A 140,671-nucleotide genomic window follows, 5' to 3' on the forward strand; every position below is an offset into this window, starting at 1 on the left:
TTGTAGCCACTCCTCCAGTTTGGGGGGTCACTGTGCTCCGATCACCACAGGCACCACTGTGGCCTTCACCTTCCAAGCCTTCTCCAGTTCTTCTCTGAGCCCTTGGTATTTCTCCGTCCGTCAAACACACACACACACACACACACACACACACACACACACACACACACACACACACACACACACACACACACACACACACACACACACACACACACACACACACGCACACACACACACATACACACAAACCATCAACACACCAACTAGCTTCTATTTATTTTAATAAATAATAAACAAGTTCCTTGACTTTGACATAAATATCAGTACATACAATTTATACATCTTTTAACAGTAGTGTTGCCTAAAAACTATGATAATGTATTAAATCTGCAACCACGTGTAAAACACAGGCAGCTTCACATGATCATACACAACTTGACATAGCCTAATTGCCTGAAGCGAAACATTATACTACATACAAATAATCTTATTCTAAGACTTTTCTTTACAATGCAATCTAAACACATATTGTACGCAAATGAAAAAGAAAAATCAGTAATCTTAGTAATTATGTGGTCTGATAGCTCAGTTGATAGAGTGTCGGCCTCGGAAGAGAAAAAGGTCTGCAGTTCGATCCCCCGCCTCGGCATCAGATGTCCTTGAGCAAGACACTTCGCACTAGCTCCCTGAGCGCCGCTCATGTGGCAGCTCACTGCTCCCCCAAGGGGGATGGGTAAAAATGCAGAGAACGAATTGTGGGACTGATAAGGAAATTTTCTATTAAGTACCACTAGTATAAAGAAACAGAGAGTGGGCACTAATTGTTTATTAAATATTGCTTATTCTTTAATGCAGCAGATGTCTCCATTGGTGGGTTTCCGATTATATACAGTAAATTTTTACGAAATGCTGCATGTGTCAAGCTATTGATTAAACTTTTTTTATTTCAGTTTGCTTGTTATATCCTTTTGCATTTGTTTTTTTACATATACAGTGCAGAGCTCTGATACAGATACAGTCTTGAGAAAGAATTTTTATGTACTTATAAATTCACCAAAATATTGGAATTATAAAACCACAACAACTTTTTCCATGTAAATCAGTGATTAAGATGTGTCTAAATCTAGTTCCTCCAACAAGTGCTGGCTTGAAGCAGACTGGTATAACACGGTTAACCAGTGTTGATTATCAAGAAGGTCACACCTTTGTTTTTTGGACTATTTAGTTTCATACCCTTTTTAAATGTACTCTGGGATAGTAGTATCTGCTGTTGTCAGATTATTTACATAAGTTAGATATAATTTATAAGTTAGTTAATGATTATTAAATACTGAATCGCAGGGAAACTGATATAAATTATATAAATGACCTTTTTGAATTGAAAAACAAATTTTCCAGACATCCCAAAATCACTGAGCTCAACGAGGCACCATATTGATATTTAGCTGAATGTACAATAGAAATTCTGTTCTACTAGGGAAATGAGCAATATAAATAAATTGGACTGTCGGTTAAGAATAGGCAGCTTCTGTACATCAACCATTCTGCGACTGCTACAGTATAAAATACACACGTTCCCGGTCTGCCAGGGAAACAGACTGACACATGGCCATCCAATAATAATCCTCTCACTCATCATCCCGTTGTTGGTCGGGTAATGTTGAAGAGTCGAGCAGACATCCTCTAAAATATCCAACTAGGGAGTGAGTCAGCTGAATCCTGCTGCGTCTTGACAGGAAGTGTCCTTCGTCTGGATAAATCTGTGCCATGGTGATACAAGTTGGGTAAATAAACACACACGCATGCACACACACACACATCTTGCCTAAACTTAGTGGCTTAGGAAATATTAAATAAAATATTTTAAAATGTTTTCAATAAACATTGGTTTGTCAAATGCTTTTAAAATAAATGTCATGATTCAATGGTCTTCAGCTCTGGGGTCACACAGACACAGTCTGACCCTGCCAACTGGCTTCATAATTATCCATCACACAAGACTGGTTTTGATATTTTTATCTTGTCAGGAAATTACAAAAGAATAATTCTTCTACATATTGAAATATTGTATCACGGTTAAAAGAAAAAATAAAGATTAAACAGACAAGCACTTTAAACACGTACTGTAACAGCTTTTCAGCTAATTCACTAATTCATTCACTTTTCAAAGGACAATGGATGTCCTGATGATGTAAAAAAACATATGTGCAGTATAGTAAGAGGATCAGTGAATTTTAATCAAAAAGCTCAGTCTTTTTTCTAATCAATCCTCATTTTTTTATGTATGAAAGTATGCTTACCTGCATAGTATAGTTGGCTCCTATCTTTATTAAGTGTTTGATAAGCTCTGCTGTGTGTTGGAAATGGACATTTGCTGCAGAACAAAAGGACATGCAAAAAAGTGTCAACAGGGTATTAGCATTACTGCTGGATAAAAGCTCCTGCTGTGATCAGAGTCAAGTTGTACATCACAGAGCCCCGCGTCTACTTTACTTGTAAAATTCTGTCTTGTTTAATGTTTTGCATTGAAAGCTGCCAAGAGAACAAAGTGTGCAAACCGTCAGCAGTGCCATGAGCTAGAAAAAGGGTTCCGCCCTGCAGACCCTTCATGCCCGGCAGAACTTTGGAGGCCTGGGAATGAAGATAAAGACAAAGCCTGTCACTCTCCAAAACTGAAATACTTTACTTAGATTTACTAATGACTTCAGGCTTAACATATGAGTTCAGTTACAGTGTGGAATAACTTCAGTTAAAGCTAAATCTACAATTTAGAGTTACACTAGGGTCAGTACAATGAAAGTTTTTGACACACCAATAAGATGAGATAATATTCAGGTGGTTAAAATAATAACCAAAAGGATTGAAAAAAAATGGATAAAAACATTTGACAGTTTGACAAAAAGACAATTCAAGATCAATTAAACATCAAAACAGTGGATCTTTTTTGTCAAAAGGCTAAAACGGGTTCATTATTTACATGAATACATGTACTGTAATATAGTATCTTGTATTTTCTCTTCTGTTCTGTATGCAAAAAAAAAAGCTGTGGGTTTGAGCTGGACTACAGAATATGCTTCTGAAATGTAATGAAGGAGTTTAAGTACAATACTGTATAGTAAAGTACAGTCTTACATACTGTTTATACCTTTCATAGATATATATGTACAGTAATATACTGTAACATAACCACCAAGTAAAGCTAGGTAAAAATATACATCCCTCACACATTTAAGTACTGTCCACTGAATGTAAATGTTACATCTGCAAAGCAAAAACTACAACACTCTATTTTTTTTTCTCTTAAAAAATTTGATGTTAGACATATCTTTACTCGGTCAAAAGGGACCCAGTCTGGACCATCTCTCCCATACAGTATATGGGAGGGCTGGGGGGTATGGAATCCAGATCAGATTAGATTTACTGCCCAGGGGAGTGTAGCTCCTTTATTACAGAATATCTCATTCAGTTTTCCCAGCTGGGATTTAGATCATTTTCTGGCCACATTTCAGCAACTGGGCATTTTCTAACCCATTTCATTTCTCTGTGTCTGTGTCTCAGTCTGATCACACAATAATCAGCAGGACATTTTCATTTATTCCGTCCTCTGTGCTACATTTCCCTTCTTTAGATGTCATTTGAAGCAGACAACGCTCCTGCTGAGAGTCACAAAAATAGCATCTTCTGGCCCAGTTACCCGCAACCCACTTAGCATGAATACACACTGTAACCTTCATTTGAAGGACAACTGTGTATTTTTTTGTACCTCCCCTATTTGCATTACTATATTTTTCATGTGTTCTTTTATTTGAGTCCTACAGTACTGTAAGTTAATGTAAGTCTGCTTATAGAAACATTGCCGGGTGTAGTCTTGACAAAGAGAGCTGTTTTTTTTGTGTTGTGAATGTGAGCAGACCTTTTTTTGTATTTTGATGTGTGTGGCCTGGTTTAGAAATATGACTGACCTCTACACTGAATAAAGGGCCCTGGGCACTAACTAATACAGTCAATCCTCCCAAACTTTGGCCATTCTGAGTTGTTTTTAGTTAGTGCCTAAATTATTCCTGCTCATATTGTGTCTGACATTAGTAGATATATATTTGCATTGTCTCTGATATATTGTTTATCATTAGTTGCTTGCGTGTAGTTTTAATTTTGTGTCTTTTGTGCTGACTACGCCGGACTCAGTGGTCACCCTGGATAGGGTTTTACTGTAAACGTGTCTGGGCAGACAGGAGCGCAAAAGGGACCGGGAAGAACAAGGGAGGTTCTGTGGTGGTGTTTGTCAACAATAGATAGAGCAACCCAGCGCATGTCGCTGTTAGAGAACAGTTCTGCACCAGAGACACACTCCTCACTGTCGGCATCAGGCCCTACTTATCGCGAGGGAGTTATTATACGTCGTTGTGCGCATACAGCTCTAAACCCCTCCCCCCACTTGGCCGCTCTGATCATAACCTGGTACATCTGCTCCAGGGTGAGAAGAGAACCAGTACAGGAGAAGTATAGACTGATGAGGCCTGTGAGAGATTCAAAGACTGTTTCCAGACCTCAGACTGGGTGAAACACTGTAGCCTTCATGGTGAGGACATCAACAGCCTGACCCACTGCATCACAGACTACATCAACTTCTGTGTGGAGAACATGGTACCCACCTGGAGGGTGAGGTGCTTCTCAAATAACAAGCCCTGTGTGACCCCTGAACTTAAAGCCCTACTAAACAGAAGAAGTGGGCTTTTATCTCAGGGGACAAAGAGGAGCAGCGGAGAGTTCAGCATGAAGTCAAGTAGAAGGTCAGGCAGGTCAAGAAGTGGTACAGGGAGAAGGTGGAGGAGAGGTTAGCGCAGAACATGTCCGACATGTGTGGAAGGGCCTAAGGACCATCTCTGGCCAGGTCCATGTAACCATCAACTGATCCTGACCCTTTGTTCTCTCCATGGACAATGAGCTGAATCTGTTCTTAACAGATTTGACTCCAGCCCCCCCCTCCACTTCACACATCTCCAGTCCAGCAGTGGCACCCACCCCCATGACTTCACACCTCTCCACACCAACCTCCTTCACAAGCAGCGCACCTCTGTCCCCCCAACGCACCTCTCCCTAACTTCAGACCAGGTGAGGAAACAACCGAGGCAGGTGTAAGACGAGGAGAGCTGCAGGTCCAGACGGCATCAGCCCCAGACTGCTCAGGGACTGTGCTGACCACCTTTGTGAGGCTGTGGAAGACCTTCTGTGGGTCCCTTATACGAGGCACGCTAAGGAACCAAACCACTGCAGACCAGTAGCCTTGACCGCCCACCTGATGAAGGCCATGGAGAGGCTCGTCCTCAGCCACCTTTGCACTGTGATGGGGCAGCAATGGACCCACTGCAGTTTGACTACAGGCCGAACACTGGGGTGGATGGCGCTGTCGTCTCTTATTAAACACACAAACAACACCAGAAAGACTAAGAAGATGGTGACTGACTTCGGGAGGAGAACAACACGTCACACACCGGTGAACATCCAGGGCTCAGACATTGAGACTGTGGACAATTTTAAGTACCTGGGTGTTCAGCTCAACCATAAACTAGACTGGACTAGCACTGATGCTCTGTACATGGGTACAAGGGCCAAAGTCCCCTCCACCTGCTGAGGAGACTGAGGTCCTCTGGAGTGTGCAGGCCTGCGTTAGGGACATTCTATGACTATGTGGTAGCCTCTGTCATCCACTAAGCAAACAGACAAGCAAAACAAACAGCACAAACAGAACAGGAAAGGACTGAAGAAGCTGGTGAGGCAGGACAGCTCTGTACTGGGATGTCCACTGGACTCTGAGGAGGAGGTGGGTGAGAGGAGGATGTTGGCCACGCTGACATCTATCATAGACAATTCTTCTCACCCACTGCCCCAGACTTTGGGAGCTCAGAGCAGCTCCTTCAGAGGCAGACTGATCCACCCACAGTGTAGAAAGCAGTGGTACCGCAGGTCCTTCATCCTTTCATCTTTCTATCTATGTACCTATGTATCTATCTAAGACTTTGTTTTATTTTCACCTTTGGAATATTTGTTGAAGGAATGCTGTGATGCAATAAATAATTAATAGAAGAATAATTACTTGCTTCTGTTAATGTAGTACCTTAAATGCATTTCCTCTTTTAAGTGACCTTTCACTTGAAAGTCATTTGTTTATATTAATGTACACTGTAGGTTGCTTAAGAAGATAAAATGCTTACATAAGAAACAAAATTTTAGCAACAGGTAAAAAATTGTTCAAAGCAGCTCACTTGGTATATGTTGTCATCAGTCGAAGGCGAGCCAAAGTACCTTTCTGAAAACGCAGAGGCTGGACAAGAGGAAGAACGGAAAACAGAGGTTATGTCTGTGAATTATGCAAAAAGCTTGGGGATAAAAAGAAAATTAAGGTATGCTGGATGTTTTTTCCCCCTCATGCATTCAACACAAATGCTGATTTTGGCAGCTTTCCCACCACAACATCTCCAGCATGAAGAAATTTATGGGCAACTCTGTGCTTTAACACTTTACTGTAGTTTGCTTTGGTCTAAATAAGAGTTGATGAGTTTGTAAACTTGGGGCAATTTCTCCTTGGTTCAGTTTTGTATCACACATAGAAAAATCCAAGCGAACCTCTGGGCGATCTCTGAAGACCAAACTCCATCTACCACTGACACACACACTCCTGTCTGTCTGTCTCTCATTCATCTGTCTCCAAAGTTAACATTGTTGCTCTTATAACTACACGACAACGCTCTCTTCTTGCCTATTGGTCAGAGGTGTGTGCTACGGGAACAAAACAGTAAATATAGGAAGAAGGTCCTGTGCTGTGGACTATGGCACAAGAGAGACAGTTTTATGATGGAGGTCAATCTAGACGAGTCGGTCCTCGACCTGCTGGTTTATCTTTAAAAACAACTGATGCACTGGAGGCGCATATCAAGGTAATATAGGGGGGTGCGCGCAATGATTTTATTGAACTTTTTTTTTTCTTTTTATTGACACTTAACTCATATGGTAGGCGGCCTTTGGTCCTGATTTGGTTTAGGTTTTCAGCAGGAGGACCGCACCAGAGTTCGCTCGATGATGCGGATCAAGAACACCGCATTTCAGAAATGAGAAAACTTTACGTCCAAAAATCCCATACACCTGAATTTCCAAAAGCGAAACCAAAGTATAATTAAAGTAACGTTATGCAGAGAATACATATGCAGGATAAGGATGTAGTGAATAAGGAAACGAAAGAAGCCAGCGGAGCAGCAGAAGTAATGTTCATTTCCACATCCCAGTAGTGTGTGTTAGGAGGTTGAGGATGATATTAATTTGACTTTTCACTTACCATACATGGTCCAGTCGATTATGGGAGCCTGAGCTGCAGCACATCTGATCAGCCTCTCTGTCGACTTCAGTATTGTCAGTGTAATGAACCCACCATAGTTCTGAAAGAAACATTAAGTGTAAACTGTTTTCAAGTTAAAAATAAAAGTATGTATGCTTCTTGTTGAGCATTTCATCCAGGCGTGATGCCTGTCTGGATATTTTTATTTTTATTTTATTTTTAACTTAAAAACAGATGTAATTGGAAAATTATGATGGTGGTTACGGTGGCAACGACATCAGAGAAGCAAGTACTTCTAAGTAATTCTTTGTGTAGAACTGTTTGAGAATTCTGCCACCAGAGCATAAGGCCATGGCTCTGGTGGACTAAATACATGACTACCCTTAGACAGATGCAAGTTTGAGCTGAGACAGTGGATAAGTTACAAGCCTATTGTTATCTCTCACTTTCCACCTGAGTTCAAATGGTAGAGCAGATGCTTCTAAACCAAGTTCTTGAGCTTTGGTGGTATTGCCTCTCGGATATATATTTCTCAGCTCGGCCACTAATTACTTAAACATTGTGATTGCATGCTGTCAGACAAACCTTTCCAAAGACTCCTACACGTGCACGATCAATAAACGGCAGCTTTGTGAGGTATCTGAAACACACACACACACAGAGCTGTGTCAAATCATAGAGAAGGCTTCAGGTCACAGTTTGAGGTTAACGCTGAAGACTTATTGATAATACCTTTTCACGTGCCTTCTAAAGTAACAGTAGTCAGAGTGAACTGCTGACAATATTAGTGATGCTGACTAGACAAATTCACTCACAAAGCTTAAAATGACCCAACACTGGACTAAAGTCTGCAAAAATGTGGCACAGTACATACTCCAGAGCTGCAATCTGATCCTCTGCATCCACTGTGCCGAGCCTCTGATGGATTTGCTGTAAAACCCTGTGAAGTGACGGACAGCGGGAGGTGAGCTGGACTTGACAAATGTGTCCCATTTGAAAACAGATACTTAAACAGATGAATACAGCTGATACAAAACTTGAAATTGACATGAACATAAAGTACAGTTATGAGATCCTTGTAAGAGATCCACTCGCAACCCATAAAAATATGTACATACTGTACACCTTGTGTTACATTCTTAAAGCATCTCACAGGTCACAATTTGAATAATATTTTATACTTTTATAAAATATTATTCAAACTAAACTAAACTAAATCATTTTGGTAAGCAAACTTCACCTGATTGTTGGATTTTATTGTAGAGAATGAATAAATTCAAATACAAAAAACCCCAAAAAACATCAAAAACACTAGTAATTTATGAATATTATTGTAACTGCTGCAGTGATTATCCTGTAAGAGCCAAGAAAGTAAGCACTAAACATGTTGTGTTGTGAGTGTAAGCTGATGACCATCTACAGGTCCTTCTGATGCTGTGGGAGGAGAATATGTGGCACAGTACCTCTGCCCTCTGAATCCAGACCCTCTCCCGTCAAGTCGTGCCACAATGATTTGCTCCGATCCAACTAGTACCCAGTCCCAGTCCAACCTAAACTCTTCCGTCACCTCCTGATCACCTGGAGAACTGCCACTGTCAGGACACGACACACACAAACACAGTCCTGTTACAGTATACATTATTGCTATTTACATCGCTTCCAATGAACTGAATTCACTGCATATTTATACTTCCTTCCCACATTTTTTACATTTGCTTCTATCCTACCCGGTTGTGCATGATATCTCACACTTATCTATGGTTGTTTGTGGCAGCTCGTAGCAATTAAAGATACAGATACACACAAGTTTATGTTTTGGTCACAAACATTATCTTTATAGTTTGGTTAAAAAATGCATTTTTTTTTACAAGCTCACATCATGTGTTCGAGGCTGTCTACAAATAGGTACAGGCCTGGAGTCAGAGAGGTAAAGGAATTTGATTTTAGGCATGTGTACTGTATATTCATGCATTTTGTTTATCCTGTAAACCCCCCCTAATTAGCCACACGCACATCCAAATCTTTTCAAAATAAAAACACCAATATAATTTATTAGCTTTAATTGCAATACTTCAGGTTTTGGCTGAATATTTAATGATATAACTTTACAATTGATCAATTAACTACAACTACTACCTCCCAATCCTGTCAGAATTAGTGATTTTTGTGATTGTCAATGATGTCCCAACCCATACTAAAACTATAAAAAGCAGTACCAAAAATGTAAATGAAAAAAATTTAATCTAATCAACGTGAGACAGGCTTACATAATAAGGAGAAGGCCATAGAGGTAGGACTCAGAGAAGTCTGGAGGATAGATAAGCTTCAGAGGCAGCTCTGTTAGGGAATAGAAAAACGTTAGCGAAGGGAAAGGAGAAGGGTGAATAAAGACAATCAGCCAAGCAGAGGAAAAAAGGCAGATTAAAAAAAACAGAAAGACAGACACACTCAAACACACACAAAGACAGGAAATCCTTCTGAGAAGATCACAGAGCAATATAGCTGTTAAGTGCAAATAATAATACCAAAATTGTCATTAGCGATCATCCGGATATCAGTCTGAATCATCCTTTTAGTCTCCAGTGCAGAGCGTAGAGGGAGGTTGTTCTCCAAAACAAAATATGCTGTAAAAAAGATATGATGCTTAGAAGAAAGCAATAGATTCGAGACATAAACATAACCAAAATGTACACAAATGGAGCAGCTTGCTCAATGACGTATGATTTCAGCACATTCTCAATAAACCCTTTGCATGAAGCATATTCCCTCACTCTAACATACTTAAAGGTCCCTGATCATACAGCTTTGCACTCTAAAGAATATTGGACTTAAATGTCCTGAATAAGGTGTCTGAGTTTTCATTCCATAGAACCATGTAGATTGTCCACACAGCCACTGTCAATGTGTGGTTTTCAGTCACTCTCCGTGAACAAGCTGTTTTTAGGGGCGTGTTGCAAGCGGAGCTGCTCGTCACACCTCACACCTCTTTTTTTTTTTGACCTATCACGGGATTAGGATACGATAGGTGGAGATAGTGCAACATTAAGCATGTAAGCCACCGTAATTCTCCACAGAAGAAGATGACAACACAACAAACCTCAATAGAGCAATAATAGCCTCAGTTCTTTCGGTAGTGGAGTCCAGACACACAGACACATTTGTTTGATCCAGAACCTGATCCTGTAGTATGTATGTATGTGTGTGTGTGTGTGTGTGTGTGTGTGTGTGTGTGTGTGTGTGTGTGTGTGTGTGTGCAGTGACCCCCAAACTAACTGGAGGAGTGGCTACAACAGATCCCTGGAAAAACATCCGACATCTCAGTCCAGAAGTGCAGTCCTAGGAACAGCAAGGATACTGCGCAGTATAAAATCCAGCACCCTGAGACTGTACGCTAGCCGCAAGGAAGGAGGCCGAGGACTAGTAAGCGTGAGAGCCACTATCTGGGATGAAACATCCAAGATCCATAAGTACATCAAGGATAAGGCCCCGACAGATGACGTGCTGAGTGAATGTCTCAGGCAGTGCAGAACAGAGGATGAGATGCTGGAAGAGGGAAAATCATGGGAGGACAAGCCCTTACACGGGATGTACCACCGGAACATAACTGAAGTGGCTGATCTCAACAAATCCTACCAATGGCTTGAAAGGGCCGGGCTGAAGGACAGCACAGAGGCACTCATCCTGGCTGCACAGGAGCAGGCCCTGAGCACCAGAGCCATAGAGGCCCAGATCTACCACACCAGACAAGACCCAAGGTGTAGACTGTGCAAAGAGGCCCCATAGACGGTCCAGCACATAACTGCAGGGTGTAAGATGCTGGCAGGCAAAGCATACATGGAACGCCATAACCAAGTGGCTGGCATAGTATACAGGAACATCTGCGCGGAGTATGGACTGGAAACCCCAAGGTCAAAGTGGGAAACACCTCCCAAGGTGGTAGAGAATGAGCGAGCCAAGATCCTGTGGGACTTCCAGATACAGACAGACAGAATGGTAATGGCGAACCAACCAGACATTGTGGTGGTGGACAAAGAGCAGAGGAAAGCCGTAGTGGTGGATGTGGCAATACCAAGCGATGGCAACATCAGGAAAAAGGAACATGAGAAACTAGAGAAATACCAAGGGCTCAGAGAAGAACTGGAGAAGGCTTGGAAGGTGAAGGCCACAGTGGTGCCTGTGGTGATCGGAGCACTGGGGGCTGTGACCCCCAAACTGGAGGAGTGGCTACAACAGATCCCTGGAAAAACATCCGAAATCTCAGTCCAGAAAAGTGCAGTCCTAGGAACAGCAAGGATACTGCGCAGAACCCTCAAGCTTCCTGGCCTCTGGTAGAGGACCCGAGCTTGGAAAGTGGATGAGACCACCCGCGGAGGGTGAGAATAGAGTGTTGTGTGTGTTATATATATACACCTTACTTCCTGATTGGTATGACACAGTTATAAATGTGTCATTACACACTTGTTATTAAACCGTTATGAATGCGTCACTGCATATGAGTAATGATATTTGGAAATCTGTTTTTGCTTCCTTTACAGTACTGTACATTTTTGCATCTCATTTCACACTTGAAACAGTTATACGGTAAATGGATGATATGCGAAAATCTCAAAATGAGGGCAAACAGCTTTAGAAGTTACAGTAAATATTTAATCAGAAACTTTATTTAGTTTAAAGTTCTTGAACTTTCTGCTTTTTATAGCCAGCCTTGTCTGCACAGAAACAGCTTTTTGAGGGGAGAAGTGAGTAAGAGGACTATTTAATATGTGCAATAAATGCACATATTAGAAAGATGAAAAAACATCCTGAAATGTACAAATTATCACGGCATCCTGGTGCAGCGTCAAACTAAAGACGTACTTCAAAAGACACCTAATTGCTGCTAATTTTCTTTTTCATTTCAAAAGGAAGGGTTCATATCAACACAAAATGGCTTCATGTGAAAAATTTAACAAGGAATACTCACAGTACACGTCGTCGAAGCTTAATAGTAAAACAGCTGGAACCCCTGGACCTGCAATGGAAGATACTCATTCTAATTATGAACTGTGTTCACACATTATGCAAAAGACTTTACATTACATTCTACGTAGATACAGGTTCTCTAAGTTACTGCATATGGAAGTCACACAAATTCAGTAAATGTGTTTGTAAGATTGCAGTATGTATGAATTTTTAAACTAACTGGCTATGCAAATGTACTCTAAAAAGGAAGTTAAAAAAAATAAAACTTTACATTTTCTCTTGTGAGTGAAGGTTATGAAATAGCAGAATTTGCTGCTCATGGTAAAATCAACCTTAAGTTAAAAATTGTAGATTCTGAATTTTAGATTCTGAAGAAACATATGAGCCACTTTCATCAATCCCCTTATTTTATATCAAAGCATTAAGTAATAACAATAAGAAACCTATTTGTTGACCTTTGCAGTGGAGGATGGCATACTGTGCATCAGGGCTGATGTCTGCACTGAAAAACGTGCAGTCCTCCTTCAGTCCACAGGTGAGACATCGCCGTGGAAACATATCAAGGGTTGCCACACTGTCAGAGGTAAAACAGTAAATTTTAACACTAAACTTTAATACAGAATAATGGTGATCAAGGACCAACCTGTGTTAATTTCCTGTGCATTTCACCTGTATAAGTGTCTCTCTTGTGCTGATTCCTCTGTGCTCAGGAAATATCTGCGGAGGAAAACAGAGCAGAAGTACTGTAGACCAAGGTCATGGATCCATTAAACATGAACCTTTACTAAACTGGGTCATTATTCTGTTTGCAGTAGGTACATTATACAGTATGTGTAGTCAAACTAACATGATTTGGTCTTTTTCGTCATAGGCCAGGATTTGTGTGACCTCCCACTCTCCTGATGTTAAGTGACGAACCTCGTCCTGGTCACGTCGTAACTAAGTAAAGCAGTTTGAAAAATTCATAACAAAAGAGAAGTTTAAGATCTTTCAATAGGCATTTCTGACAGGTTGGGTGATTGAGACTGAAGGAGGAGATAGCAAAGTGAAAAGGAGTCACCTTCGTGAACATGGTAATATGCTGGAAGTCTCCCTGACCTCTTTGTTTCACGGGTGTAGTGAGGAAAAACCTGCTCCTGTCTTTGGAGAACAGCGGCTCCTGCGTCTGAGGTAAGGTACACTTATTTCAGAGGTGACATATAGTACTTTAGCCATGAATGAATAATGGGATGTGCACTGCTTCAAGGACAACACAGCAAACGTACTGTATAGAAGCAATAGCAAGGGCACTGCCCTGTACAGTCTATATCATAAATATGCAAGGACAGTTTGTAAACAGAGGTTGGTGTCAGGTTTACCTGTCTGGAGAGCCACGTGGCCGATGTCTCTTCATGTCTCTGTCTCATTAAAAAAATTACAAATAGTATATCAGGCATGCTATCAATACAGTAGCAGCACAGATTTCAAAATATTGTTAACCGTGTAGCTACAATAGCAACGTAGCCACACCACAGCCCAGTATTAAGTGTTTCTTCAACTGCAAGTGTACCCACTGAATATATTCAATGCAATATTACTGCATGTGTAGTACTTGAAGCTAATTTAAATACTGTACTGAAAAAGAAAATACTGTACTGATGAGTATTCAAGGACTGTATCACCATAGACTGGCTCTCTCTCAGGCTTTCTCTCCCTATACAAAAACAGCTGCACATCTGGACACCAGTCTGTCAAACTCACGAAGTTTGCTGACGACACCACCCTCATCGGCCTCATCTCTGACGGAGATGAGTCAGCCTAGAGGAGTGAGATAGCCAGTCTGGTGTCATGGTGCAGCGCTAACAACCTAGAGCTAAATGCTCTGAAGACAATGGAGATGAGAGTGGACCTTAGGAAGGACCCAGCCCCCCTCACCCCTGTCATTCTCTGCGACACCCCTGTGACCTTTGTGGAGTCCTTCCGCCTTCTGGGCACCATCATCAGCCAGGACCTCAAGTGGGAGCAGAACATCAGCTCCATCACTAAGAAGGCTCAGCAGAGGATGTACCTTCTGAGGCAGCTGAAGAAGTTTCACCTCCCTGTAAAGATGTTGGTGAACTTCTACACTGTCATCATTGAATCCATCCTCACGTCCTCCATCACAGTCTGGTTTGCTGCGGCCACGGCCAAAGACAAGGCCAAGCTGCAGCGTGTCATCCACTCAGCAGAGAAGGTGATTGGCTGCCATCTCCCGTCTCTCCTGGAGAGGAGCTGCGGGTCCTGGAGAGCTGCACATCTCCAGTTGACCCCTCCAACCAAAGAACCATCGCTGCCACTTACAGGTCCCACCATCCCAGACCACTTGCGCATTCACTTCACTTCACTCTATAGAGTCTGTTTATAACTTCATTTTAATTTATCCTTAATTGCACTATTCAAGTTATGTCATGTGGTGTGTTGTTATTTTTTTATGCTGAGATGCACCACCTGCCAACACCAAGTCAAAGTCCTCGTTCTGTAAAGTGCCCCCTGTAGGTCCCCTGGGTCTACAGTTAAAGGAACATCAGCCTATTGATGGTACATACTGCTGGGAGTTAATTCAGAAACTCCTGGTCTAAATGTTAGAGATTGAGATCTACACAGACTCTTTGATACGGATACTTTGAAAAGCATTGTCACTCAGTATGTAGCAAGGAATCCAGAAATACAATCTGAACTACAGAGGAATTCAAACAAAACACTTGCACAGATGGCGTGTCCCTACTAAAGACTGACCTCTACATCATAGTGATAGTTTAAATTTACTTCTGCCACAAGACCTCTTTAAAATCAGAGACGCTCACCTGTAGACACACTCCTATGGTGGAGTCACACACAGTGAGCAGTGAAGCATTCTGGGGCCTGTTTAGCCACCGCACTGCAAGATGAGTATTACTGATCCACTTCACCATGGTGACATAGAAATTCCTGTAAACAAGAGGCACAGAGTAGAACATTGATAACAATACTGAAATAACACTCAGTATTGAGTATATTCATTGCACTGTACACTATTAGTTGGAGCTGCTACTGTAACTACTTGTGCACTTTATGTAGGTTTTTCTGTTTAGTGTTTATTTGAATTTTTAAGTTTAGTGCACAGGGGGTGGTGGGGGGGGGGGGGTTGCGGGGCTCAAGCCACTGCCCGTTAGCCCTCACAGCTCTGTCAGTCACTCCATGTACTCTGCTCTGGTATTTCCCACTCACTCACAAACACAAGCAATCAGTCAGAAAGTCGCTTGCTTCGGTTTCCACTGGAGCTTTTTTGTTTTGTAACAGAAGTAACATATTATTAGAGTCTTCAAAAGTTCCCTTGTCTACTTAAAGTGTTTTTGCATGTGTGTGCTTTCAAGTAAAAACAATAAAAATAAAATTGCACGTAATTGCCTTTACTTAATATGAGGCAGAGGGCGAGTCATGGAGTGAGGGATCAGCCAGAGCAGGCAGTTACAGGTAGCATAATTATTTGACCAAAGTCCAAGTGTGACTGGATGTATTTGAATAAATATATATATTTAATACAATATTATATAATATACTATTTTCAAAGTTTCTTATAGGTCCTGGTAGCTCAATAGGTAGAGTGTTAAACTTCCGAGCAGCTGGTCAATCCCCCACCTTCGCATGTAAATATAATGAATAATGTTTTCATAATTATTACAGAAAAGTGCTTTGTCTATTTGGATATTGCGTAACTGCCCTTTTTTGTTTTGGGCCACTGCCCTTTTACATGTCTGTGCACGGCCCTGGGCTGCACTTACATGTATGTGTGTGTTTGTTACCGGAGTTTGAGCTGATCTGGAGGCTGCAGCTCCTGAGTGTGCGTTGCTCCATACAGGGTGACCACAAACAACTTGACGGTGGGATTTTTCTGACCTGCCTGAAGGAGATAAATCCCACAAAAAAGCCACAGGTGAAGAAATCTTAGTCCATCAAAAAACCTGATAATTCACCCATCATCATGCTGTGTAAGTGTAGTCAACTTTTTATTGCATGTTAACTGAAATGACCTAGTTATGTGCTAAATAGTGTCTCTATCGAGTTTTGCAGGTTCCCTGAATTGACTACTCCCTGAACACTTGGCTGATTGGTGTCATCTGAAGGCCAGTGTTTAAAAGCCCTGCTAACCTCTTCAATCTCTCTCTCTCTCTCCAGGTTGTAAAAAAACCTTTTTTTTTTTAAATTGAATTTAACAACAACCATTCACATTTCAAAAGCTAAACCGTCAAAACACCTCTTGATTAAGCTGACAATATTTTCTTCAGCTATGCGGTGCAGCATTGGCTTCAGAGGCTTAGTGAGTAACTGGACAGAAGAGTGAAGTAAAAGAGTAGACTAATTTAAACAGACCTACCGTGGGGTATGGGTACTGTATCCCTCGGGGGTAGGTGCTGCCTGTGAACTGAGGCAGACCCATGTTTGGCACCAGGGTATCGTTGACAGTAAGGTAAGCCAGCCTTTCTCCATCAGGTGACCACCAGTGAGCCAAGTGGGACAGCAGAATCTCCTCTGAAATTATTATATTTTGTGATTTAAATACATAAACTATATAAAATTACTTTAAAATTTTAATTTTAATTATTTTCATTAATATTATTACATCTGCCTATAAATCCAAAAAGTTTTATTTCAAAATGTAATTTTTCCAAAGTCGTTTTTTATTCAATAATGTCCTTTTCCCCAGTGCCGTATTTATTCATGAAGCCACTTTACAGCAGAATGAGTTTGTCTGTCAATCAGTGCTGGTGGGTGGAACCTGCACGCCCATTGGCCGATCTTTTCACATCGATTCATTTTCCTAGACACCTGTGAGGGGTTGTGTCGAAAACTGTCTTCCCTCCTGCAATCATACCATCCACAAACTACGCATTATCTGTAACGATATTCACGGCCAGTGTTTTGTTTCAGTTGTCAGAGCTACAACTACATTTCAAGCTGTATACTACCATCTAGTAGGTAGCAGAGATTATTGCGCCACCAGACTTAAATCGATACCTAAAGTGCTGTTGCTTATGTCTGAGTTAAGGAGTAGCTAATCGCATGACTGCCTCCACCCTATTGACTTTATTGACAGGCGAAGTCATTCTGCTGAAAAGTAGCATTATTAAATAAAAACGGCACTGGGAAAAAGGGCATTATGCAACAAAAAAAAACTTTGAAAAAACTACATTCTGAAAAAACTTCTGGATTTAAATAAAAAGGCAGATATAATAATTGTTATTATTATGAAAATAATCATTATGAAATAAAATTTCATAATGATTATTTTCATAATAATTACCAGCACCAGCACTAACAGAACCTCTGTCTTTCCCTTTACTTTAAAAAATTAATATATTTCCTTACACAGCTTGGAAAGTCAGGTGATATTGTCTCTGGCAAAATGGTAATGAGATACCAATGCTCCCGGGACAAAAAGCATTCAAGCCATGTGTGTTACCACTACACTATCCAGGACTTAAACAGCAGATACCCCACATGAGCCTATGTAAGACTAGCAAGTACAGCATTTGAGTTCTAGCCGATCACCACCTACAGGTCGAAAAGACATAACACACACTCTTAAGCATTGAAACTGAGCTGATAACGCGGGACAAATGAAAACAAATCACAGTAGAGACACTTAATTGCTACAACTGTATTTCCTTACGCAGTGAAACATATTTTCAGTACTTTTTCTCGGCTTAACCACCTAACTTCAGAGACAACGTGTCTACATGTTTCAAAGCGCATTCTGGGAATTGTAGTTATGTCGTATTACACTCCATTGAAGTCCACAGCAGCAGTCGTTAATGTTAGTGATACATTAAATAAATAATACTGGCTGTTAAATGCAGGCATGCAGGGACTAGGCCTCGCTCACTACGAGCGGGAGGAAAGCTGCTATAGGCCCACAAATAAGACTGGAGGGAGAACCCACTTGCTGCCTGTTTTCTGAGTCTGGATCGGTGCTCATACTCCTTTTCAGCCCCAAGGCTGTTTTCTGAAGGTTTTCTGAAAAATGGCATAGCTACATTCAAATGAATTTATCTCTGCAGCCATGTCTATTTGATTGCAAATAGTGTCATAATGTAGGGGACACTTGAGAGATGTGGTATGAGGTGTAAAATTAGTGTTACTGTTACTGATGTGATGTTTCAGTTCTGTCGGAAGAGAAATGCACTTTTAGGATGAATATCTCTAAAATAGAGGCCTCAGTAACTTCTAACCCCCATGAAATCATAGCACAATCGGTGAACATCAACTCACCAAGGAGTTGGTTTTGATGTAGAGAAGCAGGACCAATATACCAATTTTAATGCAGTCAGATGAGCTTAGGAGTTTCTTAGTGTGGATATTCTATATGTTTTTTCCACTACTATCCACCTAAAACAGCAATAAAAGTGATGAATATATCCAAATACCAGTTACCTATACCAATTTTAAACATATATGAAAGTTGTTTCCACCTTGTCTAAATCTGTTGCTGTACAGACCACTAGGGGGGGCAGGTGTCTCTGCAGACATATCTCCGCCTAGCAACAACTGACTGTCGCCAGTGAGGTGTATTCTTACTTGTTATAAGCTATGGAATTGGCCTTGTAGCAATCCACGTCTGGACTGCGGTAACCTGACCTACATGTGAACTTAACTCCCTCCTTTGAAGAGCCTCTACGTCCCTTTCAGTTCCCAGAGATAAGGGACCCGGAATCTTTCTCCACAACAGAAAACTGGCTTCTATCACCACAGACACCAATTGACGCCAACATCTCAAATGTCCATATCAAAGAACCATGAGTCCACTTTGTTGATCTACCTGTAAATCTCTCAGGATTCCACCTCTGCTTATCATGCCAAAAGGACAGGCTGTCACATTTATCACCAAGAAGCTGTCTCTCCCAGAACTGGGACCACCAGCCATAAAATGTAGAATGTGCTCATCAAGACAATGAGAGACTACATTTTGACACAAGTTCTGGTTCAGATGCACCAGAGCCTTCAACTTTCATGAAACAGATGTCATTGTATTCTGTGGACAAAATGTTTTCATTTGATATTAGATTGGTTTCTGTGTGATGTTTAATGCCTGATCTACAGATTTGCCAGGAAATTCCTAAAGTTACAAAGGGACTTCAACTTATCACCATGCTTTCCTTTGTGTGTAGGCACAAAGTTGAGAGACTCACCTTCTTTACTTCTTTTAATCTGTGCAACATACACATAGACTATTTCCACCAGCTACAATTCGGTATCCTCTTTATTGTATTACATTTTTAAGTGTTACAATTGTTTAATTAGTAATGTCCAGATTAGGTGATTTATAATTTGATTTTGCTCACATTTATTATTAGTGTATGTTTTAGTGTTTACTGGGTGTTGCATAAGACAAGACCAGTCATCATGAAAAACATTTAATTTGTTACAGCGTTGTAAGGGACCACGTATAAGACCTTAATATTCTATGCATTTATTTTGCTGTTTAACCATTCTGACTTCGCTGCTTATTTGAGTGTCAAAGTGATCGTTACATGTGTATTGTGTTATGGTGTGATGGAACTTTGAGCTTGATGAAAAGAGGAAAGCTTAGTTATCCCAGATTTAGGAGCAATCGAAATCCAATAGTTTGATTTCTGATCTGAAGAGGTGGAACTCTTCACCACTGGTTGAACTAAATTCTCTGCCCTGCAGTGACCACGGCCCCAGGGGTATTTAAACCAGTGACACCCAAGGCGAATCGGATTTCCCTCTATCTTCAAACTTCTTTCACCTTTTCTTTTTGCATCGCATTACTTTTCTTTAATTTTCCTTTGTTCTTAAATTTTGTAAACCCAAGTTAAACTTAGAAACACGAACGAACAACGATTTTTATTACGTTAGAAAGTCATCAAGAAACTCCACGAAACTGAAACTATCACAACCAGTCCTTAATTGACTCGCTATTTTTGATCGAACTAGTTAAATTCGATTCCAGCCCGTTTCCTTTTTGGGCTAGTTTAAGTAGCACTGACGCTTTGAAACACCTTGGAAAGTCCAGCCTGACTGTTACTTTGCTGAACCCGAGCCGTCATCATCACCGCGGGCGACGATTCCTGTCCCAGAGGCCGTGGCACCTGGACCAGAGAGAGCACGCCTGCTCAACCAACCGGTAACGGGAGACGCTGCACAGCGGCTACAGCTCCAAACTAAGAGAAGAATTCTGGGAATTCTGGTGTTTCCCAAGGCGCTAACATTGAACATTCCAAATTCATTAGTTATCCATAGATTTGAATTAGTTAGAGACAAATACTCTTTTCGCTTGATCAAAACCATCACACACTCAGGTCTTGACCATTCTTTAGGTTTCACTCATTGATTCATTCACTGTTCATCATCTCATTCTGATTGTTCTCTCATTTTCTGTTTTGTTTATTTGAGTATTTCCATATTATGTTATTCATATATCCAGTAGTGTTAGATTAATAAAACGTTAAAAGGAATCTGGTTTTGTGTGCATTGTTCTTCATATTTAAGCAGAGGTCAATGAACCGCGACAAGAATTCACGGCATAAGACACTGATTTGGTTTTATCACAAGAAAGTTGTTATTGTTGTTCATAACTGATAACTCATTGAATTTACATCTGGCGTTAGCTTGATTGATACAAGCGTGGTTTCAGCTTTAAAACAAACCTGGTGCCCCAACTTTGAGGTATATTAATGTTTCTGCATTAATATCAAACTCTTAATAATTTGAATCCGCTACAGCCTAAAAACACCAACACAGGATTGACAGGACTGGTAGCCAGTAAGAATGGCTGATTACGTTTTCTGGCCCTGGTGCAATAAAAAATGCTGTCAATTGGCGCCCCTATAAATCACTTCAGACAAGCTCTGTGGGAGGGCTAGAGAGTAACAGAGTGGGTAACCGAGGAGGTAGAAAACAGAGAAGAGAGAGAATAGGATCGGTTCACTAGTAATATGGACTTTGTGTGATGATATTTGAATGTGTACATTGTTTTTTTTAGCGATTAGCTTAGCGTATGTCATCCTTTGGCTCATAATAGCTAGCATGCTTCGTGGTGCATAACCTCAGATACCTTTAGATTAGAGCTTTCATTTGAGCCCTTTTTAATGCGTGTTGCATAAACTGTCACAGCGGTAGACCTATAAATGGGTTGCAAACTAGCCCAGGGCGGACTATAACGCTAGCTAAATGCGAACTATTTATTGTGTCATACCTTCGTCTGTGTCTGATGCACATGAATGACTTTTATAAAGTGTAGCCCTCATGCTTCTGTTTAATTTGATGTCCTGGGCTGCACTCTGGACACAATGCAGGAGGTGGGTGAGAGAAGGGTCCTGGCTAATCTCACATCCATCCTTGACCAGGACTCTCACCCACTTGAGGACTCACTGTATGGAGAGCAGCTTCAGTGACAGACTAATTTACCGTCACTGTGTAAAGGAGAGATTTTGCAGATTTATTTCCTACAGTACCTGCTGCTATCAGACTATAATCAGCACTGTTAACTTCCTCCCAGTCCATAAACTCACCAATCAGTGGTTATGTAGGACAATTTTCTATGTGCAATATTAATATACTTATACAATATGCAATAAACCCTCCCATTACTCTTCACTCTGCCCACCACTTCAACACAACACATCACAACACAACTTGACTTATAATTCTTGCTGCTGTAATTTTATTTTATTTTTCTTTGTATTGTGCCTTGTGCTGCTTTGTGATGCAATTTTCCCACTGTGGGACTATTAAAGGTTTTCTTCGTCGACTCATTCGTATTATTCTTGACACAGGACAGGAATACAAGCAAAGTAACTGTGTCAAACAAACATCCACAATGAACTGACAAAGGAATGAACACAAACCAAGACTGAACACTATGTCTCCCACACAGGCCTATATAATACGGTACACAACAGCTTTTCAGGAATAAGAGTGTGAGCCGTTGCCACCTACAGGCCAAGAAGATGTAACACACACTGTGACGTGATTAAAATGCTGTGAGAATGTGGAGAAAATGGCAACCAATCAGAGTAGAGGCTGACACTTGTAACTGCTACAACTGTAAACCCTTATATATCCTTGTACTACACTTAGGACAGCACCTTACTCTTAAAGATGTCGTCATGTCTTGGTACTGAACTGTTACAGTACAAACCTTCGTACAGCCAGTCGGAGAGTCCATTTACAATGACACCCTCCATCCCAGAGGATGTAATTCTCAGGGAGTTACTCCTCACATCTGACTGGTAGTAGATGTTATTCTCAAATATGTAGATCTAAAAAGAAACAAGACAGAATAAAGATGTTGTCATACTTGCATCTTTTTCTTCTTATCTTTTATCTCATTAGTATATTTAAGACTCGCAGAGTTTATTGCAGCATGTGTGTGTTCTGTATATTTCACAGTATTTTCTTAAACTATATGCATTAGCAAACACAAACAGGATCTGCTCAAATTTCACTCAAGTCAGTTAAGAATTAAGTTAAAAAGTCAGTTAAGAATTACAGTTTTTGTTCACATTTACATGTACTTTCCCCTTAAATTGGTGTTTTACACAGACACATTTTAAGCTTGTGGTCCAATCGGACACTTTACTTTTAAGCATTTCTACTGTTTAAGCATGCCTACTGTTTAAAGAAGACTGCTAATATTGTTTTTCATGCTAATGAATGTCTCAATAAGGTGTCTGTAAGTTTTCAGGCAACAAAGCCCTGTAGCTCTTCCACACTGCCCTGCTCAAAGCGTGTATTTCCAGCCCCCCAGTGGAAATGCTGTTTTAGGAGTCTGTCACGTGTTCATCACCACGCCTCACGACGTCATAGGTATCATAGGTCACAGCATCCAGCTTGCCAATGTCTGACTAAAGCTAGCGGCTAGCGGCCCGCGGAGCTCATGATTCTAACAGGAGAGTCTGACACTGTGGAGCAGTGGTCCCCAAACCCTGGTACCGGTCTGTGGGTCAATTGGCAACAGGCTGCAAAAGAATCTCTCCGCTAAATCAATCTATAACTCACTGTTGATGCATTTCAAGACGCTTGCCTCGGTCTTACCTCTAATGAGGCAATGAAGCCTTCCAAGTGCTCTGCCACTTGGAGACCCAGCAGTCTGCATGTTACGCCGACGCTGCTAATAAAGCTGCATAAACAGTGGATTCACATTTATTATATTTAGAAAATACCAGTTTTTATGCTGATCGTATCATTTTATTTTGTTGTATATTTCCGCCATACCCACTGAAAATATCATGACATTAAACCCATCATGACATTAAACCCATCCATGGTGCAAAAAGTTTGGGGACCGATCCTGTAAAGGACCTGCTTGTTGCTGGAGCACATTGCTGTCTGCATTAGACGGCTGTGCTGCAGCTCCACTCTGTCCAACTGTGTGTTGGAAATACTGTTTTCTTATTGTGTTTTTCTGGGCAGGACCAATGATTACACGAGATTGGCTAAAGTAGCAAAATGTAAACCAAGTAGCGAGTGCGCTTTTGACACACCCCAAATGTGTGAAACATCCAATAGAGATGGAGAGAGGCCAATCAACCTAATGCGTGTTTAGACTGTGGGAGGAAGCTGGGGAACCCGGAGAGAACCCACACAAACACGGGGAGAATGTGCAAACTCCACACAGAAAGGAACCAGGGCCGCCTCCAGTAATCAAACCCAGAACCTTCTCACTGTGAGGAACTGTGCGACCCACCGCACCACCCTCACGTGTGAAACATGAACCACAGAATTACGTATATGTATATAAAGTGTGCATGCAAAATTCCCCATTTTAAAACCTTCTAAAAAGGTAAAGTAAGTTCATCAAAAGTAATGAAAATGTAAAAAAGGTTACTCTTGATTATTATGTAGAATTACTTTAAACTGTTTCCAAATGCTTAGCAATTGGTACAAAAGGGCTCTGGCCTCTTTTTTTTTTAATTTAAAGGTTAAAAAAAAAACTTTATGACCAAAAATACAATGTATTCTTCCATTACACTCTTGTTTCAAAAACTAGGTAGAAACACTGTCACTTGGCCTTAATTATAAAAAAGGTACCCAGTAGCTTTTTTGAAATCTTTTTAGGGAGATTAAACAAGAAGATTTTAATATGACATACATTTTCTGCAAAGAACTGCTGAAACATGCCATTTCAAGCTATATGCCAAGAACCCAAACCATGTTGTGATCCACTGCAAATATTCATTTAGCTCTTGGAAGGTTTAGTCTCGTTTGCTGTACTGTGCATCTGCCTAGAATTAGCAGCTGCACAGAAAGACTTTCCTATCATCATATAGCAGAGTTAGGCTTTTTTAGGTATCTATGAACAGAGGATCAGAGTAATGCTGTATTCAGTACAGTAAATGCACTTAAAGTTACCTGACTGCTGCAGAAGCCATCACTTATTTTATGTACGGTAACAAGTGACCCACCTCTAATGTAATGTAAAAATTCTTACAGTTGGAACTAGGTCAATGTCCAAGAAGCCAGACAGACATAGGAAAGCAGGCAGACACATCAAAGTACAGTATGTCTGTAAACAGAACCTATACAATAACAACAAAAATACCAGAGCAGCCGATTGCTTCAAATCCCTGCAGGCGAGGCAGATAAAATGAACTTAAAAAAAAAGGCAAACACATAGAAAGCAATAAAAAGATAGATTTTGCCCTCATCTTTACCAGCTGTTGTCCTTGTCGTCCCCATGCTGCGTGTTGGAGCACTGCATTCTGAACCTCTGGAGGGTTGAGCTCCCAGACCTCCCTGATGTGAACCGATATATATTAACAACCACCATCTGCTATGGTTATGCCACCATGAACATGCACTAGACAGCGTTGTTGCATATTCAGAGAGAAAAAGTATAAGTACATGTGCTTACAGTACCTGGTGTAGATGTTGTATATGATGTAGGATGCCACATATGAATACCTGTACATCTGCAATGAGAGATCAGCCACAGAGTTGAGAAACAGCAGGAGGGGAATGAAGTGCTTCATAACTTTCAAGATGTAGTGTAGCACTGACACCATTTAAATCAATGATTAATATATGCACAGCATGATTCAGGTGCACAGTGGAAATAATTTTTTTATGCAGCAATTTCACACTTAATGTCCATAAAGGTTAATATAAAGTCATGTATAAAAATTGGGTGCTGAATATAAACCCATGTTCAGCATCAAGTCATTAGGTCTCAGTTTAAACATAGAAGACCTTTACAGTGGTTTATAACAGGATGGAAGCAATTTGTATTTAACGGTCAAAAAGCTGAAAGAGATTAAGGAAGAATAGGTTGGGTTATAGTCACTAGTGTAAGAAGTACTGTACTCCTAAAAAGAATACTGTAGCTGAAAAGTGTCTAGCAGTACAGTACATGTTTTGCATCTGCCTCCTCCAGGTCTGCAAAAAAGCTGCTGATGTTTGCAGAATGAGATATTTAAAATCACTTTTACTTTTACTGTATGTTTTAAATTATGGCACAATCAGTTTCACAATTTTTCTATAATGGGAGGTTTGTGAATCTACATTTAAAACTCCTCCTGACCTTGTAATTCTTAGAACATGTACTATAGGACACACAGACTTCCTCTATGCAGTGCTATATTCAGTTACTGCAGTGCTTTTGGAGCCATCTTGCAAACAAATCAAAAAATCAATAGGAAATCCTTGACAGCAAGGAGAGAAAAAAGCCTTGTAGCAGATGACTGAATGTTACTCCACAAAGGTAAACACACATCAGAAAATAATCAGAAATAAAAAGTACAAATGTGCAAGAAGCAAAAACCCAAGACACAGAAACACTCCAGATTCACACCTGTGCAGTGCAAGTGGTGCAGTTTGTTTTTGGGAATATGCAGTGCACTTCACCGTCAGTTGGTGGTTTTAGCCTCCTTTTCTGAATTGTTCAATTCACTGTTTTTAATTTAACTCAAATCCAATTTTATTACTTTAAATGGGAAATAGCAAAAGGACTCTATTCATTAAACAAAAGAGCATAAAACATCAAAAGCCTAATGCCACAGGGCCAAACCTTGTGTGTGCATGTATGCATGCAGATGAGAGAGCACCCTCGGTACTGTACAAAACTATAATGAAAATGACAGCCTGCCAGGAAATAAATAAAAGAATGGTAACGTCAACCATGAGCCTACAACTACAATCACAGCTTGTTTTTTGTGAGAAGGACACAAATTGAAAAACAGTGTGTGTTTAATCTGGAACTCACTTGTTTGACATCATAAGCGAAGAGCGCATACTTCAAATCTGCAGACAAGGAGTACTTTGCCACTTTAAAAGCCACCTAAAAAAGAATAGATGCATTATTTGGTGTTAAACTATACAAATATACAAAAATTAATCAGGGTAAAAAGCACTGAACTCAACCAATACATGATTTATTGATAAAAATGATATATAAGAAAAAGTAGTTTGTACTGGTAAAGACCAAACTACACATGACCATTAAGTAAGTTGTTCTTTTATGAATAGAAGCATTAAAAAGGGCACACAGCTAACTCCAAATTGGCAGGTTAGAAATGCGTGTTTTGTGTCATCTGTAATATTGTTCATACTTTAATCCCATGACAACAACAAAAATGCAGCTGTCTAAAACTAATTTAGCAACGAAAGGTCATATAAACACAACGGAACCACAGGAGGGCTGACATTTCCAAAATGTTGTCTATAATATATATTTCAAATGAAACAAAATTAGAAAGACTTCTGACCAACCTGTGTCTTTTATATAAACTGTTAAATGTAATGACTAATATTAATAACTAAATATTATTAATAAAACTGATTGCTTGTATTAATACCTCCAAAGTTTTTCATTCTGATTCACTCAACCAGTGAATACGACTCATGCTAACTAAGCTCAGCCAGGCACACAGAGTGGCCAGTCTGGATACTGCACCATGTGTTATTTGTAGTGATTTTATTACCGTTGGAAAGCCAATCCCTATCAAATTCTCTTTTACAACCAATACAACCATGAGCTACATGAGTAAAATGGTGGAATACATATACAGTAAATATACAGTTGACCGGAAAGCTGCTTTAGAGACAGCAGGTTGTAACCTAGATCAGGTTACCACTGGATTATAATTACAATTAGAATTACAATTAGTTATTTATGGCATGCCGTTGATCAAACGTGGCATTTGTGGTTGAGTTTTGCTGAAGCAGATGTGAAACTATAATCAGATTACAAATGGTGGCATGATTTTGTATTCCTGGAATATGTACATGGGTAACAACTGCAGAAAATGTGTGCACCATGTGTTTTTTGAGATGGACACCTCGCATTAGCTCCCCAAACGCTGCCTACTGCTCCCCTCAGGGGATGGTTAAAAAATGCAGAGTGAGATCCCACCCCAATGTGGGATCAATAAAAAAGTTCAATTGGCATCCTGTGGGTGGTGCTCCGGGAGTATGGAGTTCAAGGCGTTTTGCTAAAGGCTGTTTGGTCTCTGTACAACTGGAGCAGGAGCTTGGTTCTGTAACATTGAGCCTCCGCGCCGCTAGAGGCGCTCCTGGGGTTTTTGTGTGGGTCTGTGAGCTCATTTCCTGTCTAATTAGTTGACTCACCTGTTTTGGTTCGGATTTAAGGGATGTCTTTTGTTTGACACACTTGTTGGTGTGTACGCGGTTGTAGCTGGATGCTACACCAAGTTACGTTTAAAGAGAGCAGAGTTTAAGGAGTGGAGTTCCTTTGTTTTCATTTGATGTCCTGTCACCACGTAAGGTTTGAGTGTCTTATGTTAATGTTCCATGTTTAGAATTTTGCCCGTGTTACGGAGCGTGTTTTGTTTAGCCTGTTAGACAGTGCTGTGGTTTAGTTCTTAGTTGTCCTCAGTTAATGTCCTGTGTTCAAGTGTATGTTTCTGCCCGTAGTGTACGGAGCGTTTAGTGTTCAGAGAGTTAGTTTGTTTCATAGTGTTTTCCTGCATTGCAACGATTTTTTGTTCTCACTTGTCGTGCTGAACTGGATCCTGCCATGCGGTGAGTGTTTGTTGTATTGAAATAAATCCTTTTGATGTTTGAATGTAAACGGTGTTGGATCGTGCACTTGGAGTCTTCCCTCTCCTGTGTTTCCCTGCAACCTGGTCTGCTGGTTGCAGCCAGGTGTCTGTGTGAGGGATTACTCAGTGTTTTATTAGCGTGGCATGTCCGCGCGGTGCCGGAGGCACGTTGGCCGTGGTGCCTGAACCCTTCGCTCAGTGTGAGCGCGTTCTCCTCCCGGCTCCGTGAGAGCCTAGTTTTCCCCGCTCGGAGCGGGTGCAGTCATTGTTCCTCTCCGCCGCTTCGGAACCGGCGGGGCGAGTTCGTAACAGGTTCGCATTGCCAGCCGTAAGTCAGACCTGTTCTGACTTACTGCCCTTTGTCACCGGTTCTGTTCATTATTTTTATGGACAGAATCTCTAGGCGCAGCCAGCGGCCAGAGGGAGTCTGGTTTGGGGACCACAGGATAGCATTTCTGCTTTTTTGCAGATCTTGTCCTGTTGGCTTAATCGGGCCAGGACCTCCAGCATGCGCCGGGTCGGTTTGCAGCTAAGTGTGAAGCGGCTGGGATGAAAATCAGTTCCTCCAAATCTGAGGCCATGGTTCTCGACCAGAAAAAGGTGGCTTGCTCTCTCCAGGTTGGAGGAAAGTTCCTGCCCCAAGTGGAGGAGTTCAAGTATCTTGGGGACTTGATCACAAGTGAGGGAAGGAAGGAGTGTGAGATTGACAGACGGATTGGTGCGGTGGCTGCAGCAATGTGGTCGGTGTACCAGTACATCGTGGTGAAGAGGGAGCTGAGCCGAAAGGCAAAGCTCTTAATTTACCGGTCAATCTACGTTCCTACCCTCACCTATTGTATGGTCATGAGCTTTGGGTCATGACCGAAAGAGCAAGATCACAGATACAAGCGGCCAAAATGAGCTTCCTCCATAGGGTGGCTGGGCGCTCCCTTAGAGATAGGATTAGGAGCTCTGTCACCCGGGAGAAGCTCGGAGTAGAGTCACTGCTCCTCCGCATCGAGAGGGCATGTCCCACTGGTCGGAGGCCCTGAGGAAGACCCAGGACACACTGGAAAGACTATGTCTCTCAGCTGTCCTGGGAACGCCTTGGGGTCCCACCGGAAGAGCTGGAGGAAGTGTCCAGGGACAGGGAAGTCTGGAACTCTTTGTTTAGACTGCTGCCCCCCCGTGACCCGGCCCGGGATAAGCGGTGGAAAATGGATGGATGGATGGATGGATGGATGGATGGATGGATGGACTGTTGTTACACAGGCATCTGCTGCTCACCTTTAGTTGGTATAGACTGGAATTTTTTTGGCATGAAAACTTACAGACACTTGTTGAGACGTCAAAGCCATTGACCCGCAAGCCACAGTCACAATCCATTTTTAATTGGCCCACAGCAAATTCCAAATATATGCCAGAATATGGCCCGCACCCGAAACCTGCCGATATTGAACTCTAGCCAGAGCTACTGAGTTGATCAAGGCAATTCCTCTACAAAGCAAAGTCAAGAAAAGAAAATTTGGCCACAGTTCATTGAAAATGACAACACCAAAGAAATGCAAGCAAGAAAGTTTTGAAGCTGTGCCAAATACAATTGACAAAACAAGACTTGGACATGTTGTGTGGAGCTACAACAGCATCTTTGTTGTTCACCAAGGTGCAGGAGAGCGGAGGTGAGGCAGTTAAAATGCACTGCATCATCCACCAACAAGCACTCTGAACAGTGATGAACACTGTGAAATGGTAAATAGAATTCAAGTACGAGCACTCTGCCAGAGAGAACGACAAATGCTCTTAACTGAAATGGATGCTGAATATGGGGACCTGCTCTAACATTCAAAAGTGTGCATCTTTAGCGGTATTATTCCCTGGGATCAGAGGTCAACCAGTTTTTGAAGGAAAAGGACCAACCGCTTCACAAGCTTAGTGGTCCTCTATGGTTGGCAGACCTTGGGTTAACTGACTCACATGAAAAGTTTGAAGCTCTGAATGTTTGAGCCACAGTTCTCCTTCAATGTTGCACACTTCCCAGCACAGTCCAAAATCAGTTCTGCATTTCCAAAGGCTGATCTTTATTATAAAAAGAGGAATATGTGTCTGTAATTACATCTCTCATGACAGAATTTTCTCAGCACTTCCAAGATTTTTCTACCATTAAGAACGATATTCAAGCTGTTCATGACTTCCCTTCCTTATCTTCTAACCACAAAACTGAATCAAAATATAAAATCTAAATATATTACTATTATGTATACAGTATGTGTTATTAATCCCTATTACCTACTGTAATAAATGTAATAATTTTATGCGGTACACAGGTAAGCAGTAAGCGAAGGTACAGATAAGGAGCAGCCTACAGCAGGGTTCTCGAAGTCACAGGTCAGCAACAGTTGAAGCAGTTCAGGCTACGGTACAGTCAAGGACGTTTCACAAAGGCTCGGCAACTTACAGGACAATCTGGAGTTCAAAGTAACGCTGGAAGATGGTGACAAAACACGACAATCTGGCAGAGGACTGAGGTGAGTACTAATGACTAAATGCACTGACTTATCACACAATGAATTACAAGTGGTGGATCACGTGACGTAAAAAGTCAAGGTGGAATGAAACATGAATGAACAGAAAACCGGAAGTGACAACCAAAATAAAACCGGACATGAATAATGACACTTTTTTTTTACGTTTTATGTTCTAAAAAAAATGTTGATGTGTTGTGGGCTGATTGATTTAGTTTACCTAAATAAACCAGGTGAGGCAACAAGTACTTCACCTTGACTGAGTGACCCCAGCCATTTGTGTAATTTACCGCATATGGCCCTTGGTTTGGACACCCCTGATTTAGAAGGTCAACAATTAGATGAGAGTCTTGAGTTATGAAAATATAAATATATACAGTGGGTTGTTGTATAAATTGCATATTCACACCTATGGTGATATGGGATTTTACTGAAGGTTTACTCATCAAAATAGCTGCCAAATGTGTTTGTTCATGGACGATGTGCAATATTTAAAACATGAAGCAAAATGTTTTTCCTGTATCTTTAGTTTACAGAAAATCAAAATCTAAAGTTGAAGCTGCAAAGTCTCAGGATTGCAAAACTGTGAAACTTACAAATGTGCTGTTGCTGAGAAGGACTTCAGTCTCATTCAAGTCAAAGTTGAACTTGATAACGTGCCCATCTCTGTTCCTGTACACCACTTCGGAGTCTGACAACAAAAACAGGAAAATGTGAACGGAAAAATTATTTAACTTAGACTGAACAATTTCTGTTGTTATTGTGTTTACCCTTTTCTAAATGTAAATAGTGTTCAATCCTATTCAGTCCATAATACTGCACAAAATTATGCATTCAACAAGATGGCAATTCATAATTCCACCAGTGGGATCACACAATCTGACCTTTTATTCTTATAAACCATATTGATCTATGTCAAAATGTTCACATACAAAGATAATGTTTATCCAACACTGTTAGATCAATAGTGGGGGAGAAGTCTGTACTGTAAGATGGCAGAGTTTTAGTTTAGTTGAGGCCAGATGTTACAGCCACAGGTCAGCAGAAAGCATGCTGTAGGACATGAGGTGTGTGGAGAATCACCCAAAAAACAAATTGAAAACAATGTCCATAAATCTAGTGAAAACAATACAGTTACATAGTAGGGGGCTTAATTAATATAGGCCAGACGCAGAAGGCTTGTGTGCATAAAATCAGGAAATAACCTAAGCTTTGGAGCTATCACTGATTGGTAAAATGAAAAGCCCAAATAACAAGGCAGGTGGAAGTATGAATGTAAGTATACAGTACATTATAACACAGCTTCACTATTATTATGTAGACTCACCACGTTAGTAATAACACTGAATTATAATTGCATTATCTGGTTGTGTAAAAGTCTTCACAACCACAGGAAGTGAACACAACCACAGTATACAGTGAAATGCTAATGTGCATGAGCACGGCCTATCACCCAGATTTCTAAATTTATCCAAAAATCAAAACTAAAAACATATGTGTTCCTCTAAAAAAAGAAAAGCAAACCTTCTGCACAATGAATAAAAAACGTACTGCCCTCTTTTTTATTACACTGGAGATTCAGAGTCGGTTAGTTTATTAACCATCGCTCTGAATGTATAGGTTTGTAATTCATAGGAACAGGCAAAGAGCAGCACTACAGTGACTGATGTGTGACCACACATCCTGGACCTCTCCACATTAGGGTCATAGCTGTTAAAAGCTGTCACAATAATTCACCTCGTGTATGAGATGTGAAGTCCTGCAGAAGATATGATGGGCATTTGAAACCTACAACAGCCTCAAACCTTAAAATATACAGAGTCTTACCTGATAAGGCTGCACAAACTAATGACATGCATTAGTTGCCTTAATTTCACCTACTGTATTACTTAGAGAATACTTGTGTTTATTTCTATTTTAGTTTAGCTCATATTTTGACCCAAATTGCAACAAAACGTAGCAAGATGCAAAAGTTTGTGAAGGATTGACATTAATCTTTTGATTTAAGCCAGTTCGAGCACATTGTGTTCACTTCACACTCTTTTTGTAAGTAGAAACATGTTACTGCATCTAATCTCACTAATTTATCCAATCTCTGCCGTTTCAAATTCTAAACATCCTCATCAAAGTGAACCGGGAACAGATGTCCCTCGCTGCCTTTCTCACTGCCTGATGAACTTCTGGAACACATTCAGGGTGAATTTGCGGCTGATTACAGAGAAAGCAATCACAGATGGCTTTTAGGCTGGAAAATGCTTCATTAAAAAAATAAATAAATAAATAAATAAAAATAGAACCATGAAAAAGTAAAATGTAACACTATGTTTCACTGATTTCATTTACATAGAAAAACTACAGGTGGTTGAATGTATTCATGCATTTAGATTCAGATCTCCCCTAAAGCAATAATAGAGACCAACACTAGAGCACAATAAAAGTGTTTTCTTTTGTAATCCACACGATGTGCACATCTACAGTGTATTTGATTTTTAACATTTATACATTCTTCTAAACTCTACTTCAATATTCAAGTGAACGGAAATGTACAGCCACATTATATTCTGGGTCTTGACACAGTCTGGTTAACACTTTTTGATTTTACCAGGTATTTTTCCAGCTTACTGTATATCAGAAGCAAGTTTACACATCAACTTACACATCAAAACATCTGGTCACATTCAAATCAAAGGTTTAAACTCTGGTAGATAAAACTGTACAACTGAACTGAACATTGGTCATCATTGGTTATTGAAAAGCATTTTTTGTTTGCAATCATTTAATAATTCAGAGATCTGTAAGAATTTATAAAGGATCTGTTTTTGTGATGCTACTGTGAGAAGTTTGCCATTTAGTTTCATGTCTCCACATGATTTACTTATTTTGCATACACCTGATGCATTATTTATGTTTTATTCACAAGTCACTGCAGAAAATGTAGTCTATTGTCTGTAAAGAAAACATTAGCAATCATGTCTCACAAACCAAGCTGTACTGTGTATGGCACTCAGCACACACTGTAGCCCTGTACCTGGATATAGTCTTCATCTTCCGAGGTAAACAAGCTTTGCTTTAAAGACACACAATGTAAATGTAGCCCTTCTGTTGATTGACATGCAGTTAGTGTATATACCTGCTTTGCTTGTAACCAAGATCATTAACATGCTTCTAATATTAGAAAAGCTATTAAAAAAGGGTCAGATAAATACTAGCCTAACAACTTCATGACTGAATGCTTCATCTGTTTATGCTTAATTTTAGTGCAGACACATGCTCTGTGGTCAGGAAAAAGATTTATCTGTGCTGAAATGTTACCTCAGTAATATTCCTCTCCTGATAGTGGCAAGGAGATGCAACCTCACGTCTCTAGCTACTGGTATTATTCATTTTTTTTATTCAATGTTAAAGTAAGTAAGAAATCAGGCCCAAGTGTCCCTCATGCTCTAAATTAGAGCGAACAGCTATTGAAGTCTGATTCAGACGTTAGAGGTGAAAATAGAAAATGAGATAGAGGATGTCAAGAAAGTAATTTTCATTACAGACCTGCTTGAATTATGCCCACAACACCTCCTGAGGCAACAGCTGTAAAACCAGACCCAGACCACTCTGGGCTACCTGGGTCTGCATTAGATTTATACCACACAACATGTCAGATGTTAATTCCCCAGCTTCATCATTACTGTAATCTCAGGCAAATAGCCAAAAAAGACGGCTGACCCTGTTGGGTGCAAAAATCAGTACTGTTTAACAATCAGCACTACATACTTGTGACTCTCCCTTTTAGAATATAGTAATGTTATATATACTGGAGATCAAAATTGAAAAACAGTTTATAAATAATTGAACAATTCTGAATGTCCTTTTCACTGCTCCACAGTTGAAGGAGTTTGTGTCCTGTCTATGCCATGCTACTAGAACACCTTTTACATACAAAATAACTACTAATGCTCCGAATGACTTCAGCACATCTGCGACCACAGGGCAGCACTAGTCTCTTTGGTCCACTTTTCTTCCAGTCTCCTCCACAGTTCATTGACTGTAGTGGGTTTCTTGGCCATAACTTTATCGCCCAGGGTTTTCTAGAGGTTCTCTGTTGGGTTGAGATCAGGACTCTGTGCAGGTCATGTCATTATTTCAATGTTTTCTGTTTCAAGGAACTGCTTTACCAGTTTTGCTGTGACATGGAGCGTTGTCATGGATGAACACTGAAGGCTGATTGGGTGATGAACGAAGGGAAGGAACCATATGCTGTTGAAGAAGGTTCTGATAAACATTTGCATTCACTTTGTCATGTACAGTAGCTGTATAGAGGCCCAACTCCCGCTGCAGAAAACATGCCCCAAACCGTGACACTTCCTCCTCCACCTTTCACTGACTTCTTTATACACTTTGGGTTCAGTCTTTCTACAGTTTGTCGCCGAATAATGGACACATGGGACCCAAATAAATTAAGCTTTCATCACTGAAGTGAACTTTGGACCAGTTCTCTTTCTCCTAATGAGAGGTTTGGTCACTGCAGAGTGGGCAGTGTGGAAATGATTGCCCATTGAAATCCTCTGCAGTATCCTGGCCTCTCTTGTATTTGTCTTCTGTGGACGACCAGACTTCTTGGGGGACTTGAATGAGTTTGTGACGTTGTAAAGATTCAAATTTCAAAATCTCAGATTTGGAACGACTAACTTGTCATGCTATGGCTGATAGGGTCATCCCCTTTGGCCTTCACCTGGACAACCTGCTGCCGGAGGCTTTCAGTTACTTTACAACGACCCACCATCTTGCAGAGTCAGTGAAACTGGAACTTAAGATGCCAGTTACAGTAAATAGGGCTTGACAGATAATTAAAAAAAAATAGCACCAGGTGCCACTTTAACACCAGTTACTGGAAGGTATCTGAAAGTGTTCTCTAAAGTGTTTTTCTTCAAAATAATACTTTTTGTTGAAATGCCTTAGTTATTTTGTGGAAAAGGTGTTCTGGTAGCATGGTATAGACAGGAGAAAAACTCATTCAGCTGTTGTGCAGTGAAGATAACATTTCTTTTCAGAATTGATCCATTGCCTATGAATTGTTCTCTAATTCTGATCTCCAGTGTACAGTCAATGCATCATTTCATTATTGCTATATACAACCGAGGGAAATCAACTACTTTTGAAGAAATAACTTTTTTCAAAAATGCAATAAAATCTAAAAACCCAGTCCACCATTGCATTCATAAGCGCAATATAAGTTCATCTCCATCTCCTCAGACATACTGCAGCTCCAGTCCAGCCTGATATAGACTGAAAATGATCACACTGTAGACTCTAAACCTCTGCTGCCATTAAGTGGGGTTCTTTCCTATTCACTGACATCCATTCTTACACAAATGGGATTGTTGGGTTCCTCTTTATAGTTTAAGGTCAATGACTGTAATAATTATTACAAATAATTAGTTATTTGAGGTACTTATTTGTGATTTTGCTCTAAATACTGTAAATAAATATAAAAAAACTAAAACTCACGTTAGAGGAATCAAAAGATTTCATTCTTATTATCAACTTCAACTGGTAGAGGTCAAACGGGTCTAGTCAAATCAATCATTTGGCCTAGATTAAAGATTAAAGGAAGTGTGCATAGTTGCTACTGCAATCTTAACCAGTGCTAGTAACAAGAACCCACAGAACTGTCATTAGTGCATTGTCCGACTCAGTGTACTGCCCAGACACAGACAGTATTTAAATGAATTCACATATTTATATAGCGTGTCACGGGAGGAGTCTACTACTGTACTCAATCACCTGCGCTCAATTCTACATTGATTGGTATGTACAAAGGAAACCTGCTTAGATTCATACTTAGTAGTGATTGATACATCTGTACTCACGCATCTTTACATGAGGCTCCTGGGGCCTCATGTACTTACCAATCAACGTAGCATTGAGCACAGACTCCTCCCATGACACGCCTCTATATAAATATGTTAATTTAATTAAATATGGCCTGCATCTGAGCAGTACGCCGAGCCGTGTGTGCAGGTGTTAATGCTGCTGTTCTGCACAGGAGCAAAAATAAAATTTGTACGTTGATGAAACAAAAATGTTTTCTGTTGACATGTGTCACTTCATCCTGTGACGGTGCTTTTATAGCGATGTCTCCAGTTGATGGGTCTGATTGCATCAGGTAAACCGGCTCTCGCTGCAAATTGCACTTTAATGTTGCCCTGATCAATCATTATATGGGAACCTATGCCTTGCTCATATATGAATGATTGCGTCACACACAGCTGGCTCTGCTCGGCTCAGGGTCATATACGAGACCAATCTGCAGCCCCCTCTGGATGCCCCTGTGGCTGGAACCAGTGTGGTCAACAGCTGGATGTCGCTGGTCGCGCGGGTTCTCGCTGTGTGTCGCTCCAAGAATGGGCGCCTCTAGCAGACTAGATCCTCTATCAGATGATCTAACACGGCTATACAATATGTTTGCACCGTTTTGCGTATATTTTAATATCATCTTATTGGTTTGCAGATGTGTGGCTGTATTTTAATTATTTTTTGTTTTTTTCCGGTAACTAACGATTGTTTTCATGTGAATAACAGCCAGTGAGCTACCGTAGATCTGCGCACGTTTCTACTTCACATTTTGATACATCTGACCGTAGGTGTACAGTAGATTCAAGCTCACGCCAGGTTTTCGTATGAGGCACAAGGTCCCTAGCATTTCTGTAAATTCAAATGTTGCTGTCATTTTCTCTTTTTGTTGTTGTGTTTTGTAAAATGTTGTTGCGTTTTCTCTACTTGTCATTGTGATTTGCACTTCTGGGCCGCCGCAGAAAGGGAAGGACATAGCAGGCTGCAGATCACCGTTTCATATCCAGAGCATGAAGGCCATGTCACGATCTCTCCACGCCTCTGTCCTTGTGTTTGTATTCTCCCGTAGCCTCAAGAAAGCAGTTTACATACATTTAGTAATCTTTGTCTTAAATTTACCATTAAACATAATAATTCAGCTGTCATCATCTATAAACTGAACCTTTGCCAGCTAAAACCACTGTTTACTTTACCTTCCCTCTCTCTCTCTTCCTCACATGCAAACAGTCTGTCACAATGTCAAGAAGCCAGTTAATTGGCGTTTCAGATTTTTCACATTTTAACGTTTGAATAATGCTAACTGAAGGGTTTGTGACAGTGAAGCTCTAGGTCAAAGATCAAGGCTGTGCGATAACAAAGCCTGCAAAATGCACGTTATGCAAGACTGGATACAAATGTTGTGTTAAGGTCTTGGAGATGTGGCCTGGAGACATACTGGGCAGAAGAAAGGTCAGTAGTGAAGTGAGCTGCACTGTTTTTACTGCAAGTTACATTTGCTGCTCTTTCCTTTGCTTCTCTATTTTCAGCCTAGATTTTTACTAAATCTACTTTAATCTTTGCAGAATTAAATTTACTAACACGTGTGTAAAAATGTTAAATTGGTATCAAGTAAAAAAAACTGAGAAAAACAGGAAACAAGGGGCAAGAATCACTCATCTCACAAACTCTCCCAAAATCACATTTAGGGAAAATCAAATTTGGATATGTTACCGTTATACAAATTAGTGTAGACCCTGGCAAGCTGTTTAGGATGTGCATGTACACCACCCCTTGCCCAACAACGACTGGGATAGGCTACACTTCCCCTGTGACCCTTACAAGGAGAAGCAGTTTAGATGATGGATGGACAAAGTCCCAGATCCACACACCATTACCACCTGCGCTCTCATTTACTAAAAAGTGCATACTTTTCTATCACAAAAAGACATGTACTGGAGACAGACTTACTGTAGGATAAGATAGAACACAAATTTATAATTTCACAATAGGGAAATTATTTAATTTATGAACTTATTTCTTGCTAGTGTGGTACCACGTCTAAAAACTAGGGACACTGGGAACTACTCAAAATGTATATTAAAATGTGGCTGCTATAAAACAAACACTGGTATTTTAACCATATGGGAGGGGTTTGTGTCCTTTGTCTGATTTACAGTTGTAAACCCTTGGAAATTAATGCATCATACATTCTTTGTTGTAGATACAACTACTTTTTAAAAAAAAGATAAGTCAGATTTTACAATTAAGAACTCAGTATTTTTTTTACTATTTAATTGGAAAAAGCAAATTGACTACTGGGGACATTTCACATATTTTGTATTTTGTCAAACTGCACTTGTACTTCACTTGTGAACACAAACTTTAAGTTGCATTGTGATTACTGTATACTGTATGTTGTCCAGCATCTTAAAAGTCAATGTTTGGCTTTGGGCTGGGCAACTTTGTTTTGGTTCAAACTAAAATTCTTACCAGTCTTTGTTCTTACCAGTAACTAACTTAAAAATACTTTTCAATTTTCAATTTTATTTAGCCTCTTGAAATTATGTACATTTGTACAAATCTTACCTTATCAACTCGTTCTAAATGAGAAATGAGTGTGAAGCTGAGCCAACAATAAGAGGTTCAAATACGTGAATACAGAGAAGAATATCCAAGAACATTTGAGAAAAGAAGATGAGCTACTAACCACTGATCCATGTGGCCTCAGGGTCATGAACGCTGAACTCCGATTTGTACAAATCTGTCACAATCAGTCTGGACCTGCTGCTTTCAGGGAGCTCCACTGGGAAAACAAACAGTTTCATCAATAGCAAAGTCCTGTCAGAGCAACACCTAAGACAGGTCTGATGCCAAGGTCTAGAAATAGGAATGGAAAAAAAAAAAAAAACAGTGGTAAACAGATGCAGTGATTATTGATCTGGTTCTTTATGCTTGTACGAGCATGTGATACACACACACACACACACACACACACACACACACACACACACACACACACACACACACACACACACACACACACACAGACACAGACACAGACACAGACACAGACACAGACACACACACACACACACACACTTTATGTTTCATATATCTGAGATTTCACCGCTTGGTGCCATGTTCCTACAGTACCCCAGTAGAATGTAACATAAATCACCCGCCTTCCCACACACACGGCACTAATTTTATTTACAGTACATGCTACAGTAAAAATGAAAAATTAAAGCATTAATGTACACAGTAACCTACCAGGCGTGAGAACAACTACTGACAAGGTGATGAGCGAGCAAACCACCACTATCACCAGCAGAGAGATGGCAATCCCCTTCCAGTTTCTCTGCGGCGGACTGACATCCACAAACTCCTGCACACAGACACACAAAAGTAATCAACACGGTCATCCCACATTGTTAACTATTGGACTTTCTGGGGCTAAATGAGGAGTTCAAGCTTGCAGTGGGCGTTCCCCCTTCACCCAGGATGAAAGGGTTAAGGTTCCGATTTAAAGGTCCATGCACATGCTTTTTTACGTGCTAAATAATGCTAAAGAATTTAACCTTGATGTCTTAATACGGTGTCTGTAACTTTTCATGCCAACAAGCCCACAGGGCCCATCTGAAAACGTGTTTTAAGCTCTTATCCACAACAATCTGTTTTAGAGGTGTGTCGCAAGCCAAGTTGATTGCCACACTTCTTTGAGGAAGCGAATAGCCGTGATCCGCTGCGGGGATCAAAAGCCATGGTCAATGAATCTATGCTAACAGCAAAATTGGCTACAGTACCTCGTCCATTAGTGGAGTTCAACCATATGTTTGAAGTCAAAAGGTAGGCTGTTGAAGTGGTTAAACTTTGACTGGTGTAAGGTATGTCTCAATGGCAATTTCACATTTCATTCAATTTATGTATTTATACAATATGCAACTTGATTAGCGGCCAGTTGCCAATAGCCTATGCAACCTGAATAAATAAAACAGGCTCCTAACACGACTATAGCTTGTGTGGGAGCATAGCTCGATAAACTAATATAAACTCATTTTTACACGTTCTTCTCTTACTCATATTGCTGCTGTGTCAAAATAATTTCTCCATAATGGGATCTTGAGCAGGGTGGCACAGTGGTGCAGTGGGTAGCGTGAAGCGATTCCCGGGGCAGACCGGGTTTGCATTCTCCCTGTGTTCACGTTGGTTCTTTCCGGGCTTAATTGGTCGCTCTAAATTGCCTGTAGATGTGAGTGTTTGTGAAAGGTTGTCTATGTGTTGCACTGCGATGAACTGGCAACCTGTCCAGGGTGTACCCCAACTCTTGCCCATAGCCAGCTCGGATAGGCTCCAGCACCCCGCGACCCCACGTACAGCATTAAGTGGATTAAGAATGGGATCTTCAGCTGCATCTTATATTTTGCCGTATTTGTCTGTAATTAGGTGCCAACAGTTAATGCCTACAAACAGCAACTGTTGCTGTCAAGACAATGATGTGTTTAATTCTTTTATTATTGTGACATGGTATTTGATATTAAAATTTAGATAAACCTTACCACAAGACGCCTGAACCAGTTGCCAAACCTACTGTCATGTACGGTTTAGGATCCAAGCGAGTATGTTTTAATGTGTATTCATATTCTTATACAGAACACATTTAATATACAGTACATCAGACAAACTGTAGACAATTACACATGCATTGAATAAATCAGTATCTCAGTAAAACGTTGTAAAATTAATTGAAATTCTATTTACAGATTAATCACTGCATAACCTACCTGGGAACTCTGGTTTAAAGAGTTGGTTCTAAATACATATTGACATTTTAACATTTTAATTGCTTTTAGTAATGTGTATGATATATCAAGTGCTAATATATAATAGAAATGTAGGTATTTTGTTTGTCTTCTTCATAAATCTGACAGTACTATATCTGTGTGTATCTCAAGTCGTTGCAGGTATCTAGCCTAGAGAGGTCTTGTCAGCTGGTGCTGGGGACTTCTAGGGTGAATAGTCTAAGTTGTCATCCCATATTCCCTGGTCTTGTGGATCAGGGCAGTGTTTCCTGAGGGACAAGGCACCTATGTTGGACTCAGACCACCTGTGAAATAACTAAATTACTGTTTTTGTTGAAATACCTGAATAAAAGTTCAAATAATATAAAACATGTTTTTTACAAGGGGAAATTACAAGAGTTCAGTTAAACAGCAATAGTCAAAGCCAACTTTATTATCAACCAATGCACCATCACTATAATGTTGGATAAGTTATCTTAACAGTTCAATGTGCAGGAGGAGTAGCCTGATGGATTAATGAAAAGAAGTAGGGTAAACAGACCATATGATGAATGGGTAGGATTCATTGTTATGTTGAAAGCACAGTTTCTGGAGTAGAACAGGTACAGTCATGGACAGTTGGCTGAGGAGATGTGGTATTTGGAGCAAACACATTTTCAACTTAGCTTTTATAGTGATGGTTTGATAAATCTTGGCATGGAATTAATGACCTCCTTTCTGTCAGGCTGCGCAAATTCTGCTCAGAGGGTCGGTGGGACAGGGATGTTAATAAGGTTCTCCATATAATGACCTGGGTCCAGCAGGACTTTATTGAAGATGGTCTCCATCAGGTTTTCCACATAATCTGTACCATAAGACAAGAATTACAAATTGCCCATAAACAGATTAAAATATTAAAATAAGTTGATCAACTGCATATAGAGTAAATATATAGACAATAATATAGCTCAGGTTATGAATACTTCAACTACAGCTACTCAAATGTGAAATCCAAAATCTCTGTCAAAATTAACTACCTATTAGCCAACAAATTATCATACTGATATTAAATGTACATACCTTTACTCCTGAGGTGAGCAACAACTCTTTTACGAGGTAGCTGTTTGCCTACAGCCTGCAGTGGCAACCTCCTTGCGTTTCAGTGGCTAGGATGCGCAAGCAAAAACAATGTCACACAGCTAGCTAATGTGGGAAATTTTGTGTTGTCATGAGATGCTGTGCCTCTGGCCGGGGGGGTCATCAAGAAGCATTTGGTTATCAGATGGTGGGGGTTTCACTTTGGTGACCACGGGAACATTGTTAAAGGAAGTACTGTAAAGTGGGGTTTACTGCACTCGTGTATCAAAGAATAGTCAACAGCTCACGTGAGGGTTTGTAACAGGGTATAAATACAGGTCTTGTGTCCTCAGTCCTTCAGTTGATACTTTGTACATAGAAAGATGTGCCTTATTGTACGTCTTAGATGTACTGTGATTGTGTGCAACATCATACATGTTAGGCTTTGATAAAACTTTCCATAACCCAAATTCACAGGTCTACAACATAAACATGAACATAACAACATAAACAACATAAACAACTCTGTAGTAATTCGACACACAGCTGACTCTCACAACTTACTGTTGCAGCCAAACCCAAGTTGTACTCATGGACTCATGCTCCAACATCATGTGGAGGGCTAGCGCTAGCTACTAACGCTAGCGGCTAACATGGTGCAGCTAAAATGTGAGTTAATGGTGAATGACCTCGGTACCATATATCACACGGTTCGAACTGGTCAAATGCTGGAGAGGCTTGGATTCCTCCAAGATGCGTGGCAGCAACTTGCAACACTGTCTCTCTCTGTCGCTGTAGGTGTTAGCATCAACTGTTCTAGCTATTAGCATTCCTTACAAAGGAGCAAAGCTAGATTATAAAACAGGGGTCTCAAACTGATGCCGATGAGGGCCGCTGCCCTGCTGGTTTTCCACCTCTCCCTGCCCCAGTGCCTACTGATTACCTTGACCAGGTATGTTCAGTCAATGACAAACTGGAAAAGCCAGCTCACACACCTAATCAAGGTAATCAGCAGAGGGAGCTGGAAAACCAGCAGGGACACCGGCCCTCAAGGACCGGAGCTCAACAAGTGTTATAAACAAAAAAACGTCTGGAGTACATACGTAGTATCAAGCATGTACTTACGTTTGGGGAAGCAGCAAGTGGATCACGTCTTATAGGAACAGAGCCCTTCTTCAACCTCAAATGAAGCATTAAATACACTCTTGTTTTCGAAGCAGTTGAAGGTGAAACGGTGTCCACATACGAACAAGCATTTAGGCAGCGGTGCCGGCGCTGGTCCATTTACAACAAAATGAATCCATAAACCTCTCCTTTCTTGCTACGCTGGTAAAATGAAAAGGCTGCGATGCTCGTTGGAAAAACCAACAACAGAGCACTTTCTGAACACTAATGGCCCCATGTCAGTTCGTATGACAGTGACAAACTGAACCGCGATGTTACAGGTAAATTCCAGTGTCCAGGTTTGTTTGGGCTGATGCTGCTTCTGTGAGTGGTCTAAAACTGTAGACGTACAGTAGACTTTTAGGTAAATTTGACACCAATCGTTCTTAGACCGTATTGAATAAAGTAGCAAAATGTGAAATAAGTAGGGATTGTACTTTACTGTAAATACTCAAGAAGTAAGTTAACTTGAACCAGGGAGTCATATAAATTTACCAAAGTACCAATGATTTTGCATTGTACAGGGACCTTTAAAAGTTGTTCCACAATAATTGGTAAAATGTAGCTAGGAGGTAATGTAATGAATGAGACAAAGGGTCACTTGTCCTTCTTTCCAGTGACAGCTGAGATTGGCACCAACACCCAGTCAGATAATGGGTAGATAAACTAATGAAATACAAGCCAGCTTTTTTGTCATGTTTTCAGATCAGCTTATCTTCAGTTGAGGGTTTAAAATATTGGTCCATTAGAGATTCATACAAAGTCACTGCAGTGCAAACATATGCAAAATAAAAAGCAGCTTCCTGACAACTACATAATAAATGTGATATTTCCTAAGTGGGCTATTTGCATGTATGTTGTGTGTTTAACCTTAATGATATTAGCAACTTTAGCTGCTATATCAGAGAACCTTTAGTGATTACTGTACTGATGAAAAGAGAAAAACAATAACTAGTCAATAACAAATCAATAACTAGTGGGCCACAGTCAACTTCTCACTATAGTTGACTGCTGTGACTGAAGAAATTCAATAAATATGCATTTTCCTATAATTGGCCTTCAATAAAATACCACTTTACAGTATCTACTGTAGTTAAACATTGCATCAGGTACAATAGTGTATAGACTATACACACTATAGTCACTTTAAACCAGTTCTAAAAAGGCAGGTTTCCATTCTTCTAAAGTCAGCTTCAATTCCAGAATTCTAGTTCATCAAGACTTTTAGTTTATAATCAGGATGTCACCATGTTTCTTGGGAAATAAGATGTGCTAAGGACAGAAATTAGTATCACATACAGTATAGAACCACTGTATAATACAGTATTAAACCTCCTTGTGTGCAGGGTTAAGGTTCAAGCATATTTTCTTTAATATCTGATAACGATTAAATAAGGAACTTTACTGTAGTTTTTTGTCATTTGTTTTGTAAATTTACCATTAACATTTTTATTGTTTAACCCCAATTCGACTGCATGTATCATATCAAACTTTAGGTAAAGAAAATTATACTGGCTGTCTCACTGCTATATTATAAAAAGGCACCACCTTAATCTTGTGTTTGACTGTCAACTATCTTGTGTGTAAATAATTTTGCTGCCCTGTACTGTATATACTGTTGGGGATTTGGCTATATTACAAAGTTACCCCTCTTTAATATTCTTGTTTACTTTGGGTGAATATCTTAAATATACATGTCAAAAGTACCAAAAGAAATGAATGCACATGCAGATGTTTCACTGAAATGTGAATACCCTGAGCTTTTACAATTATTGTAAAATGATCGTATGTATACATTTAAGTTTCCTAATACTACAAAATGGACTGACTGATTTGAGTTATTTTAGTCAATCAAGTTATTAGAGTACTTGTTTAAGTAAGAGAAGCACATGTGTATTTTTTCAAAACACAAACCATTAGGTAAGAATGGACAATTAGGATCAATGTAGGTAAAAACAGATTTAGTTTTTGAACAAACTGATAAAAGACTAAATTTATTGATTTGATTTTTCTCATTGTATAAATGTTTACTTATGAATGGCATAAATTACATACACATTACAGTATACTGAATGAAATGCATTTCTTTTATGACCCATTTAATTTCTAGTAATTAAAAAAAAAGGTTAAGTAGTTTTATTGAACTCCACAGCGAACGACCCATCTACAATTACAGCCAGAGCAGTATATTGTATCAAAAAGACAAACAAAAAAAACATAAATAATGTAATAATCTAAGCTTTTGACTTTTAGATTCTCTACTTTGTAGCATATAAAAGCTCCTAGACAGCAACAATTTATTTAATTTAATTTTTTTTCCCCCAAAATCTGTTCGCACCTCTGACCCTGCTGATGCTCGGTTACATCATTTCTCCGGACTGATCTTTTCACTCTGGCTTCATGCCTGAATGATCAAAGTTACAGAAACCAAGAGAAAGGAGAGGGAAAGAGAGGAAGGAAAGGAAAGTGATGCAAGGAGGATTTTAGTTCAACTGGACGTGTGCTTGCAAGCTTCCAGCAGTGACACTGCAGGGAACTGTAATAGGAAGCTGTCATGTGGTGTCTAATTCACCTTTCTTTAGAACATCAGTGTGGAGCCTTGTTCACACATCAAACATGTCAGGCTGAATGCTAACTTTTCCTAACAGCACTGCTTGGTTCTTTTGTGAAACTTACAAGGAAAATGTTGTTTCTGTGCAACATCAGAGAGAAGAAACAATGTAGCAGCTGAGAGAGACAAGCAGGAGGAAATTTATATCTTCTCATGCAGCTCTTTGGTTACACAGATACAGTAAGTAACCAGTAGGTAATGATTATCCTTTGAAGTCTACAAGTGTGTTTAGCAGTACAAAAGGTGCAGAAAGTGTTGTTCTATGATGTGAGACTTGCAGAGTCATCTGAAGGTGTGATAGCTCTTTATATAAGAAGTTGTCTGCATGTAGTAGAAATACTGTATACTGTATGTAGTATACAGTATTTCAGAAAGTAGCTAGATAAGTAGCAGATATATGCGTAGGAATCTTCAAATCTACAGTTTGCTACAAAATGTAGTGCTACATAAAATGTAGTCATATTATCAACCTTTTAACGGCAACTCTCTTGCACTGATTGTGAGTCATTACTATAAAATGCTTAGATTTGCTGATGAATATGCTGATTTTCAAGTGAACAGGGTCAAGCTGACAGTTTTGCTGTGTCCAGTCTTTATGCTAATATAGGCTATGGAGCAATGTAACTGTTGCTATACAGACACCTTATCTGTGTGTTTCTTTACTGTGCTATACTATACAATTTTGTGAACAATCTGAATTTCATTGATTTCAAATACTGTGGTAGTTCAATATTATATTATAAGCTATTATAAATCTAAAAATCTTTTTTTTTACAGCTTCCTTTATTGTCCACTCAATTATTTATTGTCAATAAAAAGAAAACTCTTTTCTTCTTATGTACTATTCAGTTGTCAACATTTCTAGTGCTAGATGTCAATTAGAGCTGAAGCTGCTGATCATTCTTGTACGAGAACGAGACTTTAATGCTCTGCCGCTTGTCTAGAGCTGTTTGTACCGTTTCTGTGAGCGATAGTGGCTTTATCAGTTATAGTAGCACAATTGGAGATTAAAAAGTTCCAGCTGTTTTCAAAAGCATTAATAACAAAGGCAAGAGAAGACCTCTACTTCGGAAGGAAATCCCTCTGAAGTGTTTACGCGTGGAAAAGCGATCAACTGTAGAATTAACCAATTTGCAGTTTAGAGACATGATATTAAAACAGTTTAATACAAAGTTAACCTCTAAAATGCAAACACGTCGCGCTGTGGTACTTTTATATTTCAAGATTCTGTGTATTTTTCCTATAATATTCTGCCAGCACCAGCATTAGCGAAGCTAATCTACTAACCGTACTGTAGTTTTCCCATAACGTCATTCCAAAATCTATCACAGGATGAATCTACAGAGGACCCACAGAGCATGTCTATCTAGCTGAATGAATGAAACCTAATGAAAACATGTGCGTGTACCTCATCCTGCTGCGACTCCTTGGGCTTTTTCTTGGTCGGATCCTTGGACGCGGTCATGGTACCGGAGCCACAGTCTCTCCCGGTAATAACATCCAAACCTGTCGGCGAGTCAATTTAGCGGCTCGAACGTCAAGCTAGTCGGGATGTGGACAAGGGCTACTTCCCGGAATACCTTTCAAAATAAAGACTGTGACTGTTTGATTTTAATTTTATCGCCGATGTTTGGGCTCTTACTCATGGAGACTGTTAGTTACGTTAATGTTTTTTCTTAATTAATTCATTAAGTGTGACAGCATATTAAATGAAAAAATATGATTAGGAATTATGCCATTTTACTATCTGTGAGATTTAGGCATCTCTTTTCAAAATATTGTTGACATTGATATAGTTAATACACAAGCTTAGATTTTTATAGCCATACATACAGTACAATATGCCGGGTGTCGGTTCTGCCTGTTGTTGACGTTGGTTTTGAAATCATTATCATTTGCAAGACTATGTTACACAACAGAAGTACAATTAATATATTTTTAGAATAGAATAGTTTTAGCTAATCATATTTTCAGATCTATAAGTGCCCTCCAACCTGATTTTCCAGAAATAAAAGTTGAGTCAACTGCTAATGGTGAGACCATAGGTCAGGAGTGGCCAACCCTGGCCACAGTCCTGCTGGTTTTTCCAATGTTCCCTGCTGATTACCTTGATCAGGTGTCAGTTAGCTGCTGACTGACTGAACACACCTGGTCAAGATGATCAGTATTAGCTGGGACAGGGAGAGTTGGAAAACCAGCAAGACTGTGACCCTCGAGAACCAGGGTTGGCCACTCCTGACAGTGATATAGTCAACTGAAATGCTTGAACATGTTATGACTCAGTTGTCTGTTAAAGTTATGGTCATGTTGTTTTCTTAGTGCTTTGTGTGTGCTGCGTTGCAGTGATCTTTAGTTCTGAGTTTTGTGTTTCCCCTCATTGTAATCCACCTAATGCGGTGGATTTTAGATCTAGTTTCATGTTTAGGTTCATATTTGATTCCCTGTTTAGCTGCGTTTGAAGTTAGTTATTATATCCTGGTTTGCATTTATTTTAGTCATGTGATATGTGTATTGTGAGTCCTCCATTTTGCTTGTCAGCTGGCCTTGTGCTCTATGGAGCGGCCAGACCAGGACTGACTTTGTCCCCATGAGGGTTTTGTCTCTGAGCCTAGTGGTAGGGTTAGGCTTAGGGGTTCTAGTGTTAAAGCTGTTCCTCCCCTCTTGTAGTGAGCGCGAGCCTAGTTTAGTTTGTCCAGCTATGACAGACAACCGAACAAAGTACAGTTGTCACAAAATAAACCCCACGAGAATTCTGCAGACAGAATTTTAAGCAAAATACAGCTTAGTTAAATCTGTCAATAGTTTAATCATAAGTTAATTATTCGACAGCTGTAGCACTGATAAAATGTGATTCACTAAACCATCCAATTAAATTTTTAGCAGAACTGTACAGTAGCTTCACACTTTGTGATATAATGATGTCACTCTACTATTCTTACACTACTGTATAACTTCAGGGAGTGAGAGCCTCTGTGATATCTAGTATTCAAATGTCCCTCAGAATTGAATTCTAGGATTATGGTTTTGTGTGTCATCGGAAAATGAACCAGGCTGCGGCTGCGACTGAAATCCCTTCAGAGGAGAATAAAGCGAGACAATCAAGCAGATCAGTAACCAGCTGGCCTTTCCTGCTGCCAAGTGACTGAATGCAAACTGATAGGTGTCACAGAGAAAGCCCTGAAGACACAAACCCCATCAACAAACACAGACACACAAATGCTCCCACTATCCCATCTAAAAATAATGAAGATAAAAGGAGGAAAGAAACCAAATAGGAAACCGAGAAGAGACCACAGCTTGAGGATGTTTGTGTCCTCTTTTTTGTGTAGGTCTATATTTACAGTATGAGGACTTAAATCCTCCCTCAAGGATGCAAAACAGTTTTCCTTTCTACAGTACAAATCCCCACTAACCTTAGTTACTGTAGTAGGCTTGCCAATCATTCTACTGTATTTACATGTACAATTTGAGTGAGCATCCAACCTGGGCAAATTTCAGAATTTTGTATGGCTGCTGTACAAATTATTAAATACTTAGCATTCACCTTTGAGGTTTAAACTATGAGATATGCAATAACAGCCAGTATGTACATACTGTATGCTTCAGGGTAACAGAATGAGCCATGTTAGTGTTCAGGAGGGAGGAAAGGTACGAGTTCAACAAGCAGAGAAGAAGAAAATGGCTGCAGATTGGAAATTCAGGGCAGAGCATGAGGGAAACAACAAGGGGTAATTCGAAGGAGATTGAAAGAGACACTGAAGACGATGAAAGGATGTGTAGGAGGGGAAGAGAGAACAAAACAGCAGGATCAGAAAAAGAAAGAGAAAAACATCCTCAAAGCTCTGACTTTTTTTTCTTCTCATTAAATATTTAGCCAATGGGGTAAGAGACCACATGGAAATGATCTCTATGTGCATTTAGGAAGTTCAACAATATTCCCAAGGTGTCTTTGGGCTACAGGCTGGTGTTACTTGTATTTGGGTGTCTACATTGTACTAGCAAGTTGCACACCAAATCTTTAAGCTGCTTACATTCTTCTCATTTAGAGAGTTAGCGCCTTCTGTAATGTCTGTTTTAGTTTGACTGTAATTTAATCTCATCAGTCAAATAAAGATAAGAGAATTTTAAACAGCCAAGGGCAAAAAGAAGGCAACGGAGGATTCCCTCCGTTCCCACTCTGATCTCCAAACTCTTCAGGGTGTCACACGTGTTGTTTAATATGGGCACCAGGTGAATGTAATTAACCTAATGCCAGAAAGGAAACCTGCAGGGCAGCAAGTTGGAAACCACTGAGGTTTGGTGGAAAAGTTGAAGGAGGAGGATAGGGGGTGATAAGAAAAGTTTCTGAGTGTATTAATTGACCCTGAAGGATCTGAGGTAGGGTCCTGATAAGAGCTTCTCACCTTCAACATGCAAAAAACTTAAACCAACTAAAGTATGAGAGACACTGCAGCCGCTTTCATTTAAGTCCTAATGTTGCATTGTCATTTTTGTAACTGAATTTGTATCAGTATGAAAGAGCACAGGGGTTAGCTGACTTTTGCTCACAAGATCTAGCTTTTCGTGAAAGATCTGTCTTGATAATGAAGTGGAAGTGTTTACAACCACATCTATCCCTTTTCCTTCAGTCATCACAGTGATAGATGTTGGTACAGTAGCTGCCTACTGTAAGTCCACCATCACCAGCCTGAACAACTACAGCAAAAAGAGGTTGCAGTAAAACTGGGACTGCACTACTACCTGCAGCATCTGGCTCTCCCTGGCACATATGCCAGAATCCTGGTTGTGGACTTCAGCTCAGCCTTCAATACCATCACCCCTGGAATACTCCACTATAAACTGACCCAGTTTACTGTCCCCAATCCCACGTGCCGGTGCATCAGGAGCTTTCTGACTGACAAGAGGCAGCAATGTGATGCTGCCCAGCCTCACCTGGCACCCGCATCATCACTACTGGTGCACCACAGGGGTGCGTCCTCTCCCCACTGCTCTTCTCCCTCTAAACCAACAACTGCACCTCATCTGCTCATCCAGGGTTGTGATGAATCTGCAGAGGTTGTACTTCCTGAGACAGCTCAGGAAGTACAACCTGCCCCAGGAGCTGCTGACCACGTTTTACACGGCCATCATCCAGTCTGTCCTCTGCACCTCCATCACTGTGTGGTTTGGTTCAGCCACCAAGCAGGACAGACACCAGAGAAAATCATTGGGACTACATGTAAGCTTCCATCCATTGAGCACCTGTACCGGCCAGACTGAAAAAACGAGCAGCAAACATCACTGTTGACCATTCATTAAATAGATAATATTATATTTAATAGATAGTCATTAAACAGCGTGGGGGGCCTTGGCCAGAAGAGACACGGTCATTCAAGAAAAGACATTAAATTGCAAAAATATAAGCACTTCTTTTGACAAAAAATGTGGATGCATCTAAGTCTTCTTAGATGCATCTACAATTCTGCGCTAAAAAAGAAATTCTATGTGAGCCCTTCTTTATCAATTGTATTAAATTATTGTTAGCAAGTTCATCTAGAAAATTAAACATATTTAATCTGAGATACCAGCTGTTAATGTTTATGTTATTATGAATGAATGTGTCTCCAAACCATTAAGTGATGGATGCCATAATCCACTGAATAGATCATTATGAAAACTTCACAGTATGATCCTCAACAATATCTTTAAGCTGATGAAAAGCTGGGATGATAGTTTTCTGTTTTTTCCTGGTGGGGCTCGAACTGGCAACCTCCTGCTTTCAAGTCCAACACTACACTCACTGATTCACTAGAGGACTACTTACACATGATGTGAGTATTTTAAAAAAGTTATATATATGAATAGTATAAATATATATGGTTGATTGGTTATTGATGAACCCTGAAATATAATATATAAACATGGGTTATGCTAAAGCATTGTTATTCAGAGAATGTCAAAGGTCACCGAAACATTAAAAGAACAGAAAACTGACAAAGTAAAAACCTGTAGTTACTGTAATTTGGAATCTGGTGTTTAACTAGAATGTTAATGTTCTTAATGTTTCTGCATTAATATAAAAAATATTAAAAGTAAACCACTACAATCATTATACATATCTGCAGTATCCTTTAATCACATTAGATTATGACACTAAATGTCACTAAATCACTAAATATTGTTTTTTCACCTAATGAGGGGATTTCAGGGCCACATGTCATACCACTCACTCAACACCTTGTATAAAAAGCACAACACTGTGGTTTCTATAAATAAGAGGATTTTGATGCCTCACCTCCAGGAACCTGAGCTCTGGGTCCATTATGTTGATGTGTCTCCAGTCAAAACACTGAAACATGGAGCATCAAATGTTCCTCTTGCTCCTCAAATATTTCAAAACCTCAAAATGAGCAGTGGTGACCAAAAATTTTTAAAAATGCATTCATTCTACAAAGCAATGGAGTAGAAAAGGAAAGAGCTGGTTTCCTCTTCTCCTCTTTCCTCTAGTGTGTCTGTCTGGCTTTTCTCTTCAGAGTAAACAGACGACTGCCACACATGCACACACACGAAACCCCTCTGTTCTGATTTTAGTAAAAATGGTGTCATTCATAAGTGAAATCAGTCAACCTAGTTTCGCTGGGCATCGTTGGTCTAATAATCTAATTCTGTGTCAGGGGGAATTCAACTGGTGGCGACATTGAGGCCCAGTGAGCTGAATTCAGTTTCTGTGTCAAAGGAACAATCAGGTTAAAAAAGGTTTAAAATAAGTTACAGGAACATCACAAAGAAGGAATTTTTACTGTTAGGCAAATATTTTAAGGATCGACAACAAAATACCTTTTTTATTAACACAAACATTGTTAACACTGAGTTAAAGCACAATGCCAGAGCAGTAAACATTAAATAATGATTTCAAGGAACAGCTTACATAGGAGAATGAATGTATTTGGATAATTATGTCATTTATTTAAAATACAAGAATTTTACATTATAATTAATAATAATAATGATATCATCCAGTACAAAAACATGTAATTGGGCTAGTTGGAGAATTAAAATTGTCCCTTGGTGTGAATGTGAAGCCAATGAATGTTATGACTTTTTTTTGTTTAACTTCAGGACCACGTTTGCGCTCATACTGTCAGGACTCGGGCAGGCGGCGGACCCACATGCACAGCACGGAGGCGGGATTATGATCAAACAGAGGTTTATTTTTCACGGCAGGGTCAGACGGTCCAGGTCATACACAAAAAGGTCACGGCAAAAATACAGGCAGGGATCAGGCAAACTCACGGTCAGTAGTTAGTCCAGGGTCAGGCAGGATACACGGTTCAAAGAAAAACAGGAACAAAACGCGAGGGTCACGGAACACGAAACACTAGAACGAGGAAACACACGAAACTCAGGACACTCATGAAACTAGGGAAACTCGGAACACTGAAGAAACACGACAATCTGGCAGGGGACTAAGGACACAGGTGGTGGTTAAATACACAGTGACTTGATGACTAATAGAGTGCAGGTGTGGGTAATGACCAGATGAAGCAGGGACAGCTGTGACAGGACATGAACCGGAAGTGAAGCTTGAGCAGACACAGAAACCAGGAGACTACCAAAATAAAACAGGAAACAACTAGAAACACAAAACCAGATCATGACACATACATGCAACCCAGATTAAGAGCATCTTTGGAAAATCCCTTACTCTTATGAATGGGTCTCATAGTCATGACACACCTCACGTTTGACCAATCACGTTAGTCATGTGATAATTGAGCAATCACTTTTAGTTTGGCGCAACATACAATCCGTCTGTGTCTATACACATTGCTTCACTCTGGAGCTTGAGCTGGACAACATGGCTGCACATGAGCTTGAGCTGGCTCGGTGACAGGTCCAGCAGGGGTCAGACGTGGCTCAGCGACAGGTGCAGCAAGGGTCATGACGGGAAGAGAACCAGTGGTGATGCAGGTCGGGAACCCATGGCTGAAGCAGGCAAAGGCGGTGGTTCTGATACTGACACAGATAGCGGCTCGGAGGAGAGACGGGTGCTGGCGTCTGACGTGAGCGTATTCCACAAGCCACAAAAATAACCAGGAGCTTGATTTCATTCGGGCTGGAGCTGGCTGGGTCCAAGTCTGGCCAGATTGTACTGTCATGGGTTCTGAGATGGCGGACCCACACGCACAGCACAGGAAGCAATCAGGGAAATTCAAGGGTTTAATCCCAATCTCCAGGTCAGGTTACAGGCGAGGTTCGGTACACAGTGGACTGATCAGAGACGGCACAAAGGAGCAGGCAACAGAGTGATCGGGTAGGGCTACGGTACAGACAGGGACGATCCAAAAAGACTTACCTGGTAACAAAAAAACAAGGCAAGACTAGGAACGTGGGAACAAGGTGCTGGATACATGAGGAACACATACACAATGATCTGGCGGGTACTGATGGTTAAAGACATGGACGTGAGTAGCAGATGAGTAACAGCTGACTGTCTTGCCACCAGGAGTAAATTAGCAGATCAACGTCTGAGGCAGGAACCGGATGTGACTACCAAAATAAAACTGTAGGACTTCTACATACTGAGGTTTAAGAGGGATCAGGTTTGCATTGATAGGACAGACAGATGTACAGTCCACGGCATCATGCTGTGGACATTAATTAAACAAGTTCCAAACTGACTCCTAGTGCTGTAAATGTCTAAAGGTTGAGTCATGTCAACTGGCCTTTTTTCTCCCAGGTGGCTTCTTCAGTCTGAGGAAACTTGGTTGATGACCACACATTTATCCTCCAGAGAGGTTTGACCTCAGGGTCTTTGGGTGTGTCCTTTCTCTTGGACTTTTGACTTGGGTCACTAACGAAGCCACCTACAGTACTGTAGATAGGTGGTGAAAATAGTAGACATGAATCAACCCTCAGACAATTTCACTTAGATAGCCTGGATCTTCAGCGATATGTTGCAAATGAAACTCACTGGGAATGTCTGCACCTTCTATTTATGCATTTCAATCACCACAACAACCTAAATGGTAACACAGGACTAGAAATTTAGGTGTAGTGAATTTTTCCCTAATAAAAAGACCAAACCATAGCCATGGCCCTGCATGAAGATAACTGTCCTTAGGACCTTAAATTAGTCAATGAAAAGATTAAGAGCTGCACTTTCATGACATCTATAAATCAAGGTATCTCTCAACAGTAGGAAGGTTGATAGACATTTCTTCTTAAAAAAAAGGAAGGAAATGCCTGGAGGGGTTCCAGTCCAGAGGGAGGGATTCAAACTGTGAAGTTGACACTGCAGCACAGCATGATTTCATCCCAACCTGCACAGTGAGATATTGAGTTAAAACCCATCAGAGTTGTTGCATCTCCAACAATCCATTTATTTACACACTTTGTGGCAAAATTGTAAGCAAAGATAACTTTAATTAACTTGCCTGGCAATACAGTAACTGCTATAATGGTTACAGTACATCATTAAAAGCCTTACAGTAAAGACTGGCTATAAAACTATAAATACACTTACTGTACTGTTTCTTGTCTGAAGAGTAAAAATAAATTTGATACGTTATTATTCTGAAAGTAACATGTTATCTACAAATGATATTTTCTCGTTTCTGAAGTAGTTTACATGGTAGGTACAGTACTGTAGCAAATGTATAAATGTTGGACACTCTCAAAGGACAATTTGAAAAACTAATTTTCTGCCCAATGGCAGCTTCTATTACTTTATATTGCAGACTTTTCATGTACAACCAAACCCAGAAAAAGCGTTAACAATGTGAGGAAAGTAAGGGATTTGGGCTGAGATGTGTTACCCTATCAAGCAAGCAGCTAAGGGTAAAAGTAAACTAACAAATATGTTAAGATAACCAGCTTTAGGTGGTCATTCCTCCCCACAACCATCAGGCTGTACAACACATCACTGCACTGACACACAACTGTCATAATTCATTGTTGTGCAGTGTCTCTGGTCCCTACTATTCACATGACAATGTTTTTGTCATACAGTTTGTAGGACATGCAGAGACAACACTGATGCCCTGTTCTTGTACAGTTTATAACTGTTGTATGTAGTATTCTTAGTACAAGTATGTGCAATTATTACTGTTCTTTTCTGGACTATTATTACTCTTGTTTTATTTTGCACAATTACTGTATTAATGTTTCTTTTTTTTGTCTTGTAAACCGTCACGTTGCTGCTGTAAAGAAATTTCCCATTGTAGGATTAACAAAGTCGTATCTTATCTTATCCAATTTTTCCATCTACAGATCTCAAACAGCAGAAATATCTGAATGGTGAGGTTGAGATTTCAACTGATGACTGGTTAAGTTTGACTCCATATTTTATTTTACAATTAATATAATATTTTTATGGTAATGCTTGGTCAAACCACCTACTGTAATGGTCTTTAAGTAAGCTGAACATCTCTATCTAGAACGGTGGCATCTGGTTCAGCAAACTACAGCAAATGTAGATCTGCCAAGAAAGGTTTTTCAGTTTCTCCAGTTGCATCTTAAGGTATTCACAAGCCAGTTTTCCTACCAAACTAATGTGCCTGCAAACCTCAAAATGAGGTGCTCATGTGTGCATGAAAAACCATGCCAGACTGAACCAATAGAGCCCCATCTTTCACAAAAAGATCCAATTCTACAACACTGAGATCCCCACCAACACACTTTTTTACTGTATCCTAATAAATCCTGTACTAGACAAATGTCAGACTTTTTTTTAAATCTAGTAAGATGCTCGGTCTGTCTGAGTCCAGTTTATCAAGCATAAATTTAAGTAAACTAGCAAACCCGCCATCTCCACTTCCATTCATCTTCTTCTTACAGTACATCACATATTACCACCTGGAGAGAAGTTGTGGATCACAGAGTTCATTACTGATTAAGAGAAAAGCCGTTAAAGCAATTGATGGAGCAAGCGTAGTAGAGATACAGGAGTAGTCAGGTGTCATATAGTGAATGCCTGCTGTTCCTTTTCAGTCCTTTTACTGAAACCTCCTCAGGTCCTCTATAGTACTTGTATCTTTTACAAAAAAGGTTGTGTCCCAAATCAACCTACAGTGTCATTGTCTTATTTAGTATCTGTAGGGATTATATATTTAGGTAGTCCATGTTTCAATATGGAACTCACAGCCCATCCTCTGATCATCTTCTGTGGTTTACACTCATGTCCAAGGTGTCAATGTTTGTCAGTTCATCTACAGTCTCTTCATCATTGCTTGTAGTGTGTACTGAACTGGGCAAAGAGATGAATACTCCAGAAATGGTATATGGTAAATTACCCATGTTCAAATGGAACGAGTTGAATTTTTTTATAGAGAATAGATCTTTCATTCAATTAGCTGTAGCCAATTATTAACAATTTCTTTTTTCTTTCTTTTTTTAGATTGTGAGCAGGGCCAGATGCTAATAAAATAGGGAAATGGTACACCAAGGCAAGATCTTAGTGGACTGCCAGTACTCATGCGTACAGAGTCATAGCCTAGTACAGTATAAATACGAGAATATGTACATCTTAAGCTCCAATTTGCAGTTCACTGGAAAGGGCAGGAGATTAGGCTGAAACCACTGATCATGGTTTTGCATTGGCTTCCTGTGCTCTAAGCAATTTGAGGTCTGAGACAACAAAACTTTTAGGTGGTATGGACTTCTACAAAGTGTTAAAATGAATAGGGCTGTGATTGAATTCACTGATATACTGTATGATGCTTTCTGAATGTTTTATCCACCCTAGTTGGCAGTCATATCTTTTAGGATCTAAAGGAGGCCATCGGCTCATCCTTTTGCCATTTTCCCATTTGCTTTAGAACTTCTCAATAAAACATGTTGTAGAAGCCAGTTAATTTCAGGTGCTGATTGCTGAACTGTTGCGAAAATGACAAAAGAAAGCAAGTTCAGAGACTAGGCCTTTTCCTTGTCAGAAACAGGGACATCTCTATTGGTGGGACAAACCCTCTCCAAACTTTATCTGAAAATGTATTTTGAAGAACAAGAATCAGATCCCCACCTACATTACAGCTGTTACCCAAAGTTAAGTGTATACAGACATCAGAGAGGTGGGCGACAACAAGAGCTGTACATACTGTAGCTGCTACATCTGGATGCTGGCTTAAGTAAGGTAAAAATTGCTAGGATCACTATGGTACAATTCAGTATGGCAGACCCATGGTCCAGAACTGGCCAGTGGACTTGGTAGGTAGGTACATGTAAAACTGATGTCCATCTGCTGCAGCTCTGTTATAAAGCTCTGTTTTCTTTACATTTACAGTAGATGAACACAAGTAATTGTGTAGAGTGAGTGGGCACAGGCAGGTGAGTATAAACAAAATGGCACAGTTGAGCTGGACTCCTGTTGAGTCAGAAAACAGGCAGAAAAGACTAGATATACAGGTTGTTGATATTTGCGCAAGAATGCACATTTGCGCTCTAGTAAGATCAGTTCACTGTCTTCTGCATCCTCTTTTTCAGTCCAGCGTGCATGAACGACAATAGTGATAAAAGCTGAGGGTGTAAAGTAGGTGCAGGCCAAAATTGGAGTCAACAAAGCCAGAAGCAGTTTCCAGGGTTTCAGGTCAGCTAGAGTTCAGGTGACTGGAAAACAAACTCAAAGTCAGACAAAGTCAGAATTTAGAGCCAGGGACTTCTGAGATGACTGCTTAAAAGCAGACCAGACAGACTAGCTGGGTCAAAAACACTTAATTTTCATTCAGGGGCATACAAGGGCTTATAGTAAGAGTCCCCAGTGCAACAAAATAGATGAGACAATGTAGCAGAGACGCAATGGCCCTATATAGGCATTATACAGGTACAGACAATAAAGGTAGACTGAGCCAAAGAGTACACAAGTTGTTTTGTCTTTAATGTGTAAACTTACATTTCCAATGTCTCATTTAATTATATGTATATATAATATGTATGTATAGATACACACACACCCAAGCCTCAAACCCAGGTGTGGTATGATTTGACAGGCAGTTGTAGCTGAGTAAGGATAAAACAGCTCCTTTGTATTAGGATGTGAGCACATGTACAGCATCCAGGCTGCAATGCATTCATAGCAGTGACCTTGGTTTAGGCAATTATGTTTCTGAGCAGTCTATCCTGAAATGATTCCTTGTGGTACTTGGCACCGTATAAGCCACAGGCTGACTCACTGATCCCAAAATAACTCATCAGAGTAAAAAACAGGGATGTGCTATGTAGAGAAAAACATTTACACTGCCAGGGTAATGAATACCTGAATTGGCACATTTTTCTGTTTTTATGGTAATAATATATAACTTAAATCTAATCAAAATAAATATTTAGCATCACAATTTCAGGTAAATATTTGTAGTAAATGTATTTCTTTAAAAGAAACATTTTTGTGTGAATCATTTGACTTTGAACGGATAGGTCATAACTAACAATACATTACCACCAGCAGAAACCCCTGATAGCAGTGCAGCACAGCCTTGTGAGAGACTGTCCTCTAGTGACAAAAATAGGATTTGCATTCATGTGTATCAGAAAACGCTTGTGGTGCATTTTGCCTGTCATCCATCCTGTTGGATTGCTACAAACCCAGAGATGCTTTGTGTCATTGTTCATTTGTCTTTCACAATTTAGAATTTGTGATGGAACAAGTACTAGTGAATAATAATGTACTGTAAGGCATTGTAATAGGACAAATGCACTGTTATCAGTCCATGTGTCAGGAAGGGCATCTGGAGTAAAAACTTGCCATTTGCTGCTATAACCCAGATGTAGACTCCCTCCTCAGAACCCAACGCTGCTGACTCATCTCAGGTCTCATCGTCCCTGTCTATTGCTGCTCCCGTTAAACAGGACTCAAGACCTAATGCAGTTAAGGACTCTGTCCATCGGCCTCAGTCCATCTCATTCAGTGTCTACGTTTCAGCTCTACAGCAAAGTTCTGCCCTGCCTGTTCCTGTCTTCAAGCCACGTTCGACCTCAACTGCCCCAGTCATCCGGCTGCGTCTTAGGTCTGCTGCTCCTGTTGCAAAGCCATGCCTGGCCTCTGCTGTTCCTGATGCCAAGCTTCCTCCAGCTCAAGCTCCATTCCAGCATTCACGTCCTGCTCGACCTCCAGCTCTGCATCTCCGTCCTGTTCCTGCTGGTCCGGAGGTGACCACTCATGACCTTGTTCCAGGTGGTCCGGTAAAGCAGATCCTTTCAGTTCCTGATCCTGGTGGTTTAGAAGTTACCACGCTTGCCCTGGTTCCTGGCTGTCCAGTGATGCCTGCTCCAGTTCTGATCCCACGCCTGGAGGCCGTCCAGCAGCCGGGTTTGTCAGTTCCAGACTCCTCCGCTCTTGTGTCCGCAGGCATTTCCCCTGAGGTGGCACGGAAGCTGAGCAGCTCTCCTCTTTGGTTCCTAAACACTTCCCTACCACTGTTCCACTCAGCTCCCAGGTTCCTTTGTTTCATCATGCTTCTGACTCAGAATATATTCCCTAAAGGTACAGTAAATACAGATGAATGCTCAACCTGAATTCATCACATATTATTCTTTAAAAAAAAACACATGATAAACTTTAAGCTAGTTTTAAACATAAAGATGGTTTAATGAGAGTTTTGATGATGCATCAAAGACATTATCAAAGACTTATTGGTGGATTTGACACCTCAGTGTCTAGAGCGTTTCAGATTGGGGACCGGTCTGATGAATGATAATAATGCCTGAGTGTTTAAAGAGTAATCAGTCACTGCCCCCAGTGCATCTCCTTGGTATATGCCACATTTGATGGATACTTGGGCAAGTGGCTTCCCATTGGCTTCAAGGGTGGTTCTCCACAACCTCATCGAGTTTGCAATGAAGGCCCTTAGAGTTCTGTTGATGTTGTACAGCTCCAAGCATTCAGTGATCCATGTGTGTGGCATTGAGTCATAGGCTTTCTTGTAGTCGATCCAGGCTGTGCACAGGTTGGTGTGTCGCACTCTGCAGTCTTGGGCGACTGTTCTGTCAACCAGGAGTTGGTGTTTGGCTCCTCTGGTATCCTTACTAATGCCCTTCTGTGCTTCGCTCATGTATTGACCCATGTGCCCACTTATCTTAGCGGCGATGATGCCTGACATGAGCTTCCATGTTGTGGAGAGACAGGTTATTGGCCGGTAGTTGGATGGGACTGTGCCCTTTGAGGGATCCTTCATTATCAGGATCGTTCGCCCTTTGGTTAGCCATTCAGGGTGAGTCCCATCCCTTAGCAGCTGGTTCATTTGTGTTGCCAGGCGCTCATGGATTGCAGTAAGCTTCTTTAGCCAGTAGGCGTGGATCATGTCAGGGCCAGGTGCTGTCCAGTTTTTCATACCTGAGACTCTTTGTTGGATGTCTGCCACTGTGATAGTCATTGGATTCTGTTCAGGGAGGTTGCTGTGGTCTTCCCTCAGATCCACCAGCCACTGTGCATCACTGTTGTGTGATGCCTCCCTCTCCCAGTACTGTTCAGTTTCTTCTTGTTCTTGTTCAGTATATATATATATATATATATATATATATATATATATATATATATATATATTTATTTATAAAGCAAAGCTGTCCTTCACAATACGGTACTCAGCCTAATACATGCTGCTTGTTAAACTGCTGGACAGAACAAGAAAAAGTCTAACGTGCTAATTACAGGTTTATGATAATCCGCAGTGCAGTAAGGTCAGTGATGAAGATGAGAATGGTTGAGTCAGCGAGCTTCTTTTATCGTCTCCATGACAACAAACGATGATGGCATGTGAATATTCACATGCCGCAGGCTGTTTAAACTCAGTTATGGTCACAATCTGTTCAGTTTCCCACATTTTAGTATTGCTGCTAGAGGAAGTTGTATTGCATTGTATTATAACCTGGAGGAAAAGTGATTCAGGGATTCAAGGATTCACAGTCTGTCTGCTTTGATTTTGAAGATACAGTCATTATCTATAGTATCTGTTATCAGAGCACCCTCATGACAACTTTAGTTTTGAACTCCCACTTTTGTGAGTTCTGGATGTTGTGAGATCAGGTAAAACTAAGAACTGTGCTGTTTTAGGTTGGACACAGGAAACAAGTTAAAATTATTAAATTAAAAAAAAAAGATAATAAAGGTCAGCGACTGAATGATACTCCTGTAAGAAATATCCTTCCAATTATAACTTTTGCGCATTTTACCATTTCACATATCGACAATAAGTTGAGTAGGACCTGTAAAGCTAGGATGTTACACTTCTTAGATGTCCTAATTCTAATAATTGTGCAATCTCCCAGGCCTACAAGAATCAGAATAAAACAACAACAGTACTCAAAACTCTATTACAGGAAACAAACAAGAGGGGGCAAGAGTAAAAGGGAAAACCTAGACAGCTAATCATAGCAAAAATTGAAAATACAAAATATGCCATGCATTGCTTTTTTTGGCTTTAGCTTGAAAAAGCCTTAGCAGATGACTAAAGACAACCAAAGTGAAAATTATTACATCCACAAACCATTCACGGCTACAGTACCATGGATTTATGAGCACACTCCCACTCTCCTGTACTCATGCAAAGGGGGTTGGAGTGATCCATATACAGTATGTATTGACAAAAATAAACAGGAATAACAAGTTACTTAGCAAAAACTACCGTGATCATAACTGCACTGGAGAATGATGAGATGGAGTGGTCCTTATTAACATAATGACAAGAGTAAACGTTTCATATTCTAAAAACCTGACAATGGTCATTTCTTCAAGTTGGGATGCTGCTGATGGTAAAGTGTCATCAGATGTTTGCTTTAGACTCCTAGAGTAAAATATATACATTCATGTGCAAGACATTAGTAACACATTTATCACAAACACCTCTGCTTAAACCACATTAGATTTATATTTAATTCTGCTTTGTTGAGAATGAAGAATGAACCAGTGTATGGTAGCTGTTATTTGCAGATTATGAATTAGGGGCCAGAACAGGTGCTACAGTATATTATGCATGGTTTCAGGAAACACATTTCAGGTTCTGTGGTTAGATGCATGGTTCAGCACATGGAACTGAAAAGGTTAGATGGTGGGTTTTTGATTCCTTGACATCTATATTTATAAGAAAGTCGGATGTCATTAATGGGTTCTAGGATGCAATGATGGTTTCAATATTGCACTGTTTCCATGGATGCATTATTGAATGAACATATTGGCCAAAGGCTCTGAGAGGCTAAAGGCCACTTGGATACAGTAACAAGTGAGTGTTTCTTGCTTGAAAGAGTTGTAAACACACAGAGTACATACTGTATTTCAAAAATCTGAGAGATGTGTGAAAACAAAATCTAATTGGCATTAACAGTGTGTGTACACTCACACTCATCTATGTTAACCCTTCCTGCAGCCCAGTGGCTTCAAACTCAGTCCAGAGGAGTTAAATTCGATGGTCATTTAAACAAAGAATAACTGAATTACTACTCAACATTTACTTGGGCGTTTGGCTTCAGTTACACTTTCATCACCATCTTCACAGGAAAGAGCAGCAAGACAAGAAACTGCAAATGTGAGTGATTCAAATCACACTTACAGAACAGTGTTGTGCTGTGGCCACTTTAACAACAAGGTCCTCCAACAGTCAGCTGCATTCAAATGATCTGATTGCTCACAAAATCCTAACTGCCAGTACTATCATTATCATTTCGACAACCATCATCATACTACCATAACCTGTATGCTGTGAGGTAAAACGGCATTATAATTTGTTGTACTGTATTGACATAGACTGTATGCATAGTTGCATGTTTACAGACTTGCATTTGTGCCATAACCTGAACATTTCTCATCTGCACCACTGTACAAACACAGGTTAGTTTAGTTTAGTATTAAATTGCTTGACTGCTTTTGCAGCTGGTGTGCAGGAAGAATATAATACTGAAACATAATTTAATATCATATATTCTTTCTTTAATAGTACTATACAGTATATGTGTGTTTTCATTATTTTGTACATAATAATGAAAAACTTTTAAACTTGGTTTTAAACCAACTATTTTACAAAGCCTAAAGATACTGCCTGTTGATTTGTTGGTGACTAGTGCAGTGACACCACAAAGTTTGAAAATACAATGCCTTATTGTGGATAAATGCAATAACGCAGCTGTCATACCTTGGTGTCCTTTACCAGCTGACATTCAATCTGATGAGAAACGGATGCAGTTTGGTTCATCTTCTCTTTGTTTCACAAAATGCTTCTTCATGCGAAACCAGAACATCAAATAAATCCAATGGTTTAGTTTCCACGTATCCCTCAGCTAACACCTACGCTACGGCAATAACACAAAGAAGTCGAGGTGGGAAATGTTCTTCCTCGTCGTTTTTAAGGCTTTACCACAGGCAACAATCTGCCTCTCGTTTGTTTCTCTCTCAAGCAATAAATGATTTCAGTGCCACAGTTAGACACAGTCCCTCCCTTTGAGATCTTCCCTCTCTTCTTCCCTCTCGTTCTCTCTCTAGCAAGTTATTCAGCTGACAGACAGTTCACAAACCAGGATGTTTGCCAGTGCCTCCTACATCGAGGATGCCTCTTGATCAAAATGCAGATTTCCTTCAGGCAAAGATGTTGCAGACATTTTGTTTGAGTTTTTACATTTAAAAGCATTTCTCCGACACTCGCATTCAAAACATCTTTAATGTCTGGATGAAAGGCTTTCTGACAAGTTGCTCTGCTTTTCTTTCTTTTTCTAACGACTTACACTGATAGATTTATGTTGAACCTTCCTTTAGGCTTTAGTTGAAACCTGTGTTACTTTTTATTTTTTACTTTTTGAATATGTGTACACAATGTACACATTATTAATGCGCTTACATGTAACTGTGCTTTATTTCTTGTTCTATAGAGCCTTGAATCTGCAGAACGCTACTTTTTCAGCACCATCAGACCTTATTGATTTAGAAAAACGTCTTTATTGCGCTTGGGCATAAAGAGCATTTGGTGAAGTCTCTTGGCCACCAAACCCCCTCCCCCCACCACAAACACACAATCTTTCTCCATGCCATGTTCTGGAGCAGGGGTGTCAAAATGAGGGCTGCTGTCCCTGCTGGTTTTCCACCTCTCCCTGCCCCAGCTGCTACTGATTACGTTGACCAGTATGTTCAGTCAATAAACACCTGGAAAAGCCACCTGACTCACCTGATCAAGGTAATCAGCAGGGGCTGTATAAAGATGTACTTCAATTTCCTACTAAACTTGGCATGAGTTCAAATCCAGAAAACTGTGTAAGTAGGAATTTATCAACCTCTGGATTTGTTTTTTTCGCTATTCAGGTGTATCTTATTTTATTGATTTGCGTCAGTATTTCTATTCATTATCTGTATTTCTACTCATTATCTGTATTTCCATGCTTGCTGTTGTTCCAGTTGCTAGTGTGTCATCCCTGCTCCTCGTGCCTTACCTGTCTGCTACACTTCTCCAACCTCTAGTTTGACAGGTTACCCACGGTTATGAGTTTGGTAGTTAGTGTTTAGCTTGATTCAAGACTTTTTATTTCAAGCCTTGCTATAATTTTCTTGTTGTTCTGTACTTATTTTTGCTCTTGGGTCAAACCTGTTATCTATTTCTGTGACAATTTCCATGTTACAAACATCCCCAAGACCAGACAGGATGGAACCCACAAGGAGTCACAGGCGAGGATGGCAGATACAAAATGATATTTATTATAACTATACTAAACAGAGAGTCACTACAGAGTAGGGAAAAGGTTCGCTAACTTAAACTGAGGTGCACTGCAAAGCAGAACCGTCATACAAGAAGTCGGAGACTGGATCCAGACAGATGCAAACAGAGAGTCCACCATGACACACTGACAAGGAGGAGTCTCCATCCTCCACTTAAATAGTCCCCCAGTTAATGATGTTCCCGGAAGGAAACAGCTCCTCAGTGCCGCCCTCTGAGGTTGGGAGGAGACTCACAACATTCCATACATGTTTGCCTTACTGGATCCAACACAGGCAGAGGTACTGACAAGGACTAGGCAAACCAGGGTCTGAATACAGAAACAGGTACGAGGTCATGAACTGGCTGGCAAACAAAACTGAATGCTGGAAAGTGGTGACAACACGCAACTATCTGGCAAAGGAGCAAGATGTTGGGGGGCCTCATGTGCATAAACTGAATAAAAAGAATCATTATTAGGCCCCACGGGTTTAAACACAGGAATTATTGCATGTAAAGCCTTTATCCTGGTTGTAGTGACTTTAAACACATGATTCAGAATGCTGGCCAGGCACCACACTGTGAGTCTTCACATCCAAGTGTGAACTACATACCTTAAACAATATTGGATGCTACAAGCAGGGTGGGAAAGGAGGAGGGTCTAAGCAAAGGTACAACAATACAGAGACAGATACATGGAACCCATAGGCACACTGAAAAGGAGTGAGACCATTAGACACTCAGGGCAGCGTGTTATGGGTGAATTCCACTCATAGCAACTTCTGTGACCAGGTGGAGGGACTCTGAGGCATGGAGACGCAAACCGTCTCCAACTCGTGGTTGGTTTGCTCCGTCTGACCATTAGACTGCGGGTGGTAACCTGAGGAGAGGCTTACCTCCGTCCCTAGCCGGGTGCAGAACTCTTTTCAGAACTGGGAGACGAACTGGGTCCTCTATCAGACACCATGTCCCGCGGAAACCCGTATAACCGAAAGACATGCTCCATCATGGCTGGTGCCGTCTGCTTGGCAGTGGGTCACTTAGGAAGAGGTATGAAGTGAGTCAGGCGAGAGAACTAATTCATTAAAGTCATTACTACAGTTTTACCCCAAGAAAGAGGGAGGCCTGTGCCCAGGGCGATATGGGACCATTGCCGATGGGGAACCGGGAGAGGACTTAGGAAACCCACCAGTCACGCTGCAACATAAGTTTAACATAACATAAGTTTATGCAACATAAAAGGAGGGGGTCTGGCTTGCAGTTTCTAGATCCTGGACGATAAGACAGATGAAAGTTAAATCAACCAAAGAACAAAGACCAGCGAGCTTGACAGGTGTTGAGTCTCTTGGCCGATCAGAGATATTCAAGGTTCTTGTGGTCCATGTAAACAAGAAACGGCTGCTCAGCTCCCTCCAGCCAGTGTCTCTATTCCTCCAATGCTCTTTTAATCGCCAACAGCTCCCCATCCATATATCCATATCATTGTTTGGAGGCATCCACTTCCACCACAAACTGATGGGATGGATCCAGCAGGTGGAGGATGGGCGCTGAGGTGAAGCTCCATTTCAGGAGGCAGAAGACAGCATCGGTGTCAGTTGACCACTGGAAACTGGTCCTGGAAGAGGTGAGAGCGTGGAGAGGGGAAGGGAATCTACTAATGAACCTCTGGTAAGTTGGCAAACCCCAGGAACCGATGCACGTCTCGCCAACACTGTAGGACAGGCCAATTTTCCACCGCCGAGTCTTTGCCGGATCCATGAGGATTTGTTCCTGAGAGATCACAAAACCCAAAAATGACACAGTGAAAACGTGAAACTCTTGGCCTTGACGTAGAACCTGTGCTCAAGCAGCCGCTTGAGTACCCGCCGCAAATTGCTGTTTCTCTTCTATATGTGTCCCAACACCATGGGTTGGTAACAAGCACAAACGACAAGGAAGTTCATCTCCTCTGTATGGTCATCAGGACGGGACAAGGTGACGGGTCCAGTGTGGTGTGTGACCCTCCAGAGCTTATGACCGTCTAATGCTGTGGTTTCCATGGCTGAAGCGAGAGGAAAAATGGCTATCCCCAGCCTCCTCGCCAGCTCAGCATCCTGTAAACTAGCATTGGCTCCTGAGTCAAATAAAACAATACAGCCTGCTGCAGGGAGGCTGGCGAACGTTGTCATGCAAGCTGATTTATTTTGCGTCTGGAGAGAGGCACACAAGTACTGCCATTTCTGGCCAGATCGAACTGTCAGAATGGTTGAGATGGCAGATCCACATGCACAGCACCAGAGACAGAGGCCCCAGGCTGTGGGACCACAGCAGGTATTGGAGCTGGCAACCTCGAAGAGACAGGAGTTAAGGTCGATGGGTTTTTTCCAGATTGTCCCAGCCAAAGGCAGAGGCGGTCCTCACCAAACCACTAGGAAGTGAGGCAGAGGCGGTCCTCACTGGATTACCAGGAAACGAGGCACAGGCGGTCCCCACCGGACCACCAGGAAAAAAGGGTGGAGTGGTCTCCTTGGGTCCGCGTCCCTGTTTCTCATGGATCCCCAAGGTGTCGGTTTGGACCACTTCAGGAAACAGGGTCAGAAGAAGTCCTGTCGGGTCTGCAACAAGAAATCTGATCAGAAGGAGTCCTCTCGGGTCCGCTACAGGAAACAGGATCAGAAGGCGTCCTCTTGGGTCCAGAACAGAAAACAGGGTCATGGACTAGAGGGGTCCGCTTTACCGGGCCACTAGGGACAGGGACTGGAATGGTCGCTTCCGGACCAACAGGAACTAGGGCTAGAATAGTCGCTTCCAGGCCAACAAGAACTAGGGCTTGAGGGGTCCACTTTACTGGGAAGCCAGGGATGAGGGCTGGGGCAGGAGCTTGACGTGGCAGAGCTGAAACTTGAGCTGGAGCATGACATGGCTGAGCTGCAGCTGGAGCTTGAATCAGACGTGCGTACTGAACTGATGCTTAAACTGATTGTACAAGCTGGACTGTAGCTTAAGCTGGGCTAAAGCACTAAGTTGAATCGGGATACAATGGCTGCAAGGGGGCAAGATGGCTGCTGTGCTGGGGCTTGAACAGGGTGTGACTGCTGCCACGCTGGGGCTTAAACAGGGCGTGACTGCTGCGCTGGAACTTGACATGGCTGGACAGCGGGTGCAGCAGAGGCGGGAAAAGTTTTCACAGCAACAGCCAGTGGAACAGCAGCAGCAATGAGCTGAGACGTTGTAGCTGATGCAGGCTAAGACTCCATGGCTGATGCAGGCTGCGGTTCTGTGGCTGTAGCAGGGGACAGGAACCAGCTGAGAACCTGCAGTGGGTGAAGATTCACATGAACTGGAGTTGAACCATTAACTCATCGTGGCTCTGGTGCTGAGGCAGCGTGGGGCATGGAACTGAAGCGCTGGTGGGCGCGAGATCTTTGCACATCATGCTCAGCATAAACCACAATTGCTCTACCCTCGGCTAATCGAGCCACCACTCCTCTTTAGTAGGGATGTCGTCTAGCTCATTTATTGAGTTTAGCCCCTCAGTAAATCCTTGAAGGTGACAAGGAAGTGATTAGATAATGCTGGCCAGGTGGAATCAGCTCCAAAGCAAAAACTTTTTCCACAAGCACAAAATTGAGCGGAAACTAGATTACCAACAGGCCAGGCTGGCTGGGTCCAAACGTGGCCAGATTGTTCTGTCAGGAACCAACCCAAATGCACAGCTCGACAGACAGGACTTGTGTAAAACTGAAGCTTCAAGAAGCTTTTGTGCTGGAGTGAACCAACTGGATGGAAGGCTTCAATGTTTCACAAAGCACTAGTGATCAGGTAGGCAACAGTCAAAACAATAAATTCAACACAGCCAGAGGTACCGACCAGGACTAGGCAAAACAAGGTCTGGATTTGGGAACAAGTATGAGTTCATGCACTGCCTGGCAAACAACACACTGGAAATTGGTGAAAACACAAAACAATCTGGCAGAGGAGCAAGGTGAGTACTAGAGACTATATAGCAGTGTAACAGGATGTAGCAACAAAATAGAAAAGGAAGTGGCATGAAACAATGACCGAGACTACAGATCCATGACAACCTGTATGTCCTGGATGCAGGGTTTCCAGAATTATTGTTGTATGTTCCAGTAAACCACTGACCATTTAAATATGTACAGTATGCCCATAATGCATATCTGATGACAAGCCTATTTTCCATGCTGATTTTATTGTTGAGTATAATTGCTTTCATTGAGCATTGATTTATCATAACTACTGCATGTCTCTGTGATAACCTGGACTTTCATTTACATTTCCTGTTTTATTTTGGTACTTCCTGTTTTGTTTTTTGTCTGCCTTAGTTTTGGTTTTACTCATCCAGTCATGTGATTCACCAGTAGTTGTCAATTACTAATCAGGTCATGCATTTAAACCCCAATACTCACCACACTCATTGCCAGGTTGTTTGATCAACTTACTGTATCAACACTCCAGCATTTCATGTCAGTAAGTTCTTGGTTTGATCCTATAGTCTGCGTGTGACCTTGTTTCGGAGTTCTGGAGTGTTTAGGATTACTGTCTTTGATCACTGCCTGTTCCTGAGTTCCTTTCGCCTGAGCCCTGTCTGAACCTTCATCTCTGCCTGCCGTGTACTGACCTTTGCTTGCCTGATGACGACCATAGTTAAATCCACTAAACTGAATTCTTGTCTGAGCTGTGCATTTGGGTCCCTCACCTTGCTGATTCCTGACAGTACAATCTGGCCACGCTCGGACCCAGCCAGCTCTCTAGTTTTTTTTTTTTTTTTAGTCTAGAGACTTTTTGTTTAGTCTTATTTTGGAGCTTGTGAAGAATGTTTTTGTTGCACGCCATGGAGTTTGTCTGGTCCAGCCCAGCCCCGCTCCGCTCCGCTTAAGCGCCAGCCCCAGCAACTGCCCAGTCAAGCCAAGCAACTGCCCAGTCAAGCCAAGCAACTGCCCAGTCAAGCCAAGCAACTGTCCAGTCAGTTTAATAGAATTTTAAATTCTGCTACTCACCTACAAAGCACTTAATGATGAAGCTCCCTCTTATCTTAAAAACCCCATAGTTCCTTATGCTCCGAGCAGAACACTTTGTTGTTGCTAGAGTCTTTAGTAGAATGGGAGGCAGAACTTTTAGCTACCAAGCTCCTCTCCCTTGGAACCACCTCCCTGTTCAGGTTTGAGGTTTCTACCTCCACTTTTGCTGTCAAATTGTAATTAAAGGCTTGCTGTATGTGTGATCTGTTGGATTTAGTTGTGTAAGGTCTTAAACCTTAATAAGGTCTTAAAGTGCCTTGTTTTGATTTGGTGCTATAAAAATAAAATTGAAGTGAATTGAATTGAAGTACATCAGAGTAGTTCAGGAGAGGAGTATGACGGTGGTGAGATGTGCTGTAGGTCAGACAGAGGAGTTCAAAGTGTAGGTGGGACTACACCAAGGATCAGCTTTGAGTCCCTTCATGTTTGCTATGCTGATGGACAGGCTGACAGATGAGGTCACACAGGAATCTCCCCGGACAATGATACTTAATCTGCAGTGAGAGTAAAGAGCAGGTGGAGGAAAAGCTGGAGAGGTGGAGGTTTGCTCTGGAAATAAGAGAGGTCAGTTGCAGTAAGACAGAATACAGTACATGTGTCTAAACCAGAAGGCACGAGGTAGAACAGTGAGGTTACAGGGGGCTGAGGTGAGGAAGGTGCAGGAGTAGTACCAGGGTGAACAGTTCAGTGTGATGGGGAGTGTGGAAAAGAGATGAGTGCAGGTGGGTTGGAGCGGAGGGAGGAAAGGGTCAGGGGTGTTTTGTAACAGAAGAGTGTCAGCAAGACTCAAAGGAAAGGTGTACAAGACAGTGGTGAGACCAGCTCTGATCTATGGGTTAGAGACAGTAGCAGTGAGAAAGAGACAAGAGGCTGAAATGGAGGCAGCAGAGATGAAGATGCTAAGGTTCTCCTTAGGAGTGACAAGGTTGTACAGAATCGGTAACAAGCTCATCAGAGGGACGGGTCACATCACCTGTGAGAGTAACAAAGTCAGAGAGGTCAGACTGAGATGGTTTGGACATGTGCAGAGGAGGGATAGTGAATATATTGGAAGACAGATGTTGGAGATGGAGCTGCGATGCAGGAGGATGGAGGACATAAATGGATGTGCTAACAGAGGACATGGGGTTGGCTGGACTCAGAGTAGAAGATGCTCAGGATGGAGTCAGGTGGAAAAGGATGATTTGCTGTGGAAACACTTGATGGGAACAGCTGAAATATAAAGAAGTGTTAGAGTTAGTTAACCCTATCCGTAAAGTGAATTACAAATATCTGTAATAACATTTTTGGTCACAATTCAAATTTTGTCCCGCACCAAACCTGCAACAAACTGCCTTTACTGTTTTCCCTGTTGTTTTCAATCTGGTCTGGTCATGCCTGGATTAACATGGGATATTTTGAAATGAAAAATTTAAAAAGTGAGGGGGAAACTCCTGAAGACCCATATGTATATATATATATGCACACTCTATTCTCACCCTCCGCGTGTGGTCTCATCCACTTTCCAAGCTCGGGTCCTCTACCAGAGGCCAGGGAGCTTGAGGGTTCTGCGCAGTATCCTTGCTGTTCCTAGGACTGCACTTTTCTGGACTGAGATTTCGGATGTTTTTCCAGGGATCTGTCGTAGCCACTCCTCCAGTTTGGGGGTCACAGCCCCTAGTGCTCCGATCACCACAGGCACCACTGTGGCCTTTACCTTCCAAGCCTTCTCCAGTTCTTCTCTGAGCCCTTGGTATTTCTCTAGTTTCTCATGTTCCTTTTTCCTGATGTTGCCATCGCTTGGTATTGCCACATCCACCACTACGGCTTTCCTCTGCTCTTTATCCACCACCACAATGTCTGGTTGGTTCGCCATTACCATTCTGTCTGTCTGTATCTGGAAGTCCCACAGGATCTTGGCTCGCTCATTCTCTACCACCTTGGGAGGTGTTTCCCACTTTGACCTTGGGGTTTCCAGTCCATAGTCCGCGCAGATGTTCCTGTATACTATGCCAGCCACTTGGTTATGGCGTTCCATGTATGCTTTGCCTGCCAGCATCTTACACCCTGCAGTTATGTGCTGGACCGTCTCTGGGGCCTCTTTGCACAGTCTACACCTTGGGTCTTGTCTGGTGTGGTAGATCTGGGCCTCTATGGCTCTGGTGCTCAGGGCCTGCTCCTGTGCGGCCAGGATGAGTGCCTCTGTGCTGTCCTTCAGCCCAGCCCTTTCAAGCCATTGGTAGGATTTGTTGAGATCAGCCACTTCAGTTATGTTCCCATGCATCCCGTGCAAGGGCTTGTCCTCCCATGATGGTCCCTCTTCCAGCATCTCATCCTCTGTTCTCCACTGCCTGAGACATTCACTCAGCACGTCATCTGTCGGGGCCTTATCCTTGATGTACTTATGGATCTTGGATGTTTCATCCTGGATAGTGGCTCTCACGCTCACTAGTCCTCGGCCTCCTTCCTTGCGGCTAGTGTACAGTCTCAGGGTGCTGGATTTGGGGTGGAACCCTCCATGCATGGTGAGGAGCTTTCGTGTCTTAACATCTGTGGTCTGTATCTCTTCCTTTGGCCACCTTATTATTCCTGCAGGGTATCTGATCACTGGCAGAGCGTAGCTGTTTATTGCCCGGGATTTGTTCTTGCCATTGAGCTGGCTTCTTAGGACTTGCCTTACTCGTTGGAGGTATTTGGCTGTTGCCGCATTCCTTGTTGCCTGTTCAAGGTTGCCGTTTGCCTGTGGTATTCCAAGGTACTTGTAATTGTCCTCAATGTCTGCTATTCTGCCTTCTGGGAGTGAGACCCCTTCTGTGTGGATTACCTTGCCTCTCTTTGTCACCATCCTCCCACATTTCTCGAGTCCGAATGACATCCCGATGTCTGAGCTGTAGATCCTGGTGGTGTGGATCAGCGAGTCGATGTCTCGCACCTGGTGGTGTGGATCAGCGAGTCGATGTCTCGCTCACTCTTGGCGTACAGCTTGATGTCATCCATGTAGAGGAGGTGACTTATGGTGGCCCCGTTCCGGAGTCGGTATCCATAGCCAGTCTTGTTTATTATTTGGCTGAGGGGGTTCAGACCTATGCAGAACAGCAGTGGGGACAGTGCATCTCCTTGGTATATGCCACATTTGATGGATACTTGGGCAAGTGGCTTCCCATTGGCTTCAAGGGTGGTTCTCCACAACCTCATCGAGTTTGCAATGAAGGCCCTTAGAGTTCTGTTGATGTTGTACAGCTCCAAGCATTCAGTGATCCATGTGTGTGGCATTGAGTCATAGGCTTTCTTGTAGTCGATCCAGGCTGTGCACAGGTTGGTGTGTCGCATTCTGCAGTCTTGGGCGACTGTTCTGTCTACCAGGAGTTGGTGTTTGGCTCCTCTGGTATCCTTACCAATGCCCTTCTGTGCTTCGCTCATGTATTGACTCATGTGCCCACTTATCTTAGCTGCGATGATGCCTGACATGAGCTTCCATGTTGTGGAGAGACAGGTTATTGGCCGGTAGTTGGATGGGACTGTGCCCTTTGAGGGATCCTTCATTATCAGGATCGTTCGCCCTTCGGTTAGCCATTCAGGGTGAGTCCCATCCCTTAGCAGCTGGTTCATTTGTGCTGCCAGGATTGCAGTGAGCTTCTTTAGCCAGTAGGCGTGGATCATGTCAGGGCCAGGTGCTGTCCAGTTTTTCATACCTGAGACTCTATGTTGGATGTCTGCCACTGTGATAGTCACTGGATTCTGTTCAGGGAGGTTGCTGTGGTCTTCCCTCAGATCCACCAGCCACTGTGCATCACTGTTGTGTGATGCCTCCCTTTCCCATATACCCTTCCAGTACTGTTCAGTTTCCAGCCTTGGTGGGTCTGCTCTGTTGTTATTACCCTGCCATTGAGAGTATACTTTCGCAGGTTGTGTTGCGAACAGCCGGTTTATTCGTCTGGCTTCGTTATCTCTGGTGTATCTCTTTAGGCGGCTGGCCAAGGCTTGTAGCCTTTGCTTGGCAGTTTCGAGTGCTTCAGGTATGGTCATCTGGCTGTACCTCTTAGGCATTGGTCTTTTCATTGCACCTCTCTGGGCCTCTGTTATTTGGCTCACTTCCCTCCGAGCTGCCTTGATTTTTACCTCCAACCTTCATTTCCATGGTGGGTATTGTTTCTCATGGCTCCCATGGTTGCTCTTATAGCCAAGCACCTCTAGGATCACTGATGCTGAAGCGTATATCAGCTCATTGGTTTCTGTGATTGTTGTGGTAAGGATCGCTCTCAATGCTGCATTCACATCTTCCATGAGACTTTCTGATGGTACTTCACCATGGGTAGTGGGGTTCGGGGTTGCCTGTTTAATCTCGCCATGATCTTATCTTTCAGGTCAGTCGCTGCCTCGCTCAGCGTATCTGTGCTTGTGATGGTGAAACCTCCCCTCTGACCTGGCGTCCTGGCTCCCCCTTGCCGTAGCATTTGTGTTGTATCTCGTCAATCTCAAGTTGTGATAGCAGTTGCCGTTTGTGGATGTTGGAACACTGAGCTACTAGTTGCTTCGCCGCCAGCCTTGAATGTGGGTCCTCCGTTCCCATTCACCGCACATTCTTTGCATGTAACCCCTCTGACTAGGGTTACTTGAGTAGTAGCATTCCAACAGAGCCTTGTTCTCGCATCTTAGCCATTTCTTTCTTGTTCCAGTAGCCCACTTCTCGCCAAGGTGCTCTGGTTCCCCAACACCTGACGCAGACCTTGTTAGACCGGGCGACGTCTGAGCCGGTATCTCATGTGGTTCATTGTCTCTCATGATATGAGGTAGGCGGTAGCTTGAAGGGTCTTGCCCAAGGACCCACACTGGATGCCTATTCGCCCTAACGGGGATTCGAACCGGGAACCCCCCGCATGCAAGTCCTGTGACTTTAGCGAGCCGTGGATAAAAAAAAAAAAAAAAAAAAAAAAATATATATATATATATATATATATATATATATATATATATATATATATATATATATATATATATAATCTATATATATATATATCTATATATCTATATATCTATATATCTATATATATCTATATATATATTATATATTAATAAAATATATTATATATATTATAATAATATATTAATAAAATATAGGAAAGGAAATAGCCATTCGACAGACGAGCCAAAAGATGGCGGTAGTGCGCAAATTTTCGAACGCCAATAGAAGAAGAGACGTCCGTTTTTTCACGTTCGTGCTAAGCTTTGCGTGCTACGCGGGGGCGGGGTCTGCGGCTTTAGCTGCTGCAGCAGAGGTTCAGTGTGGCAGTTTGGGGTCGCATATTCGACAGCACTTGTCTTTTAACTGGAGTCATGATGCCACGACGGTCAACCGTATTGGTAAATAATTGTCATTTACGTTTTAATGAAATAATTAAAAAGTCGTCTACAGTGAGCTAACGCCTGCCGCTTTGTCGGTCTTTTTGGTGCAAGCGACAACTTCGTAAACGGAAGCAAGAAGTACTGTGTTAACAAAAACGGTTATAACGTACAGTTCATACATATTTATGTCATATGAGCTGACAATTACGAAAGGACAGTAAAGCAATGAAACGCCGACGGAGGACTGGGCGTAAGAGGTCAGCAATAAGGACATAAGTAGCTAGGACTGCTAAACTGCTGGAGTGGTCGTTCTAATGAATGACGCGTTCGCTGATATTACTCCTTTCACTACGTTTTAAATTGTGTTAGAAGTTCATTGAATATGGCAGGTGGGTCACATATTGAGAAACACAGCTGACGCTATTATTACGTAATTTACTTCGATCTTTAAGACTTTGTGTGGATGTAGCGTGCAGTATGCTTTCCTCCGACATAAATGTGTATGACCCCGATGACTGTCATTTTGTGAAGCACACCCAGAACAAACATACTGTGCATTTTGCAGGTTAATCTGTGATTGTACAGATGCACGGATTTTTGCTGTGTGTGTGTGTGTGTGTGTGTGTGTGTGTGTGTGTGTGTGTGTGTGTGTGTCCGCGCGCGCGTGCGTGCGTGCGTGCTCCGCGCCTTGTCTAGATTCTGACTTGTGCTGAGTCTGTGCGGGACTTCGCGCGTGGTTCACGCAACTCATTGCAGTCTTCCTGTTGGCCTTCTTCTGGTTCAAAGTTTCACTATGCAGTAGGCAAGATCAGGCTGACATTGATTTTTGTGCTCCTGAGAAGGACTGTGACTAAGTTGGAAGTTATTCTTTTACTTTAGTGTCGAGGTTACCATACTAAACTATCTTGTGATGCCACCAAAACATATTTTTACAGTAACTAACTATCCACATAACTTGCTCGTAGTACTGGGAATGACTGGTATAACCATGTAATTTCCTGCTTAGTATATTTGTATTTACTGCCACACTGAATCAGCAAATGTAACTGTCTGAGTAACTTTCAATTTGTATATTAGTATTGTCAGTAGCAGCCACCTAAGAGTTGTATTTTGAGTTGTGCATAAGTGCTTTAATTGGACGATTGGTGGTTTTAGGGCTGAAAATAAGAAATAATTACAATTGATCATTAGATCTTAATCTAATTTAGCTAATATTGCCTCCAAAAGCCCAAGTATTTTTTATTCACAATGTACAGCACTATAATGCTGTACCTTTTGTGGTGATGGGAAAGTATCTTTAGTTTCACTTCGTTTGAGTGGTTGTGTTGCATTTTTACTAAGTGTTTTTTTACAGAGATGTACTGTATGTAGACAGGAAGTAATAATGAGTAGCACAAATAGAAGGCACAAAGTGGGACAAGCAAGAAAGACACTGTGACTGCAGAGAATGTATTTTTGTGGCCTTAACATAGTTTGAAAAATATTGAAACCAAAAAACTGAACAAGAAAAAATGTAAACCGCAACTTCCTGTATTTGACAATAAATTATGCTGCAGAGTCGTCCACAGAATAGATTTCAGCACCATTTATTACAGTACTTTTTCCAACTATACAATGAATGAAAAACAGCAAATCAAAGACTAAGATGGTGCAGGATACTTTTGCTTTTAGCAAAATGTGATTAGTTTTATTGCAGTTTCCACAGGCAAACATGGAAGTGGGTGTTATGTGAGTTGGTGCTACCAATTTTCAATTTCCAATCTGGATTTTAGTAATGGAATGTGACATCCTTGTTAAATAGACACATATAGCAGTAAAAAAAAATTAAAACAGGTAATCATGGACAAACATCCAAAAAAACGTACACCTGTGTGTGGTGGTGGTGCCTATGCAGCCTAAGATAGAATCACATGACACATGTCAAGACATTAATTTTGTTATGGTTTTTATACACAAACTTTCCCCACACTGTAAAAACATATTGGATGTCTAAAGCATTTATGTGTTGTGAAATGTACAATACAGTTTTGTTCTTTAGTTACAGGGTAAGTAACAGAAACAACACTGGAGATTGGTGTAGTGTTTTTCCTTTTAGACCTGGTAAGGAAATAGTTAATTTAATGTTTGAGAGAGGGGGAGGGGTCAAGCTGCAGTCTCTTGCCTTGTGACTGTGTCTGCAGCATGAGCTTGTTTACATCTTTTGGCAGCAGATGGAACAGAGCAGACATCCCTGGGTATGTGTTTGTAGCTTGCTATTTTGCCAGTGTTTTGAACATTGTAACTATTATATAATAAAATACATTGCAATTTTTTATATTACAATTGCATTGTCAAGCTGTACCCTGTCTGAACTGTAACGCTTTGGATTCCTGCTCTGAATAATTCCAATTACAGAAATTTTCCAATTGCATAATCTGTGCTACAGTTTCACATGTCAGTAAGCAGAGAGTACTATGTAGAAAGTCATGTTCCTGTGTTTAGAGCAAGCATATACACTAAGTCGTATCATAGAAATGGATCCTGCAAGTGTGATGTCACGAAGATGACTCACTGCTTTGAGTCATACTTTTTTTGTTTACTGGTGTTTAGCAATAACCACGTTGGCTGCTGGCTATTGCCCTGCATTTTCTCAGGCAGGAATCGTACTGATTACTTCCTAAGAGCCAGTCACAAAAATATCTTGACCCTGACAGCTTTTCAGCATGTCCCTTGTATTTGTTTTGTTTTCGACATAATTTACTGCAGAAGATGCTGCATGCATTTTTATTTGTTCAAAGCAAACATAAATTTGCTGCTTTTATGAAGTTAGTGTCTTATCACTTGTACTGTAAGCTAATAAGTTTTTGTAGGTTTAGTTGGTAGTTCATTCAAGTGCTGCAGAGCTTGTGTTCACTGGGGAGTAGTACAATGAGTTATTTCTAGTACTCTAGAGAGCCTACAGAGAACAAGGTGTGATTTGACGTTGTCTTTAAAGGCTACTTGTGGGCTAGCTTTAAGTTCTTTATATTAGGTATAGGATAAGGACAAGATGTGGAACAGTACAGATTTCAGGGAGAGATTGTTAAGTAATAATATTTTAAGTTATAGAAAATGCTAATGTTACATTTAAGTGTTGTTATTAACAAAAAACAGACCGAAAATTTCCATTGTTTTGAGACGCTTCCTGAAAGTGTAAGAGGAAGTGAAGTACGTAACAGCTTCTCTCTCTGTTCCTTCTTTCTGCTACGCTTTTTTGCTCGAGTTATCATTTTTAAGATTTTGAAGTTGTTGGCTTTGTGACACCTTACAGTATAGCACTGTAATACTAGATCTAGGCAGTGTGATATGCTTCTTGCATATATTGAGGTGTGGTTATCCTGCATGCAGCAGTATTTCTGATCTGAAATGATTGTATTGCATGCCCATTTATAACAAACCATAGCACAGTATTAGGTTTTGTGAAAAACAGTTATTAATACACTTGAAAGGCAGTCATTTCCTTTTGAGGTAGTGGATCTTGAAATTACGTCTAATAAAAACAGGTGTACCTGACAACATGAAAAGGTTAATGAGTGATGAGCTGTGAGGGGAAATTCTGTGTGTTTTAGGGTGTGGGCCATGCTCATTTTAATTTGAAAAGGCTATAGCTGCTCAGTTCCTTCCTGAGGATATTACCATAACTTGCATGAAATTCTTGCACCTGCACCCTAACATTAAGCCACAACATCCCTAACCCTAACCCTTGTTATCACTTATTTGGGCTGCCCCATTTATGGCGTGGTGTGATGACAAAATAACACCGCCTTGGGCGAAGAAAACAGCTCAGGAGAAAGGTTACGTCCTAATTTCTTCATATGAGCATTAAATATTAAAGACAACGTTAACTGCAAGTTATGCAAAGGCCAGCAGAAGAAACACAGTGTCACAAATGAAGCAGCGGTAACAAACGCTGCGTCTCTGTGGAAATTACATGCTCTCCTGTGTCTACGTGGGTTTCTCCCACAGTCAGGTTATTGGAGCTGTTGAAGATTTTTTACAACGTAACAAAACTCTATGCTTGCTTGGTTTGATTGAAATCTTATTATGTTATATTATTATGAAATCCGGATAAGGGATTCATAATGAGCAAAATGTGTAATCTTATTATTATTATTATTATTATTATTATTATTATTATCAAAATAATCATTAGTTAAAGCCTTACCTCTGGCTCAATCTTGCAACAAAGGAACATGTCCTTGATGTGGACATTTTTATAGACCGACAAACATAAACTAATAATGCATACTTTTGTGAAATCTGCTCTGCCAAATATTCATTTATAACCTGGATCCATCAATAGCCTGTAAGTAGATATAGCATAATCTGAAAAATGTTATTTGAACTGATTATCCTCATAACGGTAATGGTGGTGGGTCCTGGAGCCTATGCTAGGAGTTATCTGTTCAAACGGTGGGCTGCACTATGTCTAGATTTCCAGTCCATCACAGACAGACAGCCATTCACACTCACACCTAAGAGAAAGGCTGTTTGCAACCTCTTAAACCTATTTTTGTCTTAAATTTATTTTTATCCTAAATGCAAATCATTTTCCTTAGCTTATCTGTTTGGCTTTTGACAATGTTAGACGTCTGGTTTTACTGTATTCCCTATATTACGTTTAAATCTACAGTAACTTGTGTTATTATACTTTATTTCTATTGGTCACTGTTATAAACACTCACTTTATTAACACCTATGGCATTGTGTTTGTTACTGCTGCTTGCTAAATGCTAAAGTGTGCTTTTAAATGTTTCACACAAAAAGTGGTATGAACAGCTTTTTGTCAGGGAAGACTTAAAAAGGGGGTTTTGCCATATATGGTCAACTGGACACACTCATTCTTGCTCTCTCTCCCCTCTTATTTTTCCATGGCCTTATTCATACTTTTTTCATTGACGTACAGGATCTTGTTTCTTTAGAGACCGTTCTGACTGTTCTTAAAGCTTGACTTTAAATATCTGATTTAATTACATTAAATCAGATGTTACAGACATTGCAATTTTGTGCTGCCAAATTGAGTTACGTTTGAATCTTTAGTGAGTCCTCCTGTGTAACCTATGTATAGGTCATTTGTTCATGTTCCAAAGTAGCTTATATTTGCAGATTGTTTAAGTTAGTTAGGTATTCTTTTCATATTTACTTCTACGTATAGTATTTACATAAAAGAGGCATGTTGCAAAAACATACACAGGGTTGCAACCCACAGTTCCTTGAGTCCAAACTTACATTATAACTAGCAGTTCCTAGATTTTAAAAAGCAAGTATTTATTTTTTTTGCTTTCCCCTTTGCTATCTGTGTTATATTTTATATAGGTGTCTGAGACAAAATCTGCATGAAATATATTTTATATTATATATGTATTATATATATTATATATATTTTACAAATTGTGGTTCATAAAATGCATAATTAAAAGGTTGTCTGGCAAGTCTAGCAACGATGCATAGCCTAATTCCACCTACTGGTTCTTTGACTTCTATCTAGATGTGCAACATACTATAAAATAACTTGTAGCATCCATTGGTGGTACTTCACTGTTTATAGCCTTTATTAAACCAAAATATATATGTGTGCGTGTGTGCGTGCGTGCGTGCGTGCGTGTGTGTGTGTCCCAATTCAAAAGTCTACAAACACATCCAGTGACACGCCATGCAGACTAAATTTGGAGCTCTTTCTAAATATGTTACTGTTCTGCTTCAGATCTGGAGCATTACTACATTATGTTACTGCTCTTGATATTTTTGTGTCATTATTGGATTTCTTTTAGGAAGATGTTGCATCCCCACACCTGCTCAATTGCTTAACAGGTTTGATGTGTTACATTTCTCATACACAAAGGGGTTTTGGGATGCATAATAAAAGTGGGAAAATAGGTTTGATTCACAGTAAGTATAATATACAGTATAATACACAATCTACAGGTGTTATATGTGAAAACGTCTTCTTTTGAAAACACCTAAAATTGAGTCTCATTTGTAAAAAAAAAAAAGAGGGGAGCTGAACAGTTTATTGATTTCTATAAACCTGTATATGATAATAAATTTAGAATTAAATACAAATTATAGTGTACTGTTGTAAGTGTAGTGTTTTTGGCTTTGCATGTGGAAAATGTGACTCCAGTTGGCTGAGAGACTGGAAATTTTCTTCTATGTTTAGAAACAATGATCAGGAATGAATCTGCTCATTTTCTTTTGAGCATACAGTAGCGGTCACTGAGGTTCATGAATTTTACTATACAGTACGCGTAAGTTGATGGTAGAAATTTATGGTGTGTGATATTTGCATGCCAAATATAAATATGTTTATTCTTCACGCAAGAAATACACAACTTTGTATTTTCATATGAGCTTGTGACCAGGTATCTGTAGTAGTGTAAAATCTTTAGTAGTAGCAAAAGAAAGTTTTTGGGATGTGATTAAACTGACTCATTGTGAGTTTAATTAGGATGCATTGGTGTACTTTATGTAAGTATGTTTTAAACCCCAGTGTTACATTTTTAACCTTTATTTTAGCATCTGTCCGAAGGCTTAGATTTCTTCATTATTAATACACTGCCTGGCTCAAAATAAATTTGACACAAAAAAAAACACATACTAATCTTTTGTTGGACCATTTAGTTTTGATTACGGCATGCATTCGCTGTGGCATTGTTTTGATGCCACATTTTGCAATGTCACAAGATTTATTTCCATTCAGTGTTGCAATAACTTTTCACTAAGATCTTGCATTGATGATGGTAGAGCTAGAGTAGGAACTAGGCATGATGGATGCAGCAGTTCATCTGCCTCTCTGCTTACTCTTATGTGCCCATGACTCTGGAACATCACCTACTAAGTAGCATGAAGAAATTCATTTTTTAAATCTATTATTATTATTATTATTATTATTATTATTATTTTATTATAATTTAAATACATCAGTACTTTTGACTTAACTTACTTTTAAATAAAAAAATTGTTTCTTGTTGGCTTTCCCCACATGGAAATGTATTTATCACAGGAAAATCAGCGGGAACATAGTTTTGAAACTCATGCAGCTGTAGAACAGGTCTTGTTTTAAAGTGACAGCTTAATTACTGTGGTGATAACAGTAACTATGTCTCCTGCAGCAGTGCAGCATATTTGAGTTTTTGAACTAATAATAGATTTGAGATACAGGTTTAAGGAAATAAATATATTTTTCCTATACCACCAAACAACTACTGTCTTTGTGTCTCCGCCCCTCTGTACAGTACTTACTCAGCCCAGCTAAAAGGCTTTAAAGTCTCATGAGTGTCTAGGTGAGAGCTACATTTGAGCATGTTTTATTAGCTGTACTGTATTCACATGAGTTCCATTTATTTACAGAAAGGTACATGTATTTTGGCCCTTGCCTCCCACTCTGTTTTCAAATGGCATGTTGCAGCAACAACCTGATACTCCCTCCAGTCATAAAGCAGTTTTGCCACCAACTGAACATTCAGTTATGTGGTTTATCTTGTCCTCCACTCTATTTTTTACTCTTTATCATTTGTGTGTTTACTGTGTCCTCTGTTTCTTTGTTATAAATTCTCATTTGCTAATAAATAAGTTATGTTACCCATTGAATGACCTTTGCAACTGCTGCCAAACTTGCATCAGTAAAACACCATTTTCTAAAACAAATAAAGCTCAGATGATAATACAGTATACCACAAAGTTCTATTTCTGTACTGTATAACTAGATCAGGGATCTCTTCACTTGAGACAGTTTCTGTTCCTGCTTCACTTTGTTGCTTTAAATAGGCTAATTGCTCTCTAACAAATTGGGACAGAAGCAAGGAAACCAGAGGCTCAGACTAAAACCTTCAGTGTAACAACTCCCGAAGGCTCTATCACAAAACCTGTTTTGGGGAAGACATCATTAGAATGTCTTTCTCTCTCCTCTCTCTCTCCCTACCTATCTGTGTGTGTGTATGTATGTATGTATGTATGTATGTATGTATGTATGTATGTATGTATGTATGTATGTATATTATTCCTGCAAACTCCGGTCCTCTGAGAGTAGCTTTAATGTTGTGCAGAGTCATGTTATTGGGCGGTATTTGGATCAGACCCTGCTCCCTTCTGGGATTTCTTCAGGCTCAGGACCTTTTGGCCTTCCATTTAATCATTCAGAGTGAGTTTCACCCACTAGTAGCTCGTGCATTCTTCAGCCAGTAAGCATGGATCATGACAGGGCCTGGTGCAGTCCAGTACTTCATACCTGAGACTTTCTCTTGGATGTCTGCCATTGTGATGGTTACTGGATCTTGTTCAGGAAAGTGGCTGTGGTCTGTTCTCAGGTCCACCAGCCACTTGGCATTGCTTTTATGTGATGAATCCTTCTCCCATATGCCTTTCCAGTATTCCGCAGTCTCCAGCCTTGATGGGGTCTGCTTTCGTGTTATTACCCTGCCGTTGTGAGTACACCTTGGATGGCTCAATGGAGAACACCCTTTTTAATTCTCCTGGTTTCAACTTCTCTGGTGTATTTCTTCGGCCAGGTAGAGAGGGCTGTGAGCCTTTGCTTGGCAGTCTCCAAGGCCTCAGGTATTGTCATGTTGTTGTACGTCTTAGATAGGTGGTACTTCTTCATCATGCCTTAAACGTAGCCACCAACATCTGTTTCCATGGGGAATACTGCACCTTATGGCTTGAGTTAATCTTGTAGCCAAGCACGTCAAGGATCACAGTTGCTGTTTGGTTGCAATCAGTTGCAATCACAGCTGATTGGTCTCAATGATTGTCATAGTTGGTAGTCAATTGTTTTTAGTGCTGTATTGACATTTTCTAGCAGACTTTCAGAAGGTATTTTACTTATTTTTGGTAACCGGGTTGGGGGTTCCAGGTGTCTGTCTTAGCCATGATCTTTATTCTTTGGGTCAGCTGCTCTTGCGTTAAGCTCTGTTATTATTGGGGCTTGGAACCCAATCCCAACCTTATTGTGAGAGGCTCGAGCCACTGCCCATTTGCCCTCACAGTCTGAAATGCCACAAGGCACATGTTTTTTTTTCTGACCTCAATCCGGGTTTTACTTTTTACTGAACAGCCACTGTCAGTCACTCCATGTACTCCACTCTGGTATTTCTCAATCAATCAATCACATGAGCACTCACTCGCTACGATGGAAAGTACGATGCTACAGTGCGTGCGTGCGTGCGTGCGTGCGTGCGTGCGTGCGTGCGTGCGTGCGTGTGTGCGTGCGGTGGAAGATAGACACTAACTGTATGTATATATCTCTCTCTATTTACAGGTGAACTGAAAGAAGGCTATGTCACATGGGAGTGTGTGACGGTACATGTAAGGGTGCGTGTTTCGGCCTCTTGCCCCTGCCCAGTGTTTCTAAACAAGCATGGCGGGGGGCACAGAATATGGCGTCCGGGCAAAGAGGCCATGGTCAGTGTACCGTGCCAACACATTCGAGCTGTCTGATGAGATGATTGGGTTGGCACTGGCAGGTGAGGATACATTTTATATATCACAAAAACATCATAACAAAAAACATTTAATAATGTGACTTGTGGAAATTGAGTCTAAAATGTGTACGATGGGGTCAATCTACATTGAAACCTATTTACAATGGATTTAACCATTGTTACTAGGTTTATTCATCGTAGCTATATATTTTTGTATTTGCATTACACAAACACACATTCATTAATAATCATTGTAAATACAAGTTGCCATTAATGCTGGCCATTTGAAGCACCAATAAACTGACACTACTAACATCTGCTGGCTTGAACTGAACTTGTGTAGGGGCCATCGCCTCTTTCAGTCCAGTTGAAGCCAGCCATAATGAGGCCAGAGGGCTGCTCTTAATCTGTCAACATATCTCAGAATTTTCTTCAAGCCTAATCATTTAGATTTGTTGATTCTTTGCCAGGAAATAATCAAGACCCAGATGATCCTGTTCTGGAGTTCAGTGTTTGTGAGTAACGTGTATTTGTACAGATTTCTTTATTATTATAATCACATTATTGTGATAAAGCAATACAGTCAAAAGAAGCTTTGTTTAATGTAAAAAAAAAAAAATATATATATATATATATATATATATATATATATATATATATATATATATATATATATTACATTAAACAAAGCTTCTTCTCCTGTCTTTTTTATCACAACAATGTGAATTAAGAAGTGTTAAAAATTTCTATTATTTTAAATGATTGTGTTTCAGCATGTGCAGACTTGATCACTCCTTCTTTGGAGAGAAAACCCAACAGCTTTGTAGCAGTGAGCTGCACCACACCACCACAGCCTTTTTGGATCAAACACACCCAGACTGAAGTTATAGAGGTTAGACCCTCATCTTCATTCCTAAAATGTCTGAAGTTAAATGGATGCCAGGCATCCTAAGCTCCCATAAAATCATCAAATTTACTTACATCTTACAAATGTAACTTAATAAAAGTGAGATTTGATTATATTGTTCAGGTTTGTTGTTTAAATACTCACGTGTAAGACGTAGCAAGAGCCCAACCTTGTATATACACAGAGTTGCCTCTATCTTACCCATGCTGTTTGATCGAAGGTTGGAAGAGGGACAAATAAATGAATTATTTTCTGATTTACTCTCTTTGTCCACAGGGCACCAGTAACCCCATTTTCCACAGCAGTATTGCTTTCTTCCAGGAAGCCAACATCAACCAGCAGACGCAGGTGAAACTGTCAGTCTATGATGTTAAAGACCGGTCACAGGGCACGGTATGACAATTATTTATTTTTATTATTCTTTAGATAATCAATCATTAATTTTGGGACACCAATAATCTACAATGGTTTACTTTAGTACTTTAGAAAACTCACTTAACTTTTTGTTTAATTTTTTTTAGATGTACATTTTGGGCTCAGCACTTTTTTCTGTGAAAGAATTGCTGCAGGAGCGAACTCACACATTGCACCTCGAACTACGGTAACACACAAACTCCTCTTACTTATCCTTTTATCTTTTATCCTTTTATGTGAAAACATCCACTGTAAAACTGTGTAAAGAAAAATAAGCAGCAAATTCCAAAAATATGCCAGAATATGGTCATCACGTGAAAGCCACGAAAGGGTGCAGGAGAACGAAGATGAGACAGCTAAAATGCACTGTATCATCCACCAAGAAGCACTCTGAACAGTGATGAACACTGTGAAACAGTAAACTTACTTTCAGTAAGAGGGGAAATGTGTGTCTGTGATCACATCTCTCGTGACAGAATTTTCTCAGTTCTTCCAGGATTGTTCTACCATTAAGAACGATATCAAGCTATATACTATAGCGATATAGTATATAATTTATTTTTTACCCCCACCCCCTCCAGGTCTGTCAAGAAGAATCAGCTGTTTTAAAAATGGAGTGCCAACCTTTTTTGTTCTAAAAAAAATGTCGTGGTGTTGTAGGCTGATTGACTTAGTTTATAGTTACAAAGTCTGTTCACAGTTCAAACACCTTCATACTAAAATATTTGTGAATGTATTTAAATTTACAGATCAGCAGACAATGCCCGGGTTGGAATAATCACTATAACAGCATGGCAGATGGAGGAGAGAGCAGACTGGAGGATGGCGATTGGCCGTATGCCTGAAAGCACCAGCGGCCGGGTGAGAAACTGGGATTAAACTGTGCTTTAAGGAGCATTTGGTGAAGATGAAGGGATATTCAAAATGTAATACATTAATTGATTAAAAACAATAAATATATTATGAAAATCCTTTTATTTTTTTTGTTTTGAGAGGTGACAGAATTTGTTTATAATTACTTCTAAGTAAAGCGAGTTAAGCCAAAACAGGTCCCCAAAAACTGTAAATATATTCAATTACAGTTGATCTAATTAAAATGTATTAAATACTTTAATTACTTGCACTTTATTGTTGTATATTCTCAGTAGTAAGTGAGATTTCCAGCTGATAATATAAATATTTTCTATGTAAGCTTCTAAGGTTTCTTATTTCTTTATATATGAACAAATTGCAAACATCCAAATCTGACATCATTCTACTTTTGTGCCCAACAGACTTTGTTGCCTGTTGACGATAGTCTCACAGAGTCAATGGGAGCCCGAATCAAGTATGCCTCACTTTCCAAAGACATCCTGCTGAGCTCAGGTATTACTTGCAACTTACTTACTTTATCTCCCATAATCATCTTTACACGTTTGATTCATTTTTGTCTTTGTAAATTTACAAGATGCCTAAAAAGCTGAACAATCCAACGGCATTTGGATTAACTTTGGTAGAAAGACTGAAGCACACTGTCAGTGACTACAGTCCTTGGAGGTTTTTGGGTCCTTACTAAACTTCACTGGTTCTTATCCTACTCTCTTATGGCAATTTCCGCTCTCAGCATCCTCACTCTACTATTGCCTGCATAGCTCCACTTGTTCCAGTCAAGTCTTGAGGTCACAAATCTTATAATAAAAGATTTTAATTGTCATTATGGAGTGGGAGCTATCTCTTTCCCTCTGACTTTAATTGTACATCACGAAATAAATAAAATGAGATATTAATATTTCAACTAAAAACTGCCATTGTCATGAAAACCATTAACACCACTATACCTACAGAGCAGCCAAAACTCACTTTTGGAGGACTACCTACGAGGCAGTCGAGTTGTACCTTGCTGTAGCTGATCCGCTGCCTTTGTTCTATTAACGGGACCGTTTTTTTTTTTTTGCTTTAGTATTTGGAGGCACCATGTCCAAAATGTATCGCTTCCCCACGACTGATGGGAACCACCTGCAGGTGCTGGAGCAGATGGCTGAGAGCATCCTGTCTCTCAACATCCCCAGACAGCTTGTCAAACTACTGCTGGAAGAAGACACAGCCAGGTGCAATACAAATAGAGGCAATTCCCGTCTTTTTACATCCAGAAGTAAAGTTTTCTTAACAACCATTTCTTTGTCTCCAGGGTGTGTGAGCTAGAGGAATTAGGGGAGTTATCCCCCTGCTGGGAGAGTTTGCGGGGGCAAATTGTCTCTCAATATCAAAACATAATACCCAAATACCAGCAAACACTTTCTGATCTCCATAACTACAAAGGTTAGTGCAACTTAAAATTTGCACGTTTTTGTTCATTAGCAAAGGGGTACAAATGTCAGGCGATATTTAAAATAAAATACTATGCTTTAGCTATTCAAAATGTTTGTCATGTACGGTTCAGTTTTCCCACTGTTTTCTCCATGTTTGCCCACTCCACATCAGGTCCATCATTCAAAGCAAGTAACTTGAAGGCAGAGAGGAAGCTGGAGTTCATGCCAACCAACCTACACACACAGAGGATGAGGGTGCAGGATGAGCTGGGCTTTGGTGAGGCATTGCCAAATAACATACTTGAAGACTTTTGTCATTTCTAATGACACAAACACCTTGTTATTTTAAACACTTTTGTTTGCTTACTCAGAACACACATATGATGTGATAACAGTTGGAGCACCAGCAGCTCACTGCCAGGGTTTTAAAAACAGCGGTCTGAAGAAACTCATCCAAAAGTTTGAGGAGGCAAAGAAACAGTAAGTTAAAATGATATAAAATTTGTCAAGAAAATAAAAACAAAAAAACTTGAACATTGCATGTGTGGTTTTTCTCTCAGCCTTGGTGCTATCTGCTATCGTCTTTAGTGCACTTTTACATAAAATAAATGCATTTGCATTTATTCTGTTACATTTGTATGGCTACCCCTTAATTTTCTTTTTGTTACTTTTTTGATCAGCGCATTTGAGGAGGAAGGGTGAGTTGTTGTTCTGCTTTGCTTGTTTCCATTTGTTTGTTCTATGTCTGGCTTCTACTACCTTGTATTGCTACAAAAGGCCACTTTTCACCTTTGCTGTTTTTTTTTTTTTTGTGGCCTTCACACAGTGACTGTCCTCTTCCCCTTATTGTGACTTCCTTCAAGGAGAACTGTTGGACTGACCTGTAAACATCTTGATCGGCCTCGGTCATACTTCTATAAACAACAGTTCACTACACTGATGCAGATACAACCCCCCCCCCCCCCCCCCCCCCCCCCCCCCCTCCTTACAGTCTCACTGTCTTCTCTCCGACCTTATCTATCTGTCCTGATGAAAAAATTCCAGCAAGGTTTCCACTTGTACTGTGTGACACTGTATGTGTGTGTGTGTTTTATTTTACTGTTTGTACTGCACATTGCTTCCACTGCCGGACTAGCGCTGGTCAAGCTGGCTGCTGATGGGAATTTCCCCGCTGTGGGACTAATAAAGGCATTCTTACATCAATAGCTAGTTGAGTGAATGCACACTTCAGACATTGCTTGTGTTTGCAACAGATGACACATCGCTATTAAGAATATAGTGTTTAAAAATAGCTACTCAATGTTACTCATTTTATATATTTAGTCATTGTTACTCGGGTAAAATAAATGTAGAACTGTTTTTCAAGCACTCATATTAAATTGATTCAATTATTTTATCACAAATAAAATGTGTCTGAAAATGAGTAGTATCATCACCACCTTTTTTTATTGCATTAGAATTTCTTAGGTTTTCTTTGTGTTTACTTAAAGCGGATGAGTAAAGGGGCGTACACTTCAGTCATGTGCCGAAGTGTCATTGGGCAAGGCATTGAACCCTGAGTTGCCCCTGGTGTATCAGTTTGAGCCTCATGACAGTCTGCCACCGGTGTGTGAATCTGTATGCAAGTGTGTGATTATGACACAGTGTTAAGAAAGAAAGTAAGAAATTGAATGCATTATGTCTGTAGATGTCAAAACAAAAAACTAACACAATAATATTTGAAAAACATAAAAACTTGAATTTCTCTTAATCAAGACAACAATATTCAGTAGAAGTTCTTAAGCAGACCACTCAGCAGTCTCACCAGCATACAACGACTTAAAGGTAAAACTGTTAAGACTGTGTGTTTGTTTTCTGCAGCAGTGCCCTGTCCAGCTCACAGTCCATCGTCTATATACCCCAAGACATTGTCCAAGCCAAAGAGATCATCAACCACATCAACACGCTGAAGACCCAGGTCAGCTACTACTCTGAGATGCTTTCTCGAGCTGCCAAGGACCGATCCGCCAGCGGACTGGAGAGGACGCTTGCCATTCTGGCTGATAAGGTGAAGTACTGAAAAAAGTAAACTAAATGGCACAAGAGTAGGTAGAAGTCGAACATGATTTACCAAAGGTTCTGAGTAGACATTTTTTATGGAACAACCACAATGTGTACTATAACAAACAATAGTTTAGTTTCTATTTTTCAAATCCATTTCAAGGCTATATTGTTTTTAACTCTGATACTATGCACTACTTTGTTATATGTCTCAGACTACGCAGTTGGTGACAGTATGCGACTGCAAGCTGCTGTCCTCAGCTATTCAAGCCTTGACTGCAGCACGACCTGAGTACATTGCTTCCAAAGCATCTCCTTCTGCAGACTTGGAACAAGTGGTTCTCCGAAATGACCAGGACACACTACTAGCCAAATGGAGTGGACGCAACAGCCGTTCCTCACTGCAAGTAGACTGGCATGAAGAGGAATGGGTAAGCTAAGTTAGTCAGATATACATAACTAAGCCAGATGCTTTATATTTTTCAACTCTGTCATGGACTGAGCCAGTCAGCAAGAAAGCAACAAGTCAATCCTCATCAAATCAATTTTTATTACAAGAAAATTTGTGTTTCGGTGCTAACATATAAAATAAGACACGAGACATGAAGAGAAAAAGTGCAGTAGTAGATTAAAAATATATATATTTAAATATCACTGCAAATAGATCAGCAGATGTACAAAGGCAGGATCGTGATATAGTATCAAACCAAAATGCTGGTATGGTTCTACACAGTCATTGTTGAATCAGTTTTCTCATCAAGTGCTGAAACAATGCTTCATTGCATTCACTGTACATTACTGTCTAGTGGATTTAAATTTTTGTTGTGTTGCATAGCCTTTTGTTGTATTCATACACGAGATACAACAGACAATCAATTTGTATTTTTCTCTTTGTCCCCCTCAGGAGAAGATTTGGCTAAATGTGGATAAGTCTCTAGAATGCATTGTTGAGCGTGTTGACAAACTGCTTAAGAAGGCCCGGGGATCGAGCAGCAACAGTCAGAATAGTACCTTAAGTGACCTGCAGGGTGCCAGCAGTAAAAAAGGTAACACAAAAAACAATTTGTATGTTTATTCCTTTAATCGTTAACAATAAAGGGCATAATAACCACATTGCAAATATTTTATTAACTGGAATTTCCAAGTTTACCTGTATTTATGTTGAAATGTAGACTGGAACTTATTAAGGGGAAATTATGGGAATATTTGCAATAGGGCTGCAACAATGAATCGATATTATCAATAATAATCATCATTTCGCTTGCTACAACAGACACTTAATGTAATAGCAGCAAGTAACAGCAGCATTAACATGAGAGGACATTTTAGTGGTTGTCACTGTTGCCTCAGAGCCAGAAGGTCCAGGAGTTTCTGTGGAGATTACATTCTCCCGTGTCTACATGGGTTTCTCCCACAGTCAGGTTAATGGAGCTGCTGCAGATCTTCAATCAAACAAAACAAGCATAGAGTTTTGTTTCGTTGTGAAGACTTATTTTTCAAACTGGTTTTTGTGTTTTATTTGAGATTTAAACCGTTAAAATGAAAATATAGTTTAAAAAAAACTGATTAGGGATTTATAATGAGCAAAACATCATTTTTTTTATTTGATTAATTGAAAAATAATTGACAGATTAATCGATTATCAAAATAATCATTTGTTACAGTCCTAACAAATTTGTTAGGATTTGCAATCACAAGGCAACACTTCAGTGCATTTATATCACTCACCTGCAAACGTCAGGTTAAGCCCTTATGAGTTTAGATTTGATTTCATTTATGTATAATGTAATGTATTGTATAAATAATTATATTTGTGTGTTAGTTAGTTTTTTCTAGTGAAGTTGATATGGTTAGTGATAATGCTACTGTCTGTGAAAAGGTGAAAGAAACACAAGAGCTTACTGGATCAATCCAGGAAATATGTCACAAGAATCATCATTCCAAACATCTTCATCAACATCACCTCCACAGTCATCATCACCACCATGTACCCTCTCCACTGCACGTGCCCTCAGCCCCAAACAACAGTGTAGTATGTTTATTTTTTTTATTATATTTTCTTCCTCTTCTTTAGCGTCATCTTTTATGTACTCTCATAATACGATTTTCTACTTTATTGCTTTATTATTTTTTTTACATGATGGATTTGATTGGTTTTTCATTCTTTTTTTTTGGGGACTTTTCAGTTTCATTTATGTTCTTAAACTTTCTTAAATGTCCCCTTCACCTTTTTGTCTAATGTCCACAGTCTTTTTTTTCTGTCCAAATGTAATAGTTTGTTCATTAGATGTGATAAGGAAAAACAAACTTAAAATGTTCCCTTTTAGCTTTGTGGTGGAGAACACATTCAGCAACACTGGTTCAAATGCTACTTTTTCAAATTGTGCCAAAAGGTTGAGAGTACCTCTTTAGCTGCAACTCGTTGTTTGTAAGCAATGAGGGTGAAAACACTGTTGCTCTGTTTTCCTCAACAGAAAAATAAAATTACATCCTGTGCGTCAAGATGCTTGTATCATGTGAAGGGGCAAGCGTTAGCTAGTAAAACCAGTTAGACAGGTTTGTGTTTTAAAACGTACTGTAACACACAACAATGCTTAAATCTGTACAGTATCTGTCTATAAAACCTAATTGTTGATTATTAGTGATTATTGAATCAGTTCAGTGTTTTGTGTGTCTCTGCTGCCTTGTGCTGCTTGCTTAAGTGCTCTCTAATCATGCATGTTGCTCCTCCATCCCCTCTTCCAGATGGCGGCCAGATTGGTGAGGAGACATACGCAGGTAAGTGCTGCCTCCCCACTCATGCTTCTTGTATTCTGTCCTAAACACTCAGGACTCAACAGCCCATGTATTCAAATCCTTTGGATTTATATCTAAACATACAGTATGTCTAGTATCTATTAAGTATTGTTTGTGAATTATTGATAACCACTTTAGAAATATACCATCAACCATCTGCCATATTATGCAGCAGCTACTGGTTGCAGTAGTTTTAATTGAGTAAAATGGATCTGTCCTGACTGTTCTGTTTTTTTTGTTTTCTCTTACCAAATCCTCAAAACATTCATGCTTTTTATTTCTTTGTAATTTTTTTACTTCCAGTGCTGCTAGTCAAGCTGGCTGCTGGTTACAACAGCTCCTGCCCTTTTGCCTGTATTACTTTTCCTTTACTTGTTTTGGCCTATTTTCTCTTCTGTTTTGTAATTATATTATTGTACACACATACATAGTACAAACTCTAAAAGGTCCCAGCACATGCAAAATCAGCTTTTTGGGCATTGTGGGTTAATTTCGATATCTCTCTGGTTCATTTTAACACTTTAAAACTTATTTTAAATTTTCTTACTTTAGCCAATCTCATCTACGCACGATTTCTGTCACGATTCCACATTTTACTACGTCTATTCTCGGCAACAACTCACAGAACCACCTCTGGTCCCTCCGAGACAAATGCAGGATATAAAAACAGTATTTCACACAACTGGACACAGTGGAGTTGCATCATAGTCATCTATCAGACACAGCAACGTGCTCCAGCTCCAACGTCTCAGGTCCTCTACAGTGTCAGACTCTCCAGCTAGAACAATGAGGTCCATTCACCGCCCCCCACCTCACGTTATTTTGGCTGTTAGTGTGCCATTAGCCGCTACCTTTAGCCAGACATCAGCAGGCTGGATGCTGTGACCTGTCACACCTATGATGTCAAGTGCCTTTCCATAAAGAGGTGTGGCAATCAGATTCAAGTGCGACTGACTCCGAAAACGTTTTCCACCGGGGGGCTAGAAATAGACACTTTGAGAAGGACAGTGTGGACGAACTGCAGGGCTTTTCGGCATGACAACTTACAGACACCATATTGAGACATTGAAGTCCAATATTCTTTAGCATGAAAAGCAATATAAGCAGTCTCCTTTTAACATAAGCGGTAGTACAGGACAAGCAGTGTCCTACTGGCAGTCTTCCTGAGCTCTGGGGAGCTTTAACCACGCACCTCCCATAGCTGCGCCGCGTACTTACACACAGTATGTCATCTGTTTGTCAGACAATAAAATACTAGACCTTTTACTCCTTAGTATTGGCATAGTCCAGCACTAAAGAGGCCTGCATCCTCCCTCCCACCCCTGGGCGGAGATGACCATAACATTCTGCATCTCCTGCCTGTGTGTTGCACACACAGTGAAGAGGTGGACGGCTGAGAGCAAGGAGGCTTTCAGAGACTGTGGTACAGTGTTTTGCCATGAGGCATTCCTGATATTTAAGGAAGCAAGCGTAGATCAGGGAATAAAGAAGAGCTGTGTGGAGTTATGGAGCATGTCTTGAGCCTCAAGCTGAGGGTGGTACCAGGGCACTGGAAGACCTCCTGCGTGGCACCAGTACACCTACTGACCTGGCTCATAAACAGGCCACAGTTTGAGTTTATGTCTGACATGCTGACCTGCAGTGAGAGCCCCTCCTTGCTGCAATCAGACATTACAATCACCACTGTTAACTACTGTACCCCCTGGTCCATAACTCGCCCACTGCATCAGTAGTTATGTTGTAAACGTTCTTCAGTGCAATCATTTTTCTAAACGTGTGCAATATTTATACAATCTACAATAATCATTTTGCATGACTGTACACCGCTTACATGCTCTCATCTTGTATAACTTTGTACTTTGCCAACTCATATTGACCTTTAGATACTGCATTTCAAATCTTTACTGTGCTGTTGTAAGATGCAATTTCCCCACTGCTGGATAAATAAGTTTTCTTATACTTTTACCCTTTCGAGTCATAAAGATGACCCCATTTTTTTGTTCCTGCTTATAGTTTCTGTATAAGCAGACACATTTCTTTAAAAAAAGGCTAATTTCTTAAATTTTCCTGTCTTCCTTTTCTCTGCCTGTGCTTCTGCTTTTCTTGTTGTCTTTCTGTGATGTTTGTGTTTTGTTCTGTCTTCGCAAGTCTTAAAAGATCGGGTTTATTAATTTTTATTGGCATTTTATATTTTAAATAGCTCTGAGCTAATATTAGGATTCTGATGTGTAAAACTGAATGGAGTAGAGACATTTTGTGTAACCTCTCGATATGCACAGTCTTTATCTGTACTGTACCTGCACATGTGTCTGTGTATTTCACAGGCGAGTGGAGTGAGGCACTGTACCCTCTTCTTACCACACTCACGGAATGCGTTGCTATGATGAGCGATATGGCCAAAAAGTCCATGGTGTTCCTCTTGATGCAGGACAGTGCCCCAACGATAGCCATGGACCTGTCATTGCAGTACCGCCGTGATGTTGTCTTCTGCCAAACGGTCAGCACATGCACACAAACAGACACATCTCACATATTTACATCAGCATTTACATACAGGTGAAGCAGTCTAAAATTGCTGTTTTAGTCTCCAGACTAGAAAGTTCCAATCACTCATGATACGCTTTTATTACAAATATTTTTTTAAGGTTTTTTTTGTATCTTGTATTTACCCTTTTATAATTTTTGTGATTAACAAATATAGAAACTGTTTATTGTATCTTTTACCTGTACAGCAGGTAGTTAGTAATCCTTATCATAGCATAAGCATAAGAATGTCAGACAGGTTCAGACAGGATTATGAGTTACTCGTGTTTACAAATACAACAATCTGTAGCAACTTTTCTGTTGAGACCAGAATGGAGTCTGAAAACTTTTTGACGAAACATTAAAAGATAACATACTGATTTTCATTGGGGGTTTTGGGACATTTGGCCACCGAATATTAGTGCTGTACGCATATGCAAGGACAAACAATAGTTTTTGAGCCCACAGCAAACCATGGGCTTCAACTTCTCTGCATAAAAATTATGGAGGAATCTGAGTGTCCCTTCATTCTTAAATATTACCAAACTTCATTTTGATTTATTTATTTAAAAAAACATTAACCTACAAAGAAATATTTGCACATACTCTTCTTCTTCTTGTTCTTCTCTTCTTGTTGTTATTCTTGTTATTCTTGTTATTCTTCAACGATTCCCTCTTCTGGTAAAAGCTAGTTGGAAACCAGTCAATCGAAACATTTTTGTAATAAAAGTGGTACAAGTGGTAGAGCTTCCTAGTGACCCATTGTCATCTTTAACATCTGGGTCCTCATGCACAAACTACTTTGATGTCAGCTCTTCCTATCATTGTGAAGCAGAATTCACCAAGTGTTGAATTGTTCACCCACTAATAGGGAACGTGAGCTGGGATTAGATCGTTGTGAGACAGGTTAGTTTTACCGTACTGATGATGTGTTGTTGCAATAGTAATTCAGTACAGGTGCTGAATGGAAGGAAGCTCAGTCCTGATGATTTTTTTCTGCTGACCGGACCACTCGCTGCAGTCTGTGTCTTTCCTGCTTGATGGCTGACACACAGTGATGGAGGCGCAGAGGACAGACTGAATGATGGCCGTGTAGAACATGGTCAGCAGCTCCTGAGACAGTTCAATCTGCCTGAAGAACTACTTGAGTACTATAGATTGTGGATGGTGAGGTGGTAGGGGGCAGGCCGTTCTTTCTAAAGTCCACTGTCATCTCCACAGTCTTGAGCCTGTTGAGCTTCAGCTGGTTCTGACTGTGCAGTAAACCAGCTGCTCCACCTTCTGTCTGTAATCACATGAAAATGATCATTACTCCCAAAAGCAATAAACAATTAATATACAGCCACATGTCTGCAATAATAATAGCTTGCAAAGCTATTACAAAGACTGGGAGCTCCATAGGTGTGGTAAAGACTGTAAAGCGCTGTCTCCCAGGGGTGCAAGAAAGTCACACATGTCACAGAGGGTGTTCCTCTTTCAAATGTCTGTATATTTAGCTTGCGGTAAACCCGACCGTCCTGAGATCACCATTATTCATCTAGACAAAGGGGAAGCCCAGTCATTGCTAGATTTATGAATTATCTCATGCCCCCATTTCCATGAGAACGTGTGATAGTGCTCTGGTGGAATATGTTTGTATAGAAGTCTGAAGGTCTATCATCAGACAGTGGAATACTTTGAAGAAAGTCCTTAGCCATTGTACAGTCAAGCTTGATCTTTGAAAATACATCTTCATAACTTTGCACCAGCTGTAACACCTGAGATTTCCAATGGTGATTCACCTCACAGGAGTCAATGTCCAAATCATTCAGTTTAGCTCACACATGCTGACTGAAACTGATCAATCAACAAGCACATCATCAGCATAACATAACATCAGCCCTAGATCTTATCTGGCGCCACTGCTAACCCAGCATCCTTTTAATACCCGTTTAGCCCTTCATTAATGGTACAAGCCATAGAGCTAGTATCAGGCTGCACTAGCAGATAATTTTTCATCCACCTGCACATCAGTATAAAATAGACTGTCATCTTTATCTAACCAAATCATATTCTGAAACAACATAATTACAAATAATATAATAGTAAATGAAATGTTATGCAAATAATAAACTGCACAAATATTTTTCATATGGTTTGATTTCATTTCCATCTTTTCAAGATTACTGTAAGAATTTCTCTCATTCCTTTTAATCTTCTGTTATGCTTTATTTAATTTATTACTCCATTCTGTGTGGTAACCAAAGTGTTTTATATGTTATTGCAGTAATAATCATTAGCCTGATTCATGTATAAACACACAAGAACTAAAAACAGCTTCCTTCTATCATGAAACGTTAATGTTTGTCTATATATGCTGATGTGTGTGTTTCAGCTCACTGCTCTCATCTGCGGCTTCATTATAAAGCTGAGGAACTGTATTCGTGACAACGGTTTCCTCCGACAGCTTTACACCATTGGCCTCCTCACCCAGTTTGAGTCCCTGCTCAGCACCTATGGTACAAACACACACCCACAAGAACTCTTGTTCTTATAATTAGACACACAAGCATTATCTCTTCTTCCAGTGTTTACATTGATCACGTTTTTGAGTCAGTATGCTTTTAGATGCAATTTAAAGTCTTCTAATTACAGGTTGTAACATTTTCAACCATTTACTCACACAGCGTGCTACAGAAAAACAGGAACTTTTTGTGTATTGTGTACAGTTCCAAATTCCCTCTTTTTTTTGTCACCCTGTACATATATTTTGTATAAATGTGCTTCAGAATATATGTCTAATGATTACTTATTTTATAATAATACACATAAATTTGTGTGTATTGTGTACATATTGTAATACAATACAATGTTACAATGTTTAATATATATGTATTGTAATATAGGTGAAGTGCATGCTGTGTTAAAAGCGTATTGAGTACCCATAAGGTAGAAAAACCACTGTAAGAGCCCGCCCATTTACCATTTTAGTCCACACGCAACTGAAGCTTAATTAGCTGTACTCACCACTCTACATAGGGACATGTTTCATAATTCTAAAAGTTTTAGTCAACAAATACTGTGTTGGTAGCATTTTTAAGTGTTTCAGTAATAAAAAGAATTTCTGTCATATAGATAAATAGGTCAAGTCTAACTTGCAGATTGACAGTACACGAGTTCCCAATTTATCCATCATCTCAAATGTTTATTCTCGTAGATGTTTTCTACTCCATACAAATTCCACAAAGAAAAGCACCTTATTGAGTGCAGGAGCCAAACCAAAATGCTTCCTACTGTGCGGTAACCAGAGGAGTATATTCAAAGTTAATTTAACTTTCTGCAAAAGAACAACAGATTACATTGATTAATTTACTATATAATAATGAAATAATTGAATGCCAGAAATTAAAACAAAAATTTTATCCAGACATTCTGCCAGTATGTTTGTAGTACCGTGCCTCAAATTGTATGTTATAATAATTTATTTTTAATTTAATTTCTAATTTTGGTATCTCTGCAAAAATTCTTATTTTAAGACACACATTCCCCTGTTAATAACATGGACCATACATCTATTTCAGGTGAAGAACTGGCCATGTTGGAGGACATGACTGTCGGTGTCATGGACCTGCGTAATGTCACCTTTAAGGTAATTATAACATCTGAATCCACAAATTTCGGAAAGTCCCAAAAGGTGAAATATGTAAGCCAAACTTTGAGGACTACTGATTTGGACTAAGGCCAAACAGCGATCTTTAGAAAAATGAGCCATGAATCCAGAGCAACAAGATCAAAGAATAACAAAGATTTATTTTTATTCCGCAAAAAAGGTGACAAAACACAGTTGTTTAAAGCAGCATCTTGTGTACCTGTCGTTGAAGTGGTGGGTTTTAGCTGACCAGACATCTTCTTGGCCTTTTCAGTTATTTTTTTATTATTTCATATCTTTCCCCAATCATAATCTCAAACAAAAACAAGGGCCCTTCTACTCTGCCTTTACACTCTGGACACTATACACTTCTTCTTAAGGAAGGGTTAAGCTTTTACATTCATGCTGTTTATGTTTCTTTAAATTCAGGTGACCCAGGCTGCTGGTAGCTCAGCTGTCGATATGTTGCCCATTATCACTGGAAACCGTGATGGCTTCAACGTTCGAATTCCACTACCCGGAACCATGTTTGATGCCTTACCACGGGAGATCCAGAGCGGCATGCTACTGAGAGTCCAACCAGTGCATTTCAACGTCGGCATCAATGAGCAACAGACGCTGGCTGAGAAGTGAGTCAAAGGCCAACATATCTAGATCACACAATCACACTTAAGACTTTCTGAAACATTTAGATTTCTGATGGTAACAATGAATAAATGCAGAGAAAACTAAAGTTGTGGTTTTCTTTGTTGTTTTAGGTTTGGAGACACCTCTCTACAGGAGATCATTAACGTGGAGAGTCTGTCCAGGCTTAACTCATACTATGAACAGTTCAAAGAAGTCCTGCCAGAGGACTGTAAGTTCTAAATTGTACCAAAGTATGTAGAAGTAGAAGCAACAGAAAGTAGCTTCATTTTGCACATAAATAAATAAAATTATTTTAAGGAAAAAAATCTTTTTCTCTGTCACCTAGACTATAATGTACATACATTTGTTTGTCCATTTATTTATTTATTTACTATAGGTCACCTGTATTTCTGTCCTTCCCTCAGGCCTCCCAAAGTCTCGTTCCCAGACTTGTCTCCCTGAGCTGTTGAGGTTTCTGGGGCAGAATGTTCATGCAAGGAAAAATAAAAATGTGGACATCCTCTGGCAAGCTGCAGAGGTGAATGTGATGCTTTTTTTGTACCAAATACCATATCATTTCATACAGATTTACCAAATGTATAAAAACAGTAACAAATCCACTGATGATGGGGTAATTTCACTTGTTTTATTAAATTCTTTGACATGAGATAAAACGTTTTGCTAAATATAGACCCTTGAGTTAATTTCACCGGTCAACAGCTGGACTTACAAATGCGTTTCCTCAGATTTGTCGTCGACTGAATGGGATACGTTTCACTAGCTGTAAAAGCGCCAAAGACCGCACAGCCATGTCAGTCACCCTGGAGCAGTGCCTGATCCTGCAGCATGAACACGGCATGGCACCGCAAGTCTTTACACAGGCCCTCGACTGTATGCGAAGGTAGGACACCCTCACAGTGCCTGACTAAAAAACACAATCTAAATTGTATGTAGGATAAGAACAATACAGAAATAGAGAATTTTTGTGCGGTGTACAGTAATGTCACTTCATTGCCTGTTCCCTTTTTGGCAAAATTTGAATATTTTAATATCCAGTTAGGTTCTTCACCAGACTGGTTTTCTTATTTACCTTACAAAAACATTATAAACAAGTCGAAGAGTCAAGAGGATTTTGAAAGGATTTATCTGATATTTAAGTAAAAGAATGTTTCATTCATGTATGTTGAGTGGATGTTTGTCTGAGTCTGTGTCTGTCTCTGCACTACATTACTACACTCCTTTTTGCCTGTTTTTACTTGTACTTGTATGACAAAACCAGGAAAGTCTAGTGTACCCATAGACACTCGACCAATATTACTTCAGTGGCTGTCCTACCATTGTTTCTCATCTTTTACTTTAGCTTATGTCTTTGAGTCTTTATGTCTTTTTCCCATTTTACCGCTTTATTGTTTAAGTATGTCATATATAAATTTTACCTATAAATTTAACACAATGTGTGAAAAATAACACACATCACACTGACAAATTTGTCAAAATGCTTGGCAAAAAAAACAAACAATCCAAACAGGATCAAGATACATAATGTTATAAAATACAGTAAATTTACAGTCTGGTTAATATTGATCCTTCTGTAAATAGGATTTATAAATTTATGTTAAATTATTGTAAGATTGTTGTCAAGAATCTGTCCTGTTTTGTGTGACTGTGTTGTAAATATTTAGTTGTTAAGCCTTTTATTGTAGAAAGCTGTGATCACACCTCTCTCTGCTGTACTGTGCTTAATAAAAGCTGCACTTCCACAGATATTTTCATGAAACAATGTCTCTTCACCTTTCCCTTCCTTTCCTTTCTTCCCCTCACATTTCCCGCTTTTTTACTTTCTGTATTTCCTTATCAGCCGACGAGCATGAAAAGCTCTTTCGTCATTTTCAAAGTCTGATTCATTTTTTTTTTTTAATATTCATGCAGAAAGGTTTCCTCCAATTTCCTCCAAGTTTGAAAATCTCCAACAACAGCCTAGTCTTCTACTTAGCTTGTGTTCCTGATCTAGAGCGCAACTTTCAAAGAGCATGTTTTACCACTTTTTTATTTAACTGAAAGTTTTTTCTACTATTTTCTTTATCCTATTTTTACCCAATGACTTAGACTATTTAAACATGTAGAAACATTGCTGTATCCTATAGGAACATCTTTCTTAATTTTCTCTTTTTCTCTCTTTGTCCTTTTCCTCTTCCTCTGTTTCTTGTGACTTTTTTTTATTGTTTTGTTTGTATGTTTGACTTATTTTGGCGGGGTTGTTTTATTATGGTTAATCTGTTTGACTATGATTTTTGTTATGCTGAAATATTATTATTCTACTATATGTTACTGTGGCTGTCACTTCATTTGTTATTTGTCACCTGTTTAATTGCCAACTCACCTCTTGGCTTGCCATCTGTTTCGTTTGGCTCTTTTTTTGACATGCATCGGTTTCCTTGACACTTCCTTCCTTGTTATCTTCCATTTATACTTGTGACACGTTCCTCATTCCTTACATTTTTCCTTACCCTTTCCTCCTATCACTTGTTTTTACCATTTTCCTCTCCAACGCTTCCTCCAACCTTGTTTCCACACCTCTTTCTTCTTCTTCCTCCTACGCCTGTGACTCGGCAGCATTGGGACAAGGGAGGGGGTGATCCAGAAGAACCTGAGTGGGTTGCTGCCCGTGCGTGACTTCCACCTGGATCCCAGCCTCCTGTACTCTTTGCCCTTGCTGGCTCTCAGTCCCAACCTTCTGATGGTGTGGATCTTCCTTACCGTGGCCTATTTCCTGGCCAAAGTCCGCTGCAGCTGAACAGCCACAAGCAGATCTCTGTTGGAATTGACTGACTCAGCTCTTGACTCACACTAGGACCCTGTGTTCCACCCTAACCAAGGGCTTTACATAACTAATGCTTCAACATGTTTGACCACTTTCCGTTATTTGTTTTCTCTTTTCCCTTTGCGTCTTTGCGGCAAAGAAAGAAAAATTAGAAGCCTTGAGAAGTATGTAACTTTGATTATTTTGTCTTAATTTACTGTATGTACAGTACATTCCTTATATGGTGTTAGACCACCAACTGGGAGACAGTTGTTTAGTTATGAATATGTTAGCCTAAGGTACATCCCTGCTTATTTTTTTTGCTCCAATTGTTTACTTAACAGATTTGCTTGGTGTCAGCTGGTAGTTGCACCCCTACCCCCCCCCGCCCGCACACACACCCTAAAGCAGAAACTTAACCTGTCCACCAACACAGCAACATCACACATATTTGGGATTAGCTAAATAAACCATTAAATAAACCATAAATCAAGAAGAGTATATATTTTATATATACCCCTCTTGTTAAAGCAAAGCTGTCCATCACAATATGGCATCCAGCGTAATATATGCCGCTTGTTAAACTGCTGGACAGAACAAAAAAAAATGAGATTAAGATTTAAGCCTGGATACAACAAAACCATGTGTTTCAACAAACTGTTCAGAACAAAACACTACAGTGGACTGTACTATTATTTCTTCCTGTTATAACTTACAATATGCTGTGAAATTATTTATTTAGTTAACAGTAATGAGTAATATTTATAATAATAATAATTCACGTATTTGTGACTAAAAACAATCTATCTGTTAATCTACCTGTTGTTATTATAAAAAATTACAGTCTAATTATTACAAAGCTTAGAGCCTTATTGGTGAACAAGTCCAGTTTCTCGTATTCAAATACATTTCCTTTTCAAGCTTACACTACTTTGCAGTAAAAGCCTACTCTCAAAGTCGTTTCCTAATTTACCATATTTATCTGTAAATATGTCTAAGAGGAAGCAAATGCACTGATGTCAATGAGATAAAATTAAACATAGCTTCAATTATTATTTTTAACTTGAGACATTTTGTCATATATGAACCAAACATAATGGTCTCATGAAACACAATTCACAACAATGGCTCACATTACCCAATAATACCAATAAAGTATCTATTAACAAATTTGTTTTATTTAATTAAAAGGAGCAAGATTAAATAAAGTTTAAGGTTCCAGATGTTTCTGAAGCCTTAGAAAACACTTTATTTCCTTTGTGGCAGTGCAGATAGAATATGTAGTCTTATAATATGTAGAATGTGTGATTAAACCAGACCTGACTCATGTACTATCAATAATATCTATTTATATTGGCTGTATTGCCCATCTACTGTTTTTATTTGACAAAAATGCTTCCAAAATAACAACACAGAAGAATGTGTGGGTGATTACTGCTTCTCAGAAGCCATGTGGTTGTTTGATGAAACATGACATTAGACCCTGAAAAAAACTTTTTTACTTTTTAGTGCCGCCCTCTAATGGACAGCTTGTGCTTCACCAGTTTTCTGCCTTATTCTTTCTTATCAGATCCTGATCACAAAAATTAGATATTTGAAAGTGTGTAGTGTATACATTTTGCTTTCAGGACATTGTTGATAGCAGCTATTGCTGTTAAAAAGAGTATATTGCATTGCACAAGCATTTGGCTTGTTTTTGTATCTGTGGAATGTATTAAGACTTCTTGCTTTGTCATTGTCTTCCATATGCATTTGCACTTAACATTATAAGCTAACATAGTGGAAAGTGTTAATTTGTTGCCACTATCCAGCAGGTGTGCATCACATGTACACATTTTCCAGGCAACATTAACTGACTTAGTCTTTTCAAGTCTTCCTGCTTTTGCGGGTAGTTTTTTGCTTTTACTAGAGCTGCAGGGGCTAGATTGTGTTTCTGGTTAATTGTGAGCCTTAATTTAAACAATTTAAAAAATAGTATCTGGAAACCTGGTACTCTTAGAGATAGAGCTCAAAACAATATCCAGACTAAAATTATTTGATTTAAACCTACAGTAGAAGCTGACATCATTTAGCATTAGGAGCCCCCTGTATCTTTAATTAATTTAGCTAGAAGGATTTTAAATACATGCATACTCTCTAAACTTTCTTTTGCAGCAAATTGTAGTAGCAACGTTGGGTCGCACTTAATTTGGCTTGAATTTAATTGTTCTAGCATCCTAACCTTGAAACTTACATACTTCCCCAGCTTCCACAAACTATATACACAAATATTGTATTTAAATGTAATTGGGGGAAAAAATCAAAAGAAATGTCTCATTAAGTAAGAAAAAGCACCAGAGAACAGGAGTCACTTGATATGTTTACAACTGGCTGCAGTGCATGCAGGCAACTTCCAATTTAAAGCAAATAAATGCTGAATAGAATTAAACAAACAATGCTTTAGCACAGGAGCGTTGCACATTTGCACTCATCACAGCATTCAATCTATAGCATCCCTGGCCAGCAGCTGTTTTTTGCAGCTTCTATTGCCATATAACCCTAACTCTTCTATTCTATTTATTGGTCAGTTATAGATTTGTGTGTGTTATAAACACATTTTTATTAATTTAGAACTATTGAAAGCTGTTGAAAGCCAGATAAGTTGTTTTTTATGGCTTCAGTTTCCAAAAGTAGTGACTTCTTTTATGTTTCCTTTTTGAAATCATTTGCTCTTACCTGTCTTCATGGCAATAGCAACCAGTTCTTCATTGGACAGATTAATTTGTCCCAATGTGCTGGATCAAAAAGAGAATGTCAGTCATCAAATATGTTTTATATCTGCTTTTCAGATTTAATGCCAATGCAACAAAGATAAGCTCTGTCTCATAAGTTGACAAGGTTTATTCTTTAGGAGTTAGAAACTGTTTTTTAGGATGCAGCTTCTAATTGGTGGATATTGGAGTACTTGCACACTGTGGGATATTCAGGGAAACGTTTGATTATTTAGTGTAGTGCTATGGTAGCATAGGTGGCCTGATAGCTCAGTAGCCAGAGCATCAGCATGAGAATGGGCATGGCATCATGTGTCCTTGAGTAAGACACTTCATACTAGCTGGGGAAAATAGTTCTCAAAGGCAGAGAACAAATCAAGCTGTGGGACTAAGGGAATTTCCTTTCCACACTGTTTAACACCCATAGCATTTACCTACAGTATGTGGTGACATGTGCATTGTAAAGAACAAAACGTTACTAATTGTAACTATTATAAATAAATATTTTATTTACTAAAGCGACTTATGTACTGAAGAGTACAGGCTCTGCTTTTATTCTATAAGAATGAGTGAATGAGCTGATGGATAAATGAATGCCAGCCTTTTCATGCTTCCGCCAAATACTCAGTACGTGAATCTTAACCACATCTAGTTTACTTCATTATGAACCAATTAAAATAAGCTGTGTTTGCAAATCACCTAATATTTGACATTCTATTTCCATTTATACAATTCATTTATTGTTATTTTACCCATAAAGTATACAAGCAGTTCAAATTTTCTAATTAGCGTTTTATAATTATTTGCAATTAACATATGTTGAAACCCACTAATTGTTTTATTTGCATCTTATCTGAACTCAAATTTCGTATAAAGAGAAAATATTGTAAGATGATAATCATTCTAAGCATCATCTAAAAACGTTTCCTAATTTGTGTTACCTGTCTAATAAATAGTTAGACTATGCAGGATTGGTGAAGCTATGGAAAAAAGTACCACAGTGGGAAATAATCTAGATGGTTTCTTCTTTTGTGTACAATAACACAAAAGAGCAACAACATGTTATATTATATCACAGATGTGCTCTTAATCATTTAGTAATTACAGTATGTTAAGTGTTTTTAGCATATGAGAAACATCTAATGTATTATCTTGTGAAAAATATACCGTTTAAAAGCGGTTATATGTTCAAAAGCTGTATTTTAAAAATCAATGTTAACCTATAAAGCAAAATTAGCACATCAGTTATGGGCTTCATGGCTCCTTGCCATTAAGATCAACCCAGTAAGGAAATGGATCAGACCAAAATAGCCTCCACTGGGAGTTGATCAAGCTCTCATGGCCCCCTATATATTAATCACACACACACACACACACACACACACACACACACACACACACACACACACACACACACACACACACACACACACACAAAAATACCAAAACACATCATAAAACACTGGAAATGTTGAATATTTAAGGGTACAAACTACCTCTGTGATAGCCAGTATATTAAATGATTATATAACTACATCTGTGATTATATACGGTATTTTTATCATTAAGTGCAGACATATGAGGAATTTGTGTTATGTCATGAGATAGGTGTATTTTTAAGTAAGTCCAAGTCATTAAGATATCATTTTCAGTTTCTATTACAGTTGACTAATTATATTCTTATTATAAAGTGCTTCCTAACATTATAATATTGATCTGAAATGGTTTACTGTTGCTAATATTGCTTTACCGTTTTTTCCAGATTTATCACAGAATACATTTGTACGTCTTTGAATTAGTTACAACAATTGCATACAGTTTGATTAATTTGCAAAGTGTCATGCTGGTATTACTTCTATTTTACAGCAAAATATATTTACGTGATGTTGTCATTGAACAGATTATTTTTGATGTTTAAAAATGTACATAAAGTAAATTTTCATTTAAAGAATCATTATTATGTAAATTCTGGTATTTTGTAGGAGGTGGTAACTGCTTTAACCGCGCAAGACTTCTTCTGACCCTTTTTTATTTCCTTGCAAAGAAAATATATCAGTGAATGGTTGTTGATCCTTCTCATTGTAAAGCTGAATTGTGTCCTTCTTTTCTCCCCTTTCTATACTTATAATATCTGAACTTAACAGCTGCTTAAGCCTCAGTTTTTCTTGCACTACATAAAACAAAAACTCAAGAACACATCAAAATATGTCAGTGTGTTTTGAAAACCACTATTCTGCTGAAATTAAAGTTTTTCCTATCTCTATCTACAGAATATAAAAAGATTTGTTTAATGTCGTTATTTGCATCTCAGCAGAATTGGTTTTGCTGAGATGCAAATAAAGATTTCCTTTGCGTATTTGTTTTTCTTGTCTGTCTTTGTGTACATGCATTATTTTATTTTTGCACATCAGACACACTTTTCATATTTTTATGTTGTGATTTACTGTCAGTACCTAAACTGACGATAGTAGTAGGAATGTATTTGTTGAAGAAAAAAAAATGACTCCTCCTTTACGATTGGCCCTTCAAACCTCGAGGGGGCGCTCACATCATGTTTGTTTATTTTCCAGTGACGTCTCTGTTGTTCCTCATTTGTGACAACACTTCCTGTTAGTTGTGCAATTATATAATTAAACCTGCAAAAACAGAAGCCCAGTAAGTGCACCTGTTTTTGCTGGTCCAACCACCAATTTCGTACAGAACAGGTTTGAGTGCAGTACTTTTAGTCTCTTGTGCTGCTACTCTTACTTAAGTGGAGGGTTCTCATTATTTTCCCAAACCTTGTTTGTTGTTGATAATATTTATAAACACAGTGCACCAACCACTCTTCTCTCTTCTCTATCTCTTCCTGCCTTCTTTGTCCTCTTTCGTCTTCTCAGTGAGGGCTGCAGACGAGAAAACACTGTGAAGAACGTTGGCTGTAGAAAATATGCGTTTAACTCCCTTCAACTTATGGCCTTTCCCAAATATTACCGACCACCTGACGGCACCTACGGCAAGGTCGAAACATGATCAGACCTCACATGTTTACTGTTGAACTGTGTTTTGGAAAGGCCACCATGAAACTGGGTACCATCAACACACAAGGAGTTAAAATGATTTCTGATTTTTAATTAGATTCAGATAATAACCTGCAGTTTTCTGGCATAATAGTAGTATGTATGTTTTTAGAAACTTTTTTTCTCAACTTTTTGTCTGAACGGCAGATTGTTTCACATGGTCTATAGTTTTTGATGTAACACCATCATTGCACTGTTCAAATAACAGAAAACATTGAATAATGTATAAAGGTCAGTTATGGGTTTGCTGGAAAAATTGCCTCCACACATCTGTCCAGTGATAAGCAATCATACAAAATGTGTACCTTATGGATATATATAGATAATACTTTATATATATATATATATATATATATAGATAATACTTTTTATATATAAAATATATTTTTACTTTCATATAAAAGGCAGCCTCAGTATATCACACACACGAATATATATATATATATATATATATATATATATATATATATATATATATATAGCCACAGTACTCTACACTGCTGTCTCTGTGCCACACAGGGGAGCCACTGCTCTCTACTTGTGTGGTCAGACTCACTGGGGGTTGAAATTCTATTTTATTTACTGTATTCTGTATTCTATTTTATTTACTGTATTCTGTATTCTATTTTATTTAGTGTTGAAAAACTTTGTTGTGGTATATCACACAGTGTATGCTTTGTGAAGCTTGTGTAAACAAACAACATTTGTCTGTTATTTGTGTCAAATCTTTAGTTAGGGTGATCTTTAAAAAAAAACCTTTATACATTACTGTTCCTCATCTGTTTCATCCATAACCATCTAATAATAAACTATGAAAACGCAAAGTTGTTTTTTTTTTTGTTTTTTTTTGGGGGGGAGGGGGTGGATTTTATAGTAGTGTGATGTACTGTGTTTAAACACCAGGGTACAGGGTATTGAATATCTAAAAGGATAGGTTAACAGGAGTTCTTGAATGTAGCACAGATATGGGCGAGGCTGAAATATCCAAGTCAGTCTTGCATTCAGTTCTGCTCAGTCAAGTCCCTAAGACACAGTGCCTTACAGACACTCCCTACGGTATGAACACTATTTTGTTCATCGGCCAAGTCTTTGGCCTTGTCCCTCTCTTTGCGGTCCTGATTTTTGTGCTCACCAAGTTGGTTTCCCTTCACCGCTGCAGCCGAGGGATAGACGGCTGTGGCTATGCTGTGCTGATCACAGGCTGTGACAGTGGCTTTGGACACCAGCTGGCTCAACGATTGGAAGGCAAGGGGTTTATGGTCTTTGCAGGGTGTCTGTTTCCAGAAGGAGCCGGTGCCCAGAGTCTGGCCCAAAACAGTTCTGGTAATCTGAAAATCCTCAGAATGGATGTCACCAGTGATGAAGATGTGCAACAGGCAAAGAAGATAGTTCAGGAAAACCTGCCGAAGAAAGGTGAGCAGACTTTTATATTTTATATATTTATGTATATAATATTATGTGCGTTTAAATCAACTTACAGTTGTGGACATCTGAATATTATAACCAACCAAATGGTTAACTGAAATTTCTTTGAGTTTTAGAGGTAAAGATTATCCCCCTGTGCTCTTCATAATCCATCAGGTTTGTGGGCTGTTGTGAACAATGCTGGGATTTCAGACTGGGCTGAGATTGAATGGAACACTATCGAAAATTTCCAAAAAATGCTTGACATTAATCTGTTTGGCAGCCTGAGGACCTCGGTTGCATTTATACCTTTAGTTCGAGCCGCTAGAGGTACCCATATCATTTACTTTGTATTTCACCTCACTTAAAATTCTTTTTGCAATAAGTAATAATTTCATGTTTTATATTCACAGGTCGGATGGTTTTCATGTCGAGCATCTTTGCTTTTTTCAATTGTCTAAACATGGCAGCATACAGTGTATCAAAAAGAGGATTGGAGGCATTTGCAGATTGCTTAAGGGTTGAAATGGCCAGTTTTGGTGTGAAGGTACAGTAAAATTTGAGTCAATTTCTGTGAACTTGTAGACTTTTTTATGCATAATCTGCATAAAACATGCAAATAAAGTTATTATTTTACATGTTTTATACTTCATGGGTTCATCACTCAAAATATAAAAAAAGACTTTATTTCCCAGCAGCTGGTTGCTTCACAGTGTGCATGTGTATATGAATGGAAGCTTATTGCTGCCAGAAAAGTAAAACATATAGAAACTGCCATTAAGATTGGAGATCAGAATTCTGATGTGATAGTAAATTATCATAAGATATAATTATTCATATTAATCATATTTATTGTTTTTTTATGTTTATTTGTTTCAGGTCAGTATTATCCAGCCGGGTAATTTCAGCCAAGCCACCAACATTGTGAAAAAAAAAGGTGGTTTAGATATTTGGAAGAACCTTGATGATGAGCGTAGGAGGGTCTTTAACCGTCAGTACATAGAGCTAGCCAGTCAGTACTACATCGACACTTGTAAGAAGGGATTCAAGGATGCCGACATGGTCATTAACGCAATGCTACATGCAATCACATCAGCTCACCCAAATTACAGGTATCTGCTGGCGTCTGCAATGGATAAATTCTTCCTTCAGCTCTTTCCTTACCTGCCCACTGTCCTCTCCGATGCTGTGTTTTCTCTAAGCTCCATGTACACTAAGAGAAAAGAAATGCTTTACAATAAGTAGGAAAGAGTCACCAAGTTGACGGAAAAAGGAGGCCCCTTGGCAAAAAATGTATACTAAAAGTTTATTTGATCAAGTATACTGAAGTATATTTCTAAAGTATACTTTGCAGGGTAAGTACACTTACAGTATGTAAATCTACTTCTAGTATCGTTAGGAGTTTACTCTTTTACTCAACTACTGTATGCTGAATAACTAAAGTTTATTGTAGTATACTTTTGATAACCTTTGTCAACTTATATGTATGTATTATTAGTACACTTAGCGCATACATGCACATACTAATTATGTACATCTAGGCTACTAACTATGCTTAACAACTAACCTGTTAATGTCCCTTATACAGGCTATTAGTACACCTGTAGTTTATTGTAGTATACTTTTGAGTATTTGAATTTTTTGGGTATGGGAAGTCGATTGTATTCTCACGGAAGAAAGTATGTCCCAACACAATTAGCCAGAAAATATATAATGTGGAGGGAATTGCCAGAAAATCCAGAACGAGTACAATCTCAAGAGTTCAGTTATTTATAAAAGAATTTAATTTTAACAAGCAAAATACAGACAAATGTGACAGTAAATGAAAACAAGGTTTTTTTGGCATTGTCCAGTGCAAGAAAATACAGTATCAGAAGTTTGTATAGGTCTACCATATCCAAGCTGTGTGGAAATCTCAGTAACAGCTTCTGGTCTTTTTCAGATGATGGAGCTGTATATCACAGTGATAATAATGACAAACTAAAGAAAAGACACAACAGTGTTGGGTACTTAAAAGATGGTTCACTGGGTTTAATCAATAATTTTCTTGGCTTTTAACTGAAATGTGCACATCATATATCTGATCACTGCACATGTAGCACGCAATGCATTTACCCTGTATTCCTGCCTTATACATTCAGTTAACTTATTCACCTAACATATTTAGACTTTTAAGTATACTTGTCAGTTTAGGTCAAGTATACTTGGGTATAATTACAAATCTAGACGAAAAACCCTTTTTTATACTTGTTAGTAAAACCAAAGTATACTTGATCACTTAAATATACGTTTGGTATATCTTAGTATGTATGTGCATAAGAGTGAAGAATACCTTTTCCTTTTTAGTTTAAACAAGTATACAAAACGTGTAATTGTATGTACTACTTTTTGCAAGGGGCTGCATGAGAATCAGCATATGTACTATGTTCCTCACCCTACACTATCTTGCTGTTAAATAAAATGTTCTTGAACGTTTGTCTTGTCACAGTGAATGCTTCAAGCACTTACTGTTTAGTTTTACTCATTTGCCATATTTCGCGTAACTAGTCTCGCATGTTTTAAGGTGCAGAAACCATTCGAATATCAAAATATTCAGGATTTTGAGGAGATAACTGCTATTCTTTCCCATTCATATCTTTCATATTTTTCAAGTTATTAAGCGTTTTGCAACTTTTTTTCCCCAGGTGGAGCGGCTCATTTTAGGTGATTTCATTCGACTGTCAGTCGCATTTTAGGCGCTGATCAGTCACTTATCAGTTGCCTCTCAGTCGATTGCGTAAACATGCTAATGTGGCCACCCCCATTTTTAGCACTAATGATGCAATTCAAGGGTATAACCAAAAGGTGGAGCTTTGATCACAAACGCTAATCTGCCCTGTATAGCCAGGGTCACATACTAAATATAGATATAGTTCTAAGAACGGAACTGATAATTTTATTATCACACACTGTTTGGTAGACGGACGATTGTCACACAACCGCTTTAACAAAAAAAAAAATGAGAAAACTTTGTAAAAGTTGAATTCATGTCAGAGTTCAGTATTGTACGAACTTTATCATTGATGAACATAACTACCTTGGAAGAACATTTGACTCTTCTAAGCAATCTTAGATGAGCATAACAGTAGAAGCGTACTTTCAGACAGAACAACCAACCCAGACCTAGTCTGTTTTTTCACCAACCCTTCTCCCCAAAGCATCAGAGTGCTGCAGTGCTGTTACACAATGATTTGGTGGTTGGTTTAAAAAGACATACATTTCTATGCTGTTGGAGAAATGTTTCTACTCTAGAAAGAATCAGTTGACATGACTGAACTTTCATATAACCTCACCTGAATCATGAGAACCAAATATATTTGTAAACTGTTTAACAAGAAAATTCTTCAGAGGTCCATCACTTCCATTACTTCAAAGAGCCTTGTGGTTAAAGCACAGAACTTTCCACCCTCAGTTTTTTAAACAAAGCTTTTTAGTTAGATGGTTGTTTATTATAGGAAACGTTTTATATTCAGAAGCCATAAACTTACCGCTTTCCTTTTAACAAGTGTAACTCCGCTCTGCACATCACCTTGAAGTTGTGTGGTAAATGTTGAAATGAATGGAAAACCTTTTTTAAATCCTCTTCAGCTTTGTCTACTTTCAGCTTTAACTACTTTAGCATAATTTAAACTACAGACACAATTTAAACTACAGAACAATATTCAATTATTCAACTATTAATCTATTGTACAGGTTTTTAATGTCTTTAATATTTTCTGATTTATAGCAGTTTAAGCATAGGGTGGTTTTTGAGGAATTCTCAGCTTTTCCATTAGTGTGTATTGCGTGAGCTAGAGTGCATAATGTTACAGAGTCTGAGGACACATTTTTTAAGCTAGAACAGGTTAAGCCCTCAGACCTATACTTTAGTCTGTAGCTGCCTTAAAGCTCAAAGAGTTCTAGAATGTCTCCCATAAACTCTAATGCATTTGTCTGAGACTTCTGGAGGGGAACACAGAAGTACTAGCTTTTTTAAATCACGACTTTTCACTTTTGTAATAACCATTATGGTTTTGCTGTAACAAGCCAAATCAGCTTCACTACAACTGACTGAGCTGAGCTGTGGAGGTTCCTGCCTTTGGAGCGCCGTCTCCATGACAAAGGTGCAGCTCCAGCTCATCAGTGATTGAACTCATTAACCGTTTGACTGACTGGTCTGCTCAGTGTCCAGAGCAGCTCTATACAGCTCTATACTGTACATATTACTGATAAGTTTATTACACTGTTTACACTGACTCATTAATGACACCTTTTTAAAATTTAGGTATTAAGTATACACAAAAGCACCAATCCATATCGCTTTTGAATGCATGCATTTGACTAGTTAATGAAACTAATTTAAGGTTTAGTTATTAAGGACACACACCTTCTCCAAATCCTTTTAAAATAAAAGCACCAATCTAACTCTTTAGCCTAAATAGTACCTTTTCTGTTTTTTACTGGTTAATTATGATTGAGTAATGAGACTATTTTACTGTTTAGCAATTACCTGCACAGGCTTCCTTCAAAGCTCCAATTTTAAATTAAACAACTTCTTGTGCAGCAAATTTCAGCTGTATTAAATATTTCCACAACTTTGAGCTGTTTGTTAAGAGCAAAACTGTTTGATTACAGTATTAAGCTGTTTGATACATTTAGCTATATTACATCAAATTAGGCAAACCTTTACACACTCCCTCCCAAATCTTCAAGTTACTTTAATTTCAAATTCAACTGGTTCAGCTTCTTTTGCAAATATTCAACTTTAAAATATTCATAATTCTCTTCCGATAACTTCATCTACAGTATGCTTAAATGCTTTAGCTACTTTCAGCAATTCTTCATCAATACATTCAGCATGGAAGTATTCACTGCACATTTTCCTCTGGAAATTGTTTTATAGTTATTCTTATTTTTTTTTGTAATTTAAAAGTGAATTATCAAAATACTTATGTCTACTGTTTTATGTGTGCAGAGAAAGATTAAATGTTTTTCTCAGGCTTTTCTCTTGTTGAAATTATTGACAACAATAATTGTTATCATAAGTTTATATATAATTATCAAAAATGAAAAATTATAACAATGGCATATCGAAAACTTAACTCCTGGAATTCTAGTTAAACCTTTTTTTCTAGTTTTACTAATGTTCAGATTTAACACCCCAGCTTTTTATGCTGTAACAAACTTTATTAGTTATAGTTTCCCCATGCTAAGGCACAAAAAAAAGTAGTGCAGCATGGGTAGAGAGGTGAGTATAACCATGAGTAAAATAAAGTAAATAATGACTGGTGAAACTATGTATAAATATATAAACACATATAAACACATGCTTAAGTAATGTTAGGTATTTGTTCAGGCTCACAGTCACATTCTGGTTATGTCTTCTGATCCACCGCATGTGGTGACACGGACTTAAAATAACCATCATGACGTTGAATCAGTACAGTGGCCAAACTATGTCCAGACCCCCACTGAGCTGACATCATGCTAACCGATCATGCCTGTGCTCTGTTTGCAGCTACTGAGAACAACAAGTGTTTTTGTTGATATAAAGGCTATAATTGCAATTTTAAGCTCTTAATCTGTTCTTTCTTTCTTAGAAAAAACTGCACGCATAACAGAGCAAACTTTATTTTACAGTGAAAAGGTTTGATTAGAAGGGAAATGTGGATGGGAAGGGACCCTTACAGCAGTTTATTTCAAATGGACAATGTGCAAACAGAGGACTATAATTGTTTTTAAAAGATGAAAGTTTTAATTCACTGATGTGTAGGATTAGGTAGACAGTCTTTGCTGTGTGATGTGTTTTATAATTGATTTTGTCATGACTGTTGTCACCTGTTGGCAGTTGTAGCAATATTAAAACATTTGTGTAGTAATTACAACTGGCTCATCCCTTTTTTCATTATTCATTATTAAGAACTGTAGCTTTGACCTCATTAGGTGGACAGTGAAAGTGGAGGGTTAGTGGATGTAATAGTCACAACTCCTACAGCGCCCACTGTTGACTGAGTTCACCATGGTGGATGCATGGAATTGTGTTGTGGTTTTTCCTAGAGATAAGTGAAAGGGACTGTGTCTAAGGCCTCAAGGGATTTTCCATTTGAACTTGTTTGACTGTTCTTATGTCTCCTCTGCTGCTATTTGTCTGTCAAATTTGAGGCCTTCATTTGCTTAATAATTTTAATTTTGCCTGTATTCAAAATAACTGAAAAAGTTCTCCGTGAGATGAACTACTCACTTAACTGAATCGAATATCCTTGTAAGGACTGTGGGAGGTGTTAAGACCTGTCACAGCTGTCCTTTGGATGAGAGGTGGGGTTCACCCTGAATAAGTCAGCAGTCTTGTGATCTCAGTTTAATACAGGGTGAAGAATATGACTACAGACTATCAAGGTTTAATGCCCTTTTACGTCTGAACCTCAAGAAATGTGTCCAGAGAACATGTTTTTTAGAAGTGACGTCCATGTTAATACTGTCAGTACTACAAAAAATACACATAATACTACAACCACAATTCTGGAGAATTAACATTTTAATATAACAGTAAAGTAAGTAGTAAGTAAGTATAACTGTCTTCTTTGTTTATGCCAAGAAAACAAGCCAAAGTAACAAACTATTGGCTTCAGAGAGATAGTGATCAACACTGTTAGCAGAAAACTGTAAGCAAGCATACAGTAACAGTAACAGAGTAGTACATGTAAAAAGCATGAGTCTGTTCAACTGTAAAAACAACAATCAAAACAATATTGATTACATTACTTTAGGACCAGGTTATTACTGAACTAGAGCTAAAAATATTACTATACTTCATCAACATGTTTATAAAAAAAGGCTTTACTTATAAGTATTTAGAGAAGGCATAGTAAAGAGGACTATATGCTGTAGTATTTTATGTGAATAAAAGCTACTTGTAGTATGCAGTATAATAAGCCACTCAGCCACTGTACTGTACATAGATTTGAGATACAGTTTCTTATTCCACTCAATTCCATTCGGTGTGTGTGTCCTAGTATTTCTGGTGATTCTGAAACCCCATTTTTTGTGTGTGACTTTTATTTGTTGCTTTATAATCACAATCCTAAGATCATGCTTTGTAATTTTCTTTTTCAGTATCTTCTTTAATACTTCTGTCAGTTTATCTCTCCTCCTTTGTACATACACATACATACGCGCGCGTGCGCGCACACACACACACACACACACACACACACACACACACACACACACACACACACACACACACATATATATAATATTATTATGAAGTAATTAATCTTTACTTCTCATTACAACTCATCTAGATCATCCCAGAGAGCCAAGGAGGCAGGAAGAGCCCAACTGTCCCCAGCAGACACACGATAATGAACATCCACAGGAAAATTCGGTCTATAACCATGGCTACGTACTTCCAGTCCTCCTTAACCTAGGGAGACAGGGGCTGTCAATGTCTAAACATCTGCAAAAACAACCCCGCCAAGACAATAGAGAAACAACTTACAGAGAAATCTGCATCCTCTGTTCTCAGATGTTCTGCAATGTACATGACACCCTCCAGGGCTGATGCCACCGCAGGTGATAGAGTGTAAGCTGATGGGCTCTCCAAAGGAATGGTGTGCCAGTTCAAGAGTGTTGAGCATCTTTGGTGAAGAAGGTAACCAAGGGACTGAAGGGAAGCAGGAGATAGAGAAGAAATCTTCACCCCAATTTTGGCCAAGTTACCTGTGTTTGAGTAACGATGAAGGTCACAGTAGTGAGTTTCAGCTCTGGTGTCCAAGGAGTCAGTACAGCGGTTGTTGTGGCAACCACTGTCATCCCTGCGTCCATGGAGATCAACTTCAGACTCTTGGGTGATCAAGGTGGGTGTAATGGGGGAGATGTTGGGAGTCACGTTGTGTTGCCTGAAAAATCAAATGAATTTGAGGAAGCGTAAGGTCTTAAACATGAATTGGAACTATATAAATATAAATATATATATATATATATATATATATATATATATATATATATATATATATATATATATATATATATATATATATATATAAGCTATAAATTAAATTGAGTTTAAATCAAATTGAATTGAATAATACAACCAGGCAACATGAAAACCTTTGCTGTCGTCTTACCTGACAGGCCTGAAGCCGTGATGTGGGCGCTTCATGCACAGCCACCGTGGCACCGTAGTCAGGAATAGCCTCTGAACCCACTGGGGCAGGGCGTGAGTGGCTGAAGAGCGATGGTGCACGTTCAGCACAAACACTGTGATGACGATGGACAGCGTGACGAAAATCATGATGAACAGCAGGTACTCTCCAATCAGTGGGATGACCAGTGACGTGGAGGGGATGATCTCTGTGATGAGCAGCAGGAAGACCGTGAGCGACAGCAGCACGGAGATGCACAGAGTGATTTTCTCACCACAGTCTGACGGCAGGTAGAAAACCAGCACAGTGAGGCAGGAGATGAGGAGGCAGGGAATGATGAGGTTGATGGTGTAGAACAAGGGGAGGCGGCGGATGACAAAATAGTAAGTGATGTCAGGGTAAATCTCGTGGCAGCAGTCATACTTCTTGGTGTTGTAGGTGCCCACTGCATTGACAATTGCCCATTCTCCACTCTCCCAGTAATCCTAGAAATTAGATTTAGTGTTTTAGTAAATCTGGCAAAAGATCTGAAACAACAACTTTTTGGGTGGTCAGTGCTCCCCTGGTGCATCCCTCCACCGCCACTAATACTGCCCATCAAACGTTCTCTTCACTGAGGATTGCTGTCATTGTTGATTTCACTCCAGACATTAAGGCTCAGCTGGTTAATGAGCTGAGCCTCCATGTTTGATCATTTTGTTTCAAGCAACTTGCCTTTGTGGATAAATTAATTATTCTACTAAGCACGGGGACAGAGGCTTAATGGTTCCTATATACTTACTTACTTATTCGTTATTTTACGCAAAAATAAAAAGCACAGAATAGATACAAAAGTTGGCTAAAAAAGTAGAAGACAAAAAATCCAGAGAAGTGTAATAATGTATGTTTGTACTCTAAATGTAAACATGGAACGATTGCAAATAATTGACAACTTGTTGACATGAAATGACCAAAACAAAAAAAGGACAGGTAATCAGGCCTGTAGTTTTAGTGCAGAAGCATGGGAATTTGATTCACAAGCTACCTTTTAAGATGCAAAATTGATAATCAGACAGAATATCTTTGAGAACGTCAGCAGTTCATCTGAGAGAGCTCCTCAGGATAAATACCGTCCTTCCTCTTTTTTGCTGATGTTAAAAAACTAAAAGCATGAATTTAGTTTTACCCAGAAATCAAAGTTGCCATGCTGAGAAATGTTTTGTTAATTAAAAGTTGAGGCGAGTAGGTGTTCAGCAGGCTTCCAAATGTTTGGAAATGAACTGTACATGTAGATAACACACAAAGGTGCAGAGACTGGACGGTACAATAACTAAAATTGTAAGTGACAAAAAGGATGGAGAAAGAGCAAACACACCTTCAGGTCCACTGTGTTCTCCAAGGGCTCCAAGTCGATCTTGGCGCGATCATACGTCCAGGAGCCAAACTTCATCTTGCAGCTTTGCTGGTCGAAGGGGAAGAAGGTGACGTCGATGGAGCAGGAGGACTTATAGATGGCTGGAGGCACCCATCGGACGCGGCCTGTGTGGAACAACTGGGCCTTGGTCATGTGGGTGATGGCAAAGTCTCCATCTGCACTGGGAAACAACAAGGCAAGAAAATAATTTAAAAAAAAAGCTATTATGTTATTCATAGAAAAAGAAAGTTTCAGACTCAAATAGTGAATTAATAAACCCAGAGCTATGCCCATTTACAGTCACGATGTTTAATAATTGATCACTGAATATTAACAACACAGGATGATGCAAGTTCATTTTGCTAATGCTGAAGGAAGATACATTTTTATCTCCATCCAGACCACATTTCAGAATTCATACTTCCTTGAGCCTTGAGGAAAGGAAACTAGACTAAAGCTGTGATGCAACACCACCAGCATGATCAGGGTTATTTATTCAAAAGGATCATTTGCATCTTCCACCAAGTGATATATGGCAATGAGCAGAAATATTATTATCAAAGTGTCTGGCTCCATACTCACTGAATGACCTGCTCCTTATACACACTTATAGACACTTCAGATAAGGACATTGTTATGAATCAAGTATGTAATTGATCTCAGCAAATGATTTCCCCTCCACCTACAGAAATTCCAAATGGTCTCTTTGTGTCCTCAGCTCTGGAATGTGGTTCATAAAATGTTGCATGTTCTCAGTTTTTTCTCTGGAAAGAAACAGTTTTACAGATTGAAAATGGCTCTAATTTGCAAAAATGATGTGAAAATGTGGATAATAATTGTATGGAGGGTAAAAATGGATTTAAAAAAAAGAGAGGAGACATTTGACAACCACAACTATATTAAAACTAATAAAAACAACATCAAATGATCAAAACATTTCCAAAGTTTGCAAATAGACAACTATTAGAAAACAACAAGCAACAGTGTCATATTCCATTAATTTAAATTCCATTGTTTGTGTGTATTTACTTGTTGTACAGCACAATGTCAGGTACCCAGATGAGCTCAGACGGAACTCTGATCGACATCACGTTGTCGAAGTCAGAGGGGTTCCACTGCAACTTATAGTCTGTCCACTCCTGTGGACACACACACACACACACACACACACACACACACACACACACACACACACACACACACACACACACACACACACACACACACACACACACAGGAATGGCATGAAGCATTTTTTACTCAATGCTGACTTCCAATTTTCAGTTTTAGCTGACAAACACGCTAAAAACTAATACAAGTATATCACACCTGTTTCAGCCACACATTTGTTGTCATCATCTGATTCTTCTCATCCTAAGAACCAAAGATTCACAAAAGGTGAGGAGGTGGTTGGCTGTGGGCATAGGAAGAAAACATTGTAGCATGTACAGTGTTTGTACCACGTCTATCAACTGTGCCATTGAGAGGCCAAATTTGACGATGACCACGTCTGTGACATTGCGTGCAGGACGGGTCCACTTGCTGTAGCTTCCGAACAGGTTCCTGAAGAGCTCATCCTCAGTGTGGACATGGCTCCAGTCTTCTGCCCACACTAACGGAGAGAGGGATGAAGGACTCATCAAACATTTTCAAGCTATACTACAGGATGTACTAATTGTAATCTACTATTTTCACTTGAGAATATCTGGTTAGTTATGTTTCTATCCTGACCAATTTTAACCATTAAAATGATGTTCCAGTTAAAAGCGCTACCAGAGGCTGTTAAACAGCTACTTTGCAAATTTAGAACTAAGACTTTTCCAGCATTCACATCTGCAAACAGATTGGGTTTACCTTAAAATAACCTGTGATCTTTTATTTAAAAAGCCTTTAGATGTAGCGTAGTATCTGTGTGTGTCAGTTTCTCTTTAGGGTAATTAAAATGTGCTTCTTTCCTGGAAATGTCAGGTTTGACAGTTTAATTATGCAAGCTCATTTGAAGGGGTGGATTTTTGCTTGAATCAGCAGAATCACTGGGATGTGGATGTTGGTGTCAGTACTGTACAGGTCTAAAATCTGCATGAGGTGTCTCCCTTTTAACACATTATCAAGAAAATGTACAGTAACGGCAGTTATGTATATATATATGTATGTGTGCATATATATATATATATATATATATATATATATATATATATTTAATTATTTTATTATTATTTTGTTTATTTTTTTGCTTGTTTGCTTGCTTGTTTGTTTGACATTTTACAGTAAGTGATTTTGTCACATACTGGAAAGATTGGTCTTACCATTATATATTGCATTTTGTTCCTATAATAAAGGTAACAAGGAGCAATATAAGAAAAGTTAATATTAAAGTTAATGTTAAAATCGCATTGCATGTCAGAAATGAGCTGATGTTAAAAAGGAGCCTCGTTACACGAAGACAACGCCACACGTACAGTAACATTCTTTTTGATAAACCAATTGAGAAGGTATAAAAATGCTGCAAAACAATATTATAAAGCTAAAACAAATCACAAATCATTGTTTTTAAAGTTTCTAAGTACCAAACATCAGCGACATCAACGCTCTTCGGTCGCCTCTGTTGGAGATTTCACTCACCGGAGTTGATGAGAAGCCAGAAGCAGTAAAGCGCCGTTAAATCTCGTTTTCTCGCCATTAGAAACAACAAAAACACAGATATAGACACAGAATGTGCAGTTCGGGTTGTTTACAGTCTGCCCAGCTCTCGATCAGCAGCGTTTATCTCTGTGGCTCCGGTTCGGTCGGTTCCAGCTGTTGGTGCCTCCCATCACTGTCACTTGCTGCAGTCACGTCACGAAGGATCCGACCTCCGAAAGTCAGGATTAGAGAAATGAAGATGAATGTTTTGCTTTGCTGATCTTCAAATGTCTTAGTCATTTGTAAATACTTTCAATTACTTAGACTTGCATTAAAGTGACATACTCATACATAATATTTGTGTCATATATTGACTCCATTATACACTGCACAAAATTATAAACGCCACACTTTTGTCCTCATTTTTCATGATGTGAGACTTTTCTAGGTACTAAAAGTCTTTAGATCCTCTCAAATATTGTTTGCAAATTTATCTAAATCTGTAAAGTTGCCAACTGCACTTCTTCTTTGCCACCTTACATCAAAATGCTGATTAGGCAGCGTGATTACTGCTCAGGTGTGGCTGGGCACATTTTTACAACAGCAGAAAAATGCCAACATCTTCAACCAAGAACATTTTCATAAAGTGCAGGCTGTTCTACTACAGATATACAGTAACAAATCCATGTTGATCTATTTCAATGTAGTCTTCCTGCCTTGTAAAGCCACATCAGCCTCAGCTGGACGGTGCCTGAGAGCAAAGCAAATTTACAAGGGTTCCCACGCTGCTGGTTTAATGAGTTAAATTAAAAGAAAGTCCACACCAGCCATGTTAGGTGGTATTCACTATTTATTTAACTACTGTATTATTGATTTCATTTACATATGATTTAGTACAGTATATCATAATTATGATATAGTTTTGTAAAGTTTTGGTCTTATAGGGAGTATTTTGTACTGTACCTCATAATTTGACCTACAGTACAGTAGTAATTCATGATTGTCACACATGACCTAATACATATATATTATTATATATATTTTTTTTTCAGAACACCAAACTTCTACCTACCTATGTTATGATTTTTACTTTGGTGTTGACATTTTGAGAACTAGAGAAAAAATATAATATAGTTTATTTTCTCAAAATACTAAGAAACTCAAAATAATTCTGACCTTCTGAGACCCTGCTCTCAGTCACCAGCAGGCTGCAAACAGCACCCACAGGCCCTCTTCCTGATCTCTGGGGACTTTAACCATGCACCTCCTTCAGCTGCTCTGCCTACATACACCCATATGTGACCTGCCCCACCAGAGACAACAAAACCCTGGACTTATTCTACGCCAACACCAAAGAGGCCTACACTGCATCCTCCCTCCCACCGCTGGGCAGAGCTGACCACAACATCCTGCATCTCCTGCCTGTGTATAAACCTGTTGTACACAGGCAGCCGGTGGTGCCCCGCACAGTGAAGAGGTGGACAGCTGAGAGCGAGGAGGCTCTCAGGGACTGTTTTAACACCACTGTGTGGACGGAGCTCTGCGACCCACATGGGGAGGGCATTAACGCAATAACGGACTGCTTCACAGACTATGTTAACTTCTGCTGTGAAAACACAGTTCCCTCCAGGCGCGTTCGGTGTTTCGCCAACAACGAGCTGTGGGTCACACCTGATATTAAAGCTCTGCTAAAGGAGAAGAAGAGAGCATTTAAATCAGGGAACAGGGAGGAGCTGAGGAGGAAAACCCGTGAGGGCAAAGCAGAGGTACAGGAGGAAGATGGAGGAGCAGCTGCAGTAGAACGACGTCAGTGACGTGTGGAGAAGCCTGAAAACCATCTCTGGCTTCAAAGCTCCACACCCACAGGCTGAGGGGGACCTGAGCTGGGTCAACGACCTGAACTCACACTTCAATAGTTTGACCAAGCACCCACAGTGGAGTTATGGAGCACGCCTTAAACCTGAGCCTAAAGCTGAGGGTGGTACCGTGGCTCTGGAAGACCTCCTGCCTGGTACCAGTACCAAGGCACCGCATGCCACAGACCTCAGCAGCTTCAGACCAGTGGCCCTGACATCATATCTGATGAAGACACTGGAGAGACTGGTCCTGGGTCACCTCCGCTCTGCGGTGGGAACCTACCTGGACCCGCTGCAGTTCGCCTACCGACACGGCATAGGAGTAGACGACGCCGTCATCTTCCTCCTACATCCAGCTCTTTCTCACCTGGAGAAGCCCGGCAGCACTGTGAGGATCATGTTCTTTGACTTCTTCAATGCCTTCAACACCATTCAGCTGGTGCTTCTTAAACACAAACTGGAGGATCCACTCCATCTGATGGAGTGGATTATGGACTATCTCACAAACAGGCCTCAGTTTGTGAGATCGCTGTGGCCTGACCCACAAAGAAGAAGGAATAGCTAGGAATAAAAGGTTTCTGTTTGGTCAAAAAGCTAAAACAATGAAGTTCAGGCTGTTTGAATGAAATCATAGACATGCAAAAACTGTAATAAGAAGGCATAATGAAACGGTTCATTACAGTAACGTCAAGCTGGAATTCATTTTCTTGGCCACCAGATGTCACTAAAGATACTGTGTTTAAAAGCTTCGAGTAATGAACCCTTTTTGGATACAAGCTTGAGTGCTTCAGAAAAGCTGCACTGGGCCATCACCAGCTTTTGCTGCATATTTCAAGTGTTTTGACATAGATTGAGCCTTTTTCAATCCAAACGTATCTTTATGACATTGGAGCAGCTGTTCAGACCTGTGTGTCAACTGTTATGAAAATGTGTTGTTTCGTTGGGCGGCTGCGTCAAAGCGACCAATAAAAACTGTAATGCCTATAACTGTTAACTGAAAGCGCCTATTTGCAATCAATTAGTTTAAGGCTACATGAAAACAAAATTTTATTGGGTAAACTGGCCACAGACAGGTGTAAAGTGGATGGTAAGTACAGTATAACCAAGCAAAACATACTGGTCAAAATGTCGCAGAAATAAGCTTCTGGCCTAATCAACTTTTGGCAATGTGAAAACAGCATCTTACTGGTTAAACTGGTCTTAGACAGGAACAGACAGTGGTCAAGTGAAGTGGATGCTTATTAAGTCTGTAAATATAACCAAGCACAGCCGCATCTTGCCGTTAATCTTTGTCTCAGCTTGGGTCCTGTGTTTCTCTAGTAAAAACTTAGTAATTCTACTTCATTCTTTTAAATCGCTAAGTCAATATTTCGAATTGGGTGCTACCACTTTAAGACACGCCTCCGTTTTGTCTCCAGTCATCCTCGCTGAGTGAGTCCTCCTGCCTGTCAGACCATCTTTGACCATATTGTTAGCGGCGAGGCACTGTCAACAGTAAAGATGAGCAGCCACATTTAACGAATTAAATAACGCTTGTGTTATCTGCGTATAAGCTTGACTAGAGTTAAGAAGGGAGAAAAGGCAGCTGGTAAGAAGGTGGAACCTTTTACCTGTTACGAAATGCATTTGACCTGTTAGCTGCAGTTGCTAGCTATTAGCTACATTAGCTAGTAGGAAAACATCTACAGTACCGCCAGAGTCATATGGAACCGCATAGAGTAGCAGATGTCACATTCTAAGCTGATTTGAAATAAAATTTGTCTACCATAGGTAGATGAGTTTAATGTGGAATATTGCATTCGAAAATGAAACCAATAAATGATTTCATTTCGACATTTCCCTGCCTGATTTATATCTGCAGCTCGAATGCGGACTTTTGCACTATAACTCCGCAGAGCTTGCTTTGTTTGCACAGATAAGAGCTGCCTATTGATTGTCAGCTAATGAAACGTGTTTGATTTGTGTTGTACGTGAGAGCAGCACCCCCAGTCCTCGGCCTGATATTCTGATGGAAAAATAACCCCCACTGATGGAACCCCAGAGGGAGAGGTAGGTCTCTAAAGTTCTGCTTAAGAGGATTATACTCAGCTGTTTCTTTCTTGGTCGGCTGTATGTGATCACCATGTGACATCGCCTACGGATAGAACTGTGCTCACTTCTACTTTCACCCGCAAAATCTGTTGCTGCTTCTCCAAACTGAAAGGAGCATAAAACACAACTCTGGCTGAATGCTGAAGTCTTCCTTCTGCTTTGTCCTCCACCTACGCCTCTAATGAACTGGGTCCCACAGAGTTTCTACAGAAAATCAAATTAGCTTGTTAAAAGATCTAAAAGGCACATCAGCATCTTCTTTTTAGATTCAGGGTGTTTCACTTTCAGGTCCTAGGTTGTGCAAAAATTACTTTATAATATTTTTTCTACCTCTGGAGTGTATGTGGACAGACACAATGAATTACACCCTCTTCTTTCATTACAAATTTTCAGTCCGGTCTCTGCCGATTCAGGATTTCTCCACCGAGTGATGTCATAAAAGAAGCTGTGACATAGTCCATATACCATAGCAGTATTTTCAGAAAGGGTAGTAACACATTTCTGGATGGTCTTTAATGAACAGACAGGTACATTTTATTAGAATTGAGTGTAATATTAAAATAAGGTATTTCACGCTTCACAATGTTTATGTCCTTTGCTAAAAGTTATAGTATACTAGTTTTAAAGTTTTGCCTGTGGTATGATGACTCCTAAATCAGTGTGTGTTCATGTTTCCAAATAAACAATCTAGCAGCTCTGGGAATGATAGTGGTAAAGAGCGAGGCCTGCTCCACACCTGGAAGGGTTACTCCTGCAGTTTGACCCCAGAGAAGCTGCTCCTTCCTCGTCCAGTTCTTCAGGTTGCCCTGGGCTCACGGCATGGAGTCCTGCTGCTTGATGGTAAGACTTTAATGTTTGTTTGAATATTAATAAAATGCTTTGAACTTGTTGGGAAAACATTTACATTTATGTTTTGATTCTATACCAATAATTAATGGAAGAATGACAGTAGACCTATTTAATAGTTTGGATAAACAATACCCTCTCCATGTCATCAAGACTAATAAACAAACATTACAATAATGAACCTATTCTTTTAATCTTTTTTGTTTCTTCCATTTCAGGTGGACTGGTGTACAGCTTTGGAGACCTGCCGTGGAAGCAGAGTCAGGTACCAGAGCCTGCTCCACCAATCCTGGAGAGCACGCTCAGCGGTCAGAGGGTAATCGCTGTGGCAGCTGGGAGTTTCCACAATGGAGTAGTGACTGAAGATGGTGGTATCCATATGTGGGGGGATAATGGTATGGGACAGTGTGGGCTGTCTGGCCTCAGCACTGTCCCAAACCCAACTCCAGTGGCTGTGATGGACTCTGAGAGCGGCCCATTGAAGACAGTGCCTGTGCTGGAGCTGGCCTGTGGGGATAAACACACCCTGGCGCTGTCTGTCCAGCGGGAGGTGTGGACATGGGGCAGCGGGTGCCAGCTGGGTGTTAACTCACCTGTCTTTCCAGTATGGAAGCCACAAAGGGTTGAGCACCTGGCAGGGAGGTACGTTCTCCAAGTCACTTGTGGGGCTTCTCACAGCCTGGCTCTGGTGCGTTGCCTAGGTCCACAGGATGTCCACAGGCCTCCTGTGGACAAATGCAGGCAGTGTAATCAGCTGCTGTACACTATGACAGACAAAGAGGACCACGTCATCATCTCTGACAGTCACTATTGCCCATTGGGTGTAGAACCAACGGAGGATGAGGGCAGACTGGAGGCACCTACTCCCAATGCAGGACTCAAAGCATCTCCATCAGAGCCGGTCCTTCCCTCACATACCTCCAAGTTAAAATCTGATTTCCCTGCACTTCCTAAAAGTGAGGACCCCACACTCATGCAAGACACGGATAAAGGGGAATCAGCTTTAACTAGCGTCCCTCTGGCATCGAACACCTCAGCTGAGTCTAAAGATGGTACTGTTGTTAAAAGTTCTCTGTATCCAGATGAACAGGCTGTTAAAGATTACCTCAAGAAACTGTCTGACAACACACAAGAAGAAGCAAATATAACTGTTGATGGGCTTCACAAGATACTGGTGAGATTATTTTATTTATATTTTGTTATAACCCTGTAATATGATAAAATCTCCATGTCAAACATCTCTGGGATATACTTTAAAATTGATAAAAGCCAGGCATCATTTTGACATTTACCCTGCTGTGCTTCTTTTCCAGCCCTCATCAGAAAACCTCCCCTCCACCTCCAGCTCCACACTTAACAACTTGGTGGCCTCCTGTGCCTCAGCAGTGGGTGAGCGTGTTGCCTCCACCTATGAGGCCCTATCACTCAAAAAGATGATGAACCTTTACCTGCCGTCAGGAGGATTAAAGTCGGGGGGAGCGGTAGGACTTCTAGGAACTGCTCCTGGAGTGGGCGATAATGCCACTGAGCACGTCCGCCAGGAGGACTCCATGCACGGGAAGAAAAGCTCCAGCACAGGCGACATCCGTGAGGAGGAGGGGGAAGGTGTGCGGCGCCGCCGCTCACTGCCTGGACTCCTCTCACAGGGTAGATACGCTGTTCACCTCTTATCCTCCTCCTATACCCTGCTGCGTAAGTACGCCTTACGCATGTTCAGGTCCACAGCTGCCTGTGTTTGCTTAGGCTTCAATCACTGCACATGCTTCTTGTTGTAGCTTTGTATAATTTCGGTCTCTTGATGTTTCGCCTTGGTATTTATTGTAAGTATTCCTTTTGATAATAATAAATTGTCTCCAGTGAAGCAGTCAGAGGTGGCAGGTGAAAGTGCTGTCTTTAAATCTGACACCTTCTATCTACTGACAGTCCTTTTCAGTGATTATTATATTGTTGGACTCGGAAGGCTTTAATAGACCCATGTAAGAGTTTTTACAATAGGTATTATTAGGAGAGACACTCATCATCATACCTCTCATTCTTTTATGGGCACCCTAGGAAACTTGAGTTTAATTTCATCATGTTGTTCTGATCTGACGTCTTGTATATTATAAAAATGAAAGGTTTAAGGACTACACAATCAAAAGAAATCAGGAGGGGAATTGTGAAAACCCAAATCCTTAAATCTAGTACAGTGTCACATTGGATAATGAAGTTCAGGTATTTAAAACCGGTTCTAAAATTTCTCCAACAACGTGAATTACTCCAGCTGTAGCTGTAATCAACATCAGTTTTCACACAATGGCTGCACAGTATTGCTTGTTCAGTGTCACTGGACTGTGTCTGTTTTCTTTGGGAGACCAGAAGGCTCTGCTGGAGGCCATGGACTTGTGTGCGCAATTAGTTTCCATCATTCAATTATTTTCCAGTATTGGAACAGAACAGGCTGTTCTTTTTTCCTGTAGACAACCCTGAAAATCATAAACTCAAAGTAAAGCAGTTATAATTAATCCATCAGTTAGATTTGTTGTACCATCTGTAACATGACATAGATCTCCTGTTCTAACTTTTTCACTCTTATTGTCAGTGGCTGCTCTTTCTGCTACCTGCAGGCTTTTCATCATCATTTGTCTGCTGTTTGACCGCATATATTTGACCTGTGTTCTGAACTTTGCTTATTTGTACAGGCATTGTTGATTGTGATAGCATTTATTGATGTGGTGTGTTGAACTTTGAGATACTTTAGATTTAGACATTTACTTTATTAACTTATATTAAATTATATAATTTAATTATATATTTGTACTTTCTTTTGTAACAATTTACAAAAATGTGGTATCTTGCAGTACTCTACCTTTTTATTAGCTTATTTCTTGTTCAGGGGCTTTCTAAAAAGGAATTCAGGATTTTTTTTCTTCAATAGTATCTCCCCGGCTGCTGAAGAAAGTGGGGCGTGTTAGAATGCCCTCTTTCGCTCTCACTCCACTAGAAGGGGGGGTCCCAGAGACCCAGGAAGTGCTCCCAACCCTGCAGACGGAGGTGTGGAGCTGGGGCTATGGTGAGCATGGACAGCTGGGCCATGGAGACAGCCAGGCCAGGTAACCCATGCTATATACAGTGTATAATTAAGATGTAGTTATTTATTAAATGTTATTCTAAAACATATTGTATACCAGCTGTGAAATAGAAGTTTATTGTTTCGAAAACTTTATGATGCTATCTATTTGCAGATCACAACCTCTGTGCATCAAGTGTCTGAACAACAAGGAGGTGGTTCGGGTGGCAGCAGGTGCTCATCATTCCCTCGCACTAACTGCTCAGTCTCAGGTGAGTGTGTAATTTGCACACGCCGGTGTTTAATGTGTCCTCACTGCTGTGTTACTGCTCTGCTCCATTTGGCTTCTCTCCTCATGATGTCCTCCTGCGTCCTCAGGGGTGCGTTTCCCTGCGTTTTACCCCCCCCCCCCCTGTCTAATTGACCATGGCAATATGCAAGTCTGACTCCCTTTAAAAATCTGAATTTTTCCAAAATGCATTGTCACAGATTCAGTGAGTATTCTAACCTACAATAACGTATTTTATGGGAAAACGCCAACTGAGATCTGAAATCTTCTGATTATGTCAGCCTTCCTGTGTTCCTCGATTTGAGGCACGGCCTAATATTAAGGGGTGATGGTGGGTCTCGAAGCAAGACCAGTTGAGAACCACTGCTCTAAACCATCTGTAATAATCTAGAAGCTTTAACAAAAGTAATATTTAAAGCCTAGTCCTAAGAGTGGAGAGGGTACCAGCTTCTTGGACCTGAGCAGGCAGCTGGTTCCACAGGAGAGGAGCTTGGTAGCTAAAGGCTCTTGCCTCCCATTCTACGCTCAGGAACTCTGTGAAGCACAAGGGTCTGAGTCAGGGAGCCATTGTAAAGAAGCTAATCTCCTTAAGTCTAGTCAGACTCTGGCTGTAACATTTTGATCTACTGTAACTGGAGACTTAGAGTTTTTGGAACAAACAATACAGTAGAGTGTTCAGTGTCACTCGGAGAAAGGACGCTCCTAATTTTAGCAATACTCTTAAAATGGAAAGAAACTCTTCTAGCAATTTCTTTAATATAGAGTGCAAATATGATCTTGGTCAAAATGGCATCAAGGTTTCTCACAGCACACCCTGAAGCTAACATTATGGCATCTGTTACTGTATGTATTCACACTTATACTTGGGCATGAGCTTCATGTAAGATTGGATTTTGCACTCTGGCCCCATTTAAAACCATGAGCACTGGAGTCAATGATCAGAGTGGGTGCTTCAGCAGGTGAGTCACTGAGTGAGTTTGAAACTTGAAGCAGCTGGTGGTGAACTGTGGGTACGTGCCTACAACTATGATTAGATAGACGTTGACCAGATAACTATGTAGACCAGAAGTTTAATGAAAAAAGGCGCTTGTGGTCGCTAACAGAAAACAGTAATGATAAAATGATAAAAGTGGAGAAGTATACTGTAGAAACAACAGCGATAAACCTCTGTAACAAATATTCACGCAATACACTTACCCTTAGAAGGATGGGACTTTTCTGTTCATTTGCCAAAGTTATAGATTTTATCCACCTGGCTAGAGCTACTATGTCTGTAACTGTGTGTTTTTGTACTCCAGGTGTTTTCATGGGGCAGTAACTTGTCTGGTCAGCTTGGACACATGGAGTCACCCAGCACCATTCCCCGCCTTGCCAAGGTGTTGACACCGCCTTTATATAACCACACTCACACATATACAAGTTCTTGAGATGAAGTATTTTATCAGTTGTCCTTTCTTCCAGCTGTCAGAGGGCATCCGGGTGTGGGACGTGAGCGCTGGAGAGAGACACACCCTCCTGCTTGCAGATGGAGACTGCATCCAGCCCATCATCTATTACAGTGGGCAGCAGGTGAAAGATGGGGATAAATACATCAGGGAGCTGGTTCAACAGGAAGAAAGCGAGGAAAAAGAGGAATGGGGAGTGGGCTACACACCCCAGCCTGTACTATTACCCTTCTGCATGAATGTAAGGCCAAAACAACTGGGTGGGGACACTCAGACATGCAAGATCTGGGCTTTTACTTCTTGAAAGTCACACAACTTATGTTGTTGTTGTCCTGTGTCAGCTGGGCTATGTGAGCAGTGTGTGTGCAGGTGGCCAGCGGTGTATGGCTCTCTCAGACAAGAATGTGATGGGATTCATCGCCAGTCTTCATGAGCTGGCAGCAGCTGAGAGGAAGTTCTACTGCAAGTTGTGTGATATTAAGACACAGATAATTCGCCCCCTGCTGGAACTCGGTAAGACTGAGAAAACAATGTCAGGAGCAAAGGGGATCAAACTGTGTAAGTGAAGACGTATAAATCATTTTGGCTTTCCTTATTTAGACTCATTGAGCTTGGCCCTCGGCCAGGTGACCCTTGGGCTCCTGCAGACATTGGCGAGCAGATTCAGCCACTTGTGTCACCTGACAGGGCAGCATGCCACCAGTCTTACTGTCAATCTGCGACGTGTCCGTGATGTTAAAGGTCTGGTTGTCCTGGAGCATGCTGGAATCTTCCTTGACTCCTATCAGGAGTATGTTTCCACCACTATAAGCACACATGGTTCATATATATGATGATTATTATTATTAGCGTAGCAAAGTGATTCTGTGGTTTGGTTTATAACAGCACTATGCATTTAATTTTTGGAAGGTACAGCAATTCTTTGGGCAACTTCCAGGTGATGGGAGGTTTCCAGGCCCTCACCAAGCCCTCACTGTGAGTTTACACACACACAAACACAAAACATGATTGTATCATCATTCTTTATAAAAAAAACTTTTATATTCAGAAATAATTGTTAATATTTATTTGTAAATATTTTTTAAAGAGATTCCTTTGGAAAGAGTCTTGAGTTGCTGCAAAGGCTTACAGAATGCAATGACGAGAACCCCTCCATGACCAACCTCCTGGTAGCACTGTTCTACTTCCCAATCAGCCATCTTAATAAGTACAACAGGCTGCTGCTGAAACTGGGCACCTGCTTTGAAGTGGTAAGAGAAACAATTTGATGGAAGATACAAAATAGAAAAAATATCCACTCAAGCTTTTTATTAAGATGTAGGTTATGTGAAAACTTCAGAGACAAGACAGCTAAATCACAATCACTATTTAAATTTTATTGGCCGAAATATTAGAATTTGTTTTCTGAACAGTGTGTTTCACTGGTCTTGTGTTTCCAGAGCTCTAGTGATTACCAGAAACTGCAAGACAGCTGCTCCAAGTTTGAAGCTTTAGATCTTCAGCTGAAAAGAAAAAGGAAAGAAGCCGAGTACACGCTGCACTTCTGGAAAAGCTTCCCTGGCAAAATGACGGTAAACTCAGTAATAAGAGTGTTAACTTTTTTATTGATCCATGTAGAGTAAATGCCTTTTAGTTATGTCAAGGTGACACATCCTTTATGTCCAAACGTCACTGTGTTGTCAGGACTCCCTGAGGAAGCCACACCGCCGTCTGATCTGCGAGAGCAGCAACAAAGCGCTCACCCTGCAGAATGCTGGGAGGTTCTCTGTCAACTGGTTCATCCTGTTCAATGACGCACTGGTCCATGCACAGGTCAGCTGTATACACATACCCTACATTCAGCTAGTTCTATAGCTCTTACAATTTAGTTTAAAGCCGGGCATGTGTCAGACAGCAAAACCTGGTGTGTTTCAAGCATTTGTGTGTGCTTGCCTCCGTGCTGTCAGGGCGTGGCACCTTGTAAGAATCTTGTAAGTATGCAGCGAGCAGTGGATATCTACACAGTGACCCTGACTATTTCCCCGTCTCACTCCTCTTCTTCCTCATTGTGTGCAAACGTGAAAGGCTCAGTGTCATAAATTACATTTAATAATAATGTGTGGTAGTTTGTCTCTTGCTTTGTTTGACATTAACACACATTCTATTCAGTGATACTTAGCCATTCACTCTCTGTTCGCCCTCTTTGAGCGACTGCTTTGGAGCATGAGCTGACTATAACCAAGGCTCAGTCCCTGATAAATTCCTTTTATTATCAAACTAGCACTGGCAATTTAAAATAAAAAAACAAATGTTTGCTATCTTCTTTATAGTAGTCCTTTGATTAAGTGTTGGATAATGTACAGTATAAAAACAACTCTACATTTGAATACTATAAAGCCAACAGTTTCTGGTTCACTTCTTCAAAGCAGTTTCTTTTTCTCTTTTCCGTTTATTTCCATTATTGCCTCAATTTCTCTTATATTTCTGTCCATAGTTGTCATGCACCTTTCTGTTCCTTTACTTCATGTGTAGCTTGACCCTTGACCCACTATTGTTTTGTCAGTGTTCAAAAAGACAGGAATGTCAGTATGGTCTGTTCTCTTGAAAAATGTTCTGCTCTGTTGGTGAAATTTAGGCCTGTGTATTGTGACTGCAGCTGCTGCTAATATAATAAAAATAATATAATATAAATAATATATTTAATCAGTAACTCAGTAGTTGCAAGCATAGGCTTGTTCTCAGCATCCTGTTATGTGAACCTACTGTAAATAGGAAGCAGAGTGGTACGAAGAAAGCATGTTGTGACAAACAATTGACAAGCGTGTTGTCTTGCACGACTAATTCTGGTGTCCTTTAGGTTAATCGTAAGCAACATGCAATGGTCTTGCATGTTTCTGCAGGGTTAGAATTAGGTTGATGAAATTGAACCTATTTATTGTAGCAGTGCTCTCAGGCTGGAATTGCTGACTAAAACTTATAGCAATCCTGTTAAATTTAAAGAAGATTTCTTAAAATCTCAAAATCTCAACCTTTTTTAATTATACAACTGTAAGGTTTAACATAAAAACTTTACATTATGGAGCTAAACTATATTAAAGAATTACACAATTACAATATACCAATATGCGTCTGTCAAAGTATTAACATTATTAATATAAAGATGAATGTATAAAAAAAATAAAGTACCAATTTTACTCTTACTCAAGGGCTCTTCAACTGCAGGAACTATAACCTAGAATTTACCATAGACCATAGTTATGGCTTATAGCTATGGTTAAAACCATAGTTTTCAGTTGGAGTCAAAGAAATTGCCAAAATAATTACACCAGAACCTTTATTAATGTGTGGTATTGTTTGTAGAATTATTGGAGTCATGTCTTTTAAAGCAGAGGTCCCCAACCATTATTGCGCCACAGACCGATTAATGTCACACAATATTTTAATTTGTGTCAGAAATATACAATAATGTAAGATTATACAACCAGCTTAAAAACTAATAAAAACCTATTGGCAGCGACCCTGTAACATTGTGTAAAATGTAGAATGCTTAGTCTCCAAGTGGCAAAGAAGCTTGAAGGCTTCATTGCCTTGTTAGCGCCAGTCACTGTGGAAGTTTATCAAAAGAAGACACTTCTACACAATCAGAAAATGAAGTGTAAATGATTACGTTTTTATTTAGACTTTTAATTAAACTTTTAATTAAAGTGGGTATTGAATTGACACCTTGTAATACTGACTTGGCATTTGTAAAATGCATTTTGAAATTGAACAATAATATTCCAAAATGAATTACCAATTGACAAATGCATTGCCATTTGAATTTTGAGTCTGATAAACTTCTAGAGGTCGCTGCATAGTATTGCGACAGGTTGTTCTCACACACCAAACCGCTCTGCATAAGTCTGTTTCCAGTAGAACTCCCGGTATTATGTGTTAAAGGCAGCTTTTGTTTTCTTTTTAGTCGTAGGCTTTTCTGCTGTCTCCACTGGCTCTTTTATGCAGTTGAAAGATACCAAAGATGTTTGCTAGCTTGGGGGGTTTAATTTGGCGGTAATTTATTATGTCTTACCGGCCGGAGCGGCCCTTTACTAAGGTAGCGGATGTAGGTAAGACATGTGACCAAGGCAAGCGTCTGGACATGCATCAAGTGGAGAGATTCTTGGTATTTTCCAAAATAAGACATTGTTCCGATTCACATAATAAATGAATCGGAAATAATCTAAGTCATTGTACGTATTCTTTGCGGCCTGATACCATTTGACCCATGGAGCAATACCGGTCCGTGGCCCAGGGGTTGGGATCACTGTTTTAAAGTATATAGTTTCATGTTTGTGTTTAAGGTTCATGCACACTTTGTATGTAGAGTATGTTGTGTGTGTTTAGTAACATGTTTTTCCCCCATTTCTACACACTCATATTTTTCCTTGCTGTCTTCTCTGTTCTTTCTGCCCTTCAGTTCTCCACCCATCACGTCTTCCGTTTGGCTACCCTGTGGGTTGAGCCAGTCCCAGAGGAGAGCACTGGCATGTGGGTCTTTGCAATTATATTCAATACTGAAAAACCTACTTTTTTTATATTTTGAATTTATAGTTTTATACTGTACCTCACTTTGTCTACCATAGAAATTGAGTAATAAAAGGATAAAATCACACACTTTTTTTTGTAGACATGGCTTAAAGGTGATCACACCAGAAGAGACATTCACCCTGCTGGCCTCCTCTCCTATGGAGAAGGTAGATGAGAATTTAGTTATACACCTAAAACTACATTTTGCTTTGATATAACTTACTGGTGAACTGGGTTGCATCTTAAAAGCATTTGTATTTATGTTCCCAGTCTAAGTGGCTTCAATTCATCAACCAGGCAGTGGGCCAGGCTTTAAATGGAACCGGTCAGGACACTGTGCCTCTCAGCTCAGGTTTGGCTCAAAAATTAGAGCCTCCAAATTCCAGGACAGCCTCCTACACCTTTTATAAAGAGGGACGTCTAAAAGAGGCAACATATGAAGGCCACTGGCTCACTGGAAAGCCCCATGGCAGGTTGGACACAAACAATGAGAATTTTTGGTACATTTTTTAAAACTTCAATATTGATATAGATTGTGATTATTAGGGGAGTGTTGAAATGGCCAGATGGTAGAAAATACACAGGGGAGTTCAAGAATGGACTGGAGGACGGGTTAGTGCTGAAAATAAAAAATAAAAAAACTGCTAAAATGCTGTGTCTTGTTTACTAAAACCTGTGTAATAAAGTATAGAAATCTTCTTTTCATTTTTCAGCTTTGGTGAATTTGTTGCTCCCAATAAGACACCGAACATAAATGATTCATATCAAGGACATTGGAAGGATGGCAAGATGCACGGCCTAGGGAAATACAGGTTAGTGACAAGGAAATCATTTAGATCGTAATTATGGAGTTATGCAACAGTAAATATCTATTGAGTTCTTTGTCTTCTGTGGTCCATAAAAACAAAACTGCATGAAATGGGTAAACCACGAGTGTCAAAGTAGGCTTATAGTCTGGAAATTGTGGAACATAATAATTGATATATAACTGATACAAAGGACCTTATCTTCATCTGCCTGTAGGTATGCCAGTGGGGAAGTTTATGATGGATCGTTTCAGGACGGCATGCGTCACGGCCATGGCATGCTACGTAGCGGCAAACTCAACACCTCCTCTCCCAGTGTTTTCATTGGTCAGTGGCTACAGGACAAGAAGACCGGCTACGGAGTCTTTGACGATATCGTAAAGTATGTTTACTGCCATAATTTGTTGCACATAAATGTATGTACTGTATGTGTCAGCTTCATGTAGCAGCAGCAATGTGACTAAATTAAGAAAATTATGAATATGATTCTACTTGATAACAAATTAGTTTGGTCAAGTCATATTCATATTAGGTAAACATTTAGAATCACCCTTTATGTTTCAGTGAGTTTTGTTATGTTTCCTGTCCAGAGGGGAGAAGTACATGGGCATGTGGCAGGACCACATACGCCAAGGCACTGGCGTTGTCGTCACTCAGTTTGGCCTTTACTATGAAGGAGCCTTTAAAGACAATAAGATGATGGTGAGAAATGATCACTCAAGTCTCTGAATTCAGTCAGTATTAAGATGACGATATAGAAGAGAGAGTTGTCTGTGAAAGCACTTATCTGAATGAGACAGACAAACTTTTTTTTGGATATTAATATCATCTTTAGTCTTTTTGTCCCAGCATCCAAGAGACTGATAGAAGATATTTTCTTTTTCTAAGGGTACTGGAATCCTACTCTCTGAGGATGATACAACTTATGAAGGAGAGTTTTCTGATGACTGGACCCTCAATGGAAAGGTGAACACCTAAACCCACTTGTTTAGAGCTGTAGGAGTGATTTGTATTGTGTTTTATATAAGTGTGAGATGGTAAATCTAAAGCTGGTCAAAGAAGTTCCACTAATGTTCTTAGAAATAGACTTTGTGATGCAGTAACAATGGAAAATAGTCCACCATATTAGGCATTAACAGTAGAAACTTCTGTTTCTTCTTTTCTCTTAGGGTGTGCTGACTATGGCGAATGGTGACTACCTGGAGGGCTCTTTCAATGGCGAGTGGGGCTCTGGCCTTAAAGTGACTGGCTCTTACTTCAAGCCACATCTGTTTGATACTGACAAAGAAAAGACCCAAACTGTGTAAGCTGGCAGAGAGTGTGTTTAATGATATTGTTGTACTTAATAATATGTACATTATATATGTATGTCCTGTGGCAGAAAGCTGGGGCGTTTATGTGTATGCGCGGAGGACAAGTGGCAGGCTGTGTTTGAGGAGTGTTGGAGGCAGCTAGGTTGCGAGGAGCCAGGCCGAGGAGAGAACTGGAAAGCCTGGCAGAACATTGCTGTAGCCCTCACCAGCAGCCGGCCACACACTCATGACAGGTACTGTATTCTAGCATGTTTAGTGTGAGTTGTCAGGCTTATCTCAGATTCTTCTTGCCAACCAGTAAAAGTACGGTAATTAAACTAAACCAACTAATTACATGATGTATGTAAGATTTTTTTTTTCTTTTGCTTGTGTACCAGTCCTGAGATGTTGTCTCGAAGTAACAATAAAACCCTCAAAAGTCTTGAGGTGATCCCGCTACACACAGGATCAATCACAATGGAACGATATAACACCATTCGCCTCTACCTCATCAAGGTGAGCACCCACACCACTCCTCACTTCACTTCATTTATTAATTTTTTTAGGTATTCATAACTTTGAGATGACTCAAACTATGTAAGAGGTGTAAAGTCCTTTGTAAGTTTTGATCCATATGTTGCCTTCCTTCAGGCATGTGACACCTCTCTCCACCCTCTGGGTCGGCTGCTGGAGACCTTGGTGGCAGTCTACAGGATGACCTACGTAGGCGTTGGAGCCAATCGTCGCCTCCTGCATCAGGCTGTCACAGAGATTAAGTCTTATCTTTGTCGCATCTTTCAAATAGTCAGGTAGGGCACTTTTACTGTATTTAACTGCATTACAGCTGTCATCGTAATCTAATTCAAACAAAGAAACTTTATTTATCCCAGAGGGGCAATTTAAAGCAGGTCACGTGAGCAGCATCAGCATCAGTTGTATAACCATTAAAAATTGTATGTTATTAAATTAAATAATAAATCTCTAGTAAATACTTATCTTTCTGTTGTTCTTGGGTATGTCTGTGTGTGTGCTGATCCTAAAATTTAAATGCTCTGCAGGTTTTTATTCCCAGACTTGCCTGAAGAGGACGGTGTAATTCCAGAGTTGACCTCCAGCCTTCAGGACAACAGGGAGCCAGACTCAACTGATATCTCACCAGACTCACCAAAACCAGCGTGAACACCTTGTTACTTTCTCTGGAAATTCATTTTGCTGATCACAGATCAATGTCACTGAGCTGCTCTATGTGTCATTTCTCATCAGCCGGGTTGTGAGCAGCTCAGGCCTGCTGCTTCCTGTCCTGCTGCCCCGTCTCTACCCCCCACTGTTCACCCTCTATGCTTTGGACAAGGAGAAA

At 39.9% G+C, this 140,671-nt stretch overlaps 5 protein-coding genes across 31 annotated transcripts in view; 3 read left to right on the forward strand and 2 right to left on the reverse strand.

Annotated features, from left to right (window-relative positions):
• Positions 1-267: 267 nt before the first annotated feature.
• On the reverse strand, positions 268-64,675 carry LOC114845068 (inactive dipeptidyl peptidase 10-like). 5 transcript variants are annotated; one of them, XM_029132865.3, is made up of 28 exons: positions 48,260-48,380; positions 47,674-47,771; positions 39,906-40,020; positions 39,343-39,438; positions 31,412-31,506; positions 26,517-26,591; positions 25,175-25,227; positions 24,970-25,051; positions 22,455-22,575; positions 16,668-16,822; positions 16,096-16,193; positions 15,118-15,241; positions 13,654-13,692; positions 13,356-13,460; positions 13,143-13,234; positions 12,965-13,012; positions 12,751-12,869; positions 12,297-12,344; positions 9,859-9,957; positions 9,601-9,670; positions 8,797-8,925; positions 8,208-8,273; positions 7,919-7,973; positions 7,334-7,433; positions 6,267-6,325; positions 2,562-2,634; positions 2,304-2,377; positions 268-1,763 (listed from the first exon to the last, which is right to left on the reverse strand). In XM_029132865.3, the coding sequence occupies exons 1-28, from the start codon at positions 48,306-48,308 to the stop codon at positions 1,632-1,634; spliced, it is 2,469 nt and encodes an 822-aa protein (XP_028988698.1). In that variant the 5' UTR covers positions 48,309-48,380; the 3' UTR covers positions 268-1,631. The 5 variants fall into 5 exon arrangements, with proteins under 5 accessions (XP_028988698.1, XP_028988714.1, XP_028988707.1 ...); XM_029132881.2 differs by lacking the exons at positions 47,674-47,771; positions 48,260-48,380 and adding an exon at positions 64,355-64,675; XM_029132874.3 differs by lacking the exons at positions 47,674-47,771; positions 48,260-48,380 and adding an exon at positions 52,540-52,723.
• Positions 64,676-76,118: 11,443 nt separating this feature from the next.
• Positions 76,119-110,335, forward strand: inpp4ab (inositol polyphosphate-4-phosphatase type I Ab). Of its 15 annotated transcripts, none has more exons than XM_029127609.3 (26): positions 76,119-76,260; positions 85,517-85,721; positions 86,150-86,194; positions 86,453-86,571; positions 86,863-86,979; positions 87,108-87,187; positions 87,750-87,861; positions 88,275-88,365; positions 88,940-89,087; positions 89,168-89,298; positions 89,461-89,565; positions 89,660-89,768; positions 89,969-89,986; positions 91,149-91,335; positions 91,544-91,759; positions 92,233-92,374; positions 93,208-93,360; positions 94,074-94,106; positions 96,449-96,621; positions 99,022-99,145; positions 100,208-100,275; positions 100,705-100,904; positions 101,034-101,131; positions 101,328-101,440; positions 101,649-101,803; positions 103,516-108,593. In XM_029127609.3, the coding sequence occupies exons 2-26, from the start codon at positions 85,616-85,618 to the stop codon at positions 103,694-103,696; spliced, it is 3,024 nt and encodes a 1,007-aa protein (XP_028983442.1). In that variant the 5' UTR covers positions 76,119-76,260; positions 85,517-85,615; the 3' UTR covers positions 103,697-108,593. The 15 variants fall into 15 exon arrangements, with proteins under 15 accessions (XP_028983442.1, XP_028983451.1, XP_028983473.1 ...); XM_029127618.3 differs by having other exon boundaries at positions 91,152-91,335; XM_029127648.3 differs by lacking the exon at positions 103,516-108,593 and adding an exon at positions 109,332-110,335 and having other exon boundaries at positions 76,120-76,260.
• Positions 110,336-110,364: 29 nt separating this feature from the next.
• zgc:113142 (uncharacterized protein LOC503524 homolog) lies at positions 110,365-113,390 on the forward strand. Its single transcript, XM_029127710.2, has 4 exons — positions 110,365-110,924; positions 111,093-111,245; positions 111,329-111,462; positions 111,795-113,390. The coding sequence occupies exons 1-4, from the start codon at positions 110,477-110,479 to the stop codon at positions 112,158-112,160; spliced, it is 1,101 nt and encodes a 366-aa protein (XP_028983543.1). The 5' UTR covers positions 110,365-110,476; the 3' UTR covers positions 112,161-113,390.
• Positions 113,391-117,181: 3,791 nt separating this feature from the next.
• LOC114851176 (neuronal acetylcholine receptor subunit alpha-2-like) lies at positions 117,182-123,975 on the reverse strand. Of its 3 annotated transcripts, none has more exons than XR_005897391.2 (9): positions 123,096-123,975; positions 121,934-122,085; positions 121,803-121,847; positions 121,503-121,612; positions 120,435-120,654; positions 119,063-119,565; positions 118,656-118,834; positions 118,435-118,573; positions 117,182-118,359 (listed from the first exon to the last, which is right to left on the reverse strand). XR_005897391.2 is itself a non-coding variant. In XM_029142821.3 (9 exons), exons 1-9 carry the CDS (start codon positions 123,151-123,153, stop codon positions 118,234-118,236), a joined length of 1,548 nt encoding a protein of 515 aa, XP_028998654.1. In that variant the 5' UTR covers positions 123,154-123,972; the 3' UTR covers positions 117,184-118,233. The 3 variants fall into 3 exon arrangements, 2 of the variants coding, with proteins under 2 accessions (XP_028998654.1, XP_028998653.1); XM_029142821.3 differs by having other exon boundaries at positions 117,184-118,359; positions 118,435-118,834; positions 119,063-119,288; positions 119,355-119,565; positions 123,096-123,972; XM_029142820.3 differs by having other exon boundaries at positions 117,185-118,359; positions 118,435-118,834; positions 123,096-123,972.
• Positions 123,976-126,379: 2,404 nt separating this feature from the next.
• Positions 126,380-140,671, forward strand: part of als2b (alsin Rho guanine nucleotide exchange factor ALS2 b) — a 17,562-nt gene continuing 3,270 nt past the window's right edge. The window contains exons 1-30 of one of the 7 annotated variants that reach the window (XM_029142789.3): positions 126,380-126,539; positions 126,932-127,000; positions 127,734-127,882; positions 128,107-129,062; positions 129,202-129,580; positions 130,806-130,980; positions 131,113-131,209; positions 132,525-132,602; positions 132,688-132,912; positions 133,013-133,184; positions 133,272-133,461; positions 133,581-133,646; positions 133,759-133,921; positions 134,111-134,242; positions 134,355-134,483; positions 134,618-134,641; positions 137,107-137,177; positions 137,317-137,383; positions 137,487-137,689; positions 137,763-137,828; positions 137,930-138,028; positions 138,240-138,404; positions 138,613-138,724; positions 138,911-138,988; positions 139,192-139,325; positions 139,404-139,568; positions 139,713-139,830; positions 139,966-140,123; positions 140,373-140,489; positions 140,578-140,671. In XM_029142789.3, coding sequence (XP_028998622.1) covers positions 126,981-127,000; positions 127,734-127,882; positions 128,107-129,062; positions 129,202-129,580; positions 130,806-130,980; positions 131,113-131,209; positions 132,525-132,602; positions 132,688-132,912; positions 133,013-133,184; positions 133,272-133,461; positions 133,581-133,646; positions 133,759-133,921; positions 134,111-134,242; positions 134,355-134,483; positions 134,618-134,641; positions 137,107-137,177; positions 137,317-137,383; positions 137,487-137,689; positions 137,763-137,828; positions 137,930-138,028; positions 138,240-138,404; positions 138,613-138,724; positions 138,911-138,988; positions 139,192-139,325; positions 139,404-139,568; positions 139,713-139,830; positions 139,966-140,123; positions 140,373-140,489; positions 140,578-140,671 — 4,602 coding nt within the window. In that variant the 5' untranslated portion in view covers positions 126,380-126,539; positions 126,932-126,980. Of the gene's footprint in view, positions 126,540-126,931; positions 127,001-127,733; positions 127,883-128,106; positions 129,063-129,201; positions 129,581-130,805; positions 130,981-131,112; positions 131,210-132,524; positions 132,603-132,687; positions 132,913-133,012; positions 133,185-133,271; positions 133,462-133,580; positions 133,647-133,758; positions 133,922-134,110; positions 134,243-134,354; positions 134,484-134,617; positions 134,642-137,106; positions 137,178-137,316; positions 137,384-137,486; positions 137,690-137,762; positions 137,829-137,929; positions 138,029-138,239; positions 138,405-138,612; positions 138,725-138,910; positions 138,989-139,191; positions 139,326-139,403; positions 139,569-139,712; positions 139,831-139,965; positions 140,124-140,372; positions 140,490-140,577 lie in introns of those variants that run through there. The other 6 variants (XM_029142796.3, XM_029142791.3, XM_029142793.3 and 3 more) reach the window with 6 other exon arrangements.

This window comes from Betta splendens, chromosome 2 (genome assembly GCF_900634795.4).
Source record: "Betta splendens chromosome 2, fBetSpl5.4, whole genome shotgun sequence".
Taxonomy (NCBI): Eukaryota; Metazoa; Chordata; class Actinopteri; order Anabantiformes; family Osphronemidae; genus Betta; species Betta splendens.

Excerpts from the sequence above, each read along its gene's own strand:
- LOC114845068 (XM_029132865.3), bottom strand. The coding sequence starts at position 48,308 with ATGGTCTCACCATTAGCAGTTGACTCAACTTTTATTTCTGGAAAATCA. Across the intron at positions 47,772-48,259 it reads TTTTATTTCTGGAAAATCAG|GTTTGGATGTTATTACCGGG; the intron begins GTTGGAGGGCAC and ends ACTCGCCGACAG. Across the intron at positions 26,592-31,411 it reads TTCTCAGCAACAGCACATTT|GTGGCTTTTAAAGTGGCAAA; the intron begins GTAAGTTTCACA and ends ATTCTTTTTTAG.
- inpp4ab (XM_029127609.3), top strand. The coding sequence starts at position 85,616 with ATGGCGGGGGGCACAGAATATGGCGTCCGGGCAAAGAGGCCATGGTCA. Across the intron at positions 99,146-100,207 it reads GTCCCTGCTCAGCACCTATG|GTGAAGAACTGGCCATGTTG; the intron begins GTACAAACACAC and ends CATCTATTTCAG. Across the intron at positions 101,441-101,648 it reads TCCTCTGGCAAGCTGCAGAG|ATTTGTCGTCGACTGAATGG; the intron begins GTGAATGTGATG and ends GCGTTTCCTCAG.
- zgc:113142 (XM_029127710.2), top strand. The coding sequence starts at position 110,477 with ATGGGCGAGGCTGAAATATCCAAGTCAGTCTTGCATTCAGTTCTGCTC. Across the intron at positions 110,925-111,092 it reads GGAAAACCTGCCGAAGAAAG|GTTTGTGGGCTGTTGTGAAC; the intron begins GTGAGCAGACTT and ends ATAATCCATCAG. Across the intron at positions 111,246-111,328 it reads TTTAGTTCGAGCCGCTAGAG|GTCGGATGGTTTTCATGTCG; the intron begins GTACCCATATCA and ends TTATATTCACAG.
- LOC114851176 (XM_029142820.3), bottom strand. The coding sequence starts at position 123,153 with ATGGCGAGAAAACGAGATTTAACGGCGCTTTACTGCTTCTGGCTTCTC. Across the intron at positions 120,655-121,502 it reads GACATTGTGCTGTACAACAA|TGCAGATGGAGACTTTGCCA; the intron begins GTAAATACACAC and ends GTTGTTTCCCAG. Across the intron at positions 118,360-118,434 it reads CAGAGGATGCAGATTTCTCT|GTTAAGGAGGACTGGAAGTA; the intron begins GTAAGTTGTTTC and ends CTGTCTCCCTAG.